A 144,179-nucleotide genomic window follows, 5' to 3' on the forward strand; every position below is an offset into this window, starting at 1 on the left:
ATGCCTATTGCTGCCGTCGTTCTCAAGTTAATGGCGGTGGACAGGATATGGGTGGACACACTGTGTGTGTGTGTGTGTATATATATATAATATATATACACCGTGTGCAGAATTATTTTAGGGGAATTTTTTTTATTATTGATCCACAACTATGTTCTCAATAAACCCAAAAGACTCATAACTATCAAAGCTTAATATTTTTGGCAGTTGGAGTGGGTTTTTTTTTAGATTTGGCTATCTTAGGAGGTTATCTGTTTGTGCAGGTAATTATTACTGTGCAGAATTATTAGGCAACTTAATAAAAAACAAATATATTCCCATCTCCCTTGTTTATTTTCACCAGGGAAACCAATATAACTGCACAAAATTTAGAAATAAACGTTTCTGACATGCAAAAACAAAACCCCCAAAAATTAGTGACCAATATAGCCCCCTTTCTTTCTGATGACGCTCAGCAGCCGACCATCCATAGATTCTGTTATTCCTTGACCTGTTTACGATCAACATTGCGTGCAGCAGCCACCACAGCCGCCAGACACTGCTCCGAGAGGTGGACTGTTTTCCCTCCCTGTAGATCTCACATTTTATGAGGAACCACATGTTCTCTATGGGGTTCAGATCAGGGGAACAAGGGGGCCATGTCATTATTTTTTCATCATTTAGACCTTTACTGGCCAGCCACGCTGTGGAGTAGTTGGATGCATGTAATGGAGCATTGTCCTGCATGAAAATCATGTTTTTCTTGAACGATACCGACTTCTTCCTGTACCACTGCTTGAAGAAGTTGTCCTCCAGAAACTGGCAGTAGGTCTGGCAGTTGAGCTTCACTCCATCCGCAACCCAAAAAGGTCCCACAAGTTCATCTTTGATGATACCAGCCCATACCAGTGCCAACCTCCACTTTGCTGGCGTCTGAGTCAGAGTGGAGCTCTCTGCCCTTTACTGATCCAGCCTCTGGCCCATCCATCTGCCCATCAAGAGTCACTCTCATTTCATCAGTCCATAAAACCTTTGAAAAATCAGTCTTAAGATATTTCTTGGCCCAGTCTTGACGTTTTATCTTATGTCTCTTGTTCAGAGGTGGTGGTTTTTCAGCCTTCCTTACCTTGGCCACGTCCCTGAGTATGGCACACCTTGTGCTTTTTGATACTCCAGTAACGTTGCAGCTCTGAAATAGGCCAAACTGGTGGCAAATGACGGTTCCGCGTCGATCCAACACTCCTGCAGACGGCCACCACCATCTGCCAACCTTGTTGTCAGTGCCTGGGCCACAAACTCAGACACTCTCCACTTTACTCCTCTCACTTCAACCTCCTGGACTTCACTGTTCCTTTTCCCTCCTCCAGGCCTGTGAACTCCTCGGTGGGCGGGGCCAACCACCTGGCTCCGCCCCACCTGGTGTGGACATCAGACCCTGGAGGGAGGCCACAAGGATTTTATGTTTGGCTAATGTTACTGTCTGGTGGGGGTGGGGGTGTATGTGTGTTACCTGTGACGACCTGGCTAGTCCAGGGTGCCACACATCCCTCTGCAAGACATCTCACAATTTTGGACTTTTCAGAGCCCGTCAAATCTCTCTTCTGACCTATTTTGCCAAGCAAAGGAAGTTGCCTAATAATTTAGCCCCCCTTATATAGGGTGTTGATGTCATTACACCGCACCCCTCCGCATTACAGAGACGCACATCACCTGATTTACTTCATTGGTAGTTGGCTCTCAGCCTATACAGCTTGGAGGAGGACGACATGTATAACAAGTATCATGTGATCAAATACTCATCTGCCTAATAAGTCTGCACACAGTGTATATACTGTATATATAATATATATCTGTTTACAGAATTACCCCATATTTTACATACTCTCTTTGAGATGTAATTATTGTATTTTGGGGCTTTGTGCTGATACATGATATCTTCCATCTTCAGTGGTTCTATTATTTATCAATTATGCTACTATTTTAATTTGAGCACATTTTTCTTCGTGTCATTATATTTACCTGTCCTAGTGTCTTTTATGTCCTCTTTATTTCCCCTGTTGTTATCATGTCCATCTAGTTTTTAATTTTATTAATACAAAATTATTTTTTTAATCTAATGTATGTCTTTGGCGCATTTTCCTTATATGATCTACATTTGTCTTGCGCTGACGCAGGGTCCATACTGCCTTTCTACTTACACCTTTTGTGAGCAAGGTTTAGATCAGTTAGGAGCTAGCCTAGGAGCAGAGAGGTCGTGGTGGTTTTTGCTGCTATTGTCGGCTGCGGTTTGTTACCAGTTGTTTGTTTTTGTACTCCCTCCTTTCCCTTGTTTTTCCTTACCTGACTATCATTGGTTGTTCCTTGTGTAGGTTTTAGGTGTGTATTAGGTTTATTTAACCCGTCTGTATTTCATTATTGGTGGGGGGTTTTGGGATCTCCATCCTGGACTTTGTCGTCAGAGCCAGGACAGGGGTCAGGACCAGGTCGGAGGCACGGCCCTCCCTACCTTTAAGGGCACCTCCATGAGTGAGGGTGAGCTCAGGGACCCCAGTCTCAGGGTCTGCATAGGGTTTCCTGTGTCCCCTGGCCATTCATTACACACCCAACTGTGACACAATAACCAGCATTACCATTTTCCTTTGGTCATATCCAGTATGGCAGCACGGTGGGCCCATCTCGCGCAGAAGATCGCGGACGAGGTGAGGTGTCTGCGTTCCAAGATGGTGCAGCAGCTGCATCAGTTCATGGGCCTTTTGGTGGCGGACGTATCTGCACCTGAATCTAAGGTGGCCCTCCCTGATAAGTTTTCAGGGGGGAGGGATAGGTTCAGGGTAGGAGCCTGTCACCTGTATTTTAGGCTCTGTCCTCATTCTTCGGGATCTGAGGCCCAGCGTGTGGTGGTCGTCATTTTTTTGTTGCTGGGCGATCCTCAATCCTGGACCTTCTCTCTACCGGCGATTCGGAGGCTAAGCGGTTGGTAGATGATTTCTTCGTGGCTGTGGTCCTGGTCTATGTTGAGCCTGATGGCGTGTCCCTTGCAGAATTCCAGCTCCATGTGGTGGGGTCTTTGTCGTCAGGGCCCGGACAGGAGGCAGGGCCAGGTTTGAGGCCCAGACCTCCCCTCCTTTAAGGGTACCTTCGGGTGTAAGTGTGAGGTCAGTGGTCTGCATAGGGTTTCTGTTTCCCCTGGCCATCCATTACACATCTGGCTGTGACATTGTAACTAGTGATGAGCGGACACTACTGTCACAAACCACCGGGGGGGTCACTCAGAAATCCCCCGCGCTGGCTACCAGTACGTCACAATCGGGGGGTAACAAGTGGGTGTCACCCCTCCTTTATACCTCCCGACCGACAGACAGAGCACGTGACGCGCTCTCTAGCGCCCCTCTTATAGTCAGGCCAATTATGGAATTGCCCGACAATAAGCAAGGAGGCCGCTATACTACTTATGCCGATTATTGAAGGGTCCCCGGTGAGAGTAGGGTATATATTCCCCCGACCTCCGCGGGCGGAATATATAAAACCTCCCCGAATCTCACTGGCCTCCCCACAATAATCCTTGGCACAAACTCGCTGCCACCAACCGCTTCACGGTAACTATTAGCCGAACACACAGACGTGGGATTCAAGATCGAGATAACAGAACAGCCCAAGATTAATTATATAATTTAATCAGCCTAAAGCACACTAGAAACTACAATATATACAATAGGGGATCTACAGAATATACCTATGTCAGAGTACAGTTACAGATAAAGCATGGTTTACAAACAGGTATGCAATTCAATCAGTTACCTTGTGCGTCTGGCCACAGGGGGGCGCTGTAGACCAGGTTTCCAGGAACTCCCACAGATGTTTCCTACACGTGACCCCCAGCGAAAGAACCCTGGAAAATGGCCGAAGTAGGGTTATCAACCTGGGCAAATCCAGGTCCCCTCCTACCTTAGTGACCTCAGAGGGAGCACTGCTCCACCCCTGGCTGGAGTTATGGACAATCCACAACATGGAATATGGGCCATAACTTTGCCTGGGAGCGTCGTAGGCGGACGCCGACGCTCTCATTGTGACAGCTATGAATTTAGCTACAGAACGAGAGGTTTCATGACTTGTCTACTAGTTCCCCATTGGCTGATATCACGCCTGGGGTATTTCCCAAGCTCCCGCTCCCATAAAAAGGGTGTGCCAGCATCGTCCGCATGCGGAGACACCATTTTTATGGTTGCCATATTTATCGGAAATATGGCTTGCGAGATATGAACCATTTTTTACTGGAGTCGTTCTGTCTGGATACTTCCAAGCTTGCTAATGAGATAGCAGCTCCTACCACAGGGTCAAGGCAGGGAGTCATCCTGTGTCCATTGTTCCCACATCATCTCATCTCCATATCACAGGAGATGGCCATGGAGGTGTAACACCTTCACAGATGCTGGACATTGAGAACAAGAAGGGAGGGGGGCACTGCCAGGGAGTGATGAGCGATTATGACTGGAAGTCATAATTCATCTTCATATCCCGGGATTTGCCTCACACCTCCCCCCTTTTGAGGGCGCTAGGGGGCAGCACACTCCGGTGTTCCCCCGTGCGCCCGTCCGCGACCTCTCCTTGTCGGGACAGCCCGTCTGCGTTACCGTGGTCACGGCCCCTTTTGTGGCGAATGGTGAAGTTGTATTGCTGGAGCGCAAGGCTCCATCGCAACAATCGCCCATTCGTCCCAGAGACGGTGTGCAACCAGCTGAGGGGATTGTGGTCCGTCTCCACGATGAAGTGGCGCCCGTATAGATAGGGTTGCAGACGCTGCAGGGCCCACACTATGGCCAGGCACTCCTTCTCCATCGTGGAATAGGCCACTTCCCTTGGTAACAGCTTCCTGCTCAGGTACAAGACTGGGTGCTCTTGGCTCGCAGAGTCCACCTGGCTGAGCACCGCACCGAGGCCGAAGTCACTGGCGTCGGTCTGTACTACAAACGGCCGCGTGAAGTCGGCTGCCTGTAGCACGGGCGGGCTGGACAGGGCGTCCTTTAGGGCCTGGAAGGCTGTCTCGCAGTCCATTGTCCAATCGACTGCAGAGGGCAGCTTCTTCTTGGTGAGGTCCGTCAAGGGCTTTGCCAGGCTACTATAGCGTGGAACAAACCTCCTATAGTACCCAGCGGTCCCCAAGAAGGACATCACCTGCTTCTTGGTCCTGGGGGTGGGCCAGGATGCGATGGCCTCCACTTTCTCAGGCTCGGGCTTCAGTGTTCTCCCGCCTACCCGGTGACCGAGGTACTGGACCTCGCTCATGGCCAGCTGACACTTTCCCGGCTTGATGGTCAAACCTGCCCGGTGGATCCGCCTGAGCACCTGTGCTAGATGCTCTAGGTGGTCCTCCCAGGTGGGACTGAAGACGGCAATGTCATCTAGGTACGCGGCCGCGTACCCTTCAAGTCCCTTGAGCAGGGTGTTGACCATCCGCTGGAAAGTGGCAGGGGCATTCCTCATCCCGAATGGCATCACCGTGGACTCGTATAGTCCAAATGGGGTAATAAAGGCAGAGCGTTCCCTGGCCTTGCGAGTCAGGGGGATCTGCCAATATCCCCGGCTCAGGTCCATGATGGTCAGGTACTGAGCCCCGGCCAACTGATCGAGCAGGTCATCGATGCGTGGCATTGGGTACGCATCGGCGACCGTGACAGCATTGAGCCCCCTGTAGTCCACGCAGAACCGAGTGGTTCGGTCCTTCTTAGGGATGAGGACTACAGGCGAGGCCCAAGCGCTGTTGGATGCCTGGATCACCCCCAGCTTCAGCATCTCGTCAATCTCCTGGCGCATGTGTTGCTGCACCTCCAGGGAGACCCGATATGCTGAACGCCGGATCGGGGGATGATCCCCAGTGTCCACGTGATGGACAGCCAAGTCAGTCCTTCCGGGCTGGTTGGTAAACAACCCCCGGAAGGGGAGGAGGGTGGCCCACAGCTGGGACCGTTGGTCCTCCAAGAGCTGGTGGCCAACCTCCACATCCTCAATGGATCCGCCGGCCCTAACCTGGGCTAGCATATCCAAGAGGGTTTCCGCTTCTCCCTCCTCGGGCAGGTTGCACACGGGGAGCGCACACGCCTCCCGCTCATGATGTGCCTTCATCATGTTCACATGGAAGGGCTTCCGCCTTCCACGGGCAGGGTCCAGGGTGACCAGGTACGTCACAGGGTTGAGCTGCTGGTACACGAGGTATGGGCCTTCCCAGGCTGCCTGAAGCTTGTCCTGTGGTACGGGGACCAGTACCCACACCTTTTGACCCACTTGGTAGGTCCTCTCACAAGCGTTCTGGTCGTACCAACGCTTCTGATCGGCCTGGGCTTGAGCCATATTGTCGTGTACCAGTTGCGTCAAGGCCTGCATTTTGTCCCGGAAGCGCATGACATACTCGATAACCGACACTCCAGGGGTGGCCAAATCCCCTTCCCAAGCCTCTTTCACCAGAGCCAGGGGGCCCCGCACACGTCGCCCGTACAGGAGCTCAAACGGTGAGAATCCTGTTGAGGCCTGTGGAACCTCCCGGTAAGCAAATAACAGGTGTGGGAGATACCGCTCCCAGTCACGCCCATGGGAGTCGACCAACATCTTAAGCATCTGCTTTAAGGTGCCATTAAACCGCTCGCACAGGCCATTAGTCTGTGGATGGTACGGGCTGGCCACCAGATGTCGCACCTGGACTTGCTTACAGAGGGCCTCCATCAGCTGGGACATGAATTGGGTCCCCCGGTCAGTGAGCATTTCCTGGGGGAAACCCACTCGGGAGAAAATCTCCAGCAATGCGGTGGCCACCTTGTCAGCCCGAATGGACGACAAGGCCACTGCTTCTGGGTACCGGGTGGCATAGTCCACTACCGTTAGTATGAAGCGTTTCCCGGAGCTGCTGGGGATGGCCAGCGGGCCGACCAGATCCACAGCCACCCTCCTGAAAGGCTCATCGATGATTGGCAGAGATACCAGTGGGGCTTTGGGGCGTGGCCCCGCCTTCCCCACTCTCTGACAGGTTTCACACGAACGGCAGTAGGCAGCCACATCGGCCCCCATTTTTGGCCAGTAGAAATGCTGGTTTAACCTGGCCTTGGTCTTAGCGATCCCTAGGTGTCCGGCCATCGGAATCTCATGTGCGATCCGCAACAACTCCGTCCGGAACGGATAGGGTACCACCAACTGTCGGTCCCTGGGCCACGCCTCCGGTGAACCCTGCTGGACCGTGACCCGGTACAGCCGTCCTTGGTCCCAGACCACTCGCTCCGGGTCCGAGTCCGAGGGAGGCTGTGCCGCCTGCTCCTTAAGAGCTTTCAGGCTGTCGTCAGCTTCTAACGCTGCCTGAAACCCCTGACTAGATGTGGCCAGAATCGACGAGACTGTCACATCTTCGGTCAGTACCCCGGGACCTGTGTCCTGGCCTCCGCCTGAGTCGGCTGCCACTTGGTCAGAAGGGGAAGAGCTATCGGACCTCCGGGAGGCCCCTTGGCTTCCAGCACTCCCACTGCGGGTGACAGCGGCCACAGCCGCTGCGACCGTGGGTCGTGCCTGCTCCTCCTCCGTTCCTGACCAAGTCGCCGGTTCAGGCAGACCTACCTGGCTTCCTGACACCCCGGTTGTGGGGGAACCATGCACCGAGATCTTACCTGGGAGCACTTCCGCTCCTGGACCGGCCCCAATCTCACCTGCCTGTTCCCCTCCTGCAGCAACAGAACCCCGCTGTGAAATCTCTGGGGACCCCACATTTGCTGTGGTAGCCCCCACCCCACACACTGGTCCTCCCCCTGCAGCACCCTGCTCTCTGCTTATCCCTGCAGAGGGCAACAGATCCCAGCTCACTGGCTGGTTACTTGTAGAGGCATTGTCACACCTTTCTCTGACCCCCTCCCCTGTCACAGCTGCAGCTGAGTGTGTGTCTATGGTGTCTATGCAAGCAGAAATATCAGAGTTCACTCCCTCCTCCCTTACATCATTCATAGATAACACATTAACATTGTTAGGAGTCATGTCAGTACGGGCTGAAGGTTCAGCCCTTGGGGGGGGCCCAAACTGGGAGGTTATCTGCCCCAAATCTGTCCCAAGTAGCACGTTTGCAGGGATCCGATCAGTTACCCCCACCTCCCTCACCCCTCGCCCTGCGCCCCAGTCCACATAAATGTCAGCAACAGGCAGCGCCGGGTCAATGCCTCCAATCCCGGAGACAGCGAGGGTTTTTCCCGGGATCAAGTCTTGGGGGGACACCATGTCAGGCCGCACCAGAGTCACCTCCGAGGCGCTGTCTCGCAGTCCTATGGTCACAGACCGGCCGACGGTGACAGGTTGGAAGCTGTCCAGGGACCTACCACCACCCCCACCCACACAATATACCTTGGGCGGCCCTTGGGACGGGGACGGAGCCGGGGCCTTGGGACGCTGAGGGCACATGGCCTTGAAGTGTCCAGGTAGGTTGCACTGGTGGCACCGTCTTGGTTCTGCCACGGGCCTGGAGAGGGGAGTTGAGGGGGACACCCCCTGCAGTCTAGGGGCAGGTGGGGCAGTCGCAGAGTTCATCTTACCCCCTCTCCAGGTGCTGCTGGTGGCTGCTCTCCTGGCCTCAGGAGCCCGATTGTTGGTGTAGTCATCGGCCAGGGCAGCTGTAGCCGTGGACCCCTTTGGCTTCTGGTCTCGGATGAACTGGCGGAGATCCTCAGGGCAGTTCCACAAGAGTTGCTCCGTGATGAACAAGTCCAGGATCTCCGGTCCGGTGGAAAGCTGCAGGCCTTGGGTCCAGTGGTCGGCAGCTCGGGCAAGTGCCCGCCGGTGGTCAGCCCAGGAGTCCTTTGGTCCCTTTTGCAGGGTCCGGAACTTCTTGCGGTAGGACTCTGGAGTGAGGTTGTACTGTTGGATCAGGGCCCGCTTGATGGTGTCGTAGCCCTGATCTGCCTCAGCAGGCAAGTCCCCAAGGATATCCAGGGCCTTACCCCTTAGACGGGGGGTCAGGTATTTGGCCCACTGATCCTTGTCCAGATGGTGCTGCAAGCAAGTCCGTTCAAAAGCAGTCAGGAAAGAGTCCAAGTCTCCATCCTTCTCCAGCACTGGGAAGTCCTCAACACGGACCTTTGGAAGTTTGGTGTTTTGAAGGTCACATGTGGCTGATGAGGGCCGGAGCTGAGCTAGCTGCAGCTGGTAGTCACGGTCTGCCTGTCGCTCTCGCTCTCGCTCTTCACGCGCTGCCTGCCGCTCCGCAGCCTCACGCACTGCTTGCCGTTCCGCAGCCTCAGCGTCACGCGCTGCTTGCCGCTCCGCAGCCTCAGCGTCACGCGCTGCCTGTCGCTCACGCTCGGCCATGAGTATCTCGTAGGTATCCCGGTCTCCAGCCATAAGCCTGGCCAAGGCAGCTTGAAGGAGGGCCTCTGCACCTCTCAGGCCGGAGGGATTGGCAAGTGGTGATCTGCGGCACGCTGCAGAGCCAGGTGATTCACTGTCCATTTCAGAGCGGAGGGCTGGCATCTGGCTCGTTGAGGACCCTTGGGCGAGCTCCTCCTCATTTTGTTCAGCAGTGCCAGGTTGTGCGATGTCCTCTGCAGAGCTGTTCTCTGGCGTCTGGCTCCTGGAGGACTCGTGGACAACCTCCTCATCGTCTCTGGCCTTAGCATCGGCCATTCCTTTGGCTTTGCTCCTGGTGCTCTCAGCCATTCTTGCAGACTTTTGGTCACTGACACAGAACTGACACCTGATGCCTCCACACACCTTACAGTATCTGCACTCTGACACTCTAGTGTTGAGCTAGTCTGAAGACCCCAGCAGCCACAGCTGCTGCAGGCAGTCTTTAGTGTCTGGGAGTATGGGTCTCACACTCACACACACTATTATCTCGATCCCACCGCTATGCCACCAATATGTCACAAACCACCGGGGGGGTCACTCAGAAATCCCCCGCGCTGGCTACCAGTACGTCACAATCGGGGGGTAACAAGTGGGTGTCACCCCTCCTTTATACCTCCCGACCGACAGACAGAGCACGTGACGCGCTCTCTAGCGCCCCTCTTATAGTCAGGCCAATTATGGAATTGCCCGACAATAAGCAAGGAGGCCGCTATACTACTTATGCCGATTATTGAAGGGTCCCCGGTGAGAGTAGGGTATATATTCCCCCGACCTCCGCGGGCGGAATATATAAAACCTCCCCGAATCTCACTGGCCTCCCCACAATAATCCTTGGCACAAACTCGCTGCCACCAACCGCTTCACGGTAACTATTAGCCGAACACACAGACGTGGGATTCAAGATCGAGATAACAGAACAGCCCAAGATTAATTATATAATTTAATCAGCCTAAAGCACACTAGAAACTACAATATATACAATAGGGGATCTACAGAATATACCTATGTCAGAGTACAGTTACAGATAAAGCATGGTTTACAAACAGGTATGCAATTCAATCAGTTACCTTGTGCGTCTGGCCACAGGGGGGCGCTGTAGACCAGGTTTCCAGGAACTCCCACAGATGTTTCCTACACGTGACCCCCAGCGAAAGAACCCTGGAAAATGGCCGAAGTAGGGTTATCAACCTGGGCAAATCCAGGTCCCCTCCTACCTTAGTGACCTCAGAGGGAGCACTGCTCCACCCCTGGCTGGAGTTATGGACAATCCACAACATGGAATATGGGCCATAACTTTGCCTGGGAGCGTCGTAGGCGGACGCCGACGCTCTCATTGTGACAGCTATGAATTTAGCTACAGAACGAGAGGTTTCATGACTTGTCTACTAGTTCCCCATTGGCTGATATCACGCCTGGGGTATTTCCCAAGCTCCCGCTCCCATAAAAAGGGTGTGCCAGCATCGTCCGCATGCGGAGACACCATTTTTATGGTTGCCATATTTATCGGAAATATGGCTTGCGAGATATGAACCATTTTTTACTGGAGTCGTTCTGTCTGGATACTTCCAAGCTTGCTAATGAGATAGCAGCTCCTACCACAGGGTCACGGCAGGGAGTCCTCCTGTGTCCATTGTTCCCACATCATCTCATCTCCATATCACAGGAGATGGCCATGGAGGTGTAACACCTTCACAGATGCTGGACATTGAGAACAAGAAGGGAGGGGGGCACTGCCAGGGAGTGATGAGCGATTATGACTGGAAGTCATAATTCATCTTCATATCCCGGGATTTGCCTCACAACTACCATGCACGGGTGCTCAGTACTCGTAGCTAGTGATGAGCGGGTACTACCATGCTCGGGTGCTCAGTACTCGTAGCTAGTGATGAGCGGGTACTACCATGGTCGGTACTCGTAACTAGTGATGAGCGGACACTACCATGCTCGGGTGCTCGGTACTCGTAACTAGTGATGAGCGGGCACTACCATGCTCGGGCTCTCGGTACTCGTAACTAGTGATGAGCGGGCACTACCATGCTCGGGTGATCGGTACTCCTAACTAGTGATGAGCGGGCACTACCATGCTCAGGTGCTCAGTACTTGTAATTGGTGATGAGCGGGCACTACCATGCTCAGGTGCTCAGTACTTGTAATTGGTGATGAGCGGGCACTACCATGCTCGGGGGCTCTGTACTCGTAACTGGTAACTAGTCCTGACCCAGTTCTCTAGTGATCTCCTCCATCCAGTGTTACTATCCCTTTAATGCTTCCAATAGCCGCAATTGACTGTGAGGAGCAAGGTTTTTTCTACCATTTGCCAGGGTCACCGACCTCCTGGACTGCGCAATTCCTCTGAGCAAACAATAAGCTGCATTAGTAGGACACCGACTCTGTGCAAATTTAGTTTAACCCATTTAAGTTCCTGAATCCTCCCTTCACATATGGAAGATCAGAGAAATGCCGACATATCCATCCAGGGTGTTTAGGTTGGGGGAGGGGAATAGGCCCATGTCTGACTCTTCTGCTGTCGATGGCTTGAAGACACAAGACATGGGTGACCTGGAAAGTGGATGATGGACAGGGGACTGGATCTGGAAAGTGGATGATGGACAGGGGACTGGACCTGGAAAGTGGATGATGGACGGGGACTGGACCTGGAAAGTGGATGATGGACAGGGGACTGGACCTGGAAAGTGGATGATGGACAGGGGACTGGATCTGGAAAGTGGATGATGGACAGGGGACTGGATCTGGAAAGTGGATGATGGACAGGGGACTGGATCTGGAAAGTGGATGATGGACAGGGGACTGGATCTGGAAAGTGGATGATGGACAGGGGACTGGATCTGGAAAGTGGATGATGGACAGGGGACTGGATCTGGAAAGTGGATGATGGACGGGGACTGGACCTGGAAAGTGGATGATGGACGGGGACTGGATCTGGAAAGTGGATGATGGACAGGGGCCTGGACCTGGAAAGTGGATGATGGACAGGGGACTGGACCTGGAAAGTGGATGATGGACAGAGGACTTAATTTGGAAAGTGGATGATGGACGGGGACTGGATCTGGAAAGTGGATGATGGACAGAGGACTTAATTTGGAAAGTGGATGATGGACGGGGACTGGATCTGGAAAGTGGATGATGGACGGGGACTGGATCTGGAAAGTGGATGATGGACAGGGGACTGAATTTGGAAAGTGGATGATGGACGGGGACTGGATCTGGAAAGTGGATGATGGACGGGGACTGGATCTGGAATATGAAGGATCATCGATGTATCCTGGTCACTTTGTGATATAATAATTCGCCGAGAAGAAAAACACTGAGACCGATTCTTGTTTTAAATTTATTTATTAGCATTAGGCAGTGAACCAAAAATTATAATAATAATAATACAAAGTTTAATTGTATTAAAATTGATCAAAAAGGGTTGTTCAGTATTAGAGAAGTATTTGGGAATTCCAGGCTCAACCATTAGAGAAGTATGGCTGACCTCTCCCCTTGTCTATAGGGTATATCTGAATTGCAGATCTGGACCTTTTAGGCTTTGTTCACACTTTGCGTATTTGGTGCGGATTTTACAACTGGATTGATAAAATTAAATCTGCACTGTTTATGCATGGAGAAAAAACCCCCCTCCATATTTCATGCCAGGCCGGCAGATTACCTGCAAGATTTAAGGATCCACAGTGAAATGAATATGTAAAATCCGCTACAGAAATCGGCATGCTGTAAATAAAAAAATAATAACAGCATAAAAAAAAGCCGATTTCCATATGGATTGTGCCCCACACAGACTGGAATGGGGGTGAGAGGAAGATAAACTCACCCACTTTCCTGGGGCGGAAAAATAAGTTGTGTGTAAAATCCGCATCAAACCTGCGAGGTGTGAACGCAGCCTAAAAGAGCGGAACTGCCCCAGATTAAATAGAAGACAGCGATCTTTCTCCAATACTGATCGCCCCCTTTTGTTGTATGTCTTTGGAGTGTGGGAGGAAACCGGAGACCCCGGAGGAAACCCATGCAAACACGGGGAGAACATACAAACTCCTTGCAGATGTTGTCCGCAAAGCACCAGTGTAAATCACCACTGAGCCACCGTGCCGCCCATACTGCCTGCCTGATGCCGCACATGCAATACAATTTACACTCCAGGAATATCGTCCTCACCTCTTAATGACTTTAGGACAAAAACAGAACAAATAAATATGGAAAAAAAACATCTCTACGAGAAAAAGGGTCAAAAATATCGCAGATGGATGATAAACGGAAAAAACGTGTCTGGTCATTGAGAGGTTAAGGCTCACAATGAACATAATATACAAAAATACAATTAACTACTACAATACACATAATATACAAATATACACTTAACTACTAATTAGGATAAGCCTCACAATATACATAATACACAATAAACTGCTAATTGTCTGTAGTGAACCAGCTCTGTCCGTGTATGAGCGTCCTCGTCGTGTGACGTCCGTCTGTGTTCTGTAATGTGTAAGGTATGTTCACACTGTGTCTTTTTTTTCCTGCCCCCAAAACCGTCGGGGATGAAGCGCTCGAGAATATTTTTTTGCTTTTTATTAGCGTCTTCCTGTTTTATCCATCGGATTAAAAAGAAGTAAAAAAATGCTGCTAAAAAGCAAAAAAAACGGAAAAAAAGGGATAAAATTTACACTGAAAGATTATCGTGAACAAGCGAGCGTTCGCTCACGACATCTTTACATGCACACTGGCGATCACTATATATATAGCAGAACAGGGACTCCTCTCCCATCACCAGCACCATCCACGGCAGGAACACGGCGTGGCGATGGGAGCAGAAGTCGCTGGAGCGGACTCCGGTGGTGACGTAACAGCCCCTCATCAGAACAAGCGGAAACAACGCTGGTCCTGATGAATCGGGCCCCGCTACAAAAGCTCCATATATATAATAAGCAATAGGATAAAAAATACGCCCCGATGACGCCTTTTTCACTCGTTTTGTGTTTTTGGCCAAAAAATGTAGGTAAAAAGTTGTAAAAAAAAATGATCGAAAAACGTTACTCAAAAACGGAAAAAGCGTTGTCAAAGCGCTTCAGGAAACGAACAAAAAAATGTTCAGACGCCGAAAAAAACGCCAGAAATAAGTGATCATCCTGAAAAACGGATGATCACTTAAGAGAAAAGACACAATGTAGTGTGTGCTCCGTCTTGTGATCGTTTTGAGGCTTCAGATGGAGACTGTCACAAGAGCGGTATTTTCATTGACTTGTCCGCCCAATTCTTCGTGGCCCCACTCACTAACCTGAACTGAAAACAGAGAATTTTTATTAGGAGACATGAAAAAATAATGTTATTAGCACCAAAACCCCCTGAACGTGCCCTAAGAATACAGGCCCCTCCATACATACCTGCTGGTGTCGTCCTCATTGCTTTGTGAGTGTTATACAAATGGAAAGGTCAAGAACCAAATCGAAGCGTCTGTAAGAAAAGATTACTTATATCAAAACAAGATCACAGATTTAGGGAAGAAAGAAGTGATGGGAGGAGAGAGATGGAGGAGGAACGATGGTACAACCGGGAGAGATGGAGGAGGAACGATGGTGCAACCGGGAGAGATGGAGGAGGAACGATGGTGCAACCGGGAGAGATGGAGGAGGAACGATGGTGCAACCGGGAGAGATGGAGGAGGAACGATGGTACAACCGGGAGAGATGGAGGAGGAACGATGGTACAACCGGGAGAGATGGAGGAGGAACGATGGTACAACCGGGAGAGATGGAGGAGGAACGATGGTACAACCGGGAGAGATGGAGGAGGAACGATGGTACAACCGGGAGAGATGGAGGAGGAACGATGGTACAACCGGGAGAGATGGAGGAGGAACGATGGTACAACCGGGAGAGATGGAGGAGGAACGATGGTACAACCGGGAGAGATGGAGGAGGAACGATGGTACAACCGGGAGAGATGGAGGAGGAACGATGGTACAACCGGGAGAAATGGAGGAGGAACGATGGTACAACCGGGAGAAATGGAGGAGGAACGATGGTACAACCGGGAGAAATGGAGGAGGAACGATGGTACAACCGGGAGAGATGGAGGAGGAACGATGGTACAACCGGGAGAAATGGAGGAGGAACGATGGTACAACCGGGAGAGATGGAGGAGGAACGATGGTACAACCGGAAGAGATGGAGGAGGAACGATGGTACAACCGGGAGCGATGGAGGAGGAACTATCGTACAACTGGAAGAATTGGAGGAGTAACGATGGTACAAATGGGAAAAATACACACTACAAAGACATTGTACTTCCCCTGACATGTAACATACAGGACACATGTATATACAGATATACACTACAAAGACATTGTACTGCCCCTCACATGTAACATACAGGACATAACCCTAACCCTAGCCTTGCTAAAAATTTCCAGATCATCACCGATCCTCCACCAAATTTCACAGTGGGTGCAAGACACTGTGGCTTGTACACCTCTCCAGTTCTCCGTCTAACCATTAGATGACCAGGTGTTGGACAAAGCTGAAAATTAGACTCATTAGGGAAGATTACCTTACTCTAGAAATTGGGCAGATTAAACTTTGCGAAGGACGTATTAATAAAGCCGCATACAAGGTTATCCTGGACAAACAGCTGCTTCCTTCTGCTCAGGCAATGTTCCCCAACTCTGAGGACTAGTTTTTCCACCAGGACAATGTGCCATGACACACAGCTAGGTCAATCAATGTGTGGATGAAGGACCACCACATCAAAACCCTGCCATGGCCAGCCCAATCTTCAGACCTGAACCCCATTGAAAACCTCTGGAATGTAATCAAGAGGAAGATGGATAGTCACAAGCCATCAAACAAAGAAGGATTGCTTAAATTTTTACACCAGGAGTGGTACACGGTCACCCAAAAGCAGCGTGAAAGACTGGTGGAAAGCAGCCAAGACGCATGAAAGCTGTGATTATAAATCATGGTTATTCCACAAAATATTGATTTCTAAACTTTTCCTGAGGTAAAACATTAGTATTGTTGTTTCTTAACCCCTTAACGACCCATGACGTACTGGGTACGTAATGGATCGTGTGCCGGTAAGCCCCGCCCCCTGCCGCCGGCAGGCGGCGGCGATCTGCGCACATATCAGCTGTTATCAACAGCTGACATGTGTGCCTGCTAGCCGCGGGTGGAATCGCTTCCACCCGCGGCCATTAACCCCTTACATTTCGCTTCTAAAATCTGGCAGCGACATGTATATGAGCGCCGCCATGACAGTCACTTACCCCCCCACCCGAAGTCACGTGACATGATCACGTGACTTTCGGTGGTTGCCATGGTAGCACAGGGTCATGTGATGACGCCTGTAGCTAACATGACTCACTTCCTCTCAATGCCGGAATACAGCCGGGATTGAAAGTAAAGCAGCAAATCTGCAGTTCTCAGCTCTGTAGCTGAGATCTGCAGATAGTGCAGAGCGATCGGATTGCTGATAGCTATAGCCCCCTAGGGGGACTAGTAAAATAAAAAAAAATATATATAAAAAAAAAAGTTTTAAAAAATTAAAAATAAAAAATCCTAAAAGTTCAAATCACCCCCCTTTCACCCCATTGAAAATTAAAGGGTTAAAAAAATAAAAAATACACACATATTTGGTATCGCCGCGTTCAGAAATGCCCGATCTATCAAAATATAAAATCAATGAATCTGATCAGTACACGGCGTAGCGGCAAAAAATTCCAAACGCCAAAATTACGTTTTTTTGGTCGCCGCAAATTTTGCGCAAAATGCAATAACAGGCGATCAAAACGTAGCATCTGCGCAAAAATGGTACCGTTAAAAACGACAGGTCGAGACGCAAAAATAAGCCATCACCGAGCCTCAGATCCCGAACAATGAGAACGCTATGGGTTTTGGAAAATGGTGCAAAACGTGCGCCACTTTTTTTGGACAAGCTTGTGAATTTTTTTTAATCCCTTAGATACAAGTAAACCTATACATGTTTGGTGTCTACAAACTCGCACTGACCTGAGGCATCACATAGATACCTCAGACACGGCGTATCTATGTGATGCACAAGGTATCAGGAGGACCCCTAACAAACCCCCTCTCCAATGGCCTCCAATGGGGCAGGTACAAGCTCTGACAACCACTTACACTAGTATTGTGACCTTTATAATAAAAATACCAGCACAAATAATAAAAGTGGTGTAACTTTAGATGTGAGGCTCAATAGGGAGTGGTTCTCAAAGTTACATCTAGAGTCATTCATTCTTTGTGGGACATTTCCACAATCCCAGGGCCCATCAGCAGTGTCCATCCCTGCCGCCCTGTATTTTATATGTCACACCCCAGGACAGTTATGGAAACTAATAGAACCCAACTAGAACCGGGGACCTTTTGGTTTCACATTTGGTTTTCAGAATTTGGGGAACCCCCTAATGGACACTAAACAGACCCCATTACACATTAAGGGATAAGGATTATTTTTTTTAAAGTCCATCATGTGACTAATACAGTTCACAACAAAACTGCCTACTATGTTGTCCTCTCCAAACTGTCCCCCCCTCCTCACATTGTCCCCCTACACAGTATGATGGCTACCACAGCCGCCCATATAGTATATCCACAACAGCCCCCTAATATACACTATGATGTCCACCACAGCCCCCCCATGCAGTACGATATCCACCACAGTCTCCAAATATATAGTATGGTAACCACCACAGCCCCCCATATATACAATGATGTCCTCCACCATTCCCTATATACAGTATAATGCCCACGACATCACCACGCAGTATAATATCCACTACAGCCACTTAGTATATAATATGATGTCCAGCACAGCCCCATATACAATATGGTCACCACAGCCGCATATACAATATGGTCACCACAGCTGTATATACAGTATAATGTCCCCCACAGATCTTTATATAGTATGGTCAGCAGATCCCAAAATTTAAGGTCAATAACAGTCATTAATAAAGTATGGTCCCCTACAGCCCCCTATACAGTATTGTCACCGCAGTCCCCGTTACAGTATGAAGTTTCCACAGCACCCAGTATATTATCCTATGTAGTATGCTATCCCCACAGCTCCCAGTATAATATCCCTCACATATCCTATGTAGTATGCTATCCCCACAGCCCCCAGTATAATATCCCCCACATATCCTATGTAGTATGCTATCCCCACAGCTCCCAGTATAATGTCCCCTACATATCCTATGTAGTATGCTATCCCCACAGCCCCCAGTATAATGTCCCCTACATATTCTATGTAGTATTCTATCCCCACAGGGCCCAGTATAATGTCCTCCACATATCCTATGTAGAATGCTATACCGGCAGCCCCCAGTATAATGTTCCCTACATATCCTATGTAGTATGCTATCCCGACAGCCCCAAGTATAATATCCCCCACATATCCTATGTAGTATGCTATCCCCACAGCTCCCAGTATAATATCCCTCACATATCCTATGTAGTATGCTATCCCCACAGCCCCCAGTATAATATCCCCCACATATCCTATGTAGTATGCTATCCCCACAGCTCCCAGTATAATGTCCCCTACATATCCTATGTAGTATGCTATCCCCACAGCCCCCAGTATAATGTCCCCTACATATTCTATGTAGTATTCTATCCCCACAGGGCCCAGTATAATGTCCTCCACATATCCTATGTAGAATGCTATACCGGCAGCCCCCAGTATAATGTTCCCTACATATCCTATGTAGTATGCTATCCCGACAGCCCCAAGTATAATATCCCCCACATATCCTATGTAGTATGCTATCCCGACAGCCCCCAGTATAATATCCCCCACATATCCTTTCTAGTATTCTTTCCCCACAGCTCCCAGTATAATGTCCCCTACATATCCTATGTAGTATGTTATCCCCACAGCCTCCAGTATAATGTCCCCTACATATCCTATGTAGTATGCTATCCTGACAGCCCCCAGTATAATGTCCCCTACATATCCTATGTAGTATGCTATCCCCACAGCCCCCAGTATAATGTCCCCTACATATCCTATGTAGTATGCTATCCCCACAGCTCCCAGTATAATGTCCCCTACATATCCTATGTAGTATGCTATCCCCACAGCTCCCAGTATAATATCCCTCACATACCCTATGTAGTATGCTTTCCCGACAGCTCCCAGTATAATGTCCCCTACATATCCTATGTAGTATGTTATCCCCACAACCCCCAGTATAATATCCCCCACATATCCTATGTAGTATTCTATCCCGACAACCCCCAGTATAATATCCCCCACATATCCTATGTAGTATGCTATCCCGACAGCCCCCAGTATAATATCCCCCACATATCCTATGTAGTATGCTATCCCGACAGCCCCCAGTATAATATCCCCCACATATCCTTTCTAGTATTCTATCCCCACAGCTCCCAGTATAATGTCCTACACATATCCTATGTAGTATGTTATCCCCACAGTCTCCCATATAATATGGTCTTGTTACAGGAATTAGAATTAATATTGTCGTAAAAAAATGAGGATATGGGGGTGATAAGAGACATCGCTGGATGAGAGCTATGACAGGGGTCTTAATATACAGGGTGGGCTAGGGGGTTTGTTTATATGTAAAATCATCCCTAAAACCCATCCTACATTCATGATATATGTGAGACTCATGAAAAAGTAGAGTCCCTGTGGGTGGAGATAAAAGGAGAGAGAAAGAATAATAAAATACTGATAGGGGCATGTTATAAAGAAGGAAGGCATGGACGCTGGCCGCACAGGCTCTCTGCTCCTTCACCACAGAGAGTCAGTGTGTGTATAGCTCGGTGGTGTGTGCGACACTTATTGCTTCCTTCAGGCTGATGTCTATCACCCGCTGCCTGTCCCCATCGTAGATGAAGTAGTGAAACACGTGACACTGGAGTTCTCTTGGCAAAACAAACTTTAACAGTTTATTCCTTTCACTGCATTGATAGACATGGCCTGAACTTCTCATCATGGTCTTGCGGATACTGCATATTGGGGTACTCTCTCTCCACCTATCCCCGCTAACATGGATCTTGCCTGTAATGTCCCCACAGCCAGCCCCTCTTGTAATGTCCCCACAGCTAGCCCCTCTTGTATTGTCCCCACAGCCAACCCCTCTTGTAACGTCCCCACAGCCAACCCCTCTTGTAATGTCCCCTCAGCCAGCCCCTCTTGTAATGTCCCCTCAGCCAGCCCCTCTTGTAATGTCCCCTCAGCCAGCCCCTCTTGTAATGTCCCCTCAGCCAGCCCCTCTTGTAATGTCCCCTCAGCCAGCCCCTCTTGTAATGTCCCCTCAGCCAGCCCCTCTTGTAATGTCCCCACAGCCAGCCCCTCTTGTAATGTCCCCTCAGCCAGCCCCTCTTGTAATGTCCCCTCAGCCAGCCCCTCTTGTAATGTCCCCACAGCCAGCCCCTCTTGTAATGTCCCCACAGCCAGCCCCTCTTGTAATGTCCCCTCAGCCAGCCCCTCTTGTAATGTCCCCACAGCCAGCCCCTCTTGTAATGTACCCACAGCCAGCCCCTCTTGTAATGTCCCCACAGCCAGCCCCTCTTGTAATGTACCCATAGCCAGCCCCTCTTGTAATGTACCCACAGCCAGCCCCTCTTGTATTGTCCCCACAGACAGCCCCTCTTGTAATGTCCCCACAACCAGCCCCTCTTCAAATATCCCCACAGCCAGCCCCTCTTGTAATGTCCCCACAGCCAGCCCCTCTTGTAATGTCCCCACAGCCAGCCCCTCTTGTAATGTCCCCACAGCCAGCCCCTCTGTAATGTCCCCACAGCCAGCCCCTCTTGTAATGTCCCCTCAGCCAGCCCCTTTTGTAATGTCCCCACAGCCAGCCCCTCTTGTAATGTCCCCACAGCCAGCCCCTCTTGTAATGTCCCCACAGCCAGCCCCTCTTGTAATGTCCCCTCAGCCAGCCCCTCTTGTAATGTCCCCTCAGCCAGCCCCTCTTGTAATGTCCCCTCAGCCAGCCCCTCTTGTAATGTCCCCTCAGCCAGCCCCTCTTGTAATGTCCCCTCAGCCAGCCCCTCTTGTAATGTCCCCACAGCCAGCCCCTCTTGTAATGTCCCCTCAGCCAGCCCCTCTTGTAATGTCCCCTCAGCCAGCCCCTCTTGTAATGTCCCCTCAGCCAGCCTCTCTTGTTATGTCCCCACAGCCAGCCCCTCTTGTAATGTCTCCACAGCCAGCCCCTCTTGTAATGTCTCCACAGCCAGCCCCTCTTGTAATGTCCCCACAGACAGCCCCTCTTGTAATGTCTCCACAGCCAGCCCCTCTTGTAATGTCTCCACAGCCAGCCCCTCTTGTAATGTCTCCACAGCCAGCCCCTCTTGTAATGTCTCCACAGCCAGCCCCTCTTGTAATGTCTCCACAGCCAACCCCTCTTGTAATGTTCCCATAGCCAACCCCTCTTGTAATGTCCCCACAGCCAGCCCCTCTGTAATGTCCCCACAGCCAGCCCCTCTTGTAATGTCCCCACAGCCAGCCCCTCTTGTAATGTCCCCTCAGCCAGCCCCTCTTGTAATGTCCCCACAACCAGCCCCTCTTCAAATATCCCCACAGCCAGCCCCTCTTGTAATGTCCCCACAGCAAGCCCCTCTTGTAATGTCCCCACAACCAGCCCCTCTTCAAATATCCCCACAGCCAGCCCCTCTTGTAATGTCCCCACAGCCAGCCCCTCTTGTAATGTCCCCACAGCCAGCCCCTCTTGTAATGTCCCCACAGCCAGCCCCTCTTGTAATGTCCCCACAGCCAGCCCCTCTGTAATGTCCCCACAGCCAGCCCCTCTTGTAATGTCCCCTCAGCCAGCCCCTTTTGTAATGTCCCCACAGCCAGCCCCTCTTGTAATGTCCCCACAGCCAGCCCCTCTTGTAATGTCCCCTCAGCCAGCCCCTCTTGTAATGTCCCCTCAGCCAGCCCCTCTTGTAATGTCCCCACAGACAGCCCCTCTTGTTATGTCCCCACAGACAGCCCCTCTTGTTATGTCCCCACAGCCAGCCCCTCTGTAATGTCCCCACAGACAGCCCCTCTGTAATGTCCCCACAGACAGCCCCTCTGTAATGTCCCCACAGACAGCCCCTCTGTAATGTCCCCACAGCCAGCCCCTCTTGTAATGTCCCCTCAGCCAGCCCCTCTTGTAATGTCCCCTCAGCCAGCCCCTCTTGTAATGTCCCCACAGACAGCCCCTCTTGTTATGTCCCCACAGCCAGCCCCTCTGTAATGTCCCCACAGACAGCCCCTCTGTAATGTCCCCACAGACAGCCCCTCTGTAATGTCCCCACAGACAGCCCCTCTGTAATGTCCCCACAGCCAGCCCCTCTGTAATGTCCCCACTAGAGTTGAGCGCGGTTCGCGGTTCTCCAGTTCGCGGTTCCAGTGATTTTGGGGGCTGTTCTAGATCGAACTAGAAATCGAGCTTTTTGCTAAAACGTTACGTTCAAGAACGGTTCTAGCAGCAAAAGCAGGGCTTTTTACAGCCACAGTGTGCAGGAGCCATCGCTGGCAGCCTGCGGTAAGCTGGTAACCAAGATAAACATCGGGTATCCAAGCAAAGCGCTTTGGTTAGTAACCCGATATTTATCCCAGTTACTGTGCAGCGAGCAGACACTTCCCCGCTCAGCTCGCTCCGCCCCCTCCTGCACGCGGCATGTACACACACACACTCACCTGTCCCCAGCCATGCAGTCCACGACACTGACATCCTAAGCGCCACATGGCTCCGCCCACCTGTCACTCTGCACACATGGTCCCACTAGGCTCCGCCCACCTGCACTCTGCACACATTACCCCGCTAGGCTCCGCCCACGTCGCACTCGGCACACATGGCCCCGCTAGGCTCCGCCCACCTCGCACTCGGCACACATTATCCTGCTAGGCTCTGCCCACCTGGCACTCTGCACACATGGTCCCGCTAGGCTCCGCCCACCTGGCACTCTGCACACGTTACCCCACTAGGCTCCGCCCACCTGACACTCTGCACACATGGTCCCGCTAGGCTCCGCCCACCTGGCACTCTGCACACATGGTCCCGCTAGGCTCCGCCCACCTGGCACTCTGCACACACGGTCCCGCTAGGCTCCGCCCACCTGCACTTTGCAACATTACTCCGCTAGGCTCCGCCCACGTCGCACTCGGCACACATGACCCCGCTAGGCTCCGCCCACCTTGCACTCGGCACACATTATCCCGCTAGGCTCTGCCCACCTGGCACTCTGCACACATGGTCCCGCTAGGCTCCGCCCACCTGGCACTCTGCACACATGGTCCCGCTAGGCTCCGCCCACCTGGCACTGCACACATGGTCCCGCTAGGCTCCGCCCACCTGGCACTCTGCACACATGGTCCCACTAGGCTCCGCCCACCAGGCACTCTGCACACATGGTCCCACTAGGCTCCGCCCACCAGGCACTCTGCACACATGGTCCCGCTAGGCTCCGCCCACCTGGCACTCTGCACACATGGTCCCGCTAGGCTCTGCCCACCTGGCACTCTGCACACATGGTCCCGCTAGGCTCCGCCCACCTGGCACTGTGCACACATGGTCCCGCTAGGCTCCGCCCACCTGGCACTCTGCACACATGGTCCCACTAGGCTCCGCCCACCAGGCACTCTGCACACATGGTCCCACTAGGCTCCGCCCACCAGGCACTCTGCACACATGGTCCCACTAGGCTCCGCCCACCAGGCACTCTGCACACATGGTCCCGCTAGGCTCCGCCCACCAGGCACTCTGCACACATGGTCCCGCTAGGCTCCGCCCACCTGGCACTCTACACACATGGTCCCGCTAGGCTCCGCCCACCTGGCACTCTACACACACGGTCCCGCTAGGCTCCGCCCACCTGCACTCTGCAACATTACTCCGCTAGGCTCCGCCCACGTCGCACTCTGCACACATTACCCCGCTAGGCTCCGCCCACCTGGCACTCTGCACACATGGTCCCGCTAGGCTCCGCCCACCTGGTACTCTGCACACATGGTCCCGCTAGGCTCCGCCCACCTGGCACTCTGCACACATGGTCCCGCTAGGCTCCGCCCACCTGGCACTCTGCACACATGGTCCCGCTAGGCTCCGCCCACCTGGCACTCTGCACACATGGTCCCGCTAGGCTCCGCCCACCTGGCACTCTGCACACATGGTCCCGCTAGGCTCCGCCCACCTGGCACTCTGCACACATGGTCCCGCTAGGCTCCACCCACCTGGCACTCTGCACACATGGTCCCGCTAGGCTCCGCCCACCTGGCACTCTGCACACATGGTCCCGCTAGGCTCCGCCCACCTGGCACTGCACACATGGTCCCGCTAGGCTCCGCCCACCTGGCACTCTGCACACATTACCCCGCTAGGCTCCGCCCACCTGGCACTCTGCACACATGGTCCTGCTAGGCTCAGCCCACCTGTCACTCTGCACACATAGTCCCGCTAGGCTTCGCCCACCTGACACACTGCACACATGGTCCCGCTAGGCTCCGCCCACCTTGCACTCTGCACACATTGCTCCGCCCACCTGGCACTCTGCACACATTACCCCGCTAGGCTCCGCCCACCTCGCACTCCGCACACATGGCCCCGCTCGGCTTACCTGCGGTGATGAAGTCCCGCCATCCCGACCTCAGCGCTGTCACTGTCCTCCATGGCCGCCGCTTGTCACATCACAGCACTGCTGCTTCCCACCCACAGCTCTGCACGGCACAGAGGAGGCCCCGCCCACTGCTGAACGTTTCCACCGGACTGAGGAGGCCCCGCCCCTTCTTGTGACATCATGATTTCATGAAATCACTCCTCCCCTCCAAAATTCAACTCCGATCTAGCCTCTACCTTTCCTCCAGCTGTCTCATCTCGTTCGCTGTGCCAGGGATTGTGGGTATTGTAGTCCTGCAAGTATCAGCAGCGCTTCTGCACCAACGTGAGGAGACTACATCTCCCAGAATCCCTCACGTGTGACGTCTCCATTGCCGTTCTGGCGCTAAGTCTGAGGTGAAACCAAATGCTGAATAGACGGGAAGAAGCCGCGGAGCCTCGTGTGTGCGGAGACGCCGGGTGGACGCTCTGCAGCCGCCGCTAGCAGTTTCCTGGCCTCCGTGATCATCGTCACGTGTGGTGACGTCATTACCAATGGCGGGGTAAACAGAGGGGAGCGTGCTCAGTGATGCCCAGGACCCTCATAGTCTCCATGACAACCAAGCAGCCATTATTTCTTAATGGAAGTGTTACTATTAATATTTGTAGTAATTGTTGCCATTTTCCACAGAGTATTGGGACGGAAATTACCATCTTTATGGCCAGAATGATGCACTTTATCTATGGGCTTTCATTAGACACTTGGGCTATGATCACGTGACATTCACCTGAATTAAAGGGATTGTCCATATCTTGGAATCCTTTGCAGCGGGAGGTGAGCATCATCGTCATGGCTACATATACCTGTGTAGTGAGCGGCAACGAATAATCCCTTTAATTCAGTCAAATGTTGTGATCGCTCTGTGAATTGCAGGGCATGCAGCAAGCAAGGCGCCATCATTCCGGGAGCTTCTTATCACCTTGCGGGTCATGATGTGGCCCCTGTCACCTTCGTCCAGGTGAGGATCGACTGCTCATGGCTTATGATGGGATTGTTTCTTTGGTTACAGATCGGCCGACGCAGATGAGATCGCTGCTTTGTGTCATGAACATTACCGCACCGAGCTCCCTAAGCAGGGCCGACCGGATCCCGGCAAGGAATGGACCCTGATGGCGGCGGTGATACAGGTGCAGTCTGCGCCCGACGTCAAGAAAGGTGATGGTGACACTCAGCCCCGACGTGTGTGTGTATATGTCGCGGGCGGGGAGGGCGCTGCGCTCACCCACTGCTTGGGTCCGGCTGCTGCTCGCTCGGTCGGTGGCTCCTCGCCCGTGAGTGAAAAGGGGTGGTTTGGTTTAGGGATATTGTCCGTGACGCCACCCACGGTTTGTGGTGAGGTTGGGGCACCACCGCTGCTCTGTACGGGGATCCCGGGAGCGTTGACAGGGAGCAGCTGAGATGTTTTCTCCCCTCCGTGGGTAGGGGGGTTTGGTGGTCCCGGGGCCCGGTGGTGGAGGTCGGAAGGTGGATTGCGGGGCCTGGCCAGGTGCATTGTCGCGGGGCAGCGCAGTGCCAGACGGCACGGTGGTACTTACTCAGCCAGTAACGCACACAGAGTCTCTTGTAAAACAAACGGCTGGATGGACGAGTCCCGCAGACGGGTGCGGCGGTCACTCCCGGTCGGTTGGTGGTAACTGTCTCTCCCTGGACCGGTGTTCTATTCTCGGCCCCAATGGCTTCCCACTGATAGCCAACATACCACTGGGGAGCGGGCTAAGGGAGCCCTTCCTTTGCCCACAGGCTCTGGCCCTGGGAGCTCTAGCTCTGGCGGTAGCTTTATCTCCCTCACGGTTTGCACGGTTGCCTTCAGTCGGGTCTTTGCTGCTAGGAAACCCCGGAGGTTCCCGTCGCTGACGGGTTTTACGGCGACTCCTAACCTGGTCGGGGTCCGTAGGCCCTGCCGGATGGTGCTGGCTTCTCTTCGCTCCCCGGTTCGGTACCGGCGGGCCACCGCCCATCCCCGGTCCTTACGGTTGCACGTCAATCGGCCTCTCCTGCAGACGGTCACCACCGTCTGCCAACCTTGCTGTCAGGTGCCCGGGCCACGTACCCGGACACGGTCAGTCTACTCCTCTACTACTACCTCCCCTGACTCTCTCTCTACTCCTCGTCACTATCTGACCTTCTTTCCCGCCTCCAGGACTGTGAACTTCTCGGTGGGAGGAGCCAACCACCTGGCTCCGCCCCACCTGGTGTGGACATCAGTCAGCGAGGCAACAAGGGTTTGTGTTTGACTACGGTGTTCCTAACCGGGGTGTGGGGTGTGTTGTTGCAGTACCTGTGACGTCCTGGCTTGTCCAGGGCGCCACACATATATAATCTCTCAGTATATCAAGTGGGACCTTGTGTAGTTCTCTTCCTATCCACTAGGGGGTGTAGCGCTTCTGTGTCAAACAATATTTATATTTTTTCCTTTTTATTTCAGTTGTTGCCATGGGAACCGGAACAAAATGTATCGGTCAATCAAAATTACGCAAGACCGGTGAGTACGGACAATCCTGACCCCAGCATCAATACAGTCTGCTCTTGTTGTTACACACTTATATGGGTCCATGGGGGATTCCTAGCTCATGAAAGGTGACGATTTGCTGGAATCGGCCTTCATGTTATGATTGGGGAGGGTCCGATCTCTCCCCTCCCCCCCACATTGATCCTAGGAATGAAAGGGCAACATCAGTGGTGTAGTTCTACCCCCTTTATAGGTGCATTAAGCAATATCCGGCCCTATTTACTTGTTCTCTAGTTGTACAGCTGGGTGGTGGGGTCTCTTGGGCTTTTGGAATTTTGGCGGATGGGGCGCTGTTCTCTAGTTGTACAGCAGGGGAGGGTAGTGGGGTTTCGGGGGTGGGAATGGGGCGCTGCACTTCTCTTATAACTGATCCCATCCTGCTTTGTGCTGTAGGCGACATCCTGCCCCATTTACTTGTTCTCTATTTGTATAGCTGGGTGGGGTAGTTCGGGGGGGGGGAACTTTGGGTTTTGGGGGGGATGGAGCGCTGCACCTCTCTTATAACTGATCCTGTCCTGCTTTGTGCTGTAGGCGACATCCTGCCCCATTTACTTGTTCTTTATTTGTATAGCTGCGTGGGGGGTAGTTCCGGGGGGGGGGGGGGGGGGGGGGTTAGGAGGGGAACTTTGGGTTTCGGGGGGATGGAGCGCTGCACTGCTCTTATAACTGATCCCATCCTGCTTTGTGCTGTAGGCGACATTCTGCCCCATTTACTTGTTCTCTATTTGTATAGCTTGGTGGGAGTGTGGTTTCAGGGGGGGGGGGGACTTTGGGTTTCGGGGGGATGGAGCGCTGCACTGCTCTTATAACTGATCCCATCCTGCTTTGTGCTGTAGGAGACATCCTGCTCCATTTACTTGTTCTTTATTTGTATAGCTGGGTGGGGGGTAGTTCCGGGAGGGGGGTTAGGAGGGGAACTTTGGGTTTCGGGGGGATGGAGCGCTGCACTGCTCTTATAACTGATCCCATCCTGCTTTGTGCTGTAGGCGACATCCTGCCCCATTTACTTGATTTCTATTTGTATAGCTCGGTGGGAGTGTGGTTTCAGGGGGGGAACTTTGGGTTTCGGGGGATGGGGCGCTGCACCTCTCTTATAACTGATCCCGTCCTGCTTTTTGCAGCGAGTGACATCCGGCCCCGTTCACTTGTTCTCTAGTTGTACAGCGCTGGACCGGGCCGGTTTCACCAACCACTGTCCAAATACAGACCCAGACGTCTGGTCTGGCAGCACCTAATCTCATCAGTGTCATACAATATTGTGCAAAAGTTTTAGGCAGGTGTGAAAACAAACACTGCACAGTAGGAATGCCTAAACGTTTTCACAACCCATGAGTTCTCTGTTGAAGAAGGAAATATTTAAATGACAATCTCCATCCATAAAAAGTCCATGTTTTTATTTGAAAAAATGAGGGAGAAAGTGAAATGCGTATGGACGACTGCGGTTTCGCCGCATAAAACAACTCTTCAGGGGGTTCCATCGAACGGTTGTTTTACGGAAAACGTCCGTCATCCATACTCATCTTGCATTTTTTAAAAAAAAAAATTAAATAAAAATTGGGCTTTATATGGCTGGCGAGTGTCGCGTAATGCCGGATGATTGGAGTTGTCGTCCATACGGCCGGTACGATGGACGTCAGCTCTTCTGTCCGTCTGTAAGAAACGTCTGATTTAATAGGGTTAATGTGAAGGTGATGACTGCACCAGTTCTAGGACAGAGCCGTGTATTGTGCTGTATACGGGGGCGGATACAGGCACCCCGTCATTAACGACTCCATTATTTTCCTTCCCAGGTGACGTTCTCCAGGACAGTCATGCGGAGATAATTGCAAAGAGAAGTTTTCAGAGGTAACGATGGCCGATGATGTCCGGGCAAACAATCTGTGCTTGTTAGACAAGGGCAAGAGCACCAAACATCTGATTACACGTCCAATGCCAAAATTCTTTTTTTTTTCTTCATGATGTGTCCTTATGTCCTCAAGTAGTACCGTATTTCTTTGTCGCTCCATTGGGAGACCCAGACAATTGGGTGTATAGGCTATGCCTCCGGAGGCCGCACAAAGTATTACACTAAAAGTGTAAAGCCCCTCCCCTTCTGCCTATACACCCCCCGTGCTCCCACGGGCTCCTCAGTTTTTTGCTTTGTGCGAAGGAGGCAGACATGCACGCATAGCTCCACAGATTAGTCAGCAGCAGCTGCTGACTATGTCGGATGGAAGAAAAGAGGTCCCATAACAGGGCCCCCAGCATGCTCCCTTCTCACCCCACTCTTGTCGGTGGTGTTGTTAAGGTTGAGGTATCCATTGCGGGTACGGAGGCTGGAGCCCACATGCTGTTTTCCTTCCCCATCCCCCTTAGGGCTCTGGGTGAAGTGGGATCCTATCGGTCTCCAGGCACTGAGACCGTGCTCCATCCACAGCCCCTGGGGATTCTGCTGGACAAGGAGCCGAGTATCGTCAGGGACATGGCCCTGCTACTTTGAGGTACTCTGTGTCCCTGTGGGGACTGCGCACAGCAACACTCCAGCATTGCTGGGTGTGCTAGTGCACCGGGGACCGCGGCGCTGACCGCGTTTGTGCCATTACACACTGCAGCATCGCTGAGTGTGTTACTGTATGGGGACTACCGCGCTGACCGCCGCTGCCATTGTTATCACTGCGGCGCGGCTGGGACTGTTAGTGCGCCGGGGACTTCCGCGCAGACCGCGCTTATACGGCGGCCGCGCTTATAACTCGAGTCCCCGGCTTTTGGGCCTAGTCTCTTTTTCTTCCCGCCCCCAGCCCTGCCAGTCAGGGGAAGGGCGGGACGCTGTACAGGACGGCAGCACTGAGGGCTGGAGCATGCTTTGCATACTCCACCCCCCTCACTGTGCACAGTGGGGCACCAGTTTCCGCACTTTCTGGGTCACGCCCACGGCTCCCTCCTCTCCTCAGGACGCCGGCAGCCATTCCTGTCAGCTCCTCGGACGCTGCAGAGGGGAGACAAGCTCTGGGGGACCCAGGCAGGGATTCTGGTGGCCACACAACCGCTTTAAGCGGGCGGTAAGCAGCACCTCAGGTGCTGGCCCCACTTGGTGCAGAAGTGTAATTATAGTTATATGTTTACAGGCTATACTTTACACTGTATGGTGCACGGTTGATTTCTGGCTATATACCCTGTTGTGTTGCTCAAAGGAGCAACAGCATGGCGCCCACAAGAAGCAGGGGTGCCAAAACACAGGCTTACTATGCTGCCTGCGCCGCATGTACGGCTATACTACCGGCAGGTTCCACTGACCCTCATTGTGTGCAATGCTCGGCCCCTGTAGCACTTACTCAGCCGGAGCCTCTGCTAAGGGGGGCCCAGGGGGAACCACCTGCTAACACTGTCCAGGTGACAGGGACGGAGTTTGCAGTTTTTACTGACAGACTTTCTGAGACTATGGCTAAGATTCTAGAAGCTTTGCAGTCCAGACCGGTATCTCAGACCATGGGCACTGTGGAATCACTGCCCCCTGGTTCCCCTCAGTTGGAACAACAATGTTCCCCCGGGGTGGCTCATAGATCCCAGGGTGAGGTCTCTAACACGGACCGCAGCCCCAGACCGCCTAAGCGAGCTCGCTGGGAAATCCCCTCGACCTCATCACATTGTTCAGGGTCTCAGAAGGGGGACTCTCTGTATGATGAAGCGGAGGTAGCTGATCAGGATTCTGAGCCTGAGGCCGCTCTCAACCTTGATACTCCTGATGGTGACGCCATAGTGAATGATCTTATCGCGTCCATACATCAAATGTTGGATATTTCTCCCTCGGCTCCTCCAGCGGAGGAGTCAGCCTCTCAGCAGGAGAAATTCCGTTTCAGGTTCCCCAAGCGTACAACGAGTATGTTTCTGGATCACTCCGATTTCAGAGAGGCAGTCCAGAAACACCGAGTTTGTCCAGATAAGCGTTTTTCCAAGCGCCTTAAGGATACACGTTATCCCTTTCCCCCTGACGTGGTCAAGGGCTGGACTCAGTGTCCCAAGGTGGATCCTCCAATCTCCAGACTGGCGGCTAGATCCTTAGTTGCAGTTGAAGATGGGGCTTCGCTCAAGGATGCCACTGACAGACAGATGGAGCTCTGGTTGAAATCCATCTATGAAGCTATCGGCGCGTCTTTTGCTCCAGCATTCGCAGCCGTATGGGCACTCCAAGCTATCTCAGCGGGTCACGCGCAAATTGACGCACTCACACGTACGTCTGCGCCGCAAGTGGCGTCCATAACTTCTCAAACGTCGGCATTTGCGTCCTACGCTATTAATGCTGTCCTGGACTCTGCGAGCCGTACGGCGGTTGCAGCCGACAATTCGGTGGCAATACGCAGGGCCTTGTGGCTACGGGAATGGAAGGCAGATTCGGCTTCCAAAAAGTCCTTAACCGGTTTGCCATTTTCTGGCGACCGTTTGTTTGGTGAGAGGCTGGATGAGATCATCAAACAATCCAAGGGAAAGGAAACATCCTTACCCCAGGCCAAACCAAAATTACCCCAACAGAGGAGGGGACAGTCGAGGTTTCGGTCCTTTCGGGGTGCGGGCAGGTCCCAATTCTCCTCGTCCAAAAGGCCTCAGAAGGATCAGAGGAACTCCAATCCATGGCGGTCTAAGTCACGCCCTAAAAAGACCGCTGGAGGTGCCGCTACCAAGGCGGCTTCCTCATGACTTACCGCCTCCTCACACCGCATCCTCGGTCGGTGGCAGGCTCTCCCGCTTTTCCGACATTTGGCTGCCACAGGTAAAAGACCGTTGGGTGAGAGACATCCTGTCTCACGGTTACAGGATAGAGTTCAGCTCTCGTCCTCCGACTCGATTTTTCAGAACATCTCCGCGGCCTGGCGACAGCCCCACGGGTTTTCACCAAGGTCATGGCTACTGTAGTAGCGGTCCTCCACTCTCAGGGTCACTCGGTGATCCCTTACTTAGACGATCTGCTGGTCAAGGCTCCCTCTCAAGAGGCATGCCAGCACAGCCTCACCGCTACTCTGGAGACTCTCCAGAGTTTCGGGTGGATCATCAATTTTCCAAAGTCAAATCTGACACCGGCCCAATCGCTGACATACCTTGGCATGGAGTTTCATACCCTCTCAGCGATAGTGAAGCTTCCGCTGAACAAGCAGCGTTCACTACAGACTGGGGTGCAATCTCTCCTTCAGGGTCAGTCACACCCCTTGAGGCGCCTCATGCACTTCCTGGGGAAGATGGTGGCAGCAATGGAGGCAGTCCCTTTCGCGCAGTTTCACCTGCGTCCTCTTCAATGGGACATCCTACGCAAATGGGACAGGAAGCCGACGTCCCTCGACAGGAGCGTCTCCCTCTCTCAGGCAACCAAAGCTTCCCTTCGGTGGTGGCTTCATCCCACTTCATTGTCGAAGGGGAAATCCTTCCTACCCCCATCCTGGGCGGTGGTCACGACGGACGCGAGTCTGTCAGGGTGGGGAGCGGTCTTTCTCCACCACAGGGCTCAGGGGACTTGGACTCAGACAGAGTCTTCCCTTCAGATCAATGTTCTGGAGATAAGGGCAGTGTATCTGGCCCTAAAAGCGTTCCAGCAGTGGCTGGAAGGCAAGCAGATCCGAATTAAGTCGGACAACTCCACAGCGGTGGCATACATCAACCACCAAGGAGGGACACGCAGTCGGCAAGCCTTCCAGGAAGTCCGGCGGATCTTTATGTGGGTGGAAGCCACAGCCTCCACCATATCCGCAGTTCACATCCCGGGCGTGGAAAACTGGGAAGCGGATTTTCTCAGTCGCCAGGGCATGGACGCAGGGGAATGGTCCCTTCACCCGGACGTGTTTCAGGAGATCTGTTGCCGCTGGGGGATGCCGGACGTCGACCTAATGGCGTCCCGGCACAACAACAAGGTCACGGCATTCATGGCACGTTCTCACAATCACAGAGCTCTGGCGGCAGACGCCTTAGTTCAGGATTGGTCGCAGTTTCAACTCCCTTATGTGTTTCCTCCGCTGGCACTGTTGCCCAGAGTGTTACGCAAGATCAGGGCCGACTGCCGCCGCGCCATCCTCGTCGCTCCAGACTGGCCGAGGAGGTCGTGGTACCCGGATCTATGGCATCTTACGGTCGGCCAACCGTGGGCACTACCAGACCGACCAGACTTGCTGTCTCAAGGGCCGTTTTTCCATCTGAATTCTGCGGCCCTCAACCTGACTGTGTGGCCATTGAGTCCTGGATCCTAGCGTCTTCAGGATTATCTCAAGAGGTCATTGCCACTATGAGACAGGCCAGGAAACCAACGTCCGCCAAGATCTACCACAGGACGTGGAAAATATTCCTGTCGTGGTGCTCTGATCAGGGTTTTTCTCCCTGGCCATTTGCCTTGCCCACTTTTCTGTCCTTTCTTCAATCTGGACTGGAAAAGGGTTTGTCGCTTGACTCCCTTAAGGGACAAGTCTCAGCGCTCTGTGTTTTTTCAGAAGCGCCTAGCCAGACTTCCACAAGTACGCACGTTCCTGCAGGGGGTTTGTCACATCGTCCCTCCTTACAAACGTCCGTTGGAACCCTGGGATCTGAACAGGGTGCTGATGGTTCTTCAGAAACCACCGTTCGAGCCAATGAGAGATATTTCTCTCGCACGCCTTTCGCAGAAAGTGGTTTTCCTAGTGGCAGTCACTTCACTTCGGAGAGTGTCTGAGCTAGCAGCATTGTCATGCAAAGCCCCTTTCCTGGTGTTTCACCAGGACAAGGTGGTTCTGCGTCCGGTTCCGGAATTTCTCCCTAAGGTGGTATCCCCCTTTCATCTCAATCAGGATATCTCCTTACCCTCTTTTTGCCCTCATCCAATTCACCAATGTGAAAAGGATTTGCACTTGTTAGATCTGGTGAGAGCACTCAGACTCTACATTTCTCGTACGGCGCCCCTGCGCCGCTCGGATGCACTCTTTGTCCTTGTCGCTGGCCAGCGTAAAGGGTCACAGGCTTCCAAATCAACCCTGGCTCGGTGGATCAAGGAACCAATTCTCGAAGCTTACTGTTCTGCTGGGCTTCCGGTTCCCTCAGGGCTGAAGGCCCATTCTACCAGAGCCGTGGGTGCGTCCTGGGCTTTGAGGCACCAGGCTACGGCTCAGCAGGTGTGTCAGGCGGCTACCTGGTCGAGCCTGCACACTTTCACGAAACACTATCAGGTGCATACCTATGCTTCGGCGGATGCCAGCCTAGGTAGGCGAGTCCTTCAGGCGGCGGTTGCCCACCTGTAGGACGGAGCCGTTACGGCTCTATTATGAGGTATTATTTACCCACCCAGGGACTGCTTTTGGACGTCCCAATTGTCTGGGTCTCCCAATGGAGCGACAAAGAAGAAGGGAATTTTGTTTACTTACCGTAAATTCCTTTTCTTCTAGCTCCAATTGGGAGACCCAGCACCCGCCCCTGTTTTTTTGTGTACACATGTTGTTCATGTTGAATGGTTTCAGTTCTCCGATATTCCTTCGGATTGAATTTACTTTAAACCAGTTTATAATTTTTTCCTCCTTCTTGCTTTTGCACCAAAACTGAGGAGCCCGTGGGAGCACGGGGGGTGTATAGGCAGAAGGGGAGGGGCTTTACACTTTTAGTGTAATACTTTGTGCGGCCTCCGGAGGCATAGCCTATACACCCAATTGTCTGGGTCTCCCAATTGGAGCTAGAAGAAAAGGAATTTACGGTAAGTAAACAAAATTCCCTTCTTTTCGGACTATAAGACACACCCTGGTTTTAGAGGAGGAAAGTAGGAAAATAAAATTTTAAGCAAAAAATGTGGTCATGACACACTGTTATGGGGCGAGGATCTGCTGCTGACACTGTTATGGGGGTAATGTCTCCAAATTCTCTGCTAAGGTACCCCATCCTGGTAATGATCCTCCTGCCTTGTATATGTACCACATCCTGGTATATGCCCTTATCCTGCTATATACCCCCATCCTGCTATATACCTTCATCCTGCTATATACTGCCATCCTGCTATATACTGCCATCCTGCTATGTACTGCCATCCATCCTGCTATATACCGCCATCCATCCTGCTATATACCGCCATCCATCCTGCTATATACCGCCATCCATCCTGCTATATACCCCCATCCATCCTGCTATATACCCCCATCCATCCTGCTATATACCCCCATCCATCCTGCTATATACCCCCATCCATCCTGCTATATACCCCCATCCATCCTGCTATATACCCCCATCCATCCTGCTATATACCCCCATCCATCCTGCTATATACCCCCATCCATCCTGCTATATACCCCTATCCATCCTGCTATATACCCCTATCCATCCTGCTATTTGGCCCCATGCTGCTATGTGGCCCCATGCTGCTATGTGGCCCCATGCTGCTATGTGGCCCCATGCTGCTATGTGGCCCCTTGCTGCTATGTGGCCCCTTGCTGCTATGTGGCCCCTTGCTGCTATGTGGCCCCTTGCTGCTATGTGGCCCCATGCTGCTATGTGGCCCCATGCTGCTATGTGGCCCCATGCTGCTATGTGGCCCCATGCTGCTATGTGGCCCCATGCTGCTATATACCCCCATCTATCCTGCTATATGGCCCCATGCTGCTATATGGCATGTATCCTGTATGACACAAAAAATAAACGTTTATACTCCCCTTTCTTCGGCGCTCCATTGGGAGACCCAGACGATTGGGTGTATAGTACTGCCTCCGGAGGCCACACAAAGCATTACACTAAAAAGTGTAAGGCCCCTCCCCTTCTGGCTATACACCCCCAGTGGGATCACTGGCTCACCAGTTTTCTGCTTTGTGCGAAGGAGGTCAGACATCCACGCATAGCTCCACTGTTTTTAGTCAGCAGCAGCTGCTGACTATGTCGGATGGAAGAAAAGTGGGCCCATATGGGGCCCCCAGCATGCTCCCTCCTCACCCCACTTTTGTCGGGTGTTTGTTAAGGTTGAGGTACCCATTGCGGGTACGGAGGCTGGAGCCCACATGCTGTTTTCCTTCCCCATCCCCCCTCAGGGCTCTGGGTGAAGTGGGATCTTACAGGTCTCCAGGCACTGAGACCGGGCTCCATCCACAGACCCAGAGAACCTGCTGGATATGGAGCTGAGTATCGTCAGGGACAGGGCCCTGCTACATTAAGGTACTCTGTGTCCCCGTACACATCGCGCACACACACACCAGCATTGCTGGGAGTGCTAGTGCGCCGGGGACAACAGCGCGGAGCGCTCGTGCTATTATTCACGGCAGCTTTGCTGTGTGAATTTATGTATTGGGAACTGCCGCGCCGGGCCGCTGCTAGGTGTTTTTACACTGTGGCGCGGCTGGGACTTGTGGTGCGCCGGGGACTCCGCGCTGGCCGTGCACATAGGACGGCCGCGCTTATTACTCGAGTCCCCGGCTTTGCGGCCTAGTTTTCGTTTCGTTCCCGCCCCCAGCCCTGCCAGTCAGGGGAGAGGCGGGACGCTGGTCAGAACATCAGCACCGAGGGCTGGAGTCTGCTTTGCATTCTCCAGCCCCCTTCACTGGACACAGTGGGACGCCGGTTTCCCGCTCTTGCCTGGGGCACGCCCACGGCCCGCCCCTCGTCACACGAGATGGAGAAGGACGCCGGCAGCCATTCCTGCAGTCCGAGCTGGCAGCCAGTCACAGGACTCTGGCGACCACACACCCGCCTATAGGCGGGCGGTAAGCAGCACCTGAAGTGCTGACCCCACTAAATACCGTTGTGTCCATTTGTATTTTATGCTTACACTGCACTGTAGGTCGCTATTTTTGGCTATATGCCCTCTTAGATGGCGAGACAACAGCAGCAAAAAAGCAAGGGTGCTAAAGCACAGGCTTTCTATGCTGCTTGTATTGCATGTGCTGAAGTGTTCATTTGTACTTATGCTTGTATGCTATACATTGCACTGTACGGTCGCTATTCTTGGCGATATTCTCCTAGATGGCTAGTCTACAGCAGCAAAAAAGCAAGGGTGCTAAAGCACAGGCTTTCTATGCTGCTTGTATTGCATGTGCTGAAGTGTTCATTTGTACTTATGCTTGTATGCTATACATTGCACTGTACGGTCGCTATTCTTGGCGATATTCTCCTAGATGGCTAGTCTACAGCAGCAAAAAAGCAAGGGTGCCAAGGCACAGGCTTTCTAAGCTGCTCATATTGCATGTGCTGAAGTGCTCATTTGTACTTTATGCTTGTATGCTATACATTGCACTGTGCGGTCGCTATTCTCGGCTATATGCTCCTAGATGGCTAGACTACAGCAGCAAAAAAGCAACACAGGCTTTCTATGCTGCTTTTCCTGCATGTGATACTGTTCCACCGGCAGGTTCCACTGACCCCCGTTGTGTGCAATGCTCCCCTGTAGCACTTGGTCAGCCGGGGTCTCTACTAGAGGTGGCCAAAGGAACCACCTGTGAACCCTGTCCATGGACAGAGACGGTGTTGCAGTTTCGGCTGATAGATTGTCATGGGATAGTGACTTGCAGTCCAGACAGGCCATGGGCAATCTTGATCATTGCTCCCTGGCCACCCTCATTTGGAACAAAATCAGTGCTCCGGGGGGGTCCCAGGCATTCCAGGGTGAAGGCTCTGACACGGACGACAGTCCCAGACAGCCTAAGCGAGCTCGCTGGGAGCGGCACTCGGCCTCATCACTAGTCAGGGTCACAGCAGAGGACTCTCTGTATGATGAGGCAGACGTAGCTGATCAGGACTTTGATCCTGACACCGCTCGCAATCCGGATACACCGGATGGTGACGCCATAAGGAATGATCCTATAGCGTCCATCAATGGCATGTTGGATATCTCTCCCCCAGCTCCTTCAGTGGAGGAGTCAGCTTCACAGCAGGAGAAATCCCATTTCAGTATCTCAAGCGTACATTGAGTACTTTTCTGGCCACGCTGACTTCAGAGAAGCAGTGCAGAATCACCACGCTTACCAGATAAGCGTTTCTCCAAATGTATTAAGGATACATGTTATCCCTTTTCCCCTGACGTGGTCAGGCGCTGGACCCAGGGTCCAAAGGTGGATCCCCCAATCTCCAGGCTTGCGGCTAGATCCATAGTTGCAGTGGAGATGGGACTTCACTTAAAGATGCCATTGACAGACAGATGGACCTCTGGTTGAAATCTGTCTATGAAGCTATCGGCGTGTCGGTTGCTCCGGCATTCGCAGCCGTATGGGCACTCTAAGCTATGTCAGCTGGTCTTGCGCAGCTGGTCTTGAGCACAGGTACATCTGTGCCGCAGGTAGCGTCCTTATCCTCGCAATGTCTGCATTGCGACTTACCCTATTAATGCTGTCCGAGAGAGACAGTCGAGGTTTCGGTCCTTCCCAGGCTCGGGCAGGTCCAAATTGTCCTAGTCCAAAAGGGCTCAACAGGCTCAGAGGGGCTCAGATTCCAGGCGGGCTCAATCACGCCCAAGGAAGGCAGCCAGAGGAACCGCTTCCAAGGCGGTCTCCTCATGACTTTAAGCTTTCTCTCTCCGCATCCGCGGTTGGTGGCAGACTCTCTCGCCTTGGCGACATTTAGCTGCCACAGGTCACAGACCGGTGGGTGAGAGACATTGTGTCTCACGTGTACAGGATAGAGTTCTGTTCTCGGCCTCCGGCTCGATTCTTCAGAACTTCCCCACCTACCCACCGAGCCGATGCTCTTCTGCAGGCAGAAGGAGTGGTAATTCCTGTTACTCTTCAGGAACAAGACACGGTTTTTCCTCCAATCTGATTGTGGGGGACCTAAAACTGCTCAACAAGCACGTGAAGGCCAGGCGGTTCCGGATGGCATCCCTCCGCTCCGTCATTGCCTCAATGTCTCAAGGAGATTTCCTAGCATCAATAGACACAGGATGCTTATCTCCACGTGCCGACTGCTCCAGAGCACCAACGTTTGCTACGTTTCGTTATTGAAGACGAGCATCTTCAGTTCGTAACCCTGCCCTTCGGTCTGGCGACAGCCCTACGGGTTTTCACCAAGTTCAGGGCAGCAGTGGGAGCAGTCCTGCACTCTCAGGGTCACTCGGTGATCCTTCCTTGGACGGTCGACTGGTCAAGGCACCCTCTCAAGAGGCATGCCAACACAGCCTGAGCGTAGCGCTGGAGACTCTCCAGAGTTTCGGGTGGATCATCATCTTCTCAAGGTTAAATCTGACACCGACCCAATCGCTGACATATCTGGGCATGGAGTGTCACGCTCCCTCAGCGATAGTGAAGCTTCCACTGGACACGTTCACTACAGACGGGGGTGCAGTCTCTCCTTCATGGCCAGTCACACCCCTTAACACGACTCATGCAGAGGCAGTCACTTTCGCGCAGTTTCATCTGCGTCCACTCCAATGTGGCATTCTTTGCCAATGGGATGGGAAGTCGACGTCCCTAGAAGGAACGTCCCCCTTCTCAGACGGTCAAGGACTCTCTTCAGAGGAGTCCATCCTTCAAATCAATGTGCTGGAAATCTGGGCAGTGTATCTTGCCCTGCAAGCCTTCCAGCCGTGGCTGGAAAGCACACACATCCGAATTCAGTCGGACAACTCCACACCGGTGGCATACATCTACCACCAAGGCGGAACACGCAGTAGGCAAGCCTCCCAGGAAGTCCGGCGGAGTCTGATGGGGGTGGAAGACAGAGCATCCACCATATCCGCAGTTCACATCCCGGGCGCAGAAAACTGGGAAGCAGACTTCCTCAGTTGCCAGGGTATGGACGCAGGGGAAGGGTATCTTCACCCGGACGGTTTTCAGGAAATCTGTCAACGCTGGGGGATGCTGAACGTCGACCTAATAGCGTCTCGGCACAACAACAAGGTTCCGATTTTCATGGCGCGGTATCACGATCAAAGAGCTCTGGCGGCAGACGCCTTAGTTCAGGTTTGGTCGCAGTTCCAGCTACCTATGTGTTTCCCCCTCTGACACTGCTGCCCAGAGGGCTACGCAACATCAGGTCCGTTTGCCGCCACGCCATCCTCATCGCCACAGACTGGCCGAGGAGGTCGTAGTCCCCGGATCTGTGGCATCTCACGGTCTGCCAACCGTGGGCACTACCAGCCCGGCCAGACTTACTGTCCCAAGGGCCGTTTTTTCCATCTGAATTCTACGGCCCTGAACCTGACGGTATGGCCTTTGAGTCCTGAATCCTAGCGTCTTTAGGATTATCTCAGGACGTCATTGCCACCATGAGACAGACTAGAAAACCGACGTCTGCCAAGATCTACCACAGGATGTGGAGGATATTCTTTTCTTTATGCTCTGCTCAGGGAGTGTCTCCCTGCCCATTTGCATTCCCTACTTTTCCTTCCTTCCTGCAATCTGGTTTGGAAAAAGGTTGTCACTCGGCTCCCTCAAAGGACAAGTCTCAGCGCTATCTGTATTCTTCAGAAGCGCCTAGCACCACTTCCTCAGGTACACACGTTCCTGCAGGAGGTTTGTCACATTGTCCCTCTGTACAAACGGCCGTTGGACCCATGGGATCTGAACAGGGTACTAATTGCTCTCCAGAAGCCGCCCTTCGAGCCTCTGAGAGATGTTTCACTCTCTCGACTTTCCCAGAAAGAGGCCTTTCTGGTAGCGGTCACGTCTCTTAGGAGAGGGTCCGAGCTAGCAGCGCTGTCATCCAAAAGCTTCCTTCCTGGTGTTTCACCAAGGCAAGGCAGTGCTGCGCCCGATTCCGGAGTTCTCCCTAAGGTGGTATCCCCCTTTCATCTCAATCAGGATATCTCCTTACCTTCCTTTTGCCTCATCCATTTCATCGATATGAAATGGATTTGCATTTGTTGGATCTGGTGAGAGCACTCAGAATCTACATTTCCCGCACGGCGCCTCTGCGCCGCTCGGATGCACTCTCTGTGCTTGTCGCTAATCAGCGTAAAGAGTCGCAGGCTTCCAAATCCACCCTGGCTCGATGGATCAAGGAACCAATTCTTGAAGCCTACTGTTCTGCTGGGCTTCCGGTTCCATCAGGGCTGAAAGCCCATTTTACCAGAGCCGTGGGTGCGCCCTAGGCATTACGGCACCAGGCTACGGCTCAGCAGGTGTGCCAGGCAGCTACCTGGTCGAGTCTGCACACTTTCACCAAGCATTGTCAGGTGCATACCTACGCTTAGGCGGATGCCAGCTTAGGTAGAAGAGTCCTGCAGGCGGCGGTTGCCTCCTTGTAGGGAAGGGCTGTTTTACAGCTCTAACATGAGGTATTTCTTTACCCACCCAGGGACAGCTTTTGGACGTCCCAATCGTCTGGGTCTCCCAATGGAGCGCCGAAGAAGAAGGGAATTTTGTTACTTACCGTAAATTCCTTTTCTTCTAGCTCCTATTGGGAGACCCAGCACCCGCCCTGTTGTCCTTCGGGATTTTTGGTTGTTTTTCGGGTACACATGTTGTTCATGTTGAATGGTTTTCAGTTCTCCGATGTTACTTCGGAGTGAATTTGTTTAAACCAGTTATTGGCTTTCCTCCTTCTTGCTTTAGCACTAAAACTGAGCAGCCCGTGATCCCACTGGGGGTGTATAGCCAGAAGGGGAGGGGCCTTACACTTTTTAGTGTAATGCTTTGTGTGGCCTCCGGAGGCAGTACTATACACCCAATCGTCTGGGTCTCCCAATAGGAGCTAGAAGAAAAGGAATTTACGGTAAGTAACAAAATTCCCTTCTTCCTCGCTCCTGCAGCATCGCTCCTCCCCCTGTCTGTGGCGGCAGCAGCGCTGCTGACCTTTGTGGAGCCGTCACTGTTCCCTGCAGCATCGCTCGTCCTGCTTTCTGCCGGTCAGCTGACCTGCGTGACTAGTGGCGCGCGCACAGCGAGGACGTCATCTCTGTGCTCACCGCTCGCTACACAGATCAGCTGGCCGGCAGACTGGAGGAGATCGCGGTGCTGCAGGGGGAACGGTGATGGGTGAGTGTACCGTACTTATTCACTGCCCCTCGTGCTAATGATGATGCACGGGGGGCAATGAATACAGCCGCACATGATCACTCCATGCTGTAGTTGCCAGGGGTGATCATGGCCGGCTGTTTAATATGCGCGCACCCCCCGCCCATCATTCCGCCCACCTGTCAGCGCTGGCTTCAGCGGGCCCACGTGGTCACGGCAGGCTGCTACAGCCTGCTTCTGCCGCCGATGACCTGCTTCACCGCAGCACCCTCATTCCCGGCCGCAGCCCTATATTCAGACCATAAGACGCACCCCCTACTTTCCCCCAACATTTGGGGGAAAGTAGGAGGTGCGTCTTATGGTCCGAAAACTACGGTAAATCCTCAAGAATCCACAGTGGCAAATCTGTCCTAAATCATACAGAATTTGGTGCTGATCTTCAGGATAAAAAAAGCAGATGCTTCCACGCCTGCTCCCGGCCGGTCCTGGTACAGCTCTGCTGCCTCCTGTGATGCGCTTTTATCCCAGGGACAAGACGTCATCACAGGAGGCTCCGTCTTACGGACCGGACACTTCACAGATGGTATTAATCTTCTGTTGCAGGAGACAGTGATGAGTGCTCTGCTTTCTTGTCTCGTCCAGGTATCTCCTCCACCAGCTTTCCTTGGCGCTGTCAGGGAGTCTGGATTGTGTGCTGGTCCCCGGAAGTGACACCAACAAGTGGGCGCTGAGGCCGGGGGTCTCCTTTGTGTTCTTCACCAGTCACACACCATGTAAGTATCTGTCTAAGGCCCCCTTCACACGTCATGGATTCCGGTCCGCATATTGCCGTTTTTATACGGACCGTAATCACGGACATACGCAAACCCATTAAAATCAATGTGTCTGCGCACACATCAGTGATTTCTCACGGACTGTATGGAGCACAGGGGTGTCCGAGTGTTCTGCACAGAGACAAGTCTGTTTTTCTCTGGCACCACTGATGTCACAAGGACCACACATTGATGTGATCCGTGTGACACTTACCGGAGAAAACACGTGTCTGTGAAATAAAATTACAGTGGAACCTTGGATTACGAGCATAATTGGTTCCGAGTTACTCTTCTATCAAAGCGAATTTTCCCATAGGAAATAATTGAAATGCAGATAATTAGTTCCACAACCCAAAAATATTTACTGTATTTATACAAACTTATTACAGTAATACAATATAATAATCTGTATTCATATAAAATGATTACCATACACAAATACAAAATACTGTACAGTAAAAGCATATAACGAATCAAACTGTACATTAGCCTCCAATATCTAATCAAAAATAGAGTCCATATTCTCCATCTACACAAAGACTCCAAAAATATGAATCAAATAGACACCATTTCAATAGTAGAATTTTAAAACTTAATATTTTTTTATTTGAAAAAAAAAATTAAAAACATGATAAAAAAAAGGACAATACCACCAGTGTGGAAGCAGAAAAGCAAAGCCAATATATTGAAAAATTAATTCTTATAAATACATGTGTAATAAACATCAAGAAATAATCATAGACCTCAACAATATTAATGATAAATATTAAATACACAGTACAAGAATAAATAGAATATATAATAGTGCCTGTAACAATCTATTAAAGGAGTTGTCCGACATTAGCTTACCAAACATTTTTGAGTTTATCTGTGCTGTATTGTCATATAAAACACCCCTACATTGTTATTTTTTGTTTTCTAACTTTTGTTCCTCTTGAATTCACCCTTTATTCTCTGCAGCTCTTTGTTTACATTCAGCTCCAGCAATCTGACCTCTTCCTGTGCCAAACCTCAGTCAGAGCTGGCACCGCCCGGCCTCAGTGTCCAGCCTCGCCCCCTGCCCGGCCTCAGTGTCCAGCCTCGCCCCCTGCCCGCCCTCAGTGTCCAGGGTCGCCCACTGCCCGCCCCCTGCACACACATTCCCTGTCATTATTCTGCTCCAGCACCTGACCTGTTATCACTCTAGCATTGGAAATAACAGCCCCACATAGGGCTCTGCGCCCAACACACACATCGGGCTCTGCACCCCCCCACCACATAGGGCTCTGCACCCCCCCCACCACATAGGGCTCTGCACCCCCCCCACCACATAGGGCTCTGCACCCCCCCACCACATAGGGCTCTGCACCCCCCCCACCACATAGGGCTCTGCACCCCCCCCACCACATAGGGCTCTGCACCCCCCCACCACATAGGGCTCTGCACCCCCCCACCACATAGGGCTCTGCACCCCCCCCCACCACATAGGGCTCTGCACCCCCACACCACATAGGGCTCTGCACCCCCACACCACATAGGGCTCTGCACCCCCACACCACATAGGGCTCTGCACCCCCACACCACATAGGGCTCTGCACCCCCACACCACATAGGGCTCTGCACCCCCCCACCACATAGGGCTCTGCACCCCCACACCACATAGGGCTCTGCACCCCCACACCACATAGGGCTCTGCACCCCCCCACCACATAGGGCTCTGCACCCCCCCACCACATAGGGCTCTGCACCCCCCCCACCACATAGGGCTCTGCACCCCCCCCCACCACATAGGGCTCTGCACCCCCCCCACCACATAGGGCTCTGCACCCCCCCCACCACATAGGGCTCTGCACCCCCCCCACCACATAGGGCTCTGCACCCCCCCCACCACATAGGGCTCTGCACCCCCCCCACCACATAGGGCTCTGCACCCCCCCCACCACATAGGGCTCTGCACCCCCCCCACCACATAGGGCTCTGCACCCCCCCCACCACATAGGGCTCTGCACCCCCCCCACCACATAGGGCTCTGCACCCCCCCCACCACATAGGGCTCTGCACCCCCCCCACCACATAGGGCTCTGCACCCCCCCCCACCACATAGGGCTCTGCACCCCCCCCACCACATAGGGCTCTGCACCCCCCCCACCACATAGGGCTCTGCACCCCCCCCACCACATAGGGCTCTGCACCCCCCCACCACATAGGGCTCTGCACCCCCCCACCACATAGGGCTCTGCACCCCCCCACCACATAGGGCTCTGCACCCCCCCACCACATAGGGCTCTGCACCCCCCCACCACATCGGGCTCTGCACCCCCCCCCCCCACACACACACACATCGGGCTCTGCGCCCCCCCACACACACATCGGGCTCTGCGCCCCCCCCACACACACATCGGGCTCTGCGCCCCCCCACACACACACACATCGGGCTCTGCGCCCCCCCACACACACACACATCGGGCTCTGCGCCCCCCACACACACACACATCGGGCTCTGCGCCCCCCACACACACACACATCGGGCTCTGCGCCCCCCACACACACACACATCGGGCTCTGCGCCCCCCACACACACACACATCGGGCTCTGCGCCCCCCACACACACACACATCGGGCTCTGCGCCCCCCCCCCACACACACACATCGGGCTCTGCGCCCCCCCCACACACACACATCGGGCTCTGCGCCCCCCCCACACACACACATCGGGCTCTGCGCCCCCCCCCCCACACACACACATCGGGCTCTGCGCCCCCCCCCCCACACACACACATCGGGCTCTGCGCCCCCCCCACACACACACACATCGGGCTCTGCGCCCCCCCCCCCACACACACACACATCGGGCTCTGCGCCCCCACACACACACACACACACACATCGGGCTCTGCGCCCCCCCCACACACACACACACACACACACATCGGGCTCTGCGCCCCCACACACACACACACACACACATCGGGCTCTGCGCCCCCCCCACACACACACACACACACATCGGGCTCTGCGCCCCCCACACACACACACACACATCGGGCTCTGCGCCCCCCCCCCACACACACACACACACATCGGGCTCTGCGCCCCCCACACACACACACACACATCGGGCTCTGCGCCCCCCACACACACACACACACACACATCGGGCTCTGCGCCCCCCACACACACACACACACACACACATCGGGCTCTGCGCCCCCCCCACACACACACACACACACACACACACATCGGGCTCTGCGCCCCCCACACACACACACACACATCGGGCTCTGCGCCCCCCACACACACACGCACATCGGGCTCTGCGCCCCCCCCCACACACACATCGGGCTCTGCGCCCCCCCCCACACACACATCGGGCTCTGCGCCCCCCACACACACACACACATCGGGCTCTGCGCCCCCCCCCCCACACACACACACACACACACATCGGGCTCTGCGCCCCCCACACACACACACACATCGGGCTCTGCGCCCCCCACACACACACACACATCGGGCTCTGCGCCCCCCCCCCCCACACACACACACACACACACACACACACATCGGGCTCTGCGCCCCCCACACACACACACACATCGGGCTCTGCGCCCCCCACACACACACACACATCGGGCTCTGCGCCCCCCCCACACACACACACACACACACACACACACATCGGGCTCTGCGCCCCCCACACACACACACATCGGGCTCTGCGCCCCCACACACACACACACATCGGGCTCTGCGCCCCCCCCCCCACACACACACACACACACACATCGGGCTCTGCGCCCCCACACACACACATCGGGCTCTGCGCCCCCACACACACACACACACACACATCGGGCTCTGCGCCCCACACACACACACATCGGGCTCTGCGCCCCCCACACACACACACACACACATCGGGCTCTGCGCCCCCCACACACACACACACATCGGGCTCTGCGCCCCCCCCCCCACACACACACACACACACACACACACACACACACACATATCGGGCTCTGCGCCCCCCACACACACACACATCGGGCTCTGCGCCCCCACACACACACACACACATCGGGCTCTGCGCCCCCCCCCCCCCCCCCCACACACACACACATCGGGCTCTGCGCCCCCACACACACACACACACACACACACACACACACACCGGGCTCTGCGCCCCCCCCCCCCCCCCACACACACACACACACACACATCGGGCTCTGCGCCCCCCACACACACACACATCGGGCTCTGCGCCCCCACACACACACACACATCGGGCTCTGCGCCCCCCCCCCCACACACACACACACACACACACACACATCGGGCTCTGCGCCCCCACACACACACATCGGGCTCTGCGCCCCCACACACACACACACACACATCGGGCTCTGCGCCCCACACACACACACATCGGGCTCTGCGCCCCCCCCACACACACACACACATCGGGCTCTGCGCCCCCCACACACACACGTATCGGGCTCTGCGCCCCCCACACACACACACACACACACACACACACACACATATCGGGCTCTGCGCCCCCCCCAACACACACACACATACACATAGGGCTCTGAGCCCCCCACACACACACATAGGGCTCTGCGCCCCCACACACACACACACACACACACACGGCGCTCTGTACCGACCCCCCCCCCCCGCCCCCACCATCGTTCTGTATCGACCCCTACCCCCATGGGGAACACATGTGGGCTACATTCACATGACCGTTCCGTTTTTGCTGTCCGCAAAAAAAGTCAGTTTTTTTCACGGATGCATCCGTGTCATCCGTGTGCCTTCCGTTTTTTTTCGGACCGCAAAGATCGGAAGCAGCAAGAAAGATAAATAGATGAATAGATATAGAGATTGATAGATATAGACAGAGAGATAGAGGAATGGATGATAGATAGATGAGAAAGACCTATATAATGTCCCACCTCCCTGCATATTCTGAGCTGGCACCCTTTAGTGACTTTTCATGTGGCACTAAAGGGTGCTTAGCCTTGTATTTAGCCAAATAATAAATAAAAAAAAACGACGTGGGGTCCCCCCTATCTTTTGTAGCCAGCTAGGGTAAAGCAGATGGCTGCAGCCTGCAGACCACAGCTGGCAACCTCACCTTGGCTGATAATCCAAAACAGAGGGCACCCCACGCTATTTTAAGTTATATAAATAATTTAAAACAAAAAACGTGGGGTCCCCCCCAAATTGGATCACCAGCCAAGGTAAAGCGGACAGATGTGGTCTGGTATTCTAAGACTGGGGAGGTCCACTGTTATTGGACACTCCCCAGCCTAAAAATAGCAGGCTGCAGCCGCCCCAGAAGTGGCGCATCCATTAGATGTGCCAATCTTGGTGCTTCACCCCAACTCATCCCATTGCCCTGGTGTGGTGGCAAACGGGGTAATATACGGGGTTAATACCAGATGTGTAATGTCACCTGGCATCAGGCCCTGGGGTTAGTGATGTCATGCGTCTATCAGATACCAGACATCACCAACCCAGTCAGTAATAAAAAAAAAAAAAAAAAAAAAAATAGACAACAAAAAAAGTTTTATTTGAAAAAACACTCCCCAAAACATTCCCTCTTTCACCATTTTATTGAAAAAAAACAATAAAATCAGGGTCCGGCGTAATACAATAAGGTGATCCATACCATAGTCAATGTCCCAGTCAATGAAGAACAGAATGTTCCCCATTGTCTGGAAGACCAGTGCAGTGACCTGAGCGAACATCAATAGCTCAGGTCACTGCAGGGGATGACGAGTGCTGCTGCCAGGAGGTTAGATGAGCTCATTACCTGCTGTGATGATCTCCTGCACTGCTGACGTCACCGCTGTCACTGCCTTCTATGCCCACCGCGTTCTCAGCAGTATCGCGAGAGCCCGTGACATCACCGCTAGTGACAGACTCGGGCCGCCCGCAAGACGTGACGTGAGAATGCGGTGGGCATAGAAGGCAGTGACAGCGCTGATGTCGGTAGAGGAGGAGATCGTCACAGGAGGTATTGATCTCATCTAACCTCCTGCCAGCAGCGCTCGTCATCCCCGTGGCTGCACGCACTGAGAAGCTGCTGATACACAGACTGTAAGCAGGGGGCCCGGTGCTGGCGGTGACACCGTGGGCGGGGAGAGTACGGGGTGTGGAGGAATGTGTGGGACGGTGCAGGGAAGGGGGGCGGGGACTCACGCACTGTACCAGCCCGGCAGGGCGGCAACAAGCTGTTCCAGATTTGCATGTCAACATGGTCCTGCCCATGTTGACATGAAATGACCGGAAGCAGCAAAATCGCGGCAGGAGCGGTCACATGACCACTCTGAGCCGCGGGAGAGGGGCTGACAGCAGGGCAGGTAAGTGCTCACTATCTACTTACCTGCCCCAATGTAGCCCAATAGGGTAATAATAAAAAAAAGTCAAAATAAGCCGGATAACCCCTTTAAGTGGTCTGTACTGCTATACAATATCACCTGTAATGGCTCCAACTTGGCCTAATATAATACATTATTGATTTTAGCAGCTTACTTCAAAGTATATACAGTTTTACCACTATAATATATTACACTAATGCCCACTTAATACTGTGCACTTGCTTAAACAATAATCTCCTGACTTGTGTGTCTGCCTCCCGCCTCCGACGCGCGTTTCGTCACCTTCTTCAGGTTAGCTATGTTAGCTTACAATAGAATTGTTGGTGTACGGGAGGTACAATACAAGTAATGTGCTGCACTGGTTATCAATAAGAAAGTACAATATCCACAAATGCAAATTGATAGATATGCTGTATAGTGTATACTGTATACAGTACATATGTAGAGAAAGTTACCTCAGAGCGGGTCAGAGCACGATGAAAGGACAGAACCGGAAGTGTGCATGGTGAGTATTTGCTCTTCTTGCAAAGCATTGCTCTTCAACCAAGTTACAAATTTTTACAAAGCTTTGCTTATCTTGCAAAACGCTCTCAAACTAAGTTACTCTTAACCCAAGGTTCCACTGTATTTTGTATACTCACCTGTCTTCGGTGCTGCTGTCTCCTGCTTCCAGGCCCGCTCATTACGCTCATGAATATTCACTGCATCACGGACCCGGAAGCGGCAGCAGCACTGGGGACAGGTGAATAAAAAGTTCCCGCTTACTGTGTGCTAACATCACGGCACACGGAGGGCTATACGCACCTTCAACACGTCAGTGAAAGACACGTGTTTTTCGCTGACGTGTGCAAGAGGCCTAAGCTGAATATTCCAGCCGCTATGGGAATATAATACTCGACCCGAGCATTTGGAAATCCGGGTGACATCCAATATGGTGATAACTACTCTGGGGGCTTCCAGAATTGTAAATCTGGCACATTTACCATTGTGGTGGAGCAGGGTGACTGCTTCTATGAGGGCTGTACTGGCGGCCATATTGGTCTGCCGCGGAGCCCTACAGCAGTGGGGGGGTGGGGGGGGGTCCTGTGTGTCGCCGCCCTGTTGGTACTCCTGTGAAATCGCACCCTGGAGACACACAGTTCCTTTATGTATTCTTAATCTACCACTCTTTGCCCCTATAGGCGGTGATGCATCGATTATACCCATGCTTCCCCTAGAGGATCAGCTCTGTCCCCCCTCCACATCGGAGGCGACACCGTTATCCCCTAACCCCATCACCCCCAGCAATAAAAGGAAGCAGACGGCTTGTGACTCCCCCACTGCAAAGAGAATGAAACAAGATGGATCCGACGAGGAAACCGGGAAGAAAACCGACCTCAAGGAAAAGGAAGAAAGTGCGGATGTGTTTAGAACCGGAGCGAAGTGTGTCCCCGGGGACGTCCAGGATCAGCGCGCCCCGGGGGTAGACTATCACACTGTGGGGGTCCTCCGCGTCAAGCCAGGCCGGGGAGACCGCACCATCTCCATGTCCTGCAGCGATAAGATGGCTCGCTGGAACGTGCTGGGCTGCCAGGGGGCGCTGCTCACGCACTTTCTACAGCGGCCCATCTACCTGTCCGCGGTGGTGCTGGGGATGTGCCCGTTCAGCTGGCGCTCTATGGAGAGGGCTCTGCATAGTAGGTACTCCATGGTCAGATCTGCATTGGATGCATGGTAACGCAGGCACTGACCCTTATCATATATATTTATATGTTTTTTCTTTTTCGCTCCTAATTGGGAGACCCAGACAGTGGGTGTATAGCTACTGCCTCTGGAGGCCGCACAAAGAACTACACTTAAAAGTGTAAGGCCCCTCCCCTTCTGGCTATACACCCTCCCGTAGGAGTACGGATTCCTCAGTTTTAGCTTTGTGCGAAGGAGGTCAGACACGCACGCATAGCTCCATTGTTTTTAGTCAGCAGCAGCTGCTGACTATGTCGGATGGAAGAAAAGAGGGCCCATACAGGGCTCCCAGCATGCTCCCTTCTCACCCCACTGTATGTCGGAGGTGTTTGTAAGGTTGAGGTACCCATTGCGGGTACGGCGGCTGGAGCCCACATGCTGATTCCTTCCCCATCCCTTTTTACAGGGCTCTGGGTGAAGTGGGATTTACTGGTCTCCAGGCACTGAGACCGTGCTCCATCTACAGCCCCTGGAGAAGATGCTGGATGGAGCGGAGTACATCAGGGACATGGCCCTGCTTCCTCAAGGTACTCTGTGTCCCCGTGCATTTGGCGCTCACACCGCAGCATGCTGGGTGTTGTAGTGCGCCGGGGACATTAGCGCTGCGGCGCTTGTGCCATAGCCTCATTCAGCTTCGCTGAAGCAGGCACACTTTTGGGAAAAGGTCGCGCCGGCCGCTGGGACTGCGGCGCGGCTGGCACTTGTGGTGCGCCGGGGACTTCAGCGCGGGCCGCGCTTTTACGGCGGCTGCGCTGATAACTCGAGTCCCCGGCTTTTGCGGCCTATTTCCGTTCGTTCCCGCCCCCGGACCTGCCAGTCAGGAGAGGGGCGGGACGCTGGTCAGTGCATCAGCGCTGAGGGCTGGAGTCGTTTTTACATACTCCAGCCCTCACAATAGGCACAGAGGGGACACTGTTTCCCGCACTTTTGTTTGGGAACTCCCACGGACCGCCCCTCTCCACAGACGCCGGCAGCCATTCCTGCTGACACGCTGAGCTGCAGAGGGGAGCCGGGGAGACCCAGACAAGGAATTCTGCGCCTCTTACCCGCTATTCAGCGGGCGGTAAGCAGCCCTTTGGGCTCACCCCCTCTTGTGCCAGTAGTAATCTTAGTATTTTGTTCCTGCAAATACTTTGTACTGCATAGCGCTAGTCGCCCTTTGGCTATAGACTCTCTCACATTGCAGAGAGCCAACAGCATGTCGTCCGCAAAACGCAAGGGTGCCAAGGCACAGACATTATATGCTTCCTGTACCGCATGTGGGACTTTTCTACCGGCAGGCTCCACTGACCCCCATTGTGTGCAGTGCTCGGCCCCTGCGGCGCTTGCACAGTCGGGACCTCTGCTGGACGTGACCCAGGGTGTACCACCTGTGAATGCTGTCCAGGTGACAGGAACTGAGTTTACAGCTTTTGCTGACAGAATGTCTCTCACTATGTCAAAAATTCTTGACGTATTGCGAGCTAGGCCTGTACTTCAGGCCACGGACACTGTGCAATCATTGCCCCCTGGTCCCCCTCAGCTGAATTACCTCCAAGCTCCGGGACGGGCACATACACCTCAGGGTGAAGACTCTGACTCGGACGATGGCCCCAGACAACCTAAGCGGGCTCGCTATGAGGGGCCTTCACATTCATCTCAATGGTCAGGATCCCAGCGAGATGAATCTATGGGTGATGAAGCGGACGTCACTGATCAGGATTCTGATCCTGGGACCGCTCTCAATCTAGATACACCAGATGGTGACGCCATAGTTAATGATCTTATAGCGTCCATCAATAAGATGTTAAATATTTCCCCACCAGCTCCTCCTGTAGAGGAGTCAGCTTCGCAGCACGAGAAAATCCATTTCAGATATCCTAAGCGTACATTAAGCACTTTTCTGGACCACGCTGACTTTAGAGACGCAATCCAGAAACCCCACGCTTATCCGGAAAGGCGTTTTTCTAAACGGCTTAAAGATACACGCTATCCTTTTCCCCCTGAGGTGGTCAAGGGTTGGACCCAGTGTCCAAAAGTGGATCCTCCAATTTCCAGGCTTGCAGCTAGATCCTTGGTTGCAGTTGAAGATGGAGCGGCACTTAAAGATGCCACTGACAGGCAGATGGAGCTCTGGCTGAAATCCATCTATGAAGCGATTGGAGCGTCGTTAGCGCCATCTTTTGCTGCCGTATGGGCACTCCAAGCTATCTCAGCCGGGCTTGTGCAAGTCGACTCAGTCACACGTGCATTTGCCCCGCAGGTAGCACCATTGACCTCGCAAATGTCGGCATTCGCGTCGTACGCGATTAATGCTGTTCTTGACGCTACAAGCCGCACGGCAGTGGCGTCAGCCAACTCCGTTGTTTTGCGTAGGGCCCTGTGGTTGAGACATTGGAAGGCAGATTCTCATTCCAAGAAGTGCTTAACCAATTTGCCTTTTTCTCGTGACCGATTGTTTGGAGAGCGTTTGGATGAAATCATCAAACACTCCAAGGGTAAGGACTCATCCTTACCGCAACACAGACAAAACAAACCCCAACAGAGGAAGGGTCAGTCTGGTTATCGGTCCTTTCGAGGACCGGGCAGGTCCCAATTCGCCTCGTCAAAAAAGACTCAAAAAGACCAGAGACGCTCAGATTCTTGGAGGTCTCAGTCACGCCCAAAAAGGACAGCCGGAGGAACCGTTGCCAAGACGGCGTCCTCCTGACTTGCAGTCTCCGATTCCCACACCCTCGGTCGGTGGGAGGCTTTCCCACTTTGGCGACATTTGGCTGTCACGCGTCAAAGACCGTTGGGTGAGGGATATTCTGTCTCACGGGTACAGGATAGAGTTCAGTTCTCGTCCGCCAACTCGTTTCTTCACAACTTCTCCACCACCAGACCGGGCCGATGCTCTGTTGCAGGCGGTGGCCGCTCTAAAGGCGGAAGGAGTGGTGACCCCCGTCCCTCTTCAGGAACAAGGTCACGGTTTTTACTCCAATCTGTTTGTAGTCCCAAAAAAGGACGGATCGTATCGACCCGTCCTGGATCTAAAGTTGCTCAACAGACACGTAAAAGTCAGGAGGTTCCGGATGGAATCCCTACGCTCCGTCATAGCCTCAATGTCTCAAGGAGATTTTCTAGCATCAATAGATATCAAAGATGCGTATCTCCACGTGCCGATTGCGCCAGAGCATCAGCGTTTCCTACGCTTCGTCATACACGACGAACACCTACAGTTCGTAGCGTTACCTTTCGGTCTGGCAACAGCCCCCCGGGTCTTCACCAAGGTCATGGCAGCAGTAGTAGCTGTTCTGCACTCGCAGGGTCACTCGGTCATCCCGTATCTAGACGACCTGCTTATAAAGGCACCCTCTCAAGAGGCATGCCAACACAGTCTGAAGGTGGCACTAGACACTCTCCAGAGTTTCGGGTGGATTATCAACTTTCCAAAGTCGCATCTCATCCCGACCCAATCTCTGACTTATCTTGGCATGGAGTTTCATACTCTCTCAGCGATAGTGAAGCTTCCACTGGACAAGCAGTGTTCGCTAAGGGCAGGAGTGCAATCTCTCCTTCAGAGCCAGTCGCACTCACTGAGGCGCCTCATGCATTTCCTAGGAAAGATGGTAGCAGCAATGGAGGCGGTCCCGTTCGCGCAGTTTCATCTGCGCCCTCTACAATGGGACATTCTCCGCCAATGGGACGGGAAGTCGACGTCCCTCGACAGGACTGTCTCCCTCTCTCAGACTGCCAAGGACTCTCTGCGTTGGTGGCTTCTCCCCACCTCATTGTCACAGGGAAAGTCGTTCCTTCCTCCGTCCTGGGCAGTGGTCACGACGGATGCGAGCCTATCAGGGTGGGGAGCGGTGTTTCTCCACCACAGGGCTCAGGGGACGTGGACTCAGGAAGAGTCCACCCTGCAGATCAATGTTCTGGAAATCAGAGCAATCTACCTTGCTCTGCGAGCCTTCCAACAATGGCTGGAAGGCAAGCAGATTCGGATTCAGTCGGACAATTCCACGGCGGTGGCGTACATCAACCACCAAGGGGGGACACGCAGTCGCCAAGCCTTTCAGGAAGTCCGGCGGATTTTGACGTGGGTGGAAAGCAAAGCGTCCACCATATCCGCAGTTCACATCCCAGGCGTGGAAAACTGGGAAGCAGACTTTCTCAGTCGCCAGGGCATGGACGCAGGAGAATGGTCCCTTCACCCGGACGTGTTTCAGCAGATCTGTTGCCGCTGGGGGACGCCGGACGTCGATCTGATGGCGTCACGGCACAACAACAAGGTCCCAGTTTTCATGGCACGGTCTCACGATCACCGAGCGCTGGCGGCAGACGCCTTGGTTCAGGATTGGTCGCAATTCCGACTCCCCTATGTGTTCCCACCTCTAGCATTGTTACCCAGAGTTCTCCGGAAAATCAGGTCCGACTGCCATCGAGCCATTCTCGTCGCTCCAGACTGGCCAAGAAGGTCGTGGTACCCGGATCTGTGGCATCTCACGGTAGGCCAACCGTGGGCACTACCAGACCGTCCAGATTTGCTGTCTCAAGGGCCGTTTTTCCATCTGAATTCTGCGGCCCTGAACCTGACTGTGTGGCCATTGAGTCCTGGATCCTAGCGGCCTCCGGTTTATCTCATGAAGTTGTTGCCACAATGAGACAGGCTAGAAAACCATCCTCAGCTAAGATATATCACAGGACGTGGAAGATATTCTTAGCTTGGTGCGTGGCTCAAGGGTTTTCTCCCTGGCCATTTGCATTGCCAATTTTTCTTTCCTTCCTGCAGTCTGGGTTGGAAAAAGGTTTGTCGCTTAGCTCTCTTAAGGGTCAAGTCTCCGCGCTATCCGTATTCTTTCAGAAGCGCTTGGCACGACTTTCTAAAGTACGCACGTTTCTCCAAGGGGTTTGTCATATCGTTCCTCCTTACAGACGGCCATTGGAACCCTGGGATCTGAACAAGGTTCTCATTGCTCTCCAGAAGCCGCCTTTCGAGCCTTTGAAAGAGGTTTCCCTTTCTCGGCTTTCACAAAAAGTAGTTTTTCTTGTGGCGGTCACGTCTCTTCGAAGAGTGTCCGAGCTAGCGGCGTTATCTTGCAAATCTCCCTTCCTGGTGTTTCACCAAGACAAGGTAGTACTGCGTCCAATTCCAGAGTTTTCTCCCAAGGTGGTTTCTTCCTTTCATCTCAATCAGGATATCACTTTGCCATCTTTGTGTCCGCATCCAGTTCACCAATTTGAAAAAGGTTTACATCTGTTGGACCTGGTGAGAGCACTCAGGATTTACATTTCTCGCACGGCGTCTCTACGCCGTTCTGATGCGCTCTTTGTCCTAGTCGCTGGTCAGCATAAGGGATCGCAAGCTTCCAAATCCACCCTGGCGCGGTGGATCAAGGAACCAATTCTTCACACATACCGTTCTGCTGGGCTTCCGATTCCATCTGGACTGAAGGCCCATTCTACCAGAGCCGTTGGTGCGTCCTGGGCATTGCGGCATCAGGCTACGGCTCAGCAGGTGTGCCAGGCGGCTACCTGGTCGAGTCTGCACACGTTTACCAAACACTATCAAGTGCATACCTACGCTTCGGCAGATGCCAGCCTAGGTAGACAGGTCCTTCAGGCGGCGGTGGCCCACCTGTAGGAAAGGGCTGTCTGACAGCCCGTTCATGTGGTATCTTTTTACCCACCCAGGGACTGCTTTTGGACGTCCCACTGTCTGGGTCTCCCAATTAGGAGCGAAAAAGAAGGGAATTTTGTTTACTTACCGTAAATTCCTTTTCTTCTAGCTCCAATTGGGAGACCCAGCACCCGCCCTATTTGTTCTTAGGGTTTCGTTTTTCGGGTGCACATGTTGTTCATGTTGTTTCTTAAGTTCTCCGATCTTGTTATCGGATTGAATTTGTTTTTGAAACTGTTATTGGCTTTCCTCCTCCTTACTTTGGTACTAAAACTGAGGAATCCGTACTCCTACGGGAGGGTGTATAGCCAGAAGGGGAGGGGCCTTACACTTTTAAGTGTAGTTCTTTGTGCGGCCTCCAGAGGCAGTAGCTATACACCCACTGTCTGGGTCTCCCAATTGGAGCTAGAAGAAAAGGAATTTACGGTAAGTAAACAAAATTCCCTTCTTTTCTATCCAGGTGCCAAAAAGTGTCGGATCTACCGGAAGGATACCAAGTGCACAAACCTCAGATCCTGCAGTCACATTTACAGTTCCAGCACGGGAGAGACGCCCTGAAGAAGGCGGAGGGTGTAGGCAAGATGGGTCCCTGCGGGGCGGGTGAGTCCAAAACTAGATATGTAAGATGATGGTAGAATCACTATAGCGCCCCCCCCCCCCTATATTATCAGGGGCACAGCATGGATGCCGTCTGACTGATTAAAGGGGCCGTTCTGTCTGGTGCGTTCTGCATCTATAATTTGTAGGCCATCGCATACAGAGGAGAATTAACATCATGGGCGGCACGGTGGCTCAGTGGTTAGCACTGCAGTCTTGTGGTGGCTCAGTGGTTAGCACTGTACACGGTGGCTCAGTGGTTAGCACTGTAGTCTTGCAGCGCTGGGGTCCTGGGTTCAAATCCCACCAAGGACACCATCTGCAAGGAGTTTGTATGTTCTCCCCGTGTTTGCGTGGGTTTCCTCCGGGGTCTCTGGTTTCCTCCCACACGCCAAAGACATACAGATAGGGACTCTAGATTGTGAGCCCCAATGGGGACAGTGTTCCTGATGCATGTAAAGCGCTGTGGAATTAATAGCGCTATATAAATGAATAACATTATTATTATTATGTTCAATCCTTTCTCCGCAGCGATCAGTTGGTGCGCAGTACCACATCAGCCACTAGATGTCACCGCTAACGGCTACAAACAAGGGACAACGAAAAAAGCGATTGGGACGCCACAGTCTAGGTAGGAGCTATTGTATGGTACCCTCAGTGATGTCACTGAGGTTCCTGTGGTATATAATGGTTGGTGATTAATGTTTTGTTTAAAGGGAACCTGTCACCAGTTTTTTTAGCCTATAAGCTGTGGCTCTTATATACAGCATTCTAACATGCTATACAGTGTGTCCACCCATATCCTGTCCACCGCCATTAACTTGAGAACGGCGGCACTTATAGGCATAGAAGTGGTGTCTAGGTATAGTAAAGTGTCAGCTATAGGCATAGAAGTGGTGTCTAGGTATAGTAAAGTGTCAGTTATAGGCATAGAAGTGGTGTCTAGATATAGTAAAGTGTCAGCTATAGGCATAGAAGTGGTGTCTAGGTATAGTAAAGTGTCAGTTATAGGCATAGAAGTGGTGTCTAGGTATAGTAAAGTAGCCATGTGCTACGCAACCTGGTGTAAAACAACAGAGTTATCATTTTTATCTCGAAAACGGAACGAGAGAGAGAAAAAAAGTGATTTACAAAGTTGTAGGGCATCATCAATTCAATACGAATCGACACCTTGCATACAGAAATGCTATGATTAGAACGTGTAAAACTCACAAGGCTGCGGACGTGAAGCGATACCTCCTGGAGACCTTCCTACAATATGGATATGGGTGGGCACACTGTATAATGGATTGGGATTAATGGTTACTTATGATTGTTAGTATATGAACCTCTGAATTGTACAGCGCTGCAGAATAAGTTGGCGCTATAGAAATAAAGATTATTATTATTATTTATTTTGTTTCTCCAGATCCCGAATCTGTAAAGTGGAATTGTTTCATGCGTTTCGTCATGTGATGGAGAATCTGTCCGAAGAGCAAACTCCGGTGACCCTCAGGTACCAGACACACCAGAAAATAAGAAACTGGTCACTAAGGGCCGTTTCACACATCCGGCATTTCTCCAGATCGCCGGATCCGGCACAGTCCAGTCCAGTACAATGGCATCGCGGCAAGCTCTGGTCACATGCTGTCATGTGACCGGAGCTTGCCGCGATGCCATTGGACAGTATAAACACTGTACTGGAGTGTTCCGAATCCAGCAATTCGGCGAAATACCAGATGTGTGAAACGGCCCTAACCGATAGCGGACATGTTATACCGGCCGCGGGACTACTGACCCAAACTGAACAGGTTAACGAGTCCAGGTCCATACTGGGGGCATGAACATCAGACACGTGTAAGGCTGCTTTCACACATCCGGTTTTTGCCGTGTGGCACAATACGGCGCTCTACAGAAAAAACGCAACCGTTTTTTTTTTTTACCGCATAGACTTGCATTAGCGGCGTATTGTGCCGCATGGCCTTGCGTTGTGTCCGGTTTTTCTTCAGCGCTCTATTGGGAGACCCAGACGATTGGGGTATAGCTACTGCCCTCCGGAGGCCACACAAAGCACTACACTAAAAAGTGCAAGGCCCCTCCCCTTCTGGCTATACCCCCCCGTGGTATCACGGGTTCTCCAGTTTTCAAGCTTTGTGCGAAGGAGGTCAGACATCCACGCATAGCTCCACAGATTTTAGTCAGCAGCAGCTGCTGACTATTTCGGATGGAAGAAAAGAGGGCCCATATAGGGCCCCCAGCATGCTCCCTTCTCACCCGTGGATGGTGTTGTAAGGTTGAGGTACCTATTGCTGGTACAGGGGCTGGAGCCCCACATGCTGTTTTCCTTCCACATCCCCTTGTAGGGCTCTGTGGAAGTGGGATCCTGCCGGCCTCTAAGCTCTGACGCCGGGCTCCATCCACAGACCCAGTTGAACCTGATGGATATGGAGCAGGAGTACAATCAGGGACATGGCCCTGCATCATACAGGTACTCTGTGTCCCCGGCAGGCACAGACACACTCCGGGCTGGCTGGGTGTTGTAGTGCGCCGGGGACCGTAACGATTGAGTTGGTGTTCCTGCAGTTTACTGGGGGACTTTTGTGTTGTGGGAACGCAGCGCCGACCCCCACTGGACCGGCGGCGCTGCTGTGACTTGTAGTGCGCCGGGGACACGCCGACCGCGCTTTTACGGCGGCGGCGTTTATAAATCCAGTCCCCGGCTTTTGCGGCCTAGCTCCGCTTCGTTCCCGCCCCCACCCTGTCAATCAGGGTAGGGGAGAGACGCTGTTTCGCAGCAGCGACGAGGGCTGGAGCCTGATTTACATGCTCCAGCCCTCTCACTAGGCACAGAGGGAAGCAGGCTTCCCGCTCTTAGCCAGGAACGCCCAGGGCCCGCCCCCCCTCCTCTCTCAGGACGCCGGCAGCCATTACATGCAGTCTGGCTGGAAGAAGGACGCAAGGCTCTGGGAGACCTGGACTAGGGGGCTTTTGGCGACCACACACCCGCTCTTAAGCGGGCGGTAAGCGGCATTTCAGCTGGCCCCTCTAGTGCCTCAGTGTGTATTGGTGTACTGTGTCACCAGATATATATATTTATTTATTTCTTGCACTGTGAGGTCGCTTCCTGGCTGGATACCCCAGATCGCTCTGAGGAGGCAGCAACATGTCATCCACAAAACGCAAGGCTGCCAAGGCTAGGGCTGTGTACACTGCGTGTGCTGCATGTGGGGCTGCTCTACCAGCAGGTTCCAAAGACCCCCATTGTGTGCAATGCTCAGATCCGGTGCTGCTTCGCCAGCCGGAGTCCGGAGGGGTAGTGACCCAGGCTGAGACGCTTGTAAGTCCTGCCCCGGTGTCAGGGACAGACTTTGCAGTTTTTGCTGATGGAATGTCTGTGACTATGGCAAAAATCCTTGAAACTTTGCAATCCATGACTGGGGCTCAGTCTATGGACACGGCGAGGTCTCTGTCCGCTAATCCCCCTCAGTTGGAATTAATCCAGACTGCAAGGGGGTCCCCGGCTTCCCAGGCTGAGTATTATGACTCAGATGATAGCCCCAGCCACCCTAAGCGAGCTCGCTGGGAAAGACCCTCAACGTCATCACACTGCTCAGGGTCTCAGCGCAATCAGTCGCCCTGTGATGCGTCTGAAGAGAGTGTTCAGGAGTCTTATCCTGGAACCCCTCTCAATCTGGATACCCCGGATGGGGACGCCATGGTAAACGAGCTTATCTCAGCCATCAATAGACTGTTGGATATTTCTCCCCCAGCCCCTTCAGCAGAAGAGGCGGCTGCGGAGCAGGAGAAGTTTCGTTTCCTCTATCCCAAGCGTAAATTGAGTGCTTTCTTGGATCACTCTGACTTCAGAGAGTCAATCCAGAAACACGACGCTCATCCAGAAAGGCGTTTCTCTAAACGTTCTAAGGATACACGTTTTCCTTTCCCCCCTGATGTGGTCAAGCGCTGGACCCAGTGTCCAAAAGTAGACCCCCCGATTTCCAAACTTGCAGCTAGATCCATAGTTGCAGTGGAGGATGGCGCTTCACTTAAGGATGCCAATGACAGACAGATGGACCTTTGGTTAAAATCTGTCTATGAAGCTATCGGCGCGTCGTTTGTTCCAGCATTCGCAGCCGTATGGGCACTCCAAGCTATTTCAGCTGGTTTAGCAAAAGTGGATGCTGTCATACATCCAGCGGTGCCGCAAGTGGCGTCCCTTACCTCGCAGATGTCTGCGTTTGCGTCTTACGCTATCAATGCGGTCCTAGAATCTACCAGCCGCACCTCAATGGCGTCCGCCAATTCGGTAGTTTTGCGCAGAGCCTTGTGGTTAAAGGACTGGAAAGCAGATGCTGGTTCCAAAAAATGTTTAACCAGCTTGCCTTTATCTAGAGATAGACTGTTTGGCGAGCCATTGGCTGACATCATTAAACAGTCCAAGGGTAAAGACTCTTCCTTACCCCAGCCCAGATCAAGCAAACCTCAGCAGAAAAAATGGCAGCAGAGGTTTCAGTCCTTTCGAGGTTCGGGCAAGACACAATTCTCCTCGTCCAAAGGGACTCAGAGGACGCAAAGAGTCTCAGATTCCTGGCGGGCTCACGCACGCCCCAAGAAAGCAAATGGAGGAACCGCTTCCAAAGCGGCTACCTCATGACTTCCAGCCCCCCCCCTCCGCATCTCCGGTCGGGGGCAGGCTCTCCCGCTTTTCCGACATTTGGATGTCACAGGTCAAAGACCGGTGGGTGACAAACATTTTGTCTCGCGGGTACAGAATCGAGTTCAGTTCTCGTCCTCCAGCTCGGTTCTTCAGAACCTCCCCACATCCAGACCGAGCAGATGCCCTGCTGCAGGCGGTGGACTCCCTAAGAGCGGAAGGAGTAGTGGTTCCTGTACCGCCTCAGGAACAAGGGCGAGGGTTTTACTCCAATCTCTTTGTGGTTCCAAAAAAGGACTGCTCGTTCCGTCCTGTTCTGGATCTAAAGCTGCTCAACAAACATGTGCACGCCACACTGTTCCGGATGGAAACCCTCCGCTCTGTCGTTGCCTCAATGTCTCAAGGAGACTTCCTTGCCTCAATAGACATCAAAGATGCTTATCTCCACGTGCCAATTGCTACAGAACATCAACGTTTTCTACGTTTTGTGATAGGAAACGACCATCTTCAGTTCGTAGCTCTGCCATTCGGTCTGGCGACAGCCCCCCGGGTCTTCACCAAGGTCATGGCGGCGGTGGTAGCAGTCTTGCACTCTCAGGGACACTCGGTGATCCCTTACCTAGACGATCTACTTGTCAAGGCACCCTCTCAAGAGGCATGCCAACTCAGTCTACATGCTACGCTGGAGACTCTACAGACGTTCGGATGGATCATCAACTTTCCAAAGTCGAATCTGTCACCGTCACAGTCGCTAACGTATCTTGGCATGGAGTTTCATACTCGAGCAGCGAGAGTGAAGCTTCCGCTGAACAAGCAGCGGTCCCTACAGACAGGGGTGCAATCCCTCCTTCAAGGCCAGTCGCACCCCTTACGGCGCCTCATGCACTTCCTCGGGAAGATGGTGGCAGCCATGGAAGCAGTTCCCTTTGCGCAGTTTCATCTGCGCCCACTTCAATGGGACATTCTCCGCCAATGGGACGGGAAGTCAACGTCCCTGGACAGGAAAGTCTCTCTTTCCCAGACGGCCAAGGACTCTCTACAATGGTGGCTCCTTCCCACCTCATTGTCTCAGGGAAGATCCTTCCTGCCCCCATCCTGGGCAGTGGTCACGACAGATGCGAGTCTGTCAGGGTGGGGAGCAGTGTTTCTCCACCACAGGGCCCAGGGGACGTGGACTCCGCAGGAGTCCACCCTTCAGATCAATGTTCTGGAAATCAGGGCAGTGTATCTTGCCCTACTGGCCTTCCAACAGTGGCTGGAAGGAAAGCAGATCCGAATCCAGTCGGACAACTCCACAGCGGTGGCATACATCAACCACCAAGGAGGGACGCGCAGTCGGCAAGCATTCCAAGAAGTCCGGCGCATTCTAATGTGGGTGGAGGACACAGCATCCACCATATCCGCGGTTCACATCCCAGGCGTAGAAAATTGGGAAGCAGACTTCCTCAGTCGCCAGGGCATGGACGCAGGGGAGTGGTCCCTTCACCCGGACGTGTTTCAGGAAATCTGTCGCCGATGGGGAGTGCCGGACGTCGACCTAATGGCGTCCCGGCACAACAACAAGGTCCCGGCATTCATGGCGAGGTCGCGCGATCAAAGAGCTCTGGCGGCAGACGCATTAGTTCAAGATTGGTCGCAGTTCCGGCTCCCATACGTCTTCCCACCTCTGGCACTCTTGCCCAGAGTGTTACGCAAGATCAGATCCGATTGCAGCCGCGTCATACTCGTCGCCCCAGACTGGCCGAGGAGATCGTGGTATCCGGATCTGTGGCATCTCACGGTCGGTCGACCGTGGTCACTGCCAGACCGACCAGACTTACTGTCCCAAGGGCCGTTTTTCCATCAGAATTTTGCGGCCCTGAACCTGACTGTGTGGCCATTGAGTCCTGGATCCTAGCGTCCGCAGGATTATCTCAAGGAGTCGTAGCCACAATGAGACAAGCTAGGAAGTCAACGTCTGCTAAGATCTACCACAGAACGTGGAAGATTTTCTTATCCTGGTGCTCTGCACAGAGAGTATCCCCTTGGCCATTTGCATTGCCCACCTTTCTTTCCTTCCTGCAATCGGGGTTGGAAAAGGGCTTGTCGCTCAGCTCCCTTAAAGGGCAAGTCTCGGCACTATCTGTGTTTTTTCAGAAGCGTCTAGCACGTCTTCCTAAGGTGCGCACGTTCCTACAGGGGGTCTGTCATATTGTGCCCCCGTACAAGCGGCCGTTAGATCCATGGGATCTGAACAGAGTACTAGTTGCTCTGCAAAAGCCGCCCTTCGAGCCTCTAAAGGACGTTTCCTTTTCTCGCCTGTCACAGAAAGTGGCGTTTCTTGTTGCGATCACATCGCTTAGGCGAGTGTCTGAGCTGGCAGCTCTGTCATCCAAGGCTCCCTTCCTGGTGTTCCACCAGGACAAGGTAGTGCTGCGCCCCATTCCGGAGTTTCTCCCTAAGGTCGTATCCTCGTTTCATCTTAATCAGGATATATCCTTGCCTTCCTTTTGTCCTCAGCCGGTTCACCGGTATGAGAAAGACTTACGTTTGCTAGATCTGGTGAGAGCACTCAGAATCTATATTTCTCGCACGGCGCCTATCCGCCGTTCAGATGCACTTTTTGTCCTTGTCGCTGGCCAGCGCAAGGGGTCGCAGGCTTCTAAAGCCACCCTGGCTCGATGGATCAAAGAACCAATTCTGGAAGCCTACCGTTCTGCTGGGCTTCCGGTTCCTTCAGGGCTGAAAGCCCACTCAACCAGAGCTGTGGGTGCGTCCTGGGCTTTGCGACACCAGGCTTCGGCTCAACAGGTGTGCCAGGCAGCTACCTGGTCGAGTCTGCACACTTTCACCAAACATTATCAGGTGCATACCTATGCTTCGGCGGATGCCAGCTTAGGTAGAAGAGTCCTGCAGGCGGCAGTGACATCCCCGTAGGGGAGGGCTGTTTTGCAGCTCTAACATGAGGTATCTCTTTACCCACCCAGGGACAGCTTTTGGACGTCCCAATCGTCTGGGTCTCCCAATAGAGCGCTGAAGAAGAAGGGAATTTTGTTACTTACCGTAAATTCCTTTTCTTCTAGCTCTTATTGGGAGACCCAGCACCCGCCCTGTTGTCCTTCGGGATTTTTTTGTTGTTTGCGGGTACACATGTTGTTCATGTTGAACGGTTTTTCAGTTCTCCGACGTTATTCGGAGTTAATTTGTTTAAACCAGTTATTGGCTTCCTCCTTCTTGCTTTGGCACTAAAACTGGAGAACCCGTGATACCACGGGGGGGTATAGCCAGAAGGGGAGGGGCCTTGCACTTTTTAGTGTAGTGCTTTGTGTGGCCTCCGGAGGGCAGTAGCTATACCCCAATCGTCTGGGTCTCCCAATAAGAGCTAGAAGAAAAGGAATTTACGGTAAGTAACAAAATTCCCTTCTTGCCGGATGCGGCATATTTAGCCCATGCGGCGGCTGGATGGAACGTTGCCTCGCACGTTTTTTTGTGCGGCGAAAAAAACCGAATCGCCGGATCTGGCACGATTCACAATGCAAGCCTATGGACGCCGGATGCGGTTTTTTGCAGTATCAAGCCGCATCCGTCAAAAAACGGACGGGCTGCATGAAAAAACTTATGCAGTGGATCCGTTTTTTTTCGCCGCATCCGTTGCATAGGTTTTTGAGCCGGATTGAGCCGCACAGCAAAAAACGGATGTGTGAAAGCAGCCTTACCGACCTTGCCATTTTCTTCAGCGCTCTATTGGGAGACCCAGACGATTGGGGTATAGCTACTGCCTCCGGAGGCCACACAAAGCACTACACCAAAAAGTGCAAGGCCCCTCCCCTTCTGGCTATACCCCCCCGTGGTATCACGGGTTCTCCAGTTTTCAAGCTTTGTGCGAAGGAGGTCAGACATCCACGCATAGCTCCACAGATTTTAGTCAGCAGTAGCTGCTGACTATTTCGGATGGAAGAAAAGAGGGCCCATAAAGGGCCCCCAGCATGCTCCCGTCTCACCCGTGGATGGTGTTGTACGGTTGAGGTACCTATTGCTGGTACAGAGGCTGGAGCCCCACATGCTGCTTTCCTTCCACATCCCCTTGTAGGGCTCTGTGGAAGTGGGATCCTGCCGGCCTCTAAGCTCTGACGCCGGGCTCCATCCACAGACCCATAGCACCTGATGGATACGGAGCAGGAGTACAATCAGGGACAAGGCCCTGCATCATACAGGTACTCTGTGTCCCCGGCAGGCACAGACACACTCCGGGCTGGCTGGGTGTTGTAGTGCGCCGGGGACCGTAACGTTGGAGTTAGTGTTCCTACAGTTTACTGGGGGACTTTGTGTTGTGGGAACGCAGCGCCGACCCCCACTGGATCGGGCGGCGCTGCTGTGACTTGTGGTGCGCCGGGGACACGCCGACCGCGCTTTTACGGCGGCGGCGTTTATAACTTTAGTCCCCGGCTTTTTGCGGCCTAGCTCCGCTTCGTTCCCGCCCCCACCCTGTCAATCAGGGTAGGGGAGAGACGCTGTTTCGCAGCAGCGACGAGGGCTGGAGCCTGATTTACATGCTCCAGCCCTCTCTTACTAGGCACAGAGGGAAGCAGGCTTCCCGCTCTTAGTCAGGAACGCCCAGGGCCCGCCCCCCCTCCTCTCCCAGGACGCCGGCAGCCATTACATGCAGTCTGGCTGGAGGAAGGACGCAAGGCTCTGGGAGACCTGGACTAGGGGGCTTTTGGCGACCACACACCCGCTCTTAAGCGGGCGGTAAGCGGCATTTCAGCTGGCCCCTCTAGTGCCTCAGTGTGTATTGGTGTACTGTGTCACCAGATATATATATTTATTTATTTCTTGCACTGTGAGGTCGCTTCCTAGCTGGATACCCAGATCGCTCTGAGGAAGCAGCAACATGTCATCCACAAAACGCAAGGCTGCCAAGGCTAGGGCTGTGTACACTGCGTGTGCTGCATGTGGGGCTGCTCTACCAGCAGGCTCCGATGACCCCCATTGTGTGCAATGCTCCGATCCGGTGCTGCTTCGCCAGCCGGAGTCCGGAGAGGTAGTGACCCAGGCTGAGACGCTTGTAAGTCCTGCCCCGGTGTCAGGGACAGACTTTGCAGTTTTTGCTGATAGAATGTCTGTGACTATGGCAAAAATCCTTGAAACTTTGCAATCCATGTCTGGGGCTCAGTCTTTGGACTCGGCGAGGTCTCTGTCCTCTGGCCCCCCTCAGCTGGAACTAATTCAGACTGCAAGGGGGTCCCCGGCTTCACAGGCTGAGTATTATGACTCAGATGATAGCCCCAGCCACCCTAAGCGAGCTCGCTGGGAAAGACCCTCAACGTCATCACACTGCTCAGGGTCTCAGCGCAATCAGTCTCCCTGTGAGGTGTCTGAAGAGAGTGATCAGGAATCCACTCCTGGAACCCCTCTCAACCTGGATACCCCTGATGGGGACGCCATGGTAAACGACCTCATCTCAGCCATCAATAGGCTGTTATATATTTCTCCCCCAGCCCCTTCAGCAGAAGAGGCAGCTGCAGAGCAGGAGAAATTTCGTTTCCTCTATCCCAAGCGTAAATTGAGTGCTTTGTTGGATCACTCTGACTTCAGAGAATCAATCCAGAAACACGACGCTCACCCAGAAAGACGTTTCTCTAAACGTTCTAGGGATACACGTTATCCTTTCCCCCCTGATGTGGTCAAGCGCTGGACCCAGTGTCCAAAGGTAGACCCCCCGATTTCCAAACTTGCAGCTAGATCCATAGTTGCAGTGGAGGATGGCACTTCACTTAAAGATGCCAATGACAGACAGATGGACCTTTGGTTAAAATCTGTCTATGAAGCTATCGGCGCGTCGTTTGCTCCGGCATTCGCAGCCGTATGGGCTCTCCAGGCTATTTCAGCTGGTTTAGCAAAAGTGGATGCTATCATACATCCAGCAGTGCCACAAGTGGCGTCCCTTACCTCGCAGATGTCTGCGTTTGCGTCTTACGCTATCAATGCGGTCCTAGAATCTACCAGCCGCACCTCAATGGCATCCGCCAATTCGGTAGTTTTGCGCAGAGCCTTGTGGTTAAGGGACTGGAAGGCAGATGCTGGTTCCAAAAAATGTTTAACCAGCTTGCCTTTATCTAGAGATAGACTGTTTGGCGAGCCATTGGCTGACATCATTAAGCAGTCCAAGGGTAAAGACTCTTCTTTACCCCAGCCCAGAACAAGCAAACCTCAGCAGAAAAAGTGGCAGCAGAGGTTTCAGTCCTTTCGAGGTTCGGGCAAGACACCATTTACCTCGTCCAAAGGGTCTCAGAGGACGCAAAGAAACTCAGATTCCTGGCGGACTCACACACGCCCCAAGAAAGCAAATGGAGGAACCGCTTCCAAAGCGGCTACCTCATGACTTCCAGCCCCCTCCCGCCGAATCTCCGGTCGGGGGCAGGCTCTCCCGCTTTTGCGACATTTGGCTGTCACAGGTCAAGGACCGGTGGGTGACAGACATTTTGTCTCGCGGGTACAGAATCGAGTTCAGTTCTCGTCCTCCAGCCCGATTCTTCAGAACCTCCCCACATCCAGACCGAGCAGATGCTCTGCGGCAGGCGGTGGACTCCCTAAGAGCGGAAGGAGTAGTGATCCCTGTCCCTCCTCAGGAACAGGGTCGAGGGTTTTACTCCAATCTCTTTGTGGTTCCAAAAAAGGACGGCTCATTCCGTCCTGTTCTGGACCTAAAACTGCTCAACAAACATGTGCACGCCACACGGTTCCGGATGGAAACCCTCCGCTCTGTCGTTGCCTCAATGTCAGGAACAAGGTCACGGTTTTTACTCCAATCTGTTTGTAGTCCCAAAAAAGGACGGATCGTATCGACCCGTCCTGGATCTAAAGTTGCTCAACAGACACGTAAAAGTCAGGAGGTTCCGGATGGAAACCCTACGATCTGTCATTGCCTCAATGTCTCGAGGAGACTTCCTTGCCTCAATAGACATCAAAGATGCTTATCTCCACGTGCCAATTGCTACAGAACATCAACGTTTTCTACGTTTTGTGATAGGAGACGACCATCTTCAGTTCGTAGCTCTGCCATTCGGTCTGGCGACAGCCCCACGGGTCTTCACCAAGGTCATGGCGGCAGTGGTAGCAGTCTTGCACTCTCAGGGACACTTGGTGATCCCTTACCTAGACGATCTACTGGTCAAGGCACCCTCTCAAGAGACATGCCAACTCAGCCTGAATGCTACGCTGGAGACTCTACAGTCTTTCGGATGGATCATCAACTTTCCAAAGTCGATCCTGTCACCGACCCAATCACTCACGTATCTTGGCATGGAGTTCCATACTCTAGCAGCGATAGTGAAGCTTCCGCTGAACAAACAGCGATCACTACAAACAGGGGTGCAATCTCTCCTTCAGGGTCAGTCGCACCCCTTAAGGCGCCTCATGCACTTCCTAGAGAAGATGGTGGCAGCCATGGAAGCAGTTCCATTTGCGCAGTTTCATCTGCGCCCACTTCAATGGGACATTCTCCGCCAATGGGACGGAAAGTCAACGTCACTAGACAGGAAAGTCTCCCTTTCCCAGACGGCCAAGGACTCTCTACAATGGTGGCTCCTTCCCACCTCATTGTCTCAGGGAAGATCCTTCCTGCCCCCATCCTGGGCAGTGGTCACGACAGATGCGAGTCTGTCAGGGTGGGGAGCAGTTTTTCTCCACCACAGGACTCAGGGAACGTGGACTCCGCAGGAGTCCACCCTTCAGATCAATGTTCTGGAAATCAGGGCAGTGTATCTTGCCCTACTAGCCTTCCAACAGTGGCTGGAAGGAAAGCAGATCCGAATCCAGTCGGACAACTCCACAGCGGTGGCATACATCAACCACCAAGGAGGGACGCGCAGTCGGCAAGCCTTCCAAAGAAGTCCGGCGCATTCTAATGTGGGTGGAAGACACAGCATCCACCATATCCGCGGTTCACATCCCAGGCGTCGAAAACTGGGAAGCAGACTTCCTCAGTCGCCAGGGCATGGACGCAGGGGAATGGTCCCTTCACCCGGACGCGTTTCAGGAAATCTGTCGCCGCTGGGGAGTGCCGGACGTCGACCTAATGGCGTCCCGGCACAACAACAAGGTCCCGGCATTTATGGCGAGGTCGCGCGATCAAAGAGCTCTGGCGGCAGACGCCTTAGTACAAGATTGGTCGCAGTTCCGGCTCCCATACGTATTCCCGCCTCTGGCACTCTTGCTCAGAGTCTTACGCAAGATCAGATCCGATTGCAGCCGCGTCATACTCGTCGCCCCAGACTGGCCGAGGAGATCGTGGTATCCGGATCTGTGGCATCTCACGGTCGGCCGACCGTGGTCACTTCCAGACAGACCAGACTTACTGTCCCAAGGGCCGTTTTTCCATCAGAATTCTGCGGCCCTGAACCTGACTGTGTGGCCATTGAGTCCTGGATCCTAGCGTCTGCAGGATTATCCCAAGGAGTTGTAGCCACAATGAGACAGGCTAGAAAGTCGACTTCTGCTAAGATCTACCACAGAACGTGGAAGATTTTCTTATCCTGGTGTTCCGCTCAGGGAGTGTCTCCCTGGCCATTTGCATTGCCCACTTTTCTTTCTTTCCTGCAATCGGGGTTAGAAAAGGGCTTGTCGCTCAGCTCCCTTAAAGGGCAAGTATCGGCAATATCCGTGTTTTTTCAGAAGCGTCTAGCACGTCTTCCTAAGGTGCGCACGTTCCTGCAGGGGGTCTGTCATATTGTGCCCCCGTACAGGCGGCCGTTAGATCCATGGGATCTGAACAGGGTACTAGTTGCTCTCCAGAAGCCGCCTTTCGAGCCTCTGAAGGAAGTTTCGTTTTCTCGCCTGTCACAGAAAGTGGCGTTTCTTGTTGCGATCACATCGCTTCGGCGAGTGTCGGAGCTGGCAGCTCTGTCATCCAAGGCTCCCTTCCTGGTGTTCCACCAGGACAAGGTAGTGCTGCGCCCCATTCCGGAGTTTCTCCCTAAGGTCGTCTCCTCGTTTCATCTTAATCAGGATATATCCTTGCCTTCCTTTTGTCCTCATCCGGTTCACCGGTATGAAAAGGACTTACGTTTGCTGGATCTGGTGAGAGCACTCAGAATCTACATTTCCCGCACGGCGCCCATGCGCCGTTCCGATGCACTTTTTGTCCTTGTCGCTGGTCCGCGCAAGGGGTTGCAGGCTTCTAAAGCCACCCTGGCTCGATGGATCAAAGAACCAATTCTAGAGGCCTACCGTTCTGCGGGGCTTCCGGTTCCTTCAGGGCTAAAAGCCCACTCAACCAGAGCCGTGGGTGCGTCCTGGGCATTACGACACCAGGCTTCGGCTCAACAGGTGTGCCAGGCAGCTACCTGGTCGAGTCTGCACACTTTCACCAAGCATTATCAGGTGCATACCTATGCTTCGGCGGATGCCAGCTTAGGTAGAAGAGTCCTGCAGGCGGCAGTGACACCCCCGTAGGGGAGGGCTGTTTTGCAGCTCTAACATGAGGTATTTCTTTACCCACCCAGGGACAGCTTTTGGACGTCCCAATCGTCTGGGTCTCCCAATAGAGCGCTGAAGAAGAAGGGAATTTTGTTACTTACCGTAAATTCCTTTTCTTCTAGCTCCTATTGGGAGACCCAGCACCCGCCCTGTTGTCCTTCGGGATTTTTTTGTTGTTTGCGGGTACACATGTTGTTCATGTTGAACGGTTTTTCAGTTCTCCGATGTTACTCGGAGTTAATTTGTTTAAACCAGTTATTGGCTTTCCTCCTTCTTGCTTTGGCACTAAAACTGGAGAACCCGTGATACCACGGGGGGGTATAGCCAGAAGGGGAGGGGCCTTGCACTTTTTGGTGTAGTGCTTTGTGTGGCCTCCGGAGGCAGTAGCTATACCCCAATCGTCTGGGTCTCCCAATAAGAGCTAGAAGAAAAGGAATTTACGGTAAGTAACAAAATTCCCTTCTTTTGTGACTACAAAGATGCAGCAAAGTCTGAGTTTTCATTTTTGCTGTCCGCACACAACTGTTTTTTTAAGCTGCGTTTTTGAGCTTAAAAAAAAAAAAATGGACATGTCAGTTCTTTCCTGCGTTTCTTCGGCGCTCCATTGGGAGACCCAGACGATTGGGTGTATAGCTACTGTATAGCTACTGCCTCCGGAGGCCACACAAAGTATTACACTAAAAAGTGTAAGGCCCCTCCCCTTCTGCATATACACCCCCCGTGGGATCACGGGCTGCTTCAGTTTTCATGCTTTGTGCGAAGGAGGTCAGACATCCACGCATAGCTCCACTGTTTTTAGTCAGCAGCAGCTGCTGACTATGTCGGATGGAAGAAAAGTGGGCCCATATGGGGCCCCCAGCATGCTCCCTTCTCACCCCACTTTCTTCGGCGCTCCATTGGGAGACCCAGACGATTGGGTGTATAGCACTGCCTCCGGAGGCCACACAAAGCACTACACTAAAAAGTGTAAGGCCCCTCCCCTTCTGGCTATACACCCCCAGTGGGATCACTGGCTCACCAGTTTTCTGCTTTGTGTGAAGGAGGTCAGACATCCACGCATAGCTCCACTGTTTAGTCAGCAGTAGCTGCTGACTCTATCGGATGGAAGAAAAGAGGGCCCATATAGGGCCCCCAGCATGCTCCCTTCTCACCCCACTTGTGGTTTGTAAGGTTGAGGTACCCATTGCGGGTACGGAGGCTGGAGCCCACATGCTGCTTTCCTTCCCCATCCCCCTGAGGGGCTCTGTGGAAGTGGGATCTTACCGGCCCCCAAACCCTGAGGCCGGGCTCCATCCACAGACCCAGAGACCCTGCTGGAGGAGCTGAGTACAGTCAGGGACAAGGCCCTGCAACGTTCAGGTACTCTGTGTCCCCGCACAGACAGGCCACGCACACTCCAGGCTTGCTGGGTGTGCTAGTGCGCCGGGGGCACTAGCGCTGCGCGCTCGGGTTAGAGTCACTGCAGCTTAGCTGAGTGATTTTATGTCTTGGGAACTACCGCGCCGGCCGCTCCGGGAGCGGCGGCGCCGCTGGGACTTGTAGTGCGCCGGGGACTCGCGCTGCCCGCGCTTTTACGGCGGCAGCGCTCATAAATCTAGTCCCCGGCTTTTGCGGCCTAGCTCTGCTTCGTTCCCGCCCCCACCCTGTCAATCAGGGAAAGGGAGAGACGCTGTTCTATAGCCAGCGCCGAGGGCTGGAGTCTTATTTACATACTCCAGCCCTCTCACTGGGCACAGGGGGACGCAGGTTTCCCGCTCTTGGTCTCAACACGCCCAGGGCCCGCCCCTCTCCACAGGACGCCGGCAGCCATTCCTGCATGCAGTCTGGCTGGAGAACGGACACAGGCTCTGGGGGACTCAGACAAGGGACTCTGGCGACCACACACCCGCGTTTATGCGGGCGGTAAGCTGCACATAAGTGCTGGCCCCACTAGTGCCACAGTGTTATTTGGTGCATTTTTTCCCTGTACCATATATATATTTATATTGCACTGTACAGTCGCTTCTTGGCTTATACCCTCATTGCTCTGAGGAGACAACAACATGTCATCCGCAAAACGCAAGGGTGCCAAGGCACAGGCGGTATGCACTGCTTGTGCCGCATGTGGGGCTAATCTACCGGCAGGTTCCAATGACCCCCATTGTGTGCAATGTTCAATCCCTGTGCCACTTCGACAGCCAGAGTCTATGGTAGTAGTGGCCCAGGCAGAGACGCCTGTGAACCCTGCCCCGGTGACGGGGACAGAATTTGCAGTTTTTGCTGATAAGATGTCTGTGACTATGACAAAAATCCTGGAAACCTTGCAGTCCAGGCCAGTTTCTCAGACCATGGACACTGCTGTGTCTATGCTCCCCGGTCCCCCTCAGTTGGAACTAATCCGTACTTCAAGGGGGTCCCAGGCATCACAGGCTGAAGACTCTGACTCGGATGACAGTCCCAGGCAGCCTAAGCGGGCTCGCTGGGAAAGACCCTCGCCGTCATCACACTGGTCAGGGTCTCAGCGAGACGAGGCTCTGTATGAGGAGACAGAGGTGGGTGATCAGGAATCTAATCCTGACACCGCTCTCAATCTAGATACCCCTGATGGTGACGCTATGGTAAATGACCTTATAGCGGCCATCAATAGACTGTTGGATATTTCTCCCCCAGCCCCTTCAGCAGAGGAGGCAGCTGCACAGCAGGAGAAGTTCCATTTCCGGTATCCTAAGCGTAAACTGAGTACTTTTCTGGACCACTCTGACTTCAGAGAATCAGTCCAGAAACATCATGCTTATCCAGATAAGCGTTTCTCCAAACGTCTTAAGGATACACGTTATCCCTTTCCCCCTGACGTGGTCAAACGCTGGACCCAGTGTCCAAAGGTGGACCCCCCAATCTCCAGGCTTGCGGCTAGATCCATAGTTGCAGTGGAAGATGGGGCTTCACTTAAAGACGCCAATGACAGACAGATGGACCTTTGGTTAAAGTCTGTCTATGAAGCTATCGGCGCGTCGTTTGCTCCAGCATTCGCGGCCGTGTGGGCACTCCAAGCTATTTCAGCTGGCCTGGCACAGGTGGACTCTATCATACGTCCAGCAGTGCCGCGAGTAGCGTCTCTAACCTCGCAAATGTCTGCGTTTGCGACTTACGCTATCAACGCTGTCCTGGACTCTACGAGCCGTACCTCAATGGCGTCTGCCAACTCTGTGGTTTTGCGCAGAGCCTTGTGATTTAAAGGAATGGAAAGCAGATTCTGCTTCCAAGAAATGTTTAACCAGCTTGCCACTATCTGGAGACAGACTGTTTGGTGAGCAATTGGCTGAGATCATTAAACAGTCCAAGGGTAAGGACTCCTCCTTACCCCAGCCCAGATCGAGCAAACCTCAACAGAGGAAGTGGCAGTCGAGGTTTCGGTCCTTTCGAGGCTCCAGCAAGACCCAATTCTCCTCGTCCAAAGGGACTCAGAAGGAGCAAAGGAGCTCAGATTCCTGGCGGGCTCATTCACGCCCCAAGAAAGCAACCGGAGGCACCGCTTCCAAGGCGGCTGCCTCATGACTTTCGGCCTCATCCCTCCGCATCCTCGGTCGGTGGCAGGCTCTCCCGCTTTTGCGACATTTGGCTGCCACAGGTCAAAGACCGGTGGGTGAGAGACATTTTGTCTCACGGGTACAGGATAGAATTCAGTTCTCATCCTCCGCCTCGGTTCTTCAGAACCTCCCCACATCCCGACCGAGCAAATGCCCTTCTGCAGTCGGTGTGCTCACTAAGAGCAGGAGGAGTGGTGATCCCTGTTCCTCTGCAGGAACAAGGACAAGGTTTTTACTCCAATCTCTTCGTGGTTCCAAAAAAGGACGGCTCGTTCCGTCCTGTTCTGGACCTAAAGCTGCTCAACAAGCATGTGAACACCAGGCGGTTCCGGATGGAATCCCTCCGCTCCGTCATTGCCTCAATGTCTCAAGGAGATTTCCTTGCATCAATAGACATCAAAGATGCTTATCTCCACGTGCCGATTGCTACAGAGCACCAACGTTTTTTACGTTTCGTGATAGGAGACGACCATCTCCAGTTCGTAGCTCTGCCATTCGGTCTGGCGACAGCCCCACGGGTTTTCACCAAGGTCATGGCGGCAGTGGTAGCAGTCTTGCATTCTCAGGGACATTCGGTGATTCCTTACTTAGATGATCTACTTGTCAAAGCACCCTCTCAAGAGGCATGCCAACACAGCCTGCATGTTGCGCTGGAGACTCTCCAGACTTTCGGGTGGATCATCAACTTTTCAAAGTCAAACCTGGCACCGACTCAATCACTAACGTATCTTGGCATGGAGTTTCATACTCTCTCAGCGATAGTGAAGCTTCCGCTGGACAAGCAGCGGTCACTACAGACAGGGGTGCAGTCTCTCCTTCAGGGTCAGTCGCACCCCTTAAGGCGCCTCATGCACTTCCTAGGGAAGATGGTGGCAGCAATGGAGGCAGTCCCGTTCGCGCAGTTTCATCTGCGCCCACTTCAATGGGACATTCTCCGCCAATGGGACGGGAAGACAACTTCCCTAGACAGGACAGTCTCCTTTTCTCAGATGACCAAGGACTCTCTGCTATGGTGGCTCCTTCCCACCTCATTGTCTCAGGGAAGATCATTCCTGCCCCCATCCTGGGCAGTGGTCACGACAGACGCGAGTCTGTCAGGGTGGGGAGCAGTTTTTCTCCACCACAGGGCTCAAGGGACGTGGACTCAGCAGGAGTCCACCCTTCAGATCAATGTTCTGGAAATCAGGGCAGTGTATCTTGCCCTATTAGCCTTCCAGCAGTGGCTGGAAGGAAAGCAGATCCGAATTCAGTCGGACAACTCCACAGCGGTGGCATACATCAACCACCAAGGAGGGACACGCAGTCGGCAAGCCTTCCAGGAAGTCAGGCGGATTCTGATGTGGGTGGAGGAAAGGGCATCCACCATATCCGCAGTTCACATCCCGGGCGTAGAAAACTGGGAAGCAGACTTCCTCAGTCGCCAGGGCATGGACGCAGGGGAATGGTCACTTCACCCGGACGTGTTTCAGGAAATCTGCCGCCGCTGGGGGGTGCCGGACGTCGACCTAATGGCGTCTCGGCACAACAACAAGGTCCCGACCTTCATAGCGCGGTCTCGCGATCAAAGAGCTCTAGCGGCAGACGCCTTAGTGCAAGATTGGTCGCAGTTCCGGAACCCTTATGTGTTTCCACCTCTGGCACTCTTGCCCAGAGTGTTACGCAAGATCAGATCCGATTGCGGCCGCGTCATACTCGTCGCCCCAGACTGGCCGAGGAGGTCGTGGTACCCGGATCTGTGGCATCTCACGGTCGGCCAACCGTGGGCACTACCAGACCGACCAGACTTACTGTCCCAAGGGCCGTTTTTCCATCGGAATTCTGCGGCCCTGAACCTGACTGTGTGGCCATTGAGTCCTGGATCCTAGCGTCTTCAGGATTATCCCAAGGGGTCGTTGCCACCATGAGACAGGCTAGGAAGCCCACGTCTGCTAAGATCTACCACAGAACGTGGAAGATATTCTTATCCTGGTGCTCTGCACAAGGAGTATCCCCATGGCCATTCGCGTTACCCGTCTTTCTTTCCTTCCTGCAATCTGGGTTGGAAAAGGGCTTGTCGCTCGGCTCCCTTAAAGGGCAAGTCTCGGCACTATCCGTGTTTTTTCAGAAGCGTCTAGCGCGACTTTCTAAGGTGCGCACGTTCCTGCAGGGGGTGTGTCATATCGTACCTCCGTACAGGAGGCCGTTAGATCCGTGGGATCTAAACAAGGTCCTTGTTGCTCTCCAGAAGCCGCCTTTCGAGCCCCTGAGAGATGTGTCACTTTCTCGACTCTCACAGAAAGTGGCATTTCTGGTAGCGGTCACGTCTCTTCGGAGAGTGTCTGAACTAGCAGCGCTGTCATCCAAAGCTCCTTTCCTGGTGTTCCACCAGGACAAGGTAGTGCTGCGCCCCATTCAGGAGTTTCTCCCTAAGGTGGTATCCTCTTTTCACCTTAATCAGGATATCTCCTTGCCTTCCTTTTATCCGCATGCAGTTCATCGGTATGAAAAGGATCTACATTTGTTGGATCTGGTGAGAGCACTCAGAATCTACATTTCCCGCACGGCGCCCCTGCGCCGCTCGGATGCACTCTTTGTCCTTGTCGCTGGTAAGCGCAAGGGGTCGCAGGCTTCAAAAGCCACCCTGGCTCGATGGATCAAAGAACCAATTCTTGAAGCCTACCGCTCTGCTGGGCTTCCGGTTCCATCAGGGCTGAAGGCCCATTCTACCAGAGCCGTGGGTGCGTCCTGGGCATTACGACACCAGGCTACGGCTCAACAGGTGTGCCAGGCAGCTACCTGGTCGAGTCTGCACACTTTCACCAAACATTATCAGGTGCATACCTATGCTTCGGCGGAAGCCAGCCTAGGTAGAAGAGTCCTGCAGGCGGCAGTTGCCTCCCCGTAGGGGAGGGCTGTCTTTGCAGCTCTAACATGAGGTATTTCTTTACCCACCCAGGGACAGCTTTTGGACGTCCCAATCGTCTGGGTCTCCCAATGGAGCGCCGAAGAAGAAGGGAATTTTGTTACTTACCGTAAATTCCTTTTCTTCTAGCTCCTATTGGGAGACCCAGCACCCGCCCTGTTGTCCTTCGGGATTTTTGGTGGTTTTTCGGGTACACATGTTGTTCATGTTGAACGGTTTTCAGTTCTCCGACGTTACTTCGGAGTGAATTTGTTTAAACCAGTTATTGGCTTTCCTCCTTCTTGCTTTTGCACTAAAACTGGTGAGCCAGTGATCCCACTGGGGGTGTATAGCCAGAAGGGGAGGGGCCTTACACTTTTTAGTGTAGTGCTTTGTGTGGCCTCCGGAGGCAGTGCTATACACCCAATCGTCTGGGTCTCCCAATAGGAGCTAGAAGAAAAGGAATTTACGGTAAGTAACAAAATTCCCTTCTTTGTCGGGTGTTTGTTAAGGTTGAGGTACCCATTGCGGGTACGGAGGCTGGAGCCCACATGCTGTTTTCCTTCCCCATCCCCCCTCGGGGCTCTGGGTGAAGTGGGATCTTACCGGTCTCCAGGCACTGAAACCGGGCTCCATCCACAGACCCGGAGATCCTGCTGGATATGGAGCTGGGTATCGTCAGGGACAGGGCCCTGCTACATTAAGGTACTCTGTGTCCCCGTACACATCGCGCACACACACACCAGCATTGCTGGGAGTGCTAGTGCGCCGGGGACAACAGCGCGGAGCGCTTGTGCTATTATTCACTGCAGCTTAGCTGAGTGAATTTATGTGTTAGAAACTGCCGCGCCGGCCGCTGCGGGGTGTTTTACACTGTGGCGCGGCTGGGACTTGTGGTGCGCCGGGGACTTCCGCGCTGGCCGTGCACATAGGACGGCCGCGCTTATTACTCGAGTCCCCGGCTTTGCGGCCTAGTTTTCACTTCGTTCCCGCCCCCAGCCCTGCCAGTCAGGGGAGGGGCGGGACGCTGTACAGACAGTCAGCGCCGAGAGCTGGAGTCTGCTTTGCATTCTCCAGCCCCCTTCACTGGACACAGTGGGACGCCAGTTTCCCGCTCTTGTCTGGGGCACGCCCACGGCCCGCCCCTCTTCACAAGACGCCGGCAGCCATTCCTGCACGCAGTCTGGGCTGGAGAAGGGAGACAAGCTCTGGGCAACCAGTCACAGGATTCGGGCGACCACACACCCGCCTTTGGGCGGGCGGTAAGCAGCACCTGAAGTGCTGACCCCACTAATGCCATTTGTACTTTATGCCTAGATGGCTAGACTACAGCAGCAAAAAGCAAGGGTGCTAAGGCACAGGCTTTCTAGGCTGCTTGTATTGCATGTGCTGAAGTGTTCATTTGTACTTTATGCTGGTATGCTATACACTGCACTGTACGGTCGCTATTCTTGGCTATATACTCCTAGATGGCTGGACAACAGCAGCAAAAAAGCAAGGGTGCTAAGGCACAGGCTTTCTATGCTGCTTGTACTGCATGTGCTGAAGTGTTCATTTGTACTTTCTGCTTGTATGCTATACATTGCACTGTACGGTCGCTATTCTTGGCTATATACTTCTAGATGCCTAGACAACAGCAGCAAAAAAGCAAGGGTGCCAAGGCACAGGCTTTCTATGCTGCTTGTACTGCACGTGATACTGTTCCACACGGCAGGTTCCACTGTCCCCATTGTGTGCAATGCTCCCCTGTAGCACTTGGTCAGCCGGGGTCTCTGCTAGAGGTGGCTAAAGGAACCACCTGTGAACCCTGTCCAGGGACAGGGACGGAGTTGCAGTTTCGGCTGATAGGTCTGTGACTGTGACTAACATCTTAGAGACTTTGCAGTCCAGACGGACCATGGGCAATGTTGATACGCCCTCATTTGGAACAAATCAGTGCTCCGGGGGGGTCCCATGCATCCCAGGGCGCAGGCTCTGACACGGACGACAGTCCCAGACAGTCTAAGCGAGCTCGCTGGGAGCGGCACTCGGCTTCATCACTGGTTAGGGTCCCAGCGGGACTCTCTGTATGATGAGGCAGACGTAGCTGATCAGGACTCTGATCCTGAGACCGCTCTCAATCCGGATACTCCGGATGGTGACGCCATAGTGAATGATCTTCTAGCGTCCATCAATGGAATGTTGGATATTTCTCCCTCAGCTCCTCCGGTGGAGGAGTCAGCTTCACAGCAGGAGAAATCCCTTTTCAGTATCTCAAGCGTATATTGAGTACTTTTCTGGCCACTCTGACTTCAGAGAAGCAATCCGGAAACACCACACTTATCCAGATAAGCGTTTCGTATTAAGGATACACGTTATCCTTTTTTCTCCCTGACGTGGTCAAGCGCTGGACCCAGTGTCCAAAGGTGGATTCCCCAATCTCCAGGCTTGCGGCTAGATCCATAGTTGCAGTGGAAGATGGGACTTCACTTAAAGATGCCATTGACAGACAGATGGTCCTCTGGTTGAATTCTGTCTATGAAGCTATCGGCGTGTCGGTTGCTCCGGCATTCGCAGCCGTATGGGCATTCCAAGCTTTTTCAGCTGGTCTTGCGCAAGTGGACACTGTCACATGTACATCTGTGCCGCAGAGGGCGTCCTTAACCTCGCAATGTCTGCATTGCGACTTACGCTATTAATGCTGTCCTGCACTCTACGAGCCGTACGTCAGTGGCGTCCGCCAACTCCGTGGTTTTACGCAGAGCCTTGTGGTTGAGGGAATGGAAAGCAGATTCTGCTTCCAAAAAAGTGCTTAACCAGTTTGCCATTATCTGGTGACAGACTGTTTGGTGAGCGATTGGATGAAATCATTAAACAGTCCAAGGGTAAGGACTCTTCCTTACACCAGCCCAGATCAAACAACACCCAACAGAGGAAGGGACAGTCGAGGTTTCGGTCCTTCCCAGGCTCGGGCAGGTCCCAATTGTCCTCGTCCAAAAGGACTCAAAAGGCTCAGAGAGGCGCAGATTCCTGACAGGCTCAATCACGCCCAAGGAAGGCAGCCGGAGGAACCGCTACCAAGGCGGTTTCCTCATGACATTCAGCCCTCTCTCTCCGCATCCGCGGTCGGTAGCAGACTCTCCCGCTTTGGCGACATTTAGCTGCCACAGGTCAAAGACCGGTGGGTGAGAGACATTCATTTTGTCTCACGTGTACAGGATAGAGTTCTGTTCTCGTCCTCCGACTAGATCTTCAGAACTTCCTCACCTCCCGACCGAGCCGATGCTCTTCTGCAGGCAGAAGGAGTGGTACTCCCTGTTCCTCCTCAGGAACAAGATACGGTTTTTACTCCAATCTGGTTGTGGTACCAAAAAACGACGGCTCTTTCCGTTCCGTTTTGGACCTAAACCTGCTCAACAAGCACGTGAAATCCAGGCGGTTCCGGATGGAATCCCTCCGCTCCGTCATTGCCTCAATGTCTCAAGGAGTTTTCCTAGCGTCAATAGACATCAGGATGCTTATCTCCACGTGCCGATTGCTCCAGAGCACCGGTGTTGGCTACGATTCGTTATTGAAGACGAGCATCTTCAGTTCGTAGCCCTGCCCTTCGGTCTGGCGACAGCCCCACGGCTTTTCACCAAGTTCATGGCAGCAGCGGGAGTAGTCCTGCACTCTCAGGGTCACTCTGTGATCCCTTACTTGGACGATCTACTTGTCAAGGCACCCTCTCAAGAGGCATGCCAACACAGCCTGAACGTGGCGCTGGAGACTCTCCAGAGTTTCGGGTGGATCATAAACTTTTCAAAGTTAAATCTGACACCGACCCACTCACTGACATATCTTGGCATGGAGCTTCACACTCTCTCAGCGATAGTGCAGCTCCCGCTGGACATACAGCGTTCACTACAGACGGGGGTGCAGTCGCTCCTTCAAGGCCAGTCACACCCCTTAAGACGCCTCATGCAGAGGCAGTCCCTTTCGCGCAGTTTCATCTGCGTCCACTTCTATAGGACATTCTTCGCCAATGGGATGGGAAGTCGACGTCCCTAGACAGGAACGTACCCCTTTCTCAGACGGGCAAGGACTCTCTTCAGAGGAGTCCACCCTTCAGATCAATGTTCTGGAAATCTGGGCAGGGTATCTTGCCCTGCAAGCCTTCCAGCAGAGGCTGGAAGGCAAACAGATCCGAATTCAGTCGGACAACTTCGCAGCGGTGGCATACATCAACCACCAAGGCGAAACACGCAGTCGGCAAGCCTCCCAGGAAGTCCGGCGGATTCTGATGTGGGTGGAAGACAGAGCATACACCATATCCGCAGTTCACATCCCGGGCGTAGAAAACTGGGAAGCAGACTTCCTCAGTCGCCAGGGCATGGACGCAGGGGAATGGTCTCTGCACCCGGACGGGTTTCAAGAAATCTGTAGCCGCTGGGGGAGGCCGGACGTCGACCTAATGGCGTCTCGGCACAACAACAAGGGCCCGATTTTCATGGCGCGGTCTCACGATCAAAGAGCTCTGGCGGCAGGCGCCTTAGTTCAGGATTGGTCGCAGTTCCAGCTACCCTATGTGTTTCCCCCTCTGGCACTGTTGCCCAGAGGGCTACGCAAGATCAGCTCCGATTGCCGCCGCGCCATCCTCGTCGCCCCAGACTGGCCGAGGAGGTCGTGGTACCTGCATCTGTGGCATCTCACGGTTGGCCGACCGTGGGCACTACCAGACCGGCCAGACTTACTGTCCCAAGGGCCGTTTTTTCCATCTGAATTCTACAGCCCTGAACCTGACTGTGTGGCCATTGAGTCCTGGATCCTAGCGTCTTCAGGATTATCTCAAGACGTCATTGTCACCATGAGACGGGCTAGGAAGCCGACGTCTGCCAAGATCTACCACAAGACGTGGAAGATATTCTTATCTTAGTGCTCTGCTTAGGGAGTGTCTCCCTGGACATTTGCATTGCCTACTTTTCCTTCCTTCCTGCATCTGGATTGGGAAAAGGTTTGTCGCTCGGCTCCCTTAACGGACGAGTCCCAGCGCTGTCGGTATTCTTTCAGAAGCGCATAGTACGACTTCCTCAGGTACGCACGTTCCTGCAGGGGGTTTGTCACATTGTCCCTCCGTACAAGAGGCCGTTAGACCCATGGGATCTGAACAGGGTACTAATTGCTCTCCAGGAGCCGCCCTTTGAGCCTCTGAGGGATGTTTCACTTTCTCGACTTTCACAGAAAGTGGCCTTTTTGGTAGCGGTCACGTCTCTTCAGAGAGTGTCCGAGCTAGCAGCGCGGTCATCCAAAGCTGCCTTCCTGGTGTTTCACCAAGACAAGGTAGTGCTGCGCCTGATTCCGGGGTTTCTCCCTAAGGTGGTATCCCCCTTTTCATCTCAGTCAGGATATATCCTTACCTTCCTTTTGTCCTCATCCAGTTCATCGATATGAATTGGATTTGCATTTATTGGATCTGATGAGAGCGCTCAGAATCTACATTTCCCGCACGGCGCCCCTGCGCCGCTCGGATGCACTCTTTGTCCTTGTCGCTGGTAAGCGCAAAGGGTCGCAGGCTTCCAAATCCACCCTGGCTCGATGGATCAAGGAACCAATTCTTGAAGCCTACCGTTCTGCTGGGCTTCCGGTTCCATCAGGGCTGAAGGCCCATTCTACCAGAGCCGTGGGTGCGTCCTGGACATTACGGCACCAGGCTACGGCTCAGCAGGTGTGCCAGGCGGCTACCTGGGCGAGTCTGCACACCTTCACCAAGCGTTATCAGGTGCATGCCTACGCTTAGGCGGATGCCAGCCTAAGTAGAAGAGTCCTGCAGGCGGCGGTTGCCTCCATGTAGGGATGGGCTGTTTTTACAGTCCAAACTTGAGGTATTCTTTTACCCACCCAGGGACTGCTTTTGGACGTCCCAATCGTCTGGGTCTCCCAATGGAGCGCCGAAGAAGAAGGGAATTTTGTTACTTACCGTAAATTCCTTTTCTTCTAGCTCCAATTGGGAGACCCAGCACCCGCCCCTGTTCCTTCGGGATTTTTGGTTGTTCGGGTACACATGTTGTTCATGTTGAATGGTTTCAGTTCTCCGATGTTCCTTCGGATTGAATTGTTTAACCAGTTATTGGCTTTCCTCCTTCTTGCTTTTGCACTAAAACTGAAGCAGCCCGTGATCCCACGGGGGGTGTATATGCAGAAGGGGAGGGGCCTTACACTTTTTAGTGTAATACTTTGTGTGGCCTCCGGAGGCAGTAGCTATACACCCAATCGTCTGGGTCTCCCAATTGGAGCTAGAAGAAAAGGAATTTACGGTAAGTAACAAAATTCCCTTCTTTTCTGCATTTTCCCCCCATGCAATGCATTAGAAAAACGCAGCCAAAAACGCACCAAACCGCGGTAAAAACGCATGCGTTTTTTTTGCCGCTGGTGCGTTTTTGTGCGTTTTTAGCGGCCAAAAACGCACAAACGCAGCGTGTGCACATAGCCTGATACTCGCAATGTAACGAGTAACCCGAATGCCGTAGTTAGGTACTCGCTCAACTCTCGCGGTCACTATTGATCACAGGGCGGCACGGTGGCTCAGTGGTTAGCACTGCAGTTTTGTGGCGGCTCAGTGGTTAGCACTTCAGTCTTGTGGCGGCTCAGTGGTTAGCACTGCAGTTTTGTGGCGGCTCAGTGGTTAGCACTGCAGTTTTGTGGCGGCTCAGTGGTTAGCACTGCAGTCTTGTGGCGGCTCAGTGGTTAGCACTGCAGTCTTGTGGCGGCTCAGTGGTTAGCACTGCAGTCTTGCGGTGGCTCAGTGGTTAGCACTGCAGTCTTGCAGCGCTGTGGCCCTGGGTTCAAATCCCACCAAGGACACCATCTGCAAGGAGTTTGTATGTTCTCCCCGTGTTTGCGTGGGTTTCCTCCCACACCCCAAAGACATACAGCTAGGGAATTTAGATTGTGAGCCCCAATGGGGACAGTGTTCCTGATGTATGTAAAGCGCTACGGAATATGTTAAAAAAAAAAAAAAAAAAAAAGATCACGGCATCTAAAAAAGTTAAACTATTCAGACGGACATTGACGCTGAATGTCTGCGGAGAGCGCTGTATATTTATGGTGCGTGACGTTCACCCTGCCATAAATGTATAGCGGATGGGGTTAAGGGGTTAAAAATAAAGCTGCGCAGCTTGATGGTTGAGGCGTGCGGTGCCAAGGCTGTGTAGATTAGCAGCTCCGCTGTAGCGGGTGTGATGGCTTGGCCTGCTCCCTACTATTAAGGATTTTTGTCAGTGACTTGTGATGTCACCCGTACTGGGATTCACAGAGGGGCGAATTAAAAAGTCTCCATTGTTTCACGCCGTTCCACCCATGGAGCTTTAATGCATGAGAAGTGCACTTTCTGTGAATCCAACAGTGCACTTTTTTTTTTTTTTGGAATTCTTTATTTTCAAGATTTCTGCCTGCTGGGAGTAAATGGTCAGGCTGCTTTCACACTACGTTTTTTTTAACATGCGTCATGAACGTTTTTTTAACGCAAAAACGGATCCAGTGCACATGCGTTTTCATTTCAATGCATTTGCAATGGACTTGCGTCAACATGCGTTTGCGTGCCTTATAGTGAGGATCCAGCGACTTGCAGTTTAACATTTTTCAAAAACGCTACTTGTAGCGTTTTTGAGCTGCGTCCAAATACTCCCTGTCTCTCTCCCTCTCCCCCTCCCTCTCTGTCTGTCTCTCTCTCTCCCCCGCCTCCCCCGCCTGCCTGAGAGCTGCGGACACTCGTAACCAAGGTAAATATCGGGTAACCAAGCAAAGCGCTTCTCTTAGTTACCCGATGTTACGTTGGTTACGTGTGCAGGGAGCAGGCAGCCCGGCTCCTAGCACCTGCGGATGCTTGTAAGAAACGTAAATATCGGGTATCCAAGCAAGTTACCCGATGTTTACCTTGGTTACGAGCCTCCGCAGCTGTCAGATGCCGGCTCCCAGTCTCACGTTTAGTTCCACTGACTCCCGATCACATGACTCCAATGCCCGCCCATAAACTTAAAGTGACAGGATCCTGCAAATAACACATGCGTTTGCATGCGTTTTTTTGCTGTAAAAGCAGGATCCGCTTTTGCAGCAAAAAAAAAACGTTCATGATGCATGTTAAAAAAATGTAGTGTGAAATCAGCCTTAGAGCCAAAGGACTAGACTTAATAGCTACAGGATATCCTCTTTCTTCGGCGCTCCATTGGGAGACCCAGACGATTGGGTGTATAGCTACTGCCTCCGGAGGCCACACAAAGCATTACACTAAAAAGTGTAAGGCCCCTCCCCTTCTGGCTATACACCCCCAGTGGGATCACTGGCTCACCAGTTTTCTGCTTTGTGCGAAGGAGGTCAGACATCCACGCATAGCTCCACTGTTTAGTCAGCAGCAGCTGCTGACTATGTCGGATGGAAGAAAAGTGGGCCCATATGGGGTCCCCAGCATGCTCCCTTCTCACCCCACTTGCGGTTTGTAAGGTTGAGGTACCCATTGCGGGTACGGAGGCTGGAGCCCACATGCTGTTTTCCTTCCCCATCCCCCCTCAGGGCTCTGGGTGAAGTGGGATCTTACAGGTCTCCAGGCACTGAGACCGGGCTCCATCCACAGACCCAGAGAACCTGCTGGATATGGAGCTGAGTATCGTCAGGGACAGGCCCTGCTACATTAAGGTACTCTGTGTCCCCGGGCAAGCGCGCACACACACACCAGCATTGCTGGGAGTGTTAGTGCGCCGGGGGCAACAGCGCAGAGCGCTCGTGCTATTAGTCACTACAGCTTTGCTGAGTGACTTTATGTATTGGGAACTGCCGCGCCGGCCGTTGCTGGGTGTTTTTTACACTGTGGCGCGGCTGGGACTTGTGGTGCGCCGGGGACTTCCGCGCTGGCCGTGCACATGGACGGCCGCGCTTATTACTCGAGTCCCCGGCTTTGCGGCCTAGTTTTCGTTTCGTTCCCGCCTCCAGCCCTGCCAGTCAGGGGAGAGGCGGGACGCTGTACAGACAGTCAGCGCCGAGAGCTGGAGTCTGCTTTGCATTCTCCAGCCCCCTTCACTGGACACAGTGGGACGCCAGTTTCCCGCTCTTGTCTGGGGCACGCCCACGGCCCGCCCCTCGTCACACGAGCTGGAGAAGGACGCCGGCAGCCATTCCTGCACGCCGTCCGAGCTGGAGAACGGAGACATGCTCTGGGCAACCAACACAGGGCTCTGGCGACCACACACCCGCGTTATAGGCGGGCGGTAAGCAGCACCTGAAGTGCTGACCCCACTAACTACCGAAGTGTCCATTTGTATTTTATGCCTGTATGCTATACACTGCACTGTAGGTCGCTATCTTTGGCTATATGACCTTCTAGATGGCGAGATAACAGCAGCAAAAACGCAAGGGTGCTAAGGCACAGGTTTTCTAGGCTGCTTGTATTGCATGGCTGAAGTGTTCATTTGTACTTATGCTTGTATGCTATACATTGCACTGTACGGTCGCTACTCTTGGCTATATTCTCCTAGAGGGCTGGACAACTGCAGCAAAAAAGCATGGGTGCCAAGGCACAGGCTTTATAGGCTGCTTGTACTGCATGTGCTGAAGTGTTCATTTGTATATATGCTTGTATGCTATACATTGCACTGTACGGTCGCTACTCTGGGCTATATTCTCCTAGATGGCTGGACAACAGCAGCAAAAAAGCAGGGGTGCCAAGGCACAGGCTTTCTATGCTGCTTGTATTGCATGTGCTGAAGTGTTTATGCTTGTATGTTGTACATTGCATAGATGACTAGAATACAGCAGCAAAAAAGCAACACAGGCTTTCTATGCTGCTTTTCCTGCAGATACTGTTCCACCGGCAGGTTTCACTGACCCCCATTGTGGGCAATGCTCCCCTGTAGCACTTGGTCAGCCGGGGTCTCTACTAGAAGTGGCCAAAGAAACCACCTGTGAACCCTGTCCAGGGACAGGGATGGAGATTGTCATGGGATGGAGACTTTGCACTCCAGACAGGCCATGGGCAATCTTGATTAATGCTCCCTGGCCACCCTCATTTGGAACGTACTCAGTACTCCGGGGGGGTCCCAGGCATTCCAGGGTGAAGGCTCTGACACGGACGGCAGTCCCAGACAGCCTAAGCTAGCTCGCTGGGTACGACACTCGGCTTCATCACTGGTCAAGGTCCCAGCAGGACGACTCTCTGTATGATGAGGCAGACGTAGCTGATCAGGGCTTTGGTCCTGACACCGCTCTCAATCCGGATACACCGGATGGTGACGCCATAGTGAAGGATCTTATAGCGTCCATCAATGGAATGTTGCATATTTCTCCCTCAGCTCCCCCAGTGGAGGAGTCAGCTTCACAGCAGGAGAAATCCTTTTTCAGTACTCATGCGTAGATTGAGTATTTTTTCTGACCACGCTGACTTCAGAGACGCAGTTCAGACACACCACGCTTACCAGATAAACGTTTTCTCCAAACGTATTAAGGATGCACGTTATCCCTTTACCCTGATGTGGTACAGCGCTGGACCCAGGGTCCAAAGGTGGATCCCCCAATCTCCAGGCTTGCGGCTAGATCCATAGTTGCAGTGGAGATGGGAATTCACTTAAAGATGCCATTAACAGACAGATAGACCTCGGGTTGAAATCTGTCTGTGAAGCTATCAGCATGTCGGTCGCTCCGGCATTCGCAGCCGTATGGGCACCGTAACCTATTTCAGCTGGTCTTGCGCAGCTGGTCTTGAGCACATGTACATCTGTGCCGCAGGTGGTGTCCTTAACCTCGCAATGTCTGCATTGCGACTTACTCTAGTAATGCTGTCCTGGGGGGACAGTCGAGGTTGGTCCTTCCCAGGCTCGGGCAAGTCCCAATTGTACTCGTCTAAAAGGGCTCAAAAGGCTCAGAGGGGCTCAGATTCCGGCCGGGCTCATTCACGCCCAAGGAAGGCAGCAGGAGGAACCGCTGCCAAGGCGATCTCCTCATGTATTTCAGCTCTCTCTCCCCGCATCCGCGGTTGGTGGCAGAATCTCCCGCTTCTGGGTACATTTAGCTGCCACAGGTCACAGACCGGTGGGTGAGAGACATTGTGTCTCACGTGTACAGGATAGAGCTCTGTTCTCGTCCTCCGGCTCGATTCTCCAGCTTCCCCCCCCCCCACCCCCCCCCCACCGAGCCGATGCTCTTCTGCAGGCAGAAGGAGTGGTAATCCCTGTTCCTCTTCAGGAACAAGACACGGTTTTTTCCTCCAATCTTATTGGGGTGCCAAAAAAGGGTGGCTTTTTCCGTTCCGTTCTGGACCTAAAACTGCTCACCAAGCACGTGAAGGCCAGGCGGTTCCGGATGTAACCCTCCGCTCCGTCATTGCCTCAATGTCTCAAGGAGATTTTCCTAGCATCAATAGACATCAGGATGCTTATCCCCTCGTGCCGATTGCTCCAGAGCACCAGCGTTTGCTACGTTTCGTTATTGAAGACGAGCATCTTCAGTGCGTAGCCCTGCCCTTCGGTCTGGCGACAGCCCTACGGGTTTTCACCAAGTTCAGGGCAGCAGTGGGAGCAGTCCTGCACTCTCAGGGTCACTCTGTGATCCTTACTGGACGATCCACTTGTCAAGACACCCTCTCAAGAGGCATGCCGACACAGCCTGAACGTGGCGCTGGAGACTCTCCAGAGTTTCGGGTGGATCATCAACTTTTCAAGGTTACATCGGGCACCGACCCAATCGCTGACATATCTGGGCATGGAGTTTCACACTCCCTCAGCGATAGTGAAGCTTCCGCTGGACAAGCAGCGTTCACTACAGACGGGGGTGCAGTCTCTCCTTCAAGGCCAGTCACACCCCTTAAGACGCCTCATGCAGAGGCAGTCACTTTCGCGCAGTTTCACTGCGTCCACTTCAATGGGACATGCTTTGCCAATGGGTTGGGGAGTCGACGTCCCTAGAAAGGAACGTTTCCCTTCTCAGACGGTCAAGGACTCTCTCCAGAGGAGTCCATCCTTCAGATCAATGTTCTGGAAATCTGGGCAGTGCATCTTGCCCTGCAAGCCTTCCAGCAGTGGCTGGAAGGAAAACAGATCCGAATTCAGTCGGACAATTCCACAGCGGTGGCAGACATCGCCCACCAAGGCGGAACACGCATCGCCAAGCCTACCAGGCAATCCGGCGGATTCTGATGTGGGTGGGGGACAGAGCATCCACCATATCCGCAGTTCACATCCCGGGCGTAGAAAATTGGGAAGCAGACTTCCTCAGTCGCCTGGGCATGGACGCAGGGGAATGGCCTCTGCACCCAGTATGGTGTCAGGAACTCTGTACCCGCTGGAGGATGCCGGACGTCGACCTAATGGCGTCTCGGCACAACAACAAGATCCCGATTTTCATGGCGCGGTCTCACGAGCAAAGAGCTCTGGCGGCAGGCGCCCTAGTTCAGGATTGGTCGCAGTTCCAGCTACCCTATGTGTTTCCTACTCTGGCACTGTTGCCCAGAGTGCTACGCAAGCTCAGCTCCGCTGGCCGCCGCGCCATCCTCGTCGTCTCAGACTGACCGAGGAGGTCGTGGTCCCGGATCTGTGGCATCTCACGGTTGGCCAACCGTGGGCACTCTCAGACCGGCCAGACTTACTGTCCCAAGGGCCGTTTTTTCCACTGAATTCTACGGCCCTGATCCGGACTGTGTGGCCATCGAGTCCGAGATCCTAGCGTCTTCAGGATTATCTCAAGACGTCATTGCCACCATGAGACGGGCTAGGAAGCCGACGTCTGCCAAAATCTCCCACAAGACGTGGAAGTTATTCTTATCTTGGTGCTCTGCTTAGGGAGTGTCTCCCTGGCCATTTGCATTGTCTCCTTTTTCCCCCCTTCCTGCATCTGGATTGGGAAAAGGTTTGTCGCTCGGCTCCCTTAAAGGACAAGTCGCAGCGCTGTCGGTATTCTTTCAGAAGCGCCTAGTACGACTTCCTCAGGTACGCACGTTCCTGCAGGGGAATTATCACATTGTCCCTCCGTACAAGAGGCCGTCAGACCCATGGGATCTGCACAGGGTATTAATTGCTCTCTAGGAGCCGCCCTTCGAGCCTCTGAGGGTTGTTTTCACTTTCTCGACTTTCACAGAAAGTGGCCTTTCTGGTAGCGGTCACGTCTCTTCGGAGAGTGTCAGAACTAGCAGCGCGGTCATCCAGAGCTCCCTTCCTGGTGTTCACCAAGATAAGGTAGTGCTGCGTCCGATCCCAGAGTCTCTCCCTAAGGTGGTATCCCCTTTTTATCACAATCAGGATATCTCCTTACCTTCCTTTTCTCCATTTCATCGATATGTAATGGCTTTGCATTGTTGGATCGGGTGTAGAGCACCCAGAATCTACATTCCCGCACGGCGCTCCTGCGCCGCTCGGATGCACTCTTTGTCCTTGTCACTGGTCAGCGCAAGGGATCGCAGGCTGCAACATCCACCCTGGCTCAATGGATCAAGGAACCAATCCTTGAAGCCTACCGTTCTACTGGGCTTCCGGTTTCTTCAGGGCTGAAGGCCCATTCTACCAGAGCCGTGGGTGCGTCCTGGGCATTACGGCACCAGGCTACGGCTCAACAGGTGTGCCAGGCAGCTACCTGGTCGAGTCTGCACACTTTCACCAAACATTATCAGGTGCATACCTATGCTTCGGCGGACGCCAGCCTAGGTAGAAGAGTCCTGCAGGCGGCAGTTGCCTCCCCGTAGGGGAAGGCTGTCTTGCAGCTCTAACATGAGGTATTTCTTTACCCACCCAGGGACAGCTTTTGGACGTCCCAATCGTCTGGGTCTCCCAATGGAGCGCCGAAGAAGAAGGGAATTTTGTTACTTACCGTAAATTCCTTTTCTTCTAGCTCCTATTGGGAGACCCAGCACCCGCCCTGTTGTCCTTCGGGATTTTTGGTTGTTTTCGGGTACACATGTTGTTCATGTTGAATGGTTTTCAGTTCTCCGACGTTACTTCGGAGTGAATTTGTTTAAACCAGTTATTGGCTTTCCTCCTTCTTGCTTTTGCACTAAAACTGGTGAGCCAGTGATCCCACTGGGGGTGTATAGCCAGAAGGGGAGGGGCCTTACACTTTTTAGTGTAATGCTTTGTGTGGCCTCCGGAGGCAGTAGCTATACACCCAATCGTCTGGGTCTCCCAATAGGAGCTAGAAGAAAAGGAATTTACGGTAAGTAACAAAATTCCCTTCTTTAACTTGCCTTAAAGGGAACCTGTCACCGGATGTTTATAATACCTAAGGGTCGGATTGGTGTCTCTGTTCTCCGGGTGCGGCGCCTCCTCTTTCGGCCATCTTTCTTCTGAAGCCGGGGTGAATATCGCATCCTACGTCATCCACACTAGCCAACATTGAGGCCCTGCGCATGCGCACTACAATACTTTGATCTGCCCTGACATCAAAGCATTGTAGTGTGCATGTGCATGACCTCAGGACAGATCAAAGTGCGCCTCTGCAGAACCTCAATGTCGGCGAGTGTAGATGACGTAGGATGCGTTATGCACCCCGGCTTCAGAAAGAGGACAAAGATGGCCGAAAGAGGAGGTGCAGGACCCAGAGAATGGAGACGCCCATCTGACCCTTAGGTAAGTATTATAAACATCCGGTGACAGGTTCCTTTTTAAAGGGATTGTCCACTTTTGATACCCTCCAAGTCCTGACAGCTTCACTTTAATTGTTTAATGAGAGGCTTTATGGCTGTATGATGGGACTGGCCAACATGTCAGCCAGCCCCCTCCATACACAGCGCTGGTGACATGACGCCACCGTAAACTCTTTTGTGGAGCACGGACCTAGGAAGTAGCCGAGATCCTACAAAAGGTGAGAAACCGAGATGCAAGGTAAGCTGTAATTACAGAAAACCCAGTGACCCCTTTAACTCTGTGGTGTGTGAGGAGTGGTCGGACACCCATGGAGCTCCTCGTAGAGGGGATTACACATCATGACGGAAAATAAGCAGTCTTCTTGGTTGTAGCTTTTTCGTCCAAACTCTGAGGATTGGGCTCCATCATCCCCGGCAGACGTCTGGTCCGGCAGCGGTGCCAGGAAACGTCTGGTAATGTCTGTAGTAGGGTCCAGCCCTGGTGTCGGGATTACTCAGAGGCCGCTCTATGAATGAACCAGCTATTGCCAGAAAGACGTGGGATTGCTTTACTGCAACCAGAGACAACATAGATTCAATAATTTAATATTTGCTGACTTTTAATTGAGGTGCATGTGTCAGACTGAAAAACCAGTTTCGCCCAACGTCCTGCTCGCAAATCTGTCTGTAAAAACGTAAACCTGGATGTAACCTGCTGCTGTATCAGTCATTCACTGACAGCGCACAATGATCTAAAAGTTGATTTTTTTTTTTTTTACTTAGTCATATGAAAAAGTTTGGGCACCCCTATTAATGTGAATCTTTTTTCTTTATAACAATTTGGGTTTTTGCTATTTCAGTTTCATATATCTAATAACTGATGGACTGAGGAATATTTCTGGATTGAAATGAGGTTTATTGTACTAACAGAAAATGTGCAATCCGCATTTAAACAAAATTTGACCAGTGCAAAAGTATGGGCACCCTTATCAACTTCTTGATTTTAACACTCCTAACTACTTTTTACTGACTTACTAAAGCACTGAATTGGTTTTGTAACCTCATTGAGCTTTGCACTTCATAGGCAGGTGTATCCAATCATGAGAAAAGGTATTTAAGGTGGCCACTTGCAGGTTGTTCTCCTATTTGAATCTCCTATGAAGAGTGGCATCATGGGCTCCTCAAAACAACTCTCAAATGATCTGAAAACAAAGATTATTCAACATAGTTGTTCAGGAGAAGGTACAAAAAGCTGTCCCAGAGATTTAAACTGTCAGTTTCCACTGTGAGGAACATAGTAAGGAAATGGAAGAACACAGCTACAGTTCTTGTGAAGCCCAGAAGTGGCAGGCCAAGAAAAATATCAGAAAGGCAGAGAAGAAGAATGGTGAGAACAGTCAAGGACAATCCACAGACCACCTCCAAAGACCTGCAGCATCATCTTGCTGCAGATGGTGTCCATGTGCATCGGTCAACAATACAGCGCACGTTGCACAAGAAGAAGCTGTATGGGAGAGTGATGCGAAAGAAGCCGTTTCTGCAAGCACGCCACAAACAGTCGCCTGAGGTATGCAAAAGCACATTTGGACAAGCCAGTTACATTTTGGAAGAAGGTCCTGTGGACTGATGAAACAAAGATTGAGTTGTTTGGTCATACCAAAAGGCGTTATGCATGGAGGCAAAAAAACACGGCATTCCAGCAAAAGCACTTGCTACCCACAGTAAAATTTGCTGGAGGTTCCATCATGCTTTGGGGCTGTGTGGCCAATGCCGGCACCGGGAATCTTGTTAAAGTTGAGAGTCGCATGGATTCAACTCAGTATCAGCAGATTCTTGACAATTATGTGCAAGAATCAGTGACGAAGTTGTAGTTATGCAGGTAGATATTGTAGATATTTCAGCAAGACAATGATCCAAAACACCGCTCCAAATCTACTCAGGCATTCATGCAGAGGAACAATTACAATGTTCTGGAATGGCCATCCCAGTCCCCAGACCTGAATATCATTGAAAATCTGTGGGATGATGTGAAGTGGCTGTCCATGCTCGGCGACCATCAAACTTAACTGAACTGGAATTATTTTGTAAATAGGAATAGTCAAATCTACCTTCATCCAGGATCCAGGAACTCATTAAAAGCTACAGGAAGCCACTAGAGCAGGGGTCAGGAACCTTTTTGGCTAAGAGAGCCGTAAACGCCACATATTTTGAAATATAATTCCGCGAGAGCCGTACAATATGTTTAAAGGGCCATTGACAGATCAATCGCTCCAATGTTCACTTAGTACAGCAAGGAATGCTCCTCCCTGCTGTATAAAGCCACAACTGGACTGAAACAATGGTAATTAGCAGTAAAAAAATCAAATAAATAACTTACATTGTGAACTTGCGATGCATGACATCAGTCCAGCAGTCTGGCTTCTTCTTTTTCCTGCGCATGACTGGAAGCTGGCATTCTTCCCACCTGATGTTGAGAGAATGCCAGCTTTGAGGCATTCGCAGAAGAAAGAAGCTGGAATATTGGACATGTCACACAACGCATTGTCAGTTATGTCAATTATCTATTTTATTATTTTACAGCGAATTATTGTTTAGGTCCAGCGGTGGCTTAGTGCAGCAGAGAGGAACACTCCTTTGTGTACTAAGTGACCGCTGGAGCAATTGTATCTGTCAGTGGCCCTTTTAAAAATGTTGGTCTTACAGAAAATGAACAAAAAAGAGAGGCTCAGACCCAGGAGATACACACACAAGCCATACACAGCACTCAACATGCCGTATACACAGTACATAAGGAGAAGAAAAAAAGCTCTGCAGGTAAACATATGCACACCAGGAATTAGATATACCAATAAACCTCACAATATGAAACTTTATTAAGTGCCAAACACAACAAACACAGCACACATACACACCATATACACAGCACACAGTCACACACGCCGTATACACAGCACACGCACGCGCCGTATACACAGCACACGCACGCGCCGTATACACAGCACACGCACGCGCCGTATACACAGCACACGCACGCGCTGTATACACAGCACACGCACGCGCCGTATACACAGCACACGCACGCGCCGTATGCACAGCACACGCACGCGCCGTATGCACAGCACACACAGATATAAGTACCTGCTGCTTAGTTGCCCTGTAAGATCAGGTGCAGCACAAGTGATGGATGCAGCAGTTCAAGGGCTGGCTTCATTCTCCTCTTTTCTCTCCAAGAAAAGACCTTATAGACCTGAGCAGCAGAGCACAGAACTGGACGGTGAGAGGCAGAACGCACGGCACTATACAGGCCCCTGCCCCATTAATGTCACTTTTATGTTGCGGTGCCCATACTTTTGCACCGGTCAAATTTAGTTTAAATGCGGATTGCACATTTTCTGTTAGTACAATAAACCTCATTTCAATCCAGAAATATTCCTCAGTCCATCAGTTATTAGATATAAGAAACTGAAATAGCTGCTGCAAAACCCCAAATTGTTATAAAGAAAAAGGTTCACATTAATAGGGGTGTCCAAACTTTTTCATATGACTGTAAATGCATGCATTTGGGGCTAAACATAGTTTCTATTGCCTCTGGCTGTAGAATGAGTTAACTGAGAATCCATCAGTGAGCGCTTTCAGGTTGCATGGGAGAATGTGACTTTTATTCTGAGCTTCTCTCGGCTGATTCACGGCTACAGACCACATCAAAGTTGAATGAGCAAAAAATGGGTGCATGAAATTCCCCACAGAAGTGGTGGACTGGATGAGTTACGCCCTATTCACACCCAGCATGACAATGTTTGCAGCACTGCTGTAAAGTAATGCCAGAGTAAAGGAGCGCGGATCCTCCTGTACACAAGTAATGGTGCCCACATCAGGCCTCATCTACTACTTGTACAACAAACCTTCACTTTTCTTATTCCTTCAGGTTTATAAAAATTCAGACAAGTCTTAAAGGGTCTCCAAATGTAAAAAAAGACCCAACATAATTTTGGCTTCCGTTAATCAGTGTGATTGGCTGCAGCGGTGATATGCTCTGTAGTCCTGATGTCACCGATGGCGCCTGGAGCGGCGCATGCGGAGAATGAGCTCTCATCCAAGAGCTCCATCTGCGCACGCGCCCGCTCCTGGTGTCATCATTTGAAACTGGGACTGCGGACAAACTGGGTAACCTGCTGCACAGCCACCCGCACGCAGAGTGGCAGCCACTCCAGCAGGGTGCCCGCCCACCCTGCGGGCGGGCGGCAGCCGGGTGCCTGTGGATGCGTGCGGGCGGCAGCCGGGTGCCTGTCTGTGCCGGCCCACAGGTACCAGACTGCCGCCCGCTTGCAAGCACAGGTACCCAGCCTCTTGCACGCAGCCACAGGCACCCGATCGCGGCACAGACAGGACCCCCAGGTAACGCTATATTCGTATTTTAAGATGCAACCCTCATTTTCCTCCAAAATGTTTGGGAGGAAAAGTGCGTCATATAATCCGAAAAATACGGTATATATAATTTATTTTTTTTTTCCTTGTGTCGCCATTTTTTGTGGGCTGTAACATTTCCAATTTTTGTGATGAGACTGTGAGGGGTTTTTTTTTTCCGTTGTTGCAACCAAAAAAATTAAACCACTATTCTGATGTATTGATCTTTTTTTCAGTTGTCGTTTACATCTGATTATTTTATATTTTGATAGATCGGACTTGACGAATGCAGCGATACCAAATATGTATTTATTTATTTTTTTTTATAGGGGGGGGGGCAATTTGAACTTTTATATTTTTTCATTTTCATTTTCATTTTTACCTTGTACTGTATTGAATAGTCCCCTTAGTGGACATGAACCTGCAATAGTCTAATCACAGTCTGCTGCATGTAGAAGAAATCACAGCCTCCTATGGGCTGTTTTCACAATAGTACTGTAATGATCGACACGGGGGTCTTCAGCAGACCCCTACCTGTTATAGCAACACATTGGCGTCCATTGATCGTGCCAATGAAAGACAAGGAGGCGACATATGATGGACAACTTAGGGTTTCCATACACACTGATCTTGGCAGAAGCAGGTGACTAATGTGTTTGGGGGGGGGGGGGGGGCGCGCGCGCGCGCGCGCGCGGTCTCCAAACGCTCCCGATATGCTTGACCCCCTTTGTTCTTAGGGAGATGAGAAGCTGCCAGAAGAGTAAGCAGAGTTGTCCTGGGTGGCTCAGTGGTTAGCACTGTAGTCTTGCAGCGCTTGGGTCCTGGGTTCAAATCCCACCAAGGACACCATCTGCAAGGAGTTTGTATGTTCTCCCCGTGATTGCGTGGGTTTCCTCCGGGTTCTCTGGTTTCCTCCCACACTCCAAAGATATACAGATAGGGAATTTAGATTGTGAGCCCCAATGGGGACAGTGTTCCTGATGTATGTAAAGCGCTGCAGAATGTGTTAGCGCTGTATAAAAAAAAAATAAAGAAGTCCTGTGAGAAAGCTGGAGGACATCATCCATAATAACCAGTCACCCAGATTTTCTATATAGCAGGGAATAATGACTTGGGGATTAAGGATACACTAGCGTGATCGCATCATATGCGACTCTGCTCCCGCTATACTGCAAGTGTAATCTAATCCTGCGATCGGATCATAGCTATGGAGGAGAGTGAGGGATTAATCTCCCTATCTCCTTCATTTTCAGCTGATGCAATTATCGCACTGCACTCTGGTGTCATCCGAGTGCAGTGCGATGTTTCACACCCCCCCCCCCATAGACTTGTATGGGTGTGAGTGAATACGGATCGAAGCATGCTGAGAAAGAAAAAAAAAAACCACAGATTGGAACGGTCCCATAAAGTAACATGGGTCCAGGTGGAATGCGATTTTTTTTTTTTTTTTTTTTTTTTTTATCACCTTCCACTCGGACCGTTTTACTCGCCAAGTGTCTTTATCCTTATGGTTTGTCCTGTTTTGCTCCCAAACCTTATACCATATTTTATCCTTTTTTTTTCTTTTTTTTTTTTTTTTACTTCCAGGGGATTGACTACGTACTGCGATTACAAGGATGCTGCTGTGAGTTACCAGGAGGCCTGGAGGCAGCTCCGAGAACAGGTATTTACATCCTGGATCCGAACGCCTCGAGATTACCTGAACTTCAGCTGAGACCGCGGGTGGACATCCCGGACGGAGCGGCAAAAACCTTGGGGGGGGGATCCGTGAATTCCAGTAGGTCATGTATTGTCCTGAACAATCCCGTCCTTGTTGCACAAGATCCTTGCAAGCGTCTCCTAAAATACTCTGTGCTGCGGGTCCTATTCATTACTCCGCACCGTATTTTACAATCTGGTCAAAATTCCAGGTCCCAGTCTCCTGATCAGAACTGAAAGCCTCATCCACGAAGACGACTCTCGGGCAGTTCTGGTCCGGAAACGCGTGTATAGGACTGTAAACCGCCACCGCGTGAAAAAAACACTTACCGTGGTCACCAACACGAGAAGTAATGGGCTGAATGGTTTTATTTGCAGGAATTTGTAAAGGTGAATATTACATACCGGTAATTACGGATTACAACACCAACCACTAATAGTCTGTGTCTTATAGCGAAGGTCAGCAAAATGACAGAACCATGTAAACAAAGTCCGAAAAATATATATATATATATGATGAATGCTACAAGTGCGGTCACAGAACCCCACCGCTAAATACTATAATTTAACCACTTCACTGCCAAAGGAATTGGCCACTGATTATTTTTATTTATTTTATTTTAATACACAATACATCGCCGGCGTCTTTGGCAGTAAAGTGGGTTCTTCACAAAGCACGGAAAAAATAAATTACATTTAAAAATAAAAAACGTCAGACGAAGAGGGGAGGACGAGACGGGGAAAAGAAAGACAAAAAGAAGGCGTCCAGTTAATATGCACCTAACCTACGGGGCGGGGACGTACACATCGTGTTAAAACCACTGACATTATTTACAAGATTCACAAGCCGTCAATATGTGTCTAAAAGCCGAACGTGTTCTCTCCGCTGTACGCCACGTACAAAAAGCCGTCCTCGTCTTTTTCTTTCTCGTACAGCTGTCCCATGGTAAGACTGCAGGGGAACAAAAGAAGAGAGGAAACAATTACCGCATTTTTCGGATTAGAAGATGCATTTTTCCTCCCAAAAATTTAGGAGGAAAATGAGGGGTGCGTCTTATAAACGGAATGTAGTTTACCGATGGGGGGCTGCCACTCTGGGCCGGCGGGCGGCCGGCTGCCACTCTGGGCCGGCGGGCGGCCGGCTGCCACTCTGGGCCGGCGGGCGGCCGGCTGCCACTCTGGGCCGGCGGGCGGCCGGCTGCCACTCTGGGCCGGCGGGCGGCCGGCTGCCACTCTGGGCCGGCGGGCGGCCGGCTGCCACTCTGGGCCGGCGGTGCTGGGAGTCAGCACGTGCGCAGATGGAGCTCTTGGATGAGAGCACCAACTGCGCATGCGCCGCTCCGGGACTGCGGACAGACTGGGACACACTTTGCACTGGCCTGCTCCACTACTGACCCGCCGCTGTCAGCACAACCTCTGCCTCCTGTGACCCCGCTCCACCACCGCTGCTGCCCCCTCCGGTAAGACAACACCGGAGTATAAGACGGACCCCACTTTTATTTTTTTTACCTTTAAATTTGGGGTGCGTTTTATAAAACGAAAAAGACGGTACTGATCCACATGAGGATGAGTAGCAGAGAGTATTGCTTGTCCATACTATGCCCGTGTCGGCCATTTTTAAAGGGAAATCTGATGCAATGTCCTGGCACCAAGAAACGGCATAAAAACTAAACTTAAACCATGGAGGAGTTAAGTAAGGAAAAGTATTCAGACAGCAGCGATCTGGGGTCCTTAACACCAAGGGAAGTGATGCTGCCCCTTTGGCTCTATTTACGGACAAGTGTCACTTCTGCACATGTCCCTGGAACATCACGCGTCAATCATTGATCAGATTGCACAAGATGCCGAGACCCCCCCCATCCCTCCCTGATCTGGATTCCAGGGGCTGGCAGACGTTCTCCCTCCCTTCTGGAGGAATTCGGACACTCCGTCGTCCTTTTCTCACCTGGACTGAGGCACAGTCTTGTCTACAAACAAGAAGATGGCTTTTTCTGAAGGCAGCTGGATGCGTTTTCTGATGATCCACATAAACTGAGCCACGGTGATGTCGGAGGGGACCAGGTATTTCCTCTTGTCGATATCCACGATTTGTGAGCCAGATACTTTCTCCACGATGACCTGGGAAGTGCACGAGATATATCAGTGCTGCAGATTGTATCACTATGAATACAGACTTATCAGAAAAAAGCGCGGTACCAGATCCCGGAGGGATCAAAACGGATCTCCGCAGTTCTGTAACTGTAGAAATCACCAGGGGCCCAAACATAATAGATCTAGGTTATGTACATAGAGCCCTGATGCAAAGTCAGAGTCCAAATGTCTATTACCGTATTTTCCAGATTATAAGATGCACTACCCCCTCCCTTCAAAACTGGGGGTGCACCTTACAATGTGGATATGGCTTACTGGGGCGCCGATAGTGAGAGATCAGAGGACGGGGTGTCCTGGTGACGGGTGCACTGATCTGACTGCGGGATGTCGGGGGGTATCACTGCAGTGGAGCGACTCAGGAGGGTCACAGGTCAGGGTATCTCGGCGGTGGGTGCCATTGATCTGACTGTGGACTCCATTGAATCGCCGTATAGGCAGAGGGGAGGGGTTACACTTTTTAAAGTGTAATACTTTGTGTGGCCTCCGGAGGCAGAAGCTATACACCCAATTGTCTGGGTCTCCCAATGGAGCGACAAAGAAAAGAATTTTGTTTACTTACCGTAAATTCTTTTTCTTATAGTTCCGTATTGGGAGACCCAGACCATGGGTGTATAGCTTCTGCCTCCGGAGGACACACAAAGTACTACACTTAAAAGTGTAGCTCCTCCCTCTGAGCTTATACACCCCCTGGAGAGCCAGATCTAGCCAGTTTAGTGCAAAAGCTGAAGGAGAATAGCCACCCACAAGTAAAAACAGAGCCGGAACAACCGGAGACTCTGTCAACAACAACAACAACAGCCGGTGATAACACACGGAACAAGAAAACTGGCAACAGGCAACAGGGAGGGTGCTGGGTCTCCCAATACGGAACTATAAGAAAAAGAATTTACGGTAAGTAACAAAATTCTCTTTTTCTTTATCGTTCCTTTGGGAGACCCAGACCATGGGACGTCTCAAAGCAGTCCCTGGGTGGGAAATAAACAGAAAAACTAAGAAGTAGACAGAGCCTAACTTCACAAATGGGCGACAGCCGCCTGAAGGATGCGTCTGCCCACGCTCGCATCTGCCGAAGCATGAGCATGCACTTGGTAGTGCTTCGAAAAGGTATGCAGGCTAGTCCAAGTGGCAGCCTGACAGACTTGTTGAGCCGTAGCCTGGTGCCTGAAAGCCCAAGAGGCACCGACAGCTCTGGTCGAGTGTGCCTTGATCCCCGGCGGGGAAGGCACCTGAGAACACTGGTAGGTGTCCGAAATGGTCGACCTAATCCAACGGGCTAAGGTCGGCTTAGAATCAGAGAGGCCCTTGTGCCGACCTGTGGTTAGCACAAAAAGAGAAGTGCACCGCCTAAGAGCAGCGGTGCGAGACAGATAGATCCGGAGAGCACGCACCAGATCCAGGGTATGCAACGCTTTTTCAAAGCGATGAACAGGAGCCGGACAAAAGGAAGGAAGGGTAATGTCCTGGTTAAGGTGGAAAGGAGAGACCACCTTAGGAAGAAAGTCCGGAGTCGGACGAAGAACCTCCTTGTCTTGATGAAAAACCAAAAAAGGTGACTCCGAAGAGAGCGTAACCAAATCGGAGACTCTCCTGAGGGAAGTTATGGCCACTAGAAAGACCACTTTCTGTGAAAGCCGAAGCAAAGAAACCTCCCTAAGAGGCTCAAAGGGGGGTTTCTGCAAAACCGTGAGAACCAAATTGAGGTCCCAGGGATCCAAGGGCCGCCGGAAAGGCGGAATGATGTGAGACGCGCCCTGCATGAAGGTGCGGACCTGAGCCAGCCGGGCGAGACGCCGCTGGAACAGCACTGACAGAGCTGACACTTGTCCCTTGAGAGAGTTGAGGGACAGTCCCAGCTGCAGACCGGACTGTAGAAAGGACAGAAGGGTCGGCAAGGAAAATGGCCAAGGAGGATGGCTGGAAGAGCGACACCAGGACAGGAAAATTTTTCAAGTCCTGTGATAGATCTTGGCGGAGGAAGACTTACGGGCCCGAGTCATAATGGAGATGACTTCAGGAGGGATACCAGAAGCCGTCAAGAGCCAGGACTCAAGAGCCACGGCGTCAATTTGAGAGCCGCAGAATTCAGGCGGAAAAACGGACCTTGTGAGAGAAGGTCTGGACGGTCCGGAAGATGCCACGGCACCTCTACGGACAGAAGGAGCAGGTCTGGGTACCAAGCTCGCCTGGGCCAGTCCGGAGCAATGAGAATGACTCGACGGCCCTCCATTCTGATCTTGCGCAGGACTCTGGGCAAGAGAGCTAGAGGGGGAAACACGTAGGACAGACGAAACTGGGACCAGTCTTGGACCAGAGCGTCCGCGGTGAATGCCTGAGGATCGTGGGAGCGAGCCACGTAAACGGGAACTTTGTTGTTGTGACGGGATGCCATTAGGTCCACGTCCGGAGTGCCCCATTTGCGGCAGATTGACTGAAAAACTGCCGGGTGCAGGGACCACTCGCCACTGTCCACGGTTTGACGGCTGAGATAATCTGCCTCTCAGTTTTCCACGCCTGGGATGTGGACTGCGGATATGGTGGACTTGGAGTCCTCCGCCCATTGAAGGATGCGTTGTACCTCCAACATTGCCAGGCGGCTGCGTGTCCCGCCTTGGTGATTGATGTAGGCAACTGCTGTCGCGTTGTCCAACTGGACTCGGATGTGCCTGCCCGCCAACAGATGGTGAAAAGCTAGGAGAGCCAGGAGCACGGCTCTGGTTTCCAGCACATTGATCGAGAGGGCTCATTCGGACGGAGTCCAAGTGCCCTGCGCTCGGTGGTGGAGACATACCGCTCCCCAGTCGGATAGGCTGGCATCCGTGGTGAGGATCACCCAGGACGGGGCCAGAAAGGAGCGCCCATGGGACAGAGAGAGGGGCCGAAGCCACCACTGAAGGGAGCCCCTGGTCTGTGGCGACAGAGCCACTAACCTGTGCAAGGAGGAAGGCCGCTTGTCCCAGCAGCTGAGAATGTCCAGCTGCAGGGGACGCAGATGGAACTGGGCAAAGGGAACAGCCTCCATTGACGCCACCATCTGACCCAGCACCTGCATCAGACGCCTGAGGGTATAACGGCGGGGCCTCAGTAGAGAGCGCACCTACAGTTGGAGGGACTGCTGTTTGACTAAGGGCAACTTCACAAGTGCCGGCAAAGTCTCGAACTGCATCCCTAGGTACGTGAGACTCTGGGTCGGAGTCAGAGTGGATTTGGGCAGATTGACCAGCCACCCGAATTGACCTAGAGTGGAGAGAGTTAGCGAGACACTCCGCTGACAGTCTGCACTGGACGTAGCCTTGACTAGAAGGTCGTCCAGGTAAGGAATCACTGCCAACCCCTGTAGGTGCAGAACCACAATCACTGCTGCCATGACCTTGGTGAATACCCGAGGGGCCGTGGCCAACCCGAAGGGGAGAGCCACGAATTGGAAATGTTCCTCTCCGATTGCAAAACGTAGCCAACGCTGGTGTGAAACTGCAATTGGCACATGCAGATAGGCATCTCTGATGTCGATGGATGCCAGGAAATCCCCTTGGGTCATTGAGGCAATGACTTATCGCAGAGACTCCATGCGAAAATGCCGCACCTGAACATGCTTGTTGAGAAGCTTGAGATCCAGGATGGGCCGGAAGGAACCGTCCTTTATGGGGACTAGGAAGAGATTTGAGTAGAAACCTCTGAACCGTTCTCGGGCGGGAACCGGTACAATTACTCCGTTGGACTGCAAGGATGCCACGGCCTGAGAGAAGGCCGCGGCCTTGGAGCAGGGGGGAGTTGAGAGAAAAAATCTGTTTGGCGGGCTGGAAGAGAATTCTATCCTGTAGCCGTGGGAGATGATATCCCTCACCCACTGATCGGAGACGTGTTGAAACCATGCGTCGCCAAAGTGGGAGAGCCTGCCACCGACTAAGGACGTTGCTGGCGCGGACAGATAGTCACGAGGAGGCTGCCTTGGTGGCAGCTCCTCCTGCGGTCTTTTGTGGACGCGCTTTTGGGCGCCAGTTGGATTTCTGGTCCTTGGCTGAGTTAGCGGACGAGGCCGAGGGCTTAGAGGACAACCAGTTGGAGGAACGAAAGGAACGAAACCTCGACTGATTCCTACCCTGGACAGGTTTCCTGGTTTTGGTTTGTGGCATGGAAGTACTCTTCCCGCCAGTAGCTTCCTTAATAATTTCATCCAGCTGTTCACCGAACAGCCGGGACCCAGCAAAAGGGAGTCCAGCAAGGTACTTCTTTGAAGAAGCATCTGCCTTCCACTCTCGAAGCCACAAGATCCTGCGGATAGCGAGGGAATTAGCCGAAGCCACCGCAGTGCGGTGAGAAGTCTCCAGCATGGCAGACATGGCATAGGATGAAAAAGCTGAAGCTTGGGAAGTTAAAGCAACCATTTCGGGCATAGAGTCCCTGGTGAGGGAATGCATCTCCTCTAGAGAAGCAGAGATGGCTTTGAGAGCCCACACTGCTGCAAAAGTCGGGGAGAACGAGGCCCCCGCCGCTTCATACACAGATTTGGCCAGAAGATCAATCTGGCGGTCAGTGGAATCCTTAAGGGAGGTGCCATCAGCCACCGACAACGGTCCGAGCTGAGAGTCTAGACACCGGAGGGTCTACCTTTGGGGAATGAGCCCACTCCTTGACCACCTCAGGTGGAAAGGGAAAGCGGTCATCAGAACCACGCTTTGGGAAGCGCTTGTCAGGACAGGCCCTGGGCTTGGTCACAGCGGCCTGAAAACTGGAGTGGTTAAAGAACACACTCTTTGTCCTCTTAGGCAAGGTAAACTGGTGCTTTTCTGCCAGAGAGGGTTGTTCCTCTGATACTGGCGGATTGAGATCCATTACTGAATTAATGGACGCAATCAAATCACTAACATCTGAGTCACTCTCGGACAGATCAATGGGGCACATGGAGTTAGCCTCCGAGCCCCCTGTAAAGGCATCCTCCTCGTCCTGCGAGTCAGCTCCTGAATCAGAGCCGCGGGAGGATGAAGGAGAGGGAACCCTACGTCTCTTCTCAGGAGGACGGGGTCTGGGACCTGATGATGAATCCTCTGTGAGCTCCGGTCCTGAGGGACCCCTAGCAGCAGAGGCACCCTGTGAAGGGGGCTGATGCATGTTCAGCAGAGTCCTGGACAGAAGTCCCATGGAGTCGGCAAAAGACTGGGAGATAGGGGCGTGGCCTGCTTGCTAATGGCACCGGTCACCTAGCTGCTGAGCTCCAGCCACCTCGACTCCTAACCGGCTCACTGCGGCTCACCAGTGGCACCAATCTCTCTGCACACGGGGGGAAAGTGCTGCGGAGGTACCCAGGAACGTGGCATGCCAAGGGGAAAGTCCCAGAAGAAGCCGTCCCCGGCGAAAGTTACAGACTTCTTCTCCAGCACGGGACGAGGGAAAATGGCAGCAGCATCCTCCTCCACAGCTTCCTCACGCTCATCCAGGAGGGGATCCACAGCAGGCCCAGACTTGGACACAGACGCTGCAGATATACCGCTTACCAAAGGTACCATGCAGAAACTGCTCAGTGCCCTCCGCTCATCACTGCAGCAGGATTGGAAAGATATGGTGGCTGAGCTGAGGGGAGATGTCACTGCCATAGGCAGTCGCACAGCACACATTGAAACTAAAATGCAGGAGCTGACAAAGTCACACAATAGCCTCATTGATGCTAATGCAGCACTGGAGGAACAAGTGCAAAAGCTCCATACCAAGGTCTTGGATTTAGAGGACAGGTCCCGCAGAAACAACATAAGAATCAGAGGAATTCCAGAGGCCATACCAGACAAGGGGCTGCAGAGCTTTCTAGGCTCCTTGCTGCAGGAGCTGCTCCCAGACCTGTCTGCAACTGATTTCCTGGTGGACAGAATACAGAGTCCCTAAGCCTAAATCCCTCAGTGCTGATGCCCCCCGGGACACTTTGGCTCGCCTGCACTTTTACAAGACCAAAGAAGCCCTGCTGCAAGCCCTGAGAAGGAGGCCGCCTCTGTCTGAGCAATTCCAGCACCTGTCCATTTTTCCGGATCTGTCTGCAGGAACCCTGGCAAAAAGGAGGGAATTTGCCCCTTATACCAAAATTCTCAGGGATGAAGCTATATCCTATAGATGGGGTTTCCCTGTAAAGATCCTGCTTTTCCGAGCAGGAAACACCCACGTCTGCCATTCCCCACAACAGTTGGCAAAGCTCCTATCCTCATGGAACATGGCAAATCTCCCGGCCAGATGTCCAAGAGCCACAGGATCATCCCAAAGGGATAAAGTGAATGAAGATTGGTCCGTCGCGTGAGTTATGTGATATGTCTGAGTCGCGGCTGAGACTTAGTTGCTACTTTTAAGGTCCGCTGGTTCTGTTCAACCAGGACCCTGAGCCCCCATGGCGGTACATTTCCACCATACCGCAGGCCCCCTTTTTGGGCTTTTTTCTATGTGGACTGATGCTCCCTACATCAGTAATGTTAGTGATGTTAATGTTGTCAGTGTTATCTCTTTCCTGCCTAACCTTCCTTTCTCCCCCCGCAGCTCTAGGCAAGGGATTTTTTTTCATGTACAATGGTATTGAACTGTATGTCTATAAATGTTAGGGGCCTGAACTCGCTGGCCAAGAGATCCATGTTTTGGCGGGAAGTGGTTAAATCCAAATGTGACGTGATTTGTGGTCAAGAGTCTCATCTCCTCCAGGGGGACTCGCACAGGTTAAATAATGCTAAATTTCCTTTCATACTGCTGGCTTGTGGGAAAAAAAAAAAGGCTGGAGTATTCATTTGTGTAAAAAATACTGTTGCGTTCACACTACATTCCCAACATTTAGACCCTGAAGGTAGATACGCCATTATTAATTGCTCCATAAATGGATCTAAGTATACTATTGCAACCCTTTACGCCCCCAACTCTGGTCAGATCAGCTTTCTGCGGAGGTTTCTTTCCAAGCTTTCAGCCGTTACAGAGGGTAAGCAAATAATCTGCGGGGATTTTAACATGTTAATGTCCAGCACTCTGGATTGCTCCAATACTGCTGTAAAGAGGAAGGAAATGAGCACAATAATTTCAGAAAGGCATCTCCATGATATATGGAGATACCAACATGCAAATGAGAGGGACTACACATTCTTCTCACCTCGGTTCACCTCATACAGCAGATTGGACTACTTTCTGGTTGAAAGCTCACTTATTTTGGATTGCTCAGATTCAAAAATTGGACTTATAGCTTGGTCGGACCATGCCCCCATATACCTGACAGTCCAGGAGCAAAGCCGCACGCCCGTTTTTACCCGGTGGCGCATGAATGACTCCCTCCTGGCCTGTAGACAACTCTCTGAGGAGTTGCAGGCCGACCTCGCAGAGTTTTTTAAATTTAATGACAACAAGGCGGTGACAGAGGAAACGCTATGGTCTGCACACAAGGCCTTTATTAGGGGGTCATTCATCAAAATTGCCACTAGGGAGAAAAGGAGGCGTCAGGCAACTTCCAAAGCTCTACTGTCCCACATAGCGCTTTTAGAAGCCCACAATAAATCTGCCCCAAACATGTCAACATCTGACGAACTCAGGAAACTAAGAACACAGCTCCGCCAATTGCTGATGGTAGACTATGAGAAAAATTTAAGATCCCTCAAACAGCGGTACTATATGATGGGTGACAGGGCGGGTGCCTTACTAGCCAGGAGGGTTAAAAAACGAGAAATGCAAAACAAAATTGAATACCTCGTGACGGGTTCTAATGCCACAATACGCAACCCAACGGAAATAGCCAATGCATTCGCTGATTTTTATCAGTCTCTCTACAACCTTAAAAATGACCCCACTGCCCCAAAGCCTACCCAATCGGCAATTAATTCCTTCTTAAACAATATTAATCTTCTTCGGTTATCTACAGTACATCTAGAGCAACTAAATTCCCCTTTCTCCCTGGAAGAGGTTCGCCAGGCGGTGATCACAGCCAAAAGAAATTCAGCTCCAGGCCCAGACGGCCTCACTAACTCCTATTATAGGCAATTCACTGAAACCCTGTCTCCTTTCCTCCTGAGACTTTTCTCCTCTTGGCGAGCCACAGCAGATATTTCACCAAATAATCTAGAGGCCATTATAACTACCCTGCCAAAGCCAGGAAAACCCCCTACATCACCAGGAAACTTCAGGCCAATATCCCTCCTAAACTGCGACTTAAAATTATACGCCAAAATAATCTCAGCTAGAATACATAAAGTCCTTCCATCACTGATTTCCCCGGATCAAGTGGGGTTTGTGGCGGGGAGGCAGGCGAAAGATGGGACGAGACGTATGCTGGACCTGATTGCGGTGGCTAAGGGGAGGAAAATCCCCAGTGTATTCCTGTCCTTGGACGCAGAGAAGGCGTTTGACAGGGTGCACTGGGGATATCTGAAATCTGTACTGGCCAAGTTTGGATTTGAAGGCCCCATACTTTCCGCCATAATGGCACTATACTCTAACCCTAACGCCAAAGTTCTGGCATCCGGATTTATATCTCGGAGTTTTGAATTATCCAATGGGACACGCCAGGGGTGTCCGCTCTCCCCTATCATCTATGCCCTTGCTATAGAGCCTCTGGCGCAGACTATCCGTGAATGCCCTCGGATCTCGGGGATTCGAGTGGGGAGTACAAACCATGTGATCAGTCTATATGCGGATGATGTGATTTTATCCTGCACTAATGTAGAGGTGTCCCTAAAACACGTAATGGAGATCCTGTCCTCCTTCGCTCAAGTCTCGTATTACAAGCTTAATATTACCAAGTCCTTAATTTTTCCGCTCTTCCTGCCCGCCTCAACTAGAGCCACTCTTTCTCATCTTTACCCTTTCAAATGGGAAGACGAGGGTATCCCCTACCTGGGTATTATACTGGCCCCGCTACACTCCGTGATCCGGAAAAATCTGCTGACCCTGCACACCTCACTGGATAGAGAACTTACTCGCCTTTCTCTTCTCCCGCTCTCTTGGGTGGCGAGAATGCAGACCTTTAAAATGATCTGCCTCCCAAAAATTATCTACTTACTTCGGTGCCTGCCCCTAACAATTCCGCAACGGTATCTCACCAAAATTCATTCGCTAATGAGTAAATTTATATGGGCTGGGAAAAAACCTAGAATAGCCCTGAGATGCATGCATGCCCCGTTAAGTGGTGGAGGAATGGGTATTCCTAATATTCTAACATACCACAGAGCCGCTATCCTGGAACCGGCTCGAGATTGGTGGAGGAATGATTCAGACTTAAGATGGTTACAGATTGAGTACACCTGGGCACAGGTCCACTCCCCTAAACAATTCATAGACTCCCTGCTCCTAACCCCTTCGCCCCCCGGCGATCTTCTACCCACCACAGCAGCTCTAAAGAAAGCTTGGTCCTTGTGGAGCAAGCCAGTGTCACATGCTTTAGGTCCCAGCATTCCCCTTAGATCGCTAGAAGCCTTCATTCCGAACTTGAATCTTGCCGCCTGGACACGTGGAGGTCCAATCACCCTAGCAGATCTCTATAGAGAAGGCGTCCTACTCCCGTACTCAGAAATGTGTGATAAATTTAACCTTCCCCGACACAGTCTATTCCAGTTTTTTCAAATACGTCACTTTCTTCAGTCCGCTCCTCATCTCCCGGCTCCCACGACAGCTGACCACGCCTCAATTAAAAAATTCTTTCAAAATAGCAAAATCAAAGGCCTTTCATATATCCATAATATGCTAAACTCCCCACAACCGGACAAACAATTGCCGTATATGCTCAAATGGGAAAAAGATCTAGCTTCTCCGCTTCCGCCGCAAGAATGGTTCGCGGCCTCAAAATGGATCCACAAGTTCTCTTCTTGTCTCAATCATATAGAGCAATTAAAAAAGGTTCATCTGAGGTGGTACAACTCCCCTACTAAACTGGCTTCTTTTTCCCCACATGTGTCACCACTGTGCTGGAGGGGCTGCAACCACAGGGGCACCTTATGTCATATGTGGTGGTTTTGCCCTAAGTTATCTAACTTCTGGCAGGAGGTGTTCAATCTAATCCATGAGGTTACTAGTCTCCGCCTTTCTCCAAACCCAACCTTAGCGGTGCTACACATTGGCTTAGGCTATGTGCGCACTAGAGATGTGAAGTTTCTCGAGAAAATCTTCTCGAGAAACTTCTGGGAGTGAAGATTTGCTGACCTCCGGAAAAAATCCGCGGCAAAACCGCATGCGGATTTGCCGCGGATTAGCCGCGGATTTACCGCGGATTTGCCGCGATTTTCCCGCGGGTGGTTCCCTGCGGATTTTTACAGTCTGTACTGCAGAAATCCACGGGATACCTGCGGATTTAATGGACATGTTCATTTTCTCAAGAAACTTTCTCGAGAAACTTTTCTCAAGAAACTTTCTTGAGAAAAATCCGCACCAGTGCGCACAGCTTTTTTTTTTTCTCATAGAATTTCATGGGAAATGTCTGCACAAAGATTGCAGACATTTCTCAAGAAATTTCCGCGGCAAATCCGCGGGTATTTTGCTCTAGTGCGCACATAGCCTTAGATGGGATTCCGGATCTTTTAAAAAACATCATTTCTCACATTCTCATAGCTGGCAGGTACTGTGTGGCATACAAGTGGAGGTCGGTGAGCCCCCCTACAAAAAGAGATCTAATTGAGAGGATCAACCTACACTGGCTATACGAAACCAACTTGGCCCCCAACCTAGAGAAGAGAACGGTGAGACTTAAACAATGGCACCCGTGGGCCACTTCCCTTTATGCAACGGCCCTCCCCCAGATACCGACACCTACACCATAAATAAATTGATTATGCCTAAGAATGTCTTGTAGAGCTGCTTCCCCCACCCCCTCTCTTTCCCCCCTCCCTCCCTGCTCCTATGTTCAGGTTGTTGTTGTAAGGGGTATTTAATGTCCCAGATTGATATTCTGATAATGGCTCGAGGCTAGTCCACCTCTTGCTACTCAATGCTCCTGTTCTTGATGTTGTTGTATGAAAAGTTTGTATTTTTCTGAAAACTCAATAAAAACCTTTATGATAAAAAAAAAAAAAAAAAAAAGACTGGGAGATAGACCTAGAAAAGGATTCTACCCAAGCCGGGGGTTCAGCCACAGGAGCAGGAGCAGCCTGAGAGACCACTGGGGGGGCGATTCCAGGCTGAGGCACCGTCAGGTTAGAGCAGGCATCACAATGTGGGAAGGTGCTCGGCTCAGGCAGCAGGAGCTTACATGCAGCGCATACAGCATAAAGCTTTGGAGCCTTGCTCCTTGTGTGAGACATGCTGCTGGAGTGGGGGCTCTGCCAGAGAATGAACCCCAGAGAGTATAATCAGAGGTCCACAACCGGAGACCGGCTGTGGCTTACCAGACCGCTGGAGCGGTGTTGTGTGCCCTCCAGATCCCGAAGCCCGGACCCCCAAACACCTCAGCAGGGATGCTGCAGACCAGCGCTTGCAGAGAGAACGCTGAGAAAATGGCCGCCGGAGCGAAGAGAGGGGGCGGGACTTGTTCTGAGGAGCGGGAACTGGAGGGCTATAGAGACCTGCCGTGGAGGAGGGACGCCCCAGCAGTGGGGAGTATCCAGAAAGGCCGCCGGGCGGAGCCGAGCCTGTCCCTCTGCATGAGTGACATGCGAGGGCAGTGAAACCGAAACTAGGCCTCCGGCGAAGCCGGGGCCTAAATTTGAGCGGCGCGGCCGGCTCGCAGGCACCATCGGCGCGGTTCTCAGGCGACAGCCAGAGACCCGGCCGGAAATGTCATAAAACACACTTAGCACACTCTCCCACAACAATAAAGTACAGGGACCCCCATATATAAACGTCTCAGGTACTTAGCTGCTGAGACGCAGGGTTCCAAGTCCCTGGGGGTGAGTGCTCCGGTCCGGCAGGGTCCTGAAGGGCTGCGGATGGAGACCGGTCTCCTGCCAAGCATGGAGACCGTGCTGGCTCCCACTTCAAGCCAGAGCCCAGGAGGGATGGTGAAGGAGCGCGGCATGTAAGGCTCCAGCCTTGGAAATCAACCTTAACAACACCGCCAACACAGTGGGGTGAGAAGGGACATGCCGGGAGTCCAGACTTGGACCCGCTTTCCTTCAAACTCTTTCCAAAAATCAAAAAATCAGATGAGAATGCATGTGTGGATGTATGCCTCCTGAACACAAAGCGATAAACTGGCTAGATCTGGTTCTCCAGGGGGTGTATAAGCTCGGAGGGAGGAGCTACACTTTTAAGTGTAGTACTTTGTGTGTCCTCCGGAGGCAGAAGCTAAACACCCATGGTCTGGGTCTCCCATAGGAACGATAAAGAAAATGGCCACAGAGGCGGCACGTGCACAGATTGACGCAATGCACTTCAAGAAAATGGCCGCAGAGGCGGCACGTGCGCAGATTGACGCAATTGACTTCAAGAAAATGGCCGCAGAGGCGGCAAGTGCGCAGATTGACGCAATGGACTTCAAGAAAATGGCCACGGATTCCTATCTGCTCACGCGCCGCCTCCACAGCCATTTTCTCGAAGTCCATCTTGTCAACTGCAGGCGATTCAACAGAGCTCGCAGTCAGATCAATGCACCCACTGCCAAGACACTCCTCCCGAGTCGCTCCACTGCAGTGACTCCCCCGCAGCCCGTCGGCAGAGCAATATACCCCCCCGCCGCCGCAGTGACACCTCCAAACCCACAGTATCGGCGACCCACCTGACACGCAACACCCCCTCCTCTGAGCTTGCACCCCCCCTGGTGAGCAGTAGGATTAAGACGCACAAGGATTATAAGACGGACCCTCATTTTTAACATTAGAAATTATTTTTCCCTATTTTCCTCCTTTAAATTTGGGGTGCGTCTTATAATCCAGTGTGTCTTATAAAACGAAAAATACGGTATATATTCCAAGGTGCTGTGAAAAAGGAGAGTGGTTGACAAGAGTAACTATATTTCTACATTTTCAGGAAGAATAACAGAGGGACAGCACAAGGGAGATGAAGCTTTGGCGGCCATATGCATTACATGAAGGTGGGATAACCCACAGGTTTCAGGCCGGGGGGAGAGAAGAATCCGGGGGTTGGAATTTCCATGACTGATACTTTTGATTTCTCGGGAGTAGTGTTGAGCGGACCTGGTCTGGCCAAACCCGGATCCGCGCGCGTCTCTCACACACTCACACACTCACTCACTCACTCACTCACTCACTCACTCACTCACTCACTCACTCACTCACTCGTCCCAGATTCCGCTCCCCATTCACATATATGGGGCCGGATTCCGGATCTGATCCGGACTTCTTTGTCAACCCGCCGCTGATCCGCCGGACCCGGATTATTGGCAGTCCGCTCAACTCTACTCGGGAGGAATATGGCAGCAGCTTTCTACTCCCAAAACACCCCCCCCCCCGCCGACATATGGCTCCCTCTCTCCTGTATGCAAATTTAGTCTTATTAGACAAGTGGGTGTGGTCCTAGAGATGATCAAAGCATCACACCCACTTGGTTATCAACACTAGCTTTATATACAGGAAAGAGAAGGCCGTTTCTCAGGAATGGAGCAGGAACAAAAGAAAGACGGAGCCGGAACAAAAGAAAGACGGCGCCGGATTCAGGAGAACAGCATTTACATTAAAGAAATTCCATATTTATGGCAAATGACAGGTCCTCTTTAACCCCTTCATGACCCCCGCCCCCTCCATCGTTTTACAGTACACTATATGGTAAAATGGTGTTGTTCAAAAGTGCAACTCATCCCGCATTAAACCAGTCCTCACGTGTCCATGTGGACAGAAAAATAAGACTTATGGTTCTGGGAAGAAAAGAAAGAAGAAACAGAAAAGGAGAAACGGCTATTGGCCTGGTAGTGAAGCGGTTAATAATGATGAGGCGGGGTCTGGTGTACGGGGATTGGAGCGGCTCCGTCTACCTCCGGCTCTAATACAGAGAGCGCTGAATAATGGATGAGCCCAGAAATATCACACAACTTACCGGAACGCGGTCCGGATATTTGGCTCGGATTTTCGCCGATTCCACGCACCTGTGTTCTGAAATAATAATGGAAAAAAAGGTATCAAGAAAGGGGTCCCTATAATAAGAGGGGGGGGAGAACGGAGGAGTCCCTAGGCCTCTATAACTCCCCGAACATTTGACCTAGAAGACCAACCCCTCTCCTATCATACACCCAACTGACCGGTCATTATATCCTAAAGATCTCCAGCTGAGGGGGGGCGGAGAGAAGGCAGAGTGTAATATACAGGGGAGGGGTCAGGACAGTATAATACACAGGGCGTAATATACAGGGGGGAGGGGTCAGGACAGTATAATACACAGGGCGTAATATACAGGGGGGAGGGGTCAGGACAGTATAATACCCAGGGCATAATATACAGGGGGAGGGGTCAGGACAGTATAATACACAGGGCGTAATATACAGGGGGGAGGGGTCAGGACAGTATAATACACGGCGTAATATACAGGGGGGAGGGGTCAGGACAGTATAATACACAGGGTATAATATACAGGGGGGAGGGGCAGGACAGTATAATACACAGGGTATAATATACAGGGGGGAGGGGTCAGGACAGTATAATACACAGGGTATAATGTACAGGGGGAGGGGTCAGGACAGTATAATACACAGGGTATAATATACAGGGGGGAGGGGTCACGACAGTATAATACACAGGGCGTAATATACAGGGGGGGAAGGGTCAGGACAGTATAATACACAGGGCGTAATATACAGGGGGAGGGGTCAGGACAGTATAATACAGAGGGCGTAATATACAGGGGGGAGGGGTCAGGACAGTATAATACACAGGGTATAATATACAGGGGAGGGGCAGGACAGTATAATACACAGGGTATAATATACAGGGGGAGGGGCAGGACAGTATAAAACACAGGGTATAATATACAGGGGGAGGGGCAGAACAGTATAATACACAGGGTATAATATACAGGGGGAGGGGCAGGACAGTATAACACACAGGGTATAATATACAGGGGGAAAGGCAGGACAGTATAATACACAGGGTATAATATACAGGGGAAGGGGCAGGACAGTATAATACACAGGGTATAATATACAGGGGGAGGGGCAGGACAGTATAATACACAGGGTATAATATACAGGGGGAGGGGAAGGACAGTATAATACACAGGGTATAATATACAGGGGGAGAGGGCAGTATAATACACAAGGTATAATGTACAGGGGGAGGGGCAGTATAATACACAGGGTATAATGTACAGGGGGAGGGGCAGTATAATACACAGGGTATAATGTACAGGGGGAGGGGCAGTATAATACACAGGGTATAATGTACAGGGGGAGGGGCAGTATAATACACAAGGTATAATGTACAGGGGGAGGGGCAGTATAATACACAAAGTATAATGTACAGGGGGAGGGGCAGGACAGTATAAAACACAGGGTATAATATACAGGGGGAGGGGCAGAACAGTATAATACACAGGGTATAATATACAGGGGGAGGGGCAGGACAGTATAACACACAGGGTATAATATACAGGGGGAAAGGCAGGACAGTATAATACACAGGGTATAATATACAGGGGAAGGGGCAGGACAGTATAATACACAGGGTATAATATACAGGGGGAGGGGCAGGACAGTATAATACACAGGGTATAATATACAGGGGGAGGGGAAGGACAGTATAATACACAGGGTATAATATACAGGGGGAGAGGGCAGTATAATACACAAGGTATAATGTACAGGGGGAGGAGCAGTATAATACACAGGGTATAATGTACAGGGGGAGGGGCAGTATAATACACAGGGTATAATGTACAGGGGGAGGGGCAGTATAATACACAGGGTATAATGTACAGGGGGAGGGGCAGTATAATACACAAGGTATAATATACAGGGGGAGGGGCAGTATAATACACAGGGTATAATGTACAGGGGGAGGGGCAGTATAATACACAAAGTATAATATACAGGGGGAGGGGCAGGACAGTATAACACAAAGGGTATAATATACAGGGGGAGGGGCAGGACAGTATACTACACAGGGTATAATGTACAGGGGGAGGGGCAGTATAATACACAGGGTATAATATACAGGGGTAGGGGCAGTATAATACACAAAGTATAATATACAGGGGGAGGGGCAGGACAGTATAATACACAGGGTATAATATACAGGGGGAGGGACAGGACAGTATAATACACAGGGTATAATGTACAGGGGGAGGGGCAGTATAATACACAGGGTATAATATACAGGGGGAGGGGCAGGACAGTATAATACACAGGGTATAATATACAGGGGGAGGGGCAGGACAGTATAATACACAGGGTATAATATACAGGGGGAGGGGCAGGACAGTATAATACACAGGGTATAATGTACAGGGGGAGGGGCAGGACAGTATAATACACAGGGTATAATGTACAGGGGGAGGGGCAGGACAGTATAACACACAGGGTATAATATACAGGGGGAGGGGCAGGACAGTATAATACACAGGGTATAATGTACAGGGGGAGGGGCAGGACAGTATAATACATAGGGTATAATGTACAGGGGGAGGGGCAGGACAGTATAATACACAGGGTATAATGTACAGGGGGAGGGGCAGTATAATACACAGGGTATAATATACAGGGGGAGGGGCAGGACAGTATAATACACAGGGTATAATGTACAGGGGGAGGGGCAGGACAGTATAACACACAGAGTATAATATACAGGGGGAGGGGCAGGACAGTATAATACACAGGGTATAATGTACAGGGGGAGGGGCAGTGTGTGGGGACATGACATGGCACGACCCCGTCCTCTTTAGGGCTATGGCGGCTCAGTGTCGCCCCCCGGCTCTCACCCAGTGCGTGGTCTTCCTTGAACATCCACTTCATATTCCCGAGCGCAGACAACAACGACAACAACAACTGGGCGGGGCCTCCCTCTGACGTCACCTCCGGCGCAAAACGCTTCCTGCTCTCTGACTCCTCCCACAGTTGAGGGGAAAACAAGGAGGAGCCATGTGACGTCATCCAGGCCCGTGAAGTCACGTGGAGATTCAGATTCAGAAAGTGATGAGTCACTGTCTGAGTTTCTCTCTGCCCTGCATATGAGTGACTCCGAGCCTGGAGGTTTATATCACGAGGCTCCGGATTTGTACTGGCCTAATAGCAGTGTGTGACCAGAGACATCACACGTAGTGGATATGGCTCCTCACCACATGCTGAAACGGACCCCAGTGTAGACCACTAAACCAATACAGACCCCTAAACCAACACCAGACCCCTAAACCAATATAGACCCCAGAGCAAACCAACACAGACCCCAGACAAGACCCCTAAACCAATACTGACCCTAGACCAGACCATTAAACCAATACAGACCTCAGACCAGACCCCTAAACCAATACAGACCCCAGACCAGACTCCTAAACCAATACAGACCCCAGCCCAGACCCCTAAACCAATATAGACCCCAGACCACTAAACCAAAACGGACCCAGACCAGACCCCTTAACCAATACAGACCCCAGACCAGACCCCTTAACCAATACAGACCCCCAGACCAGACTCCTAAACCAATACAGACCCCAGACCAGACCCCTAAACCAATAGACCTCAGACCAGACCCCTAAACCAATACAGACCCCAGACCAGACCCCTAAACCAATACAGACCCCAGACCAGACCCCTAAACCAATACAGACCCCAGACCAGACCACTAAACCAAAACGGACCCAGACCAGACCCCTTAACCAATACAGACCCCAGACCAGACCCCTTAACCAATACAGACCCCCAGACCAGACTCCTAAACCAATACAGACCCCAGACCAGACCCCTAAACCAAAACGGACCCAGACCAGACCCCTTAACCAATACAGACCCCAGACCAGACCCCTAAACCAATACAGACCCCAGACCAGACCCCTAAACCAATACAGACCCCAGACCAGACCACTAAACCAAAACGGACCCAGACCAGACCCCTTAACCAATACAGACCCCAGACCAGACCCCTTAACCAATACAGACCCCCAGACCAGACTCCTAAACCAATACAGACCCCAGACCAGACCCCTAAACCAATAGACCTCAGACCAGACCCCTAAACCAATACAGACCCCAGACCAGACCCCTAAACCAATACAGACCCCAGACCAGACTCCTAAACCAATACAGACCTCAGACCAGACTCCTAAACCAATACAGACCCCAGCCCAGACCCCTAAACCAATATAGACCCCAGACCAGACCCCTAAACCAGACCCCTAATCCAGTACAGACCCCAGACCAGACCCCTAAACCAATACAGACCCCAGACCAGACCCCTAAACCAATACAGACCCTAGACCAGACTCCTAAACCAATACTGACCCCACACCAGACCACTAAACCAAAACGGACCCAGACCAGACTCCTAAACCAATACAGACCCCAGACCAGACCCCTAAACCAATAGACCTCAGACCAGACCCCTAAACCAATACAGACCCCAGACCAGACTCCTAAACCAATACAGACCCCCAGACCAGCCTCCTAAACCAATACTGACCCTAGACCAGACCATTAAACCAATACAGACCTTAGACCAGACCCCTAAACCAATACAGACCCCCAGACCAGACTCCTAAACCAATACAGACCCCAGACCAGACCACTAAACCAATACAGACCTCAGACCAGACTCCTAAACCAATACAGACCTCAGACCAGACCCCCTAAACCAATATAGACCCCAGACCAGACCCCTAAACCAATATAGACCCCAGACCAGACCCCTAAACCAATACAGACCCAAGACCAGACTCCTAAACTAATACAGACCCCAGCCCAGGCTCCTAAACCAATCTAGACCCCAGCCCAGACCCCTAAACCAATATAGACCCCAGACCAGACCCCTAAACCAATATAGACCCCAGACCAGACCCCTAATCCAATACAGACCCCAGACCAGACTCCTAAACCATTATAGACCCCAGACCCCTAAACCAATACAGACCCCAGACCAGACCCCTAAACCAATACAGACCCTAGACCAGACTCCTAAACCAATACTGACCCCAGACCAGACCCCTAAACCAATACAGACCCCAGACCAGACCCCTAAACCAATACAGACCCCAGACCAGACCCCTTAACCAATACAGACCCCAGACCAGACCCCTTAACCAATACAGACCCCCAGACCAGATTCCTAAACCAATACAGACCCCAGACCAGACCCCTAAACCAATACAGACCCCAGACCAGACCCCTAAACCATTACAGACCCAAGACCAGACCCCTAAACCAATACAGACCCCAGACCAGACCAGACCCCCTAAACCAATACTGACCCCAGACCAGACCCCTAAAACAATACAGATTCCAGACCAGACCCCTAAACCAATACAGACCCCAGACCAGACCCCTAAACCTATACAGACCCTATAATATAACTTGTAATGAAGATCCTAATGGCGGTTTTATAAAGCTGCAGGCTAGGTGATAAGTAGGTGATAAGTTGCTGATCGGTGGGTGACTCCGCAGAACAGGCAACTTGTATTTGTGTTATGAAATGTGGAAGCTTCTAGCCCTCTATGTCCCCATTATTGGTAATCCGTGGGGAAGGCAGAGGGGGACCAGGTCACACCTGCTGCTGCTGCCATATACAGGGGCCTTGTAATACTCTGCACCTCTGTATACACCTCCCCTTCCTTCTGAGGAACTACAACTTCCAGCAGAGTGCAGAGCTGTGTACATGTGACAGACATCTGCAGTGTAGGCTAGGTATATAGGCTGCCCAGGATCACGTGTTCATGAAGCACTTCCGGTGTGCTCTTTGTCATTAAAAAAGTACTTCCGGTTGATGGCGTCAGTTACTATGGAGACCTCAGTATGGAGAGCGCGCGATTAGGAGTCTCTATAAGCGGTAACAGCGGGTCCCGGGGCCAAAGTTAGAGGGGAGGGAGGACGGCGGGGACATAGACGTACAGGAGCTGTATATAGAGGTACAGAAGAGAAGGAGCTGTATATAGAGGTACAGGGGAGGGGAAGCTGTATATAGAGGTACAGGAGAGGAGGAGCTGTATATAGAGGTACAGGGGAGGAGGAGCTGTATATAGAGGTACAGGGGAGGAGGAGCTGTATATACAGGTACAGGAGAGGAGGACCTGTATATAGAGGTGCAGGGGAGGGGGACCTGTATATAGAGGTACAGGGGAGCTGTATATAGAGGTACAGGGGAGGGGGAGCTGTATATACAGGTACAGGAGAGGAGGAGCTGTGTATAGAGGTACAGGAGAGGAGGAGCTGTATATAGAGGTACAGGAGAGGAGGCGCTGTATATAGAGGTACAGGGGAGGGGGAGCTGTATATAGAGGTACAGGAGAGGAGGAGCTGTATATAGAGGTACAGGAGAGGGGGAGCTGTGTATAGAGGTGCAGGGGAGGGGGACCTGTATATAGAGGTGCAGGGGAGGGGAAGCTGTATATAGAGGTGCAGGGGAGGGGGAGCTGTATATAGAGGTACAGGAGAGGAGGAGCTGTATATAGAGGTACAGGAGAGGAGTAGCTGTATATAGAGGTACAGGGGAGGGGGAGCTGTATATAGAGGTACAGGGGAGGGGGAGCTGTATATAGAGGTACAGGGGAGGGGGAGCTGTATATAGAGGTACAGGGGAGGGGGAGCTGTATATAGAGGTACAGGGGAGGGGGAGCTGTATATAGAGGTACAGGAGAGGAGGAGCTGTGTATAGAGGTACAGGGGAGGGGGAGCTGTATATAGAGGTACAGGAGAGGAGGAGCTGTATATACAGGTACAGGAGAGGAGGAGCTGTATATACAGGTACAGGAGAGGAGGAGCTGTGTATAGAGGTACAGGAGAGGAGGAGCTGTGTATAGAGGTACAGGAGAGGAGGAGCTGTGTATAGAGGTACAGGAGAGGAGGAGCTGTATATAGAGGTACAGGAGAGGAGGCGCTGTATATAGAGGTACAGGGGAGGGGGAGCTGTATATAGAGGTACAGGAGAGGAGGAGCTGTATATAGAGGTACAGGAGAGGAGGAGCTGTATATAGAGGTACAGGAGAGATGGAGCTGTATATAGAGGTACAGGGGAGGGGGAGCTGTATATAGAGGTACAGGGGAGGAGGAGCTGTATATAGAGGTACAGGGGAGGAGGAGCTGTATATAGAGGTACAGGGGAGGAGGAGCTGTATATAGAGGTACAGGGGAGGGGGAGCTGTATATAGAGGTACAGGAGAGGAGGAGCTGTATATAGAGGTACAGGAGAGGAGGAGCTGTATATAGAGGTACAGGGGAGGGGGAGCTGTATATAGATGTACAGGGGAGGGGGAGCTGTATATAGAGGTACAGGGGAGGGGGAGCTGTATATAGAGGTACAGGAGAGGAGGAGCTGTGTATAGAGGTACAGGGGAGGAGGAGCTGTATATAGAGGTACGGGGGAGAAGGAGCTGTATATAGAGGTACGGGGGAGGAGGAGCTGTGTATAGAGGTACAGGAGAGGAGGAGCTGTATATAGAGGTACAGGAGAGGAGGAGCTGTATATAGAGGTACAGGAGAGGAGGCGCTGTATATAGATGTACAGGGGAGGGGGAGCTGTATATAGAGGTACAGGAGAGGAGGAGCTGTATATAGAGGTACAGGAGAGGAGGAGCTGTATATAGAGGTACAGGAGAGATGGAGCTGTATATAGAGGTACAGGGGAGGGGGAGCTGTATATAGAGGTACAGGAGAGGAGGAGCTGTGTATAGAGGTACAGGGGAGGAGGAGCTGTATATAGAGGTACGGGGGAGAAGGAGCTGTATATAGAGGTACGGGGGAGGAGGAGCTGTGTATAGAGGTACAGGAGAGGAGGAGCTGTATATAGAGGTACAGGAGAGGAGGAGCTGTATATAGAGGTACAGGAGAGGAGGCGCTGTATATAGATGTACAGGGGAGGGGGAGCTGTATATAGAGGTACAGGAGAGGAGGAGCTGTATATAGAGGTACAGGAGAGGAGGAGCTGTATATAGAGGTACAGGAGAGATGGAGCTGTATATAGAGGTACAGGGGAGGGGGAGCTGTATATAGAGGTACAGGAGAGGAGGAGCTGTGTATAGAGGTACAGGGGAGGAGGAGCTGTATATAGAGGTACGGGGGAGAAGGAGCTGTATATAGAGGTACGGGGGAGGAGGAGCTGTGTATAGAGGTACAGGAGAGGAGGAGCTGTATATAGAGGTACAGGAGAGGAGGAGCTGTATATAGAGGTACAGGAGAGGAGGCGCTGTATATAGATGTACAGGGGAGGGGGAGCTGTATATAGAGGTACAGGAGAGGAGGCGCTGTATATAGAGGTACAGGGGAGGGGGAGCTGTATATAGAGGTACAGGAGAGGAGGAGCTGTATATAGAGGTACAGGAGAGGGGGAGCTGTGTATAGAGGTGCAGGGGAGGGGGACCTGTATATAGAGGTGCAGGGGAGGGGAAGCTGTATATAGAGGTGCAGGGGAGGGGGACCTGTATATAGAGGTGCAGGGGAGGGGGACCTGTATATAGAGGTACAGGAGAGGAGGAGCTGTATATAGAGGTACAGGGGAGGAGGAGCTGTATATAGAGGTACAGGGGAGGGGGAGCTGTATATAGAGGTACAGGAGAGGAGGAGCTGTATATAGAGGTACAGGAGAGGAGTAGCTGTATATAGAGGTACAGGGGAGGGGGAGCTGTATATAGAGGTACAGGGGAGGGGGAGCTGTATATAGAGGTACAGGGGAGGGGGAGCTGTATATAGAGGTACAGGGGAGGGGGAGCTGTATATAGAGGTACAGGAGAGGAGGAGCTGTGTATAGAGGTACAGGGGAGGGGGAGCTGTATATAGAGGTACAGGAGAGGAGGAGCTGTATATACAGGTACAGGAGAGGAGGAGCTGTGTATAGAGGTACAGGAGAGGAGGAGCTGTGTATAGAGGTACAGGAGAGGAGGAGCTGTGTATAGAGGTACAGGAGAGGAGGAGCTGTGTATAGAGGTACAGGAGAGGAGGCGCTGTATATAGAGGTACAGGGGAGGGGGAGCTGTATATAGAGGTACAGGAGAGGAGGAGCTGTATATAGAGGTACAGGGGAGGGGGAGCTGTATATAGATGTACAGGGGAGGGGGAGCTGTATATAGAGGTACAGGGGAGGGGGAGCTGTATATAGAGGTACAGGAGAGGAGGAGCTGTGTATAGAGGTACAGGGGAGGAGGAGCTGTATATAGAGGTACGGGGGAGAAGGAGCTGTATATAGAGGTACGGGGGAGGAGGAGCTGTGTATAGAGGTACAGGAGAGGAGGAGCTGTATATAGAGGTACAGGAGAGGAGGAGCTGTATATAGAGGTACAGGAGAGGAGGCGCTGTATATAGATGTACAGGGGAGGGGGAGCTGTATATAGAGGTACAGGAGAGGAGGAGCTGTATATAGAGGTACAGGAGAGGAGGAGCTGTATATAGAGGTACAGGAGAGATGGAGCTGTATATAGAGGTACAGGGGAGGGGGAGCTGTATATAGAGGTACAGGAGAGGAGGAGCTGTGTATAGAGGTACAGGGGAGGAGGAGCTGTATATAGAGGTACGGGGGAGAAGGAGCTGTATATAGAGGTACGGGGGAGGAGGAGCTGTGTATAGAGGTACAGGAGAGGAGGAGCTGTATATAGAGGTACAGGAGAGGAGGAGCTGTATATAGAGGTACAGGAGAGGAGGCGCTGTATATAGATGTACAGGGGAGGGGGAGCTGTATATAGAGGTACAGGAGAGGAGGAGCTGTATATAGAGGTACAGGAGAGGAGGAGCTGTATATAGAGGTACAGGAGAGATGGAGCTGTATATAGAGGTACAGGGGAGGGGGAGCTGTATATAGAGGTACAGGGGAGGAGGAGCTGTATATAGAGGTACAGGGGAGGAGGAGCTGTATATAGAGGTACGGGGGAGCAGGAGCTGTGTATAGAGGTACGGGGGAGAAGGAGCTGTATATAGAGGTACGGGGGAGGAGGAACTGTATATAGAGGTACAGGGGAGGAGGAGCTGTGTATAGAGGTACGGGGGAGATGGAGCTGTATATAGAGGTACGGGGGAGAAGGAGCTGTATATAGAGGTACGGGGGAGAAGGAGCTGTATATAGAGGTACAGGAGAGGGGGAGCTGTGTATAGAGGTACAGGAGAGGAGGAGCTGTATATAGAGGTACGGTGGAGAAGGAGCTGTATATAGAGGTACGGGGGAGCAGGAGCTGTATATAGAGGTACGGGGGAGAAGGAGCTGTATATAGAGGTACGGGGGAGAAGGAGCTGTATATAGAGGTACGGTGGAGAAGGAGCTGTATATAGAGGTACGGGGGAGGAGGAGCTGTATATAGAGGTACGGGGGAGAAGGAGCTGTATATAGAGGTACGGGGGAGCAGGAGCTGTATATAGAGGTACGGGGGAGGAGGAGCTGTATATAGAGGTACGGGGGAGGAGGAGCTGTATATAGAGGTACGGGGGAGAAGGAGCTGTATATAGAGGTACGGGGGAGAAGGAGCTGTATATAGAGGTACGGGGGAGCAGGAGCTGTATATAGAGGTACGGGGGAGCATGTAGTGTATAAAGGTACCTCCATACCGCCTCCTGTGTGTGTATATAGAGGATAGACGCGCACATGAGGAGATGGCTGAGGTAGGAGAGTAGGATGTTGTTATATAGAGGTAGTGCCCTGTATAATATGAGGCACTGTATGATATAGTGGGGGAGGGGATAATATCTGCGTCGTCTTCTGTATAATCTAAGTCTTACAATTACACTTATACAGGAGGATTTATGTGAAACACAAGAACAGGTTCGGACACTATAGAAATCTAACAGACGCGGTGTGGACCCCCGACACCCCGCTCCCCGGCCCCCCACCATGGCGATCTACGAAGTCTACTCTCACCCGGTGCTCGTCAGATACAGAGCCAGTATCTGCTCCAAGGCCACGCTGTTCCTCCTGGCGGTGCTGCTGCTGACCTACATCCCCCCGCTGTTGGTGGCGTACCGCAGCCAGGGTGAGACCCCCCATCCCCGCGCTCTGCTGAGTCCCGCATTTCTCGTCGCAGTATTGGGGAAGCCGCGGGTGTTTAGACTCGGATCTTCGTTTTTTTGCAGGGTTCTGGTTGAAGCAGAGCACATACGAGGAGCAGCCCGACGTCCGCTTCCGCTACGAGGCCTTACTGATGGCCGTTACCGGCAGCGGCGGGGGCTACGTGGCGTGGAGTACATTCCAAGGATTCAACAACCTAGTGGGGGACAGGCTCCGGATACCCCAAGTGTCGGTACGTAGCACACATTAGACCGTATTGCCGTTCCTACAGCCGTTTTGCACCTCCGTACGTATCAACCAATCAAACTGTTCGGTGCCGGTGATTGCTCCAATCGTTTTGGAGTATTGGCGCTCATGTGACACATGAATGGGACTTTGCTACTTACGTCTTGTAGGTTCGAGAAGAAGATAAAAACCAAGATGGGAAGATGGAGCAGCTGAGCTTCAGTGTGGAGCTGCCGTTGTTACCGGCGGAGGAAGTCTATGGCGTCCAGCTTCTTCTGACTTTCTCCTACCAGCTCTATGTAAGTGTGTGCACTTATCAGACCTCGTATATACAGAAACTCTTATCACCTTTTTGGAACACTTCTATGCGTCTCCATGGTGACAGACTACAAACAAACACTTTGTAGTCTGATCCTGCAGTCGTGTGTTACTGTTCTCTATTGTGTGGGATCGTTCGACTGCGACCTTAGAACCCACCAGGGCTTTGTGTAGCGTTGGCGTCCTTGCATCCCTTGCTGACCCCCCCCCCTGTAGGGACACGTGCTTACTCACCGCCGCGGGTGGCGCCCTCCATGCTACCCGGCATCTTCCTCCTCCCAGGGCCTCTGGGAGTGCTCCTAGGGCGTGGACGTACACCGCTTTCTTTCTCTTAAAGGTCCAGGCTGAGGCACTTCCTGGGAGTGACGAGCTATCGCTGAGAGGCACTGCGTACTCGAGGCACTCTCCCACTAGGGGAGGTGCCTAATCAACGCCCTAGTTTAGGTAGTGTTCTGTGCTGTAGCTAGCTAGTTGTCAGGTCCCCCTGTCTGTCCTGTCCATCCTGCCCTGTTGGTTCTACTGACTATGTCTATCCTGGCCGTGCCATCTGCCTCAGCCATCCTTGTAGTCCCTGCCTTGCTAGAGACTCTGCCTGTATGCCCTGGCCGTGCCATCTGCCTCAGCCATCCCAGTGGTCCACGCCTTGCTAGAGACTCTGTCTGTCTTGGCCGTGCCTTGTGCCTCAGCCATCCACTTCTGCTACCCTGGTGGTCCCTCTCAACGCTAATGACTCATCTTGCCCTGCACATTTGTCCGCTGCCACAGTCCTCGACTCTACCCCTTTAACACTAGAAGTCCCAGAGAGGGGTCATTTGACATTTCTACCGTTGGAACCCTATGAAGCTCGAAATTCCTGGGACTTTTGGCGTTAAACGATAGGCCAGGAGTCCCCCTGTGGTCCAGTGGGTCCACTTCTGCTCGCCGCACCACCATCTCCGGCGGCGAGCGTTACACTTTGCTTGTAGCTTGTAGCCATGGAGACACATAGCTCTGTATGAGAGCTGTATACATAAATCGGGAGGGGAGTTATAAGTGTATCTGAACAGTCAGATGATTTCTGTATTTGGCGATTCCTGCAGAGGATGTCCACCTTTGTTATGCAGAGCATGGCATTCATTCAGTACACCTCTCCTGTTCCCGGAGCCAAGCTTTACATCAACGGAGACCTGCGGCTTCAGCAGCGGCGCCCTCTACGCCACCAGGGACTGGACACCACCTACAATGTAAGAAAGGCTCATAGAAAACAATAGAAAAATAAATCCAGTTACGGTGGATCTGTCTTCATTCTGCAGATTTGCTAAAATTTCAGTGGTCCGCACCCCCCTAAGGCTGCAATCCCACATCTGGGGGTCATGTACGGACCGGCCGAGGGTCTCCCAGCCCAAACTCAGCAGCCTCATTGTCACGATTCCTATGTGCAGAACATTCTGTATTGTGCTGCTATGGTCTCCTGCAGAGCCGGTATATGTTGCTTATGGTGCAGAGCGTTTTGCAGGATGAATGCTCTGCGGTTTGTTTCACAGCACTGGGCTCCACACTGGTCCTGGGAGGTGATCACGCAGATGCTTCTCATTACCGGTGATTGCTCTGCCTCATCAGGGAGTGTGTTAGCTCAGGACACCGCCAGTTGTACTTTATGGTTGCAGTTGTGCTGCTGGCTGCCGTGGTGCTCAGTGTTCAGATCCTGGCCTCTCTACCTCTGGACTGTTGTTGACCCGTCTTTGCTTGTCACCTCCTGTTTCTGTTGTGACTTCCTGGCTTCTGACCACGGACTTCCTCCTGACCACATCCCCGTCTGCTCCCTATATTTTGTACGTACTCTCCTGGAACCCTGACCTTCGGCTTCTATTTTGACCTCGACTCTGTCTGCCCCCCGTGTGTACTCTCGTGCCCCCCCCCCCGTGTGTACTCTCGTGCCCCCCCCCCCCCCGTGTGTAGTCTCGTTCCCCCCTCCGTGTGTACTCTCGTGCCCCCCCCCTCCGTGTGTACTCTCGTGCCCCCCCCCCCTCCGTGTGTACTCTCGTGCCCCCCCCCCCCTCCGTGTGTACTCTCGTTCCCCCCCCCCCTCCGTGTGTACTCTCGTGCCCCCCCCCCCTCCGTGTGTACTCTCGTGCCCCCCCCCTCCGTGTGTACTCTCGTGCCCCCCCCTCCGTGTGTACTCTCGTGCCCCCCCCTCCGTGTGTACTCTCGTGCCCCCCCCTCCGTGTGTACTCTCGTGCCCCCCCTCTGTGTGTACTCTCGTTGCCCCCCCTCTGTGTGTACTCTCGTGCCCCCCCTCTGTGTGTACTCTCGTGCCCCCCCTCCGTGTGTACTCTCGTGCCCCCCCCCACTACCGTGTGTACTCTCGTGCCCCCCCCCTCCGTGTGTACTCTCGTGCCCCCCCCCCTCCGTGTGTACTCTCGTGCCCCCCCCCCCTCCGTGTGTACTCTCGTGCCCCCCCCCCCTCCGTGTGTACTCTCGTGCCCCCCCCCCCTCCGTGTGTACTCTCGTGCCCCCCCCCCCTCCGTGTGTACTCTCGTGCCCCCCCCCCCCCTCCGTGTGTACTCTCGTGCCCCCCCCCCTCCGTGTGTACTCTCGTGCCCCCCCCCCTCCGTGTGTACTCTCGTGCCCCCCCCTCCGTGTGTACTCTCGTGCCCCCCCCCTCCGTGTGTACTCTCGTGCCCCCCCCCTCCGTGTGTACTCTCGTGCCCCCCCCTCCGTGTGTACTCTCGTGCCCCCCCCCCTCCGTGTGTACTCTCGTGCCCCCCCCCCTCCGTGTGTACTCTCGTGCCCCCCCCCCCTCCGTGTGTACTCTCGTGCCCCCCCCCCTCCGTGTGTACTCTCGTGCCCCCCCCTCCGTGTGTACTCTCGTGCCCCCCCCCCCCTCCGTGTGTACTCTCGTGCCCCCCCCCTCCGTGTGTACTCTCGTGCCCCCCCCCCTCTGTGTACTCTCGTGCCCCCCCCCTCTCCCCCCCTCTGTGTACTCTCGTGCCCCCCCCCTCTGTGTACTCTCGTGCCCCCCCCCTCCGTGTGTACTCTCGTGCCCCCCCCCTCCGTGTGTACTCTCGTGCCCCCCCCTCCGTGTGTACTCTCGTGCCCCCCCCTCCGTGTGTACTCTCGTGCCCCCCCCCCCGTGTGTACTCTCGTGCCCCCCCCCCCGTGTGTACTCTCGTGCCCCCCCCCCCGTGTGTACTCTCGTGCCCCCCCCCCCGTGTGTACTCTCGTGCCCCCCCCCCTCCGTGTGTACTCTCGTGCCCCCCCCCTCCGTGTGTACTCTCGTGCCCCCCCCCTCCGTGTGTACTCTCGTGCCCCCCCCCTCCGTGTGTACTCTCGTGCCCCCCCCTCCGTGTGTACTCTCGTGCCCCCCCCCTCCGTGTGTACTCTCGTGCCCCCCCCTCCGTGTGTACTCTCGTGCCCCCCCCTCCGTGTGTACTCTCGTGCCCCCCCCCCGTGTGTACTCTCGTGCCCCCCCCCCGTGTGTACTCTCGTGCCCCCCCCCCGTGTGTACTCTCGTGCCCCCCCCTCCGTGTGTACTCTCGTGCCCAACCCCCCCCCCTCCCCCCCGTGTGTACTGTCGTGCCCTCCTGGTTTATGACCACGGCCTGTCTGACAATCTCTCCATTTACTCCATGTAAGTAGTGTCTAGCGCCACCTAGTGACAGTCATCTCACTCATAGGCAAATCTGAGGCTGTCAGGGAACCCTGCGTCCGGTCTGTGCATCGGATTGCGACACACGGATTTCGGAAGGACCCTCCAGTCATTTTGCGGTGCGGTCAGGATTGGCAGTGCAGCTGTGTCTGGAATATGGAAATAAGCAGATTGATAGAGCAGATGGGGGATTACAGGACTGGAATAGGAATATATATATATTATCCGCACATATGTTTGTTTGTTTTCTGATTCCACGTGGCAGGTTTCTGTTATCAATGGAACGAGCCCATTCGCAGGTTCTTATGATCTGATCAACATCGTATCCGCCTATCAGGAGAGGAATGGTAAGTGCGGAACGCTACACTGCCGTAATAACGGGGGCCGGCGTCATAAGCAGGGTTTCGCCTTGGATGGGGTGTTGGACGTTCACCAATTCTAAGGCACGATGTCATCACTTTGAGCTGGGAGTTCCCCCTTTAACCATTTTCTCACTTGACACTAATAAAATGCATCATTTGTGTTTATACCCAAACTTGCATAGAACTATAGAAACCACTCGCAGGCTGCAATTCACACCACAACCACTAGGTGGCCACATATAGACACACATAGCATAAACGTTTCCTAACAGAGTATCACAACATTTCTAAGCCTTTATCATTTGTCTAAGAAGATGGCGAGGTGTTATCCATCATTGTACAGGGGGAGGAGGTGAGCTGTGACATCACCTATTGGGAATAGTGGATCCGGTATTATCTACTGTATAGAGGTGTTATCAGTTATTGTACAGGAGGGGGAGGAGGTGAGCTGTGACATCACCTATTGGGAATAGTGGATCCTGTATTATCTACTGTATATAGGTGTTATCAGTTATTGTACAGGAGGGGGAGGAGGTGAGCTGTGACATCACCTATTGGGAATAGTGGATCCTGTATTATCTACTGTATATAGGTGTTATCATTTATTGTACAGGAGGGGGAGGAGGTGAGCTGTGACATCACCTATTGGGAATAGTGGATCCTGTATTATCTACTGTATATAGAAGTGTTATCAGTTATTGTATACGAGGGGGAGGAGGTGAGCTGTGACATCACCTATTGGGAATGGTGGATCCTGTGTTAACTACTCTATATACAGTAGATAACACAGGATGCACCAATCGCAATAGGTGATGTCACAGCTCACCTCCTCTCCCTCTTGTACAATGACTGATAACTCCTCTATATACAGTAGATATCAGTCATTATACAGGAGGGGGAGGAAAGGTAAGAAGGGACGCACGAGTACTCCCAGGGGGCAACAACCCGTCCCAGCCTTCCATTTACACACATTAATACACAACGCTCACATTTTTTCTGTGATTGCAGTGACGACCGTCTTGAACAATCCCAATCCAATATGGTTGGCGGGAAGAGGCAGTTTGGATCCATTTGTGATAAGTGGCGTCATCCGTTACCCCGTGGAGACAATTTCATATCCTTTTTTGTTTTTTGGAATAATCAAATTTTCGGAATTTATTTTTGGGTTCCGCCTCCTTATTAGTCGCGTCTGTCTGTATCCTCTGAGGTCCGGACTGTCCGATTTACATCTCTTTAGTCCTATCCTTAGAGTGGATCCGTCACCAGATATAGACTGCATGCATCATTAAATAGATTGGACCTGACAACGCTGGTGTACTTACTTTGAAAATCTGTATCAGAACGGCTGCATAAAAAAACCTCCCTTGCCGAAGATTATGAACATTTCTGGTCTTGCCGGACTCCTATAAATTCTCCTTTTTAATTTCAGGATTATATAGCCATTCTGGGTTTTATTTAAGTAAGTACACCCGCCTCAATAGGTTTAAGATATCTATTTAATAACTTACGCAGCTATCCGTCTGTGCTTGTCTGGTGAGAGGATCCCCAAAGCTCTGATGACAGATGAGATCAGCGGGCGCTGTGTGTGTGTAAGGAGGAGAGTGGAGCTGTATATACACAGACAGTCACTGCTCCGGCCCCAGCACAGCCCAAATGGCCCTGTGTGTGTAATGTTCAGATCTTCTGATATTATCCCTGCAGAACAAGAAAAGTGACTTCATCAGCAAAGACCATTCTTCACTTGCACAATATATAAACATTTCCCCCGGTAGTATTAAAAGATCTTCCTGTAAAGATCTGACGCACAGCATTGGTAATTATACAGGAGAAGGTGAGCTGTGACATCACCTATTGTGAATGGTGGATCCTGTGTTATCTACTGTATATAGAGGTGTTATCAGTTATTGTACAGGAGGGGGAGGAGGTGAGCTGTGACATCACCCCTATTGTGAATGGTGGATCCTGTTATCTACTGTATATAGAGGTGTTATCAGTTATTGTACAGGAGGAGGAGGTGAGCTTTGACATCACATTGTTAATGGTGGATCCTGTGTTAGCTACTGTATATAGAGGGGATATCAGAGATTGTACAGGGGGAGGAGGTGAGCTGTGACATCACCTATTAATGGTGGATCCTGTGTTAGCTACTGTATATCAGAGATTGTACAGGGGGAGGAGGTGAGCTGTGACATGACCTATTGTGAATCCTACGGAGTTAGCATTTTTATCTTGAAAACGGAACGAGATAGAGGGGAAAAAAAGTGAATTAATAAATTGTAAGGCATCATCAATTCAATACGAATTGACACCTTGCATACAGAAGTGCTATGATATGAAACCCATCACCCCCCCCTCCCCAAAACATTGACTACTAGTCACGCATATGAAAATTAAACAAAAACTCCTAAAAGTACAATTTCTTCGGCGCTCCATTGGGAGACCCAGACGATTGGGTGTATAGCACTGCCTCCGGAGGCCACACAAAGCATTACACTAAAAAGTGTAAGGCCCCTCCCCTTCTGGCTATACACCCCCAGTGGGATCACTGGCTCACCAGTTTTCTGCTTTGTGCGAAGGAGGTCAGACATCCACGCATAGCTCCACTGTTTAGTCAGCAGCAGCTGCTGACTATGTCGGATGGAAGAAAAGAGGACCCATACTAGGGCCCCCAGCATGCTCCCTTCTCACCCCACTTGCGGTTTGTAAGGTTGAGGTACCCATTGCGGGTACGGAGGCTGGAGCCCACATGCTGCTTTCCTTCCCCATCCCCCTGAGGGGCTCTGTGGAAGTGGGATCTTACCGGCCCCCAAACCCTGAGGCCGAGCTCCATCCACAGACCCAGAGACCCTGCTGGAGGAGCTGAGTACAGTCAGGGACAAGGCCCTGCAACGTTCAGGTACTCTGTGTCCCCGCACAGACAGGCCACGCACACTCCAGGCTTGCTGTGTGTGCTAGTGCGCCGGGGGCACTAGCGCTGCGCGCTCGGGTTAGAGTCACTGCAGCTTAGCTGAGTGAGTTTATGTCTTGGGAACTACCGCGCCGGCCGCTCCGGGAGCGGCGGCGCCGCTGGGACTTGTAGTGCGCCGGGGACTCGCGCTGCCCGCGCTTTTACGGCGGCAGCGCTCATAAATCTAGTCCCCGGCTTTTGCGGCCTAGCTCTGCTTCGTTCCCGCCCCCACCCTGTCAATCAGGGAAAGGGAGAGACGCTGTTCTATAGCCAGCGCCGAGGGCTGGAGTCTTATTTACATGCTCCAGCCCTCTCACTGGGCACAGTGGGGACGCAAGTTTCCCGCTCTTGGTCTCAACACGCCCAGGGCCCGCCCCTCTCCACAGGACGCCGGCAGCCATTCCTGCATGCAGTCTGGCTGGAGAACGGACACAGGCTCTGGGGGACTCAGACAAGGGACTCTGGCAACCACACACCCGCGTTTATGCGGGCGGTAAGCTGCACTTAAGTGCTGGCCCCACTAGTGCCACAGTGTTATTTGGTGCATTTTTTCCCTGTACCATATATATTTATATTGCACTGTACAGTCGCTTCTTGGCTTATACCCTACATTGCTCTGAGGAGACAACAACATGTCATCCGCAAAACGCAAGGGTGCCAAGGCACAGGCGGTACGCACTGCTTGTGCCGCATGTGGGGCTAATCTACCGGCAGGTTCCAATGACCCCCATTGTGTGCAATGTTCCATCCCTGTGCCACTTCGTCAGCCAGAGTCTATGGTAGTAGTGGCCCAGGCAGAGACGCCTGTGAACCCTGCCCCGGTGACGGGGACAGAATTTGCAGTTTTTGCTGATAAGATGTCTGTGACTATGACAAAAATCCTGGAAACCTTGCAGTCCAGGCCAGTTACTCAGACCATGGACACTGCTGTGTCTATGCTCCCTGGTCCCCCTCAGTTGGAACTAATCCGTACTTCAAGGGGGTCCCAGGCATCACAGGCTGAAGACTCTGACTCGGATGACAGTCCCAGGCAGCCTAAGCGGGCTCGCTGGGAAAGACCCTCGCCGTCATCACACTGGTCAGGGTCTCAGCGAGACGAGGCTCTGTATGAGGAAACAGAGGTGGGTGATCAGGAATCTAATCCTGACACCGCTCTCAATCTAGATACCCCTGATGGTGACGCTATGGTAAATGACCTTATAGCGGCCATCAATAGACTGTTGGATATTTCTCCCCCAGCCCCTTCAGCAGATGCCAATGACAGACAGATGGACCTTTGGTTAAAGTCTGTCTATGAAGCTATCAGCGCGTCGTTTGCTCCAGCATTCGCGGCCGTGTGGGCACTCCAAGCTATTTCAGCTGGCCTGGCACAAGTGGACTCTATCATACGTCCAGCAGTGCCGCGAGTAGCGTCCCTAACCTCGCAAATGTCTGCGTTTGCGACTTACGCTATCAACGCTGTCCTAGACTCTACGAGCCGTACCTCAATGGCGTCTGCCAACTCTGTCGTTTTGCGCAGAGCCTTGTGGTTAAAGGAATGGAAAGCAGATTCTGCTTCCAAGAAATGTTTAACCAGCTTGCCCCTATCTGGAGACAGACTGTTTGGTGAGCAATTGGCTGAGATCATTAAACAGTCCAAGGGTAAGGACTCCTCCTTACCCCAGCCCAGATCGAGCAAACCTCAACAGAGGAAGTGGCAGTCGAGGTTTCGGTCCTTTCGAGGCTCCAGCAAGACCCAATTCTCCTCGTCCAAAGGGACTCAGAAGGAGCAAAGGGGCTCAGATTCCTGGCGGGCTCATTCACGCCCCAAGAAAGCAACCGGAGGAACCGCTTCCAAGGCGGCTGCCTCATGACTTTCGGCCTCATCCCTCCGCATCCTCGGTCGGTGGCAGGCTCTCCCGCTTTTGCGACATTTGGCTGCCACAGGTCAAAGACCGGTGGGTAGCAGACATTTTGTCTCACGGGTACAGGATAGAATTCAGTTCTCATCCTCCGCCTCGGTTCTTCAGAACCTCCCCACATCCCGACCGAGCAAATGCCCTTCTGCAGGCGGTGGGCTCACTAAGAGCAGAAGGAGTGGTGATCCCTGTTCCTCTGCAGGAACAAGGACAAGGTTTTTACTCCAATCTCTTCGTGGTTCCAAAAAAGGACGGCTCGTTCCGTCCTGTTCTGGACCTAAAGCTGCTCAACAAGCATGTGAACGCCAGGCGGTTCCGGATGGAATCCCTCCGCTCCGTCATTGCCTCAATGTCTCAAGGAGATTTCCTTGCATCAATAGACATCAAAGATGCTTATCTCCACGTGCCGATTGCTACAGAGCACCAACGTTTTCTACGTTTCGTGATAGGAGACGACCATCTCCAGTTCGTAGGCCTGCCCTTAGGTCTGGCGACAGCCCCACGGGTTTTCACCAAGGTCATGGCGGCAGTGGTAGCAGTCTTGCATTCTCAGGGACATTCGGTGATTCCTTACTTAGACGATCTACTTGTCAAAGCACCCTCTCAAGAGGCATGCCAACACAGCCTGAATGTTGCGCTGGAGACTCTCCAGACTTTCGGGTGGATCATCAACTTTTCAAAGTCAAACCTAGCACCGACTCAATCACTAACGTATCTTGGCATGGAGTTTCATACTCTCTCAGCGATAGTGAAGCTTCCGCTGGACAAGCAGCGGTCACTACAGACAGGGGTGCAGTCTCTCCTTCAGGGTCAGTCGCACCCCTTAAGGCGCCTCATGCACTTCCTAGGGAAGATGGTGGCAGCAATGGAGGCAGTCCCGTTCGCGCAGTTTCATCTGCGCCCACTTCAATGGGACATTCTCCGCCAATGGGACGGGAAGACAACTTCCCTAGACAGGACAGTCTCCCTTTCTCAGATGACCAAGGACTCTCTGCAATGGTGGCTTCTTCCCACCTCATTATCACAGGGAAGATCATTCCTGCCCCCATCCTGGGCAGTGGTCACGACAGACGCGAGTCTGTCAGGGTGGGGAGCAGTTTTTCTCCACCACAGGGCTCAAGGGACGTGGACTCAGCAGGAGTCCACACTTCAGATCAATGTTCTGGAAATCAGGGCAGTGTATCTTGCCCTATTAGCCTTCCAGCAGTGGCTGGAAGGAAAGCAGATCCGAATTCAGTCGGACAACTCCACAGCGGTGGCATACATCAACCACCAAGGAGGGACACGCAGTCGGCAAGCCTTCCAGGAAGTCAGGCGGATTCTGATGTGGGTGGAGGAAAGAGCATCCACCATATCCGCAGTTCACATCCCGGGCGTAGAAAACTGGGAAGCAGACTTCCTCAGTCGCCAGGGCATGGACGCAGGGGAATGGTCCCTTCACCCGGACGTGTTTCAGGAAATCTGCCGCCGCTGGGGGGTGCCGGACGTCGACCTAATGGCGTCTCGGCACAACAACAAGGTCCCGACCTTCATAGCGCGGTCTCGCGATCAAAGAGCTCTGGCGGCAGACGCCTTAGTGCAAGATTGGTCGCAGTTCCGGCTCCCTTATGTGTTTCCACCTCTGGCACTCTTGCCCAGAGTGTTACGCAAGATCAGATCCGATTGCGGCCGCGTCGTACTCGTCGCCCCAGACTGGCCGAGGTGGTCGTGGTACTCGGATCTGTGGCATCTTACGGTCGGCCAACCGTGGGCACTACCAGACCGACCAGACTTACTGTCCCAAGGGCCGTTTTTCCATCGGAATTCTGCGGCCCTGAACCTGACTGTGTGGCCATTGAGTCCTGGATCCTAGCGTCTCCAGGATTATCCCAAGGGGTCGTTGCCACCATGAGACAGGCTAGGAAGCCCACGTCTGCTAAGATCTACCACAGAACGTGGAAGATATTCTTATCCTGGTGCTCTGCACAAGGAGTATCCCCCTGGCCATTCACGTTACCTGTTTTTCTTTCCTTCCTGCAATCTGGGTTGGAAAAGGGCTTGTCGCTCGGCTCCCTTAAAGGGCAAGTCTCGGCACTATCCGTGTTTTTTCAGAAGCTTCTAGCACGACTGTCTAAGGTGCGCACGTTCCTGCAGGGGGTGTGTCATATTGTACCTCCGTACAGGAGGCCGTTAGATCCGTGGGATCTAAACAAGGTCCTTGTTGCTCTCCAGAAGCCGCCTTTCGAGCCCCTGAGGGATGTGTCACTTTCTCGACTCTCACAGAAAGTGGCATTTCTGGTAGCGGTCACGTCTCTTCGGAGAGTGTCTGAACTAGCAGCGCGGTCATCCAAAGCTCCCTTCCTGGTGTTCCACCAGGACAAGGTAGTGCTGCGCCCCATTCAGGAGTTTCTCCCTAAGGTGGTATCCTCTTTTCACCTTAATCAGGATATCTCCTTGCCTTCCTTTTATCCGCATGCAGTTCATCGGTATGAAAAGGATCTACATTGTTGGATCTGGTGAGAGCACTCAGAATCTACATTTCCCGCACGGCGCCCCTGCGCCGCTCGGATGCGCTCTTTGTCCTTGTCGCTGGTAAGCGCAAAGGGTCGCAGGCTTCAAAAGCCACCCTGGCTCGATGGATCAAAGAACCAATTCTTGAAGCCTACCGTTCTGCTGGGCTTCCGGTTCCATCAGGGCTGAAGGCCCATTCTGCCAGAGCCGTGGGTGCGTCCTGGGCATTACGACACCAGGCTACGGCTCAACAGGTGTGCCAGGCAGCTACCTGGTCGAGTCTGCACACTTTCACCAAACATTATCAGGTGCATACCTATGCTTCGGCGGACGCCAGCCTAGGTAGAAGAGTCCTGCAGGCGGCAGTTGCCTCCCCGTAGGGGAGGGCTGTCTGTGCAGCTCTAACATGAGGTATTTCTTTACCCACCCAGGGACAGCTTTTGGACGTCCCAATCGTCTGGGTCTCCCAATGGAGCGCCGAAGAAGAAGGGAATTTTGTTACTTACCGTAAATTCCTTTTCTTCTAGCTCCTATTGGGAGACCCAGCACCCGCCCTGTTGTCCTTCGGGATTTTTGGTTGTTTTTCGGGTACACATGTTGTTCATGTTGAACGGTTTTCAGTTCTCCGATGTTACTTCGGAGTGAATTTGTTTAAACCAGTTATTGGCTTTCCTCCTTCTTGCTTTTGCACTAAAACTGGTGAGCCAGTGATCCCACTGGGGGTGTATAGCCAGAAGGGGAGGGGCCTTACACTTTTTAGTGTAATGCTTTGTGTGGCCTCCGGAGGCAGAAGCTATACACCCAATCGTCTGGGTCTCCCAATAGGAGCTAGAAGAAAAGGAATTTACGGTAAGTAACAAAATTCCCTTCTTTTTTATTATTATTCAGTCTTAAAAGGGGGAAGATCCCAACATCAGATTTACAATAAAATAGGTAACCATCAGTACAAAGGAGGGGCCTGACCCTTATTTCGCCCTAGCCTCACTCCTTCCTAGCCGTGGAGGTTGGCACCCTACAAGCCTGCGCATTTGGCGCCCGCGCTCAACGAAGACTATCCCTCCGGGCCCTGGAGTGACCCTAACAGTAGGAGGTGATAGTGCTAAAAAGAATTAATTTCAAAATGAACCAACATTTGAATCTCAAATATGTAGTGAAAATATACTATAGCCAATATAATTAGATTGGAGACAATAGTGGGGTACAATGACCCAGAAAAAAAACACTCAATAATGAGCTAGCGGTTCCAAACGGAAACCACCCAACGCGTTTCCCCTCATCTATTTGAGGTTCTTCAGGAGTGGAAAGTACAGTTAGTTCACAAACATCAATAGAAAACTGATAAATGCTGGTAGTCCCACGAAACACAGAGTAAGGTGTCCCCAGATATATCCAGTCCCAACAAAAGAAGGGGGGGTGGGGGGGGGGAATGGGCTATAATAAGCACCTAAACAGCCTCAAGGTAAAAAACCAGGTCTCCAACTCCCATCAGGGTAACAGAGGTCAATCAGGGTGTCAACATAGATATAAAGTGTTGGGACAAATTTAGAGGGGCAACAAACAATGATTGTTTAAGGGGTACTTCACACACAGCGAGATCGCTACTGAGTCACGTTTTTTGTGACCTCATTAGTGATCTCGCTGTGTGTGACACTGAGCAGCGATCTGGCCCCTGCTGTGAGATCGCTGCTAGTTAGTGTACCTTCACACTTTAGCGATGCAGCAGCGATCTGACCTGGTCAGGATCGCTGCTGCGTCGCTACATGGTCGCTGGTGAGCTGTCAAACAGGCAGATTTCACCAGTGACCAGCCCCCAGCCAGCAGCGACGTGCAAGCGACGCTGCTCTTGCACGGAGCCGGCGCCTGGAAGCTGCGGACACTGGTAACTAAGGTAAACATCGGGTATGGTTACCCGATGTTTACCTTAGTTACCAGCTCACACTGCTTAACTTAGCGTGTGCAGGGAGCAGGAGCCGGCACTGGCAGCGTGAGAGCTGCGGAGGCTGGTAACGAAGGTAAATATCGGGTAACCACCTTGGTTACCCGATGTTTACCTTGGTTACAGCTTACCGCAGGCTGTCAGACGCCGGCGCCTGCTCCCTGCACATTCAGGATTGTTGCTCTCTCGCTGTCACACACAGCGATGTGTGCTTATCAGCGGGAGAGCAACAATAAAAAAACGAACCAGCGCTGTGTGTAACGAGGAGCGATCTCACAGCAGGGGCCAGATCGCTGCTCAGTGTCACACACAGCGACATCGCTAATGAAGTCACAAAAAACGTGACTCAGCAGCGATCTCACTAGCGATCTCGCTGTGTGTGAAGCACCCCTTAAACAATCGTTGTTTGTTGCCCCTCTAAATTTGTCCCAACACTTTATATCTATGTTGACACCCTGATTGACCTCTGTTACCCTGATGGGAGTTGGAGACCTGTTTTTTTACCTTGAGGCTGTTTAGGTGCTTATTATAGCCCATTCCCCTCCCCCCACCCCCCCTTCTTTTGTTGGGACTGGATATATCTGGGGACACCTTACTCAGTGTTTCGTGGGACTACCAGCATTTATCAGTTTTCTATTGATGTTTGTGAACTAACTGTACTTTCCACTCCTGAAGAACCTCAAATAGATGAGGGGAAACGCGTTGGGTGGTTTCCGTTTGGAACCGCTAGCTCATTGAGTGTTTTTTTTCTGGGTCATTGTACCCCACTATTGTCTCCAATCTAATTATATTGGCTATAGTATATTTTCACTACATATTTGAGATTCAAATGTTGGTTCATTTTGAAATTAATTCTTTTTAGCACTATCACCTCCTACTGTTAGGGTCACTCCAAGGCCCGGAGGGATAGTCTTCGTTGAGCGCGGGCGCCAAATGCGCAGGCTTGTAGGGTGCCAACCTCCGCGGCTAGGAAGGAGTGAGGCTAGGGCGAAATAAGGGTCAGGCCCCTCCTTTGTACTGATGGTTACCTATTTTATTGTAAATCTGATGTTGGGATCTTCCCCCTTTTAAGACTGAATAATAATAAAAAAATGTACTTTTAGGAGTTTTTGTTTAATTTTCACCACTGTACTTCTAAGCTATTTTTCTAGATTTAATTGGTCACGCATATGCCGCTCCTTTAACATTGATGCTCACAGTGTCCCCCGTCAGCTGCAATGCACATCTGGCCTCTGCACAGCATACTGTATCTTGCTGCACGTTGGGCAATATGGTAGGTGACACGCTTGCACAAGCATCTGTGATACGTGGTCGTAGGTCCTGCAATGTTGGTGGAGGGGTCGCATACACCTGCTGTTTGATGTGACCTCACAGAAAGAAGTCCAATGCGGTCAGGTCAGGTGAGCGGAGGCCACTCCACACAGCCACCATACCCAATGACTTGTAGGAAGGTCTCCATGAGGTATCGCTTCACGTCCGCAGCCTTGTGAGTTTTACATGTTCTAATCATAGCATTTCTGTATGCAAGGTGTCGATTCGTATTGAATTGATGATGCCCGACAACTTTGTAATTCACTTTTTTTCTCTATCTCGTTCCGTTTTCCCGTTGTTATCCACCAGGTGGCGCTATAGGTGGTTTCATTGCGTAGCGCATGGCTACTTTACTATACCTAGATACCACTTCTATGCCTATAGCTGCCGCCGTTCTCCAGTTAATGGCGGTGGACAGGATATGGGTGGACACACTGTATAGTAGTGACTTGTTTGTGCCTCGGCCCTGTATACAGGAGGTAAGGTCCCCCCCACCCCGGTGCATCGGTCACTTTTACTTCTGTTCACCAAATGTTTCATGAAACAGATGCAAATCTCTCGTATTTTCTCGCTCATTTCCTCTCATTTCCTGCCATCTTGTGTCTTGTCCTTAACCTGCAGCTGCACATATGAGCCCGGCTTCTGGGAAATGATCAAATACGGCTGGATCCAATATGTCAGCGTCCTCCTCATCTTCCTGTGGGTTTTCGAGAGAGTAAAGATCTTTGTTTTTCAGAACCAAGTCTTCACCACGGTCCCGGCGTCTCACAAGCCGCACCAGAGCTGACGCCGCCGGGTCCTTACCGCACTCGCACCACGGCTCATGATGCAATAAGGAGGGGGGTTCAATCAAGATTTATATTTTTTAATGCCACAATCAATTGACTTTATATTAATTTATTCACTTTTTGGGAGAGATCGCGACACATAACGGCTGCTTTCTTGGGTCTGAAGAAGAGCAACTAATTAGAGCCGAACCATCCTAAGAAAAGATGGAGACGAGACCCCCAAAGCTGCCGATGTTGTAGTGTAATAAGGGGTTTATGCTTAGGTGGTCTCCTCCTCGGGGGATTCAGACCAAAGATATTTGTCACCTTTACACTGGGATCACAACTGAGCGCCAAAATGGGAGACTTTGGTTCCCTTTCCCTCTGCTGAAAGACTGCAGCGAGGTGGGGAACATATACTGGACAAAGTCTATGACAACATACAGGGGAGCACCCATAGATCTATAGGTAAAAATGCTTTTGGTTGGAATACCCCTTTTATAGATTGATATATTGCTAGGGTAAGCCATTATTATGGGGGTCTAGGATGCTCATTAATAGGGAGCGGCAGTGCTGGTGTCTCGCAGGTGGTCAGGTGAGACTACAGTGGATGGGACCAGTTGCAGAATGGAGCTCTGGAGTGAACAATCTTTGGCTGTACTGGTGTATCGTGGGTGGTCAGGTGAGATTACAGTGGATGGGACCATTGGCAGCTCTCCGCAGGGTCTAGTGTTGGTGTATAACGGGTAGTCAGGTGAGACTACAGTGGATGGGACCGGTAGCAGCTCTCCGCAGGGTCCAGTCAGTCCACCATGTCGGTGATCTGGGACCTCTGACAGCCGGTTCCTCACTGACTGGCTCCACAGCTCTTCTTTTGATTAGCTGGATTCAATGATGATGACAGCAAGGCGGCTAATCAAGAGAAGTGCTGCAAAGTCATGAACGTAAGAGATGGTTCTCAGGACTTTTATCAATGTGGACGATGCACCGGGTCCTAGAAATCTAATCCCACCAACATTAATACTCGCTGAATGGAGCACTGGAGTGAATAACCTTTGGCAGTACTGGTGTATTATGGGTGGTCAGGTGAGACTACAGTGGAAGGGACCGGTGGCAGCTCTACGCAGGGTTCAGTGCTGGTATATAGTGGATGGGAGCGGTGGCAGCTCTCTGCAGGGTCCAGTGCTGGTGTGTAGCAGGTGGTCAGGTGAGACTACAGTGGAAAGGACCGGTGGCAGGTCTACGCAGGGTCCAGTGCTGGTGTATAGCAGATGGTCAGGTGAGACTACAGTGGAAGGGACCGGTGGCAGCTCTACGCAGGGTCCAGTGCTGGTGTATAGCGGGTGGTCAGGTGAGACTACAGTGGATGGGACTGGTGGCAGCTCTCCACACAGTTTGGTGCTGGTGTATAAAGGGTGGTCACGTGAGACTACAGTGGATGGGACAAGTGCTGGTGTATAGTGGGTGGTCAGGTGAGACTACAGTAAATGGGACCGGTGGCAGCTCTTTGCACAGTTCGGTGCTGGTGTATAGAGGGTGGTCAGGTGACACTACAGTGCATGGGACCGGTGGCAGCTCTCCGCTGGGTCCAGTGCTGATGTATAGTGGACGGGACTGGTGGCAGCTTTCTGCAGGGTCCAGTGCTGATGTATAGCAGGTGGTCAGGTGAGACTACAGTGGATGGGACCGGTGGCAGCTCTCCACACAGTTCGGTGCTGGTGTATAGAGGGTGGTCAGGTGAGACTATAGTAAATGGGATCGGTGGCAGCTCTACGCAGGGTCCAGTGCTGGTGTATAGCGGGTGGTCAGGTGAGACTACAGTGGATGGGACTGGTGGCAGCTCTCCACACAGTTTGGTGCTGGTGTATAGAGGGTGGTCAGGTGAGACTATAGTAAATGGGATCGGTGGCAGCTCTACGCAGGGTCCAGTGCTGGTGTATAGCGGGTGGGCAGGTGAGACTACAGTGGATGGGACTGGTGGCAGCTCTACGCAGGGTCCAGTGCTGGTGTATAGCGGGTGGTCAGGTGAGACTACAGTGGATGGGACCAGTGGCAGCTCTCCATACAGTTTGGTGCTGATGTATAGCGGATGGTCAGGTGAGACTACAGTGGATGGGACCAGTGGCAGCTCTCCGCACGGTCCATTACTGGTGTATAGTGGATGGGTCCAGTTAGTCCACCCACCACGCAGGGTCCAGTGCTGGTGTATAGCGGGTGGTCAGGTGAGACTACAGTGGATGGGACCGGTGGCAGCTCTACGCAGGGTCCAGTGCTGGTGTATAGCGGGTGGTCAGGTGAGACTACAGTGGATGGGACCAGTGGCAGCTCTCCGCACGGTCCATTACTGGTGTATAGTGGATGGGTCCAGTTAGTCCACCCACCACGCAGGGTCCAGTGCTGGTGTATAGCGGGTGGTCAGGTGAGACTACAGTGGATGGGACCGGTGGCAGCTCTACGCAGGGTCCAGTGCTGGTGTATAGCGGGTGGTCAGGTGA

At 52.4% G+C, this 144,179-nt stretch overlaps 3 protein-coding genes and 1 long non-coding RNA gene across 4 annotated transcripts in view; 2 read left to right on the plus strand and 2 right to left on the minus strand.

Annotated features, from left to right (window-relative positions):
- Positions 1 to 12,702: 12,702 nt before the first annotated feature.
- LOC142254779 (uncharacterized) lies at positions 12,703 to 25,453 on the minus strand. Its single transcript, XR_012727311.1, has 3 exons — positions 24,951 to 25,453; positions 14,742 to 14,811; positions 12,703 to 14,640 (listed from the first exon to the last, which is right to left on the minus strand). It is a non-coding gene; the product is annotated as an uncharacterized LOC142254779 (long non-coding RNA).
- ADAT1 (adenosine deaminase tRNA specific 1) lies at positions 25,111 to 99,251 on the plus strand. Its single transcript, XM_075326050.1, has 10 exons — positions 25,111 to 25,491; positions 25,999 to 26,144; positions 27,415 to 27,471; positions 29,289 to 29,343; positions 42,975 to 43,105; positions 50,698 to 51,196; positions 57,340 to 57,479; positions 58,008 to 58,107; positions 58,885 to 58,971; positions 98,552 to 99,251. Exons 1-10 carry the CDS (start codon positions 25,484 to 25,486, stop codon positions 98,676 to 98,678), a joined length of 1,350 nt encoding a protein of 449 aa, XP_075182165.1. The 5' UTR covers positions 25,111 to 25,483; the 3' UTR covers positions 98,679 to 99,251.
- On the minus strand, positions 99,014 to 117,709 carry GABARAPL2 (GABA type A receptor associated protein like 2). Its single transcript, XM_075326051.1, has 4 exons — positions 117,599 to 117,709; positions 114,728 to 114,783; positions 100,608 to 100,780; positions 99,014 to 99,614 (listed from the first exon to the last, which is right to left on the minus strand). The coding sequence occupies exons 1-4, from the start codon at positions 117,630 to 117,632 to the stop codon at positions 99,524 to 99,526; spliced, it is 354 nt and encodes a 117-aa protein (XP_075182166.1). The 5' UTR covers positions 117,633 to 117,709; the 3' UTR covers positions 99,014 to 99,523.
- Positions 117,710 to 125,571: 7,862 nt separating this feature from the next.
- Positions 125,572 to 144,179, plus strand: part of TMEM231 (transmembrane protein 231) — a 21,075-nt gene continuing 2,467 nt past the window's right edge. Inside the window, exons 1-7 of the mRNA XM_075326075.1 lie at positions 125,572 to 125,767; positions 125,868 to 126,034; positions 126,198 to 126,326; positions 127,425 to 127,568; positions 130,239 to 130,320; positions 131,344 to 131,449; positions 141,545 to 144,179. The exon at positions 141,545 to 144,179 is cut by the window's right edge and continues 2,467 nt beyond it. Of these exons, the coding sequence (XP_075182190.1) occupies positions 125,629 to 125,767; positions 125,868 to 126,034; positions 126,198 to 126,326; positions 127,425 to 127,568; positions 130,239 to 130,320; positions 131,344 to 131,449; positions 141,545 to 141,704 (927 nt within the window). The 5' untranslated portion in view covers positions 125,572 to 125,628 and the 3' untranslated portion in view covers positions 141,705 to 144,179. The remainder of the gene's footprint in view (positions 125,768 to 125,867; positions 126,035 to 126,197; positions 126,327 to 127,424; positions 127,569 to 130,238; positions 130,321 to 131,343; positions 131,450 to 141,544) is intronic.

Source organism: Anomaloglossus baeobatrachus, chromosome 10 (assembly GCF_048569485.1).
Source record: "Anomaloglossus baeobatrachus isolate aAnoBae1 chromosome 10, aAnoBae1.hap1, whole genome shotgun sequence".
NCBI classification, from domain to species: domain Eukaryota; kingdom Metazoa; phylum Chordata; class Amphibia; order Anura; family Aromobatidae; genus Anomaloglossus; species Anomaloglossus baeobatrachus.

Bases quoted from the DNA above. Each gene is read 5' to 3' on its own strand.
- ADAT1 (XM_075326050.1), top strand. The intron at 29,344-42,974 runs GTAACGATGGCC...TGTCTCGTCCAG, and splicing joins GCAAAGAGAAGTTTTCAGAG to GTATCTCCTCCACCAGCTTT. The intron at 51,197-57,339 runs GTACTCCATGGT...TTTTCTATCCAG, and splicing joins GAGAGGGCTCTGCATAGTAG to GTGCCAAAAAGTGTCGGATC.
- GABARAPL2 (XM_075326051.1), bottom strand. From the start codon at position 117,632: ATGAAGTGGATGTTCAAGGAAGACCACGCACTGG. The intron at 100,781-114,727 runs GTAAGTTGTGTG...TGCACTTCCCAG, and splicing joins AATATCCGGACCGCGTTCCG to GTCATCGTGGAGAAAGTATC. The intron at 99,615-100,607 runs GTGAGAAAAGGA...GTTCCCCTGCAG, and splicing joins AAGACTGTGCCTCAGTCCAG to TCTTACCATGGGACAGCTGT.